The sequence below is a fragment of the Bemisia tabaci genome, chromosome 1, assembly GCF_918797505.1.
Source record: "Bemisia tabaci chromosome 1, PGI_BMITA_v3".
Taxonomy (NCBI): domain Eukaryota; kingdom Metazoa; phylum Arthropoda; class Insecta; order Hemiptera; family Aleyrodidae; genus Bemisia; species Bemisia tabaci.
In genome coordinates, this window is record NC_092793.1 from 74,684,598 (window position 1) to 74,828,776 (window position 144,179).

The 144,179-nt window shown below is 40.2% G+C and overlaps 1 protein-coding gene across 12 annotated transcripts; it reads left to right on the forward strand.

Annotated features, from left to right (window-relative positions):
- The first annotated feature begins 8,646 nt into the window (after positions 1-8,646).
- LOC109033200 (neo-calmodulin) lies at positions 8,647-114,175 on the forward strand. 12 transcript variants are annotated; one of them, XM_019045707.2, is made up of 8 exons: positions 8,647-8,785; positions 21,969-22,024; positions 68,081-68,356; positions 95,959-95,992; positions 100,375-100,476; positions 108,757-108,892; positions 110,158-110,310; positions 111,552-114,175. In XM_019045707.2, exons 2-8 carry the CDS (start codon positions 21,986-21,988, stop codon positions 111,739-111,741), a joined length of 930 nt encoding a protein of 309 aa, XP_018901252.2. In that variant the 5' UTR covers positions 8,647-8,785; positions 21,969-21,985; the 3' UTR covers positions 111,742-114,175. The 12 variants fall into 12 exon arrangements, with proteins under 12 accessions (XP_018901252.2, XP_018901251.2, XP_072162259.1 ...); XM_019045706.2 differs by lacking the exons at positions 8,647-8,785; positions 21,969-22,024 and adding exons at positions 30,396-30,566; positions 52,894-53,121; XM_072306158.1 differs by lacking the exons at positions 8,647-8,785; positions 21,969-22,024 and adding exons at positions 30,396-30,566; positions 52,910-53,121.
- Positions 114,176-144,179: the final 30,004 nt, after the last annotated feature.

A 144,179-nucleotide genomic window follows, 5' to 3' on the forward strand; every position in this document is an offset into this window, starting at 1 on the left:
ATTTTATTCTATGCACCAAGAACAAACCACCACTGTTGACTGTAATTTTCACAGAATATTCTTCATTAACGATGAAGAAGAAAAAGAATCCTCTTTCAAAAATTCTTCTTTACAAAAAAAGTTAGGAGCGTATTTCAGAAGTGACGCACAGTATATCTTCGTTAAAAAAGTGATCAATGACACAAAGGCTGCAAATCGAGGTATGCATCTCTGCAGTTTCACCATCGATCTATTTATGGAACAAGTGTCAGCATTGTTGAAATTTGACGTCATGCCATTTTGACCGCGAAATACTAATGATTATGAAGGCCTTATCTGGACCACTGCTGCAGGTTTTAGTTAGTATCTAGTTGGGGAGTCCATTATGAGATGAAACATCTACCATCTTGATTTTTCACTCGGTAACAATTGTGAATCGAAGACGGAAGATGTTCCGTGTAAAAAAAAGAACTCTCTTAGGTGTATACTTTCCTAAACATATAATTAGGTTAAAAGTTTCCCAAGTAACTTTTTTTTAATTTCTTGCCTAAAATTTCCTGAACATATCTACATTTCCCCTTCTCTCTCTCTATCCGTTTTTTTCATTTCAACCATTTGACACCTATAAGGGAGATGTCATTCTGTTTCTGGTTACCTGTGTGAATCATGTTGGTGGCTCAAGTTGAAAAATAACTATCAATGTTTCATTTATGTTTTCCAAAATTTGCATTCATTAATCTGCTTTTTATTGAACACCTATACCCATTCAGTAGGTATCATCCATAAAATATTTCATGAAGTATGTGTTGCTGCGGAAAAGTAAATAACGATCATTTTTCAAAAACTACATCAATCAATTATTTCAGAATGCATTTTGTAATTCCACAATCCCAGCAAGTAATTTTGAACCAGATGCAGCCCATATTTTAGGACGGAAAGAGAAGCATATAATATAATTTTTACTAATAAATTTTAATTGTCGATTTCCTTTGACATTTTTGCAGTGGTGAATGCAAAGCTAAAGTGCGCTTCAGCTAGAATTGTATTTACAAATGGATGGTTTTTCCACGAGGATTAAAAATAAACAAGTGGCACGGAAAATAACAAAAGAATATGAACTATGCAAAACGATAATCCGGGTATAGGAACTTGGCTGATTTGAAAACGCCTTCAAATGCGGCGTGATACCTCACGCATTCCGGAGAGTTCAAATAGTTGTATCATTGCGCCTTAGAAATGCGACGGAAGATTACAATTGAAATAGCCTCATGCACGATGGCCTTTTTGATTTCCGTCAACATTTTTGCAGTCATGAATGCGCTTTAGTGCGCTTCAACTAGAATTGTATTTGGCAAATGGGTGGTTTTTCTACGAGGATTAAAAATAATCGAGTGGTAGGTACTGAATATAACAAAAGAATTTGAATTATGCAAAACGATAATCCGGGTGTCGGAACTTGGCTGATTTGAAAACGCCTTCAAATGCGGCGTGATACCTCACACATTCCGGAGAATTCAAATAGTTGTATCATTGCGCCGTATGAATGTGACGGAAGATTTAAATGGAAATAGCCTTCATGCAGGCTCGCCACATCCCATCTCGGGCCCTGGTACCAGTTTTAAGGTCCCGGCCCCAAGCACGGAGGGGGGGGGGGATCCGAAGGGCATCCCCCGAGAAATTATAGAATGTATACGACTAATCGGACGCATGTTGAAGCTTCCATAAAGAATCTTTCCATCAATTTCTGCGGAATAAAATTATTTTTTTCTTTTTTATACTTTCAGCACAAAATACTTGCGAATTGTTGCATTCAAAACATTTGGAAAATTTTTAATTTTTTTGGGTGTGGCATATGATACCTACTATTTTCAGTTCCAAGAGGGCCAGGCCCCCCTGGACTCCCCCTTCGTTTGTCTAGGGCAAGGAAGTTGAGTCATGAGCCATTGAAGTCTACGATGCCCAGACTGGAGACTCTTAGCATCTGACGGCGGAAGAAAATGAAACGCAGTCACTAAAAATATCCCTTGTACTGAAAATCTTGAAAATAGATAGTAATTTTCCAAGAAGTATACTTCTTTGAAAATCTAAGAAGAATTCTACAGTGCCCCAGCGTGTTTCTGAAAATCTATTCACCTTTTGCGAAATTTTTAGGGTAAATGTTTCACTTTTTCCTACGAAACAAGGGTTGCATGTGAATTCGTAGTGGTTTTTCACGGGTAACACGGGCCCCCTCCAGGGTCCGCGCCCCGGTACCAGGGACTCAGTATCCCTCCCCTCCTTGTGGCGGGCCTGGTTATAATACCTTTAATTAATGTTTTTCTCAGGAAATTGACGATGGCGCGTTAAAAATCAGTAATGGCTTCCCTCATCGGCACAACAAGCAACGCTGTAATTAAGTTAAGGTGTGAAGAAATAACAATCACAGCTTCAGACAGTGTTGCATGCGACGGATACTACACGGGTTTAATTATGACGCCTGGATGCAACTATTCGGTCTTCGTGGATGTTCGTGTTGCATACGCACGGTAGTGAAGGCGTTTTGACTTCAGAAACGAACCACCGCACCAGCGACACTTAGTGGAACGAGTCAATAAGATGAGTCGGACCAAATGAAACTGTAGTAACTTCTTTCGCATATACCTCGGACTTGATTGTAGAATTGCGTATCTCGTGATCAAGTGTCAGTTACCAATCATACAGAGCTTGATCCAGCCATATGATATCCAACTTAAGCCTCTGATAAGGAATTTTAAGCGTGATACTCTTTTTTCGGTCATCCGTCAACAACAGGTTTAAAGCACTTGGTAGGCAGTTGCAAAAATGCGAAACTCCCCGCGGCTCCTTCAGCCGAGAAAGGATGAAAAACACGAGTGTTCTCCCCCGTTTCTGAGGTTCATCAAGTGCGCGTTTTCCACCGAATCTCAAAGAGCTCTACAGAGTTTTTTCATTTTTGGCTGGAACAGTGCAGGAGACAGCCATCTACGGAATCCCTAGGGAAATTTGCGTGGGCAAAGAGATCTCATTTATTTTCTTTCAGACTAACCGTCAGTGTTTTTGACCCTTTCATGAAAGTTCATCAAATGTGCGTTTTACGCCGCGACCACGCGATCCATTGGACTCGTAGAGCTTTTCCGACCAGCAAATCGCATTCACAGAGTCGTTTCTGTGGGGATTAGCTTCAAGAACTTCCGATTTTGACCTCGACCCAGCCCATGTCGACCCCTGTGGATTTTTCCTGATTTTCGGCAGGGGGAAAAATCTGCAGATCAATGTTGAATCCTACGTAGTTCGAGGCGTAGAATCGATTGCGCGTAGTGCGTAGTCTCGAGGCTCCGAGACATCCTGAGCCGAGAAACGATAAAAAACGAGTGTTTTTGACCCTTTCTCAAAGTTCATCTACTGCGCCTTTTTTCGCAGATCGCGGGATCCATCTCATCCACCGGACTCGAGTGAGCTTTTGCGACCTGAAAATCCCACTTAGTGGCTCATTTCTTTGGGGACCAGTTTGGTTTCAGCTCGATTGGAGAACTTTCGATTCTGACCCCGAATATGGGTCTGTTGCAAAAGCAGTAGAAACAGTCCACTGAACATACTTTTTCAGTGAAAATTCGCTCAAAAATCACGCTAGACACATCAAAAGAGTCTGCAATCCACTCCTTATAGAGCAATTAGCGTAGTTTGTAACACGCTTTTCCAAATTTACCGCGAATGTGGACAGTTTTCCTTGGTGGCTGACAGTCAGGTTTTCCCGAAGAGAGACCTATAATAACCCCTCTCCTTGTTGAAGAGTTCAATCGCGATTCAAATAAGCTTTCGCTTTTGCAGAATAAAGAAAGGAAAAGGAAACAGAAACTTCAATACAAATGAAATCATACAAAAGAAAGAGTTAGTCAATCGTTTGTTTATGTGGGTAGTTTTTTCAGTCCTCTGCCGGTGCAAACCTGGTCGGCGGAGACCGAGAACAACTGCCCGGAAACGCGGGAAACTTAAAAAAAAAACGGGTCACAAACTACGCAGATTGCGCGCTAAGGAGAGGATTTCGGACTTTTTTTAATGTGCCCAACGTGATTTTCGAGCGAATTTACCTCAAGAAATTTATGCAGTCGGTTGGATCTTTTGTATACAACAGGCCCATTCACGCCACGGTACCACTGTCGATTATTCTCGATCTTCGATAAGAGGAAAAATCTAGAGGTTAGTTTTGAATCCTAAGCAGTAGGCTAAGATGTAGCAGTGGATCCTAGGCGCTGAATCGATTGCGCGTGGTCCCGAGGCTTCTTGCGCGCTTCATCGAGCTCGTGGAGCTTTTCTGACCAGAAAATCCCACCTAGTGGGTCATTCAGCGGTGTGCTGCTAGCGTGCTGCTTCATACATTCCGCAATGCGTGAAGTATCCCTGTTAGGTATGTAGGCGCCAGTGTGTATCACCTATCACGCTGGCTGCTCGCCGCGCCGCCGAGTACCACGGCGCTTCAAGCAACTATTTCGCGACGGAGGTGTTGCACAGTATCATTAGACATTGAAGGCGCTCCAACGTATCAATAATGGCAGGCATTACTTAAGAGTACAGATAGAGCGTTCCTCGCAAAAGAAATCAAGATACTACGTCACAAAAAGAGAGCGGTGGTCCGAAAAACTCACTGAGTCCTGGCATCCGTATTTAATGAATTTTAGCATAATTGTTAAATGTCAATAGAGAATAAAGTAACTTGATTTAGGCAGAAACATTCTTGAGTGTGCCGTCAAGAAGATTTTATTTTGAATCAAGCATAAAATCGCTAAATGAAAGCGGGGTTCTGCTTGATGTAAGTGACTTTTCTTTTTATACACATAAGCATCTTGTCTTCTTTTTACAAGCATTATTTTCTATATTGATTCATAATAAAATCTGTTCGGCGGTAAATTTGAGCATTCGACGGTGAAAGTCGGTAATCACATAACTCGGTTTGCGACGTCGCAGACTTCCTGTCATACTTTATTTGTTTAACGGAAAACTACTCAACGGTAATTCTTTAAAACTGCCGTGATTTTTCTTCTATGTGCGAGGAAAATTCTGCAAAAACTTCAAGGAATCACGTCCATTTGTTCTCCTTTAAAAAAATAACATAGTTGCGGAGATTTTCAGACACCGCAAACGAGTTATGTGATTGCCGACTTGCACCGTCGATATGTCTGCTTGAATCAAGTCTTTTTTTCCTCTGATGAAGTTCGAAAATCATGCTAAATGTTATTGAATACGGATAACGGGACTTGGAAAGTTTTCCTACCACCGCTCCCTTTTTGTCGTCGTCACTCGATTTAATTTGCGAGGGCACATCGTGCTTTTGAAAGATGCCATCAAGCATGATGCGTTGGGATGCCTCCAATCTTGTATGATACTGTGTAACACCTCCGTGGCAGAATTGAAGCCCGAAGCGCCGTCGCGAAGTTTATCGTACACAGGAAAAATCTAAGGGCCATTAGCTGAGGCAAGCCAAAAGGTTTATCCGGTTCAGGTATAACAAGACAAGATGGGACTTTCTTGAAAGACAATTCAATCCTGTTGCACCAAAGATGTGTCGAGCGATTGGTGAATCTTCCCTCATGGAATTGGCCCTCCCCCATGTTTACCAATAATCTCAATTATGCATTTTTCTCCTTTGGACCAAAAAAAAAAAAAGTCATTCTTCCAAGACATCATAAATTTTTATCCAAGCAATATGATACAGCTCCCCCCCCCCCCCTGTTCCCGCCTTCACAAACCGTTATAATCGCGCTGGGTAAGGAAGTTATGCGCTTTTGCACCAAGTCTTTTAACTTTAAGAAAACTTCTTTTAACTTTAGTTATCCATAAATGCAAAGCATACACTAAATTCTCTACCTAACAGTCGAGGTAGGTGAGTAAGATAGCCTCAGACCATAGATCCGCTTAAGGGAGTGCATACTGACATCCAACAAGCTTTAATAGTTGCATCAAGTCCCCGTCACCGCCGACCAACGCGTTTGTCGATCGAATCAACTACAGGCAGTAAGAGCAGGGAGTCAAAACGCCTTCAATTTTTTGAACGCAATACGGACATCCGTCGAGGTTGTATAGTTGTATCAAGGCGCCTAGCAAACGCGTCCCATTGTTTATCGTTACACACGAATATAAGTTGAGAGAGGCCAGTCATAATGCCTTCAATTTTATGCATACATATTTTTGGGCAAAATGAGAGACGACGTTTCTGCATTTGCGACGTTGCAGACTTCCTTAGAAATTTTATTTCTCTTTCGAGAAGCTGGTCAACATAAAACTTAACTTCTCCATGATTCTTCGTATTCGATAGCAGAAGATTTGGTTCAAAATTTAAAGTCGTACATTTGGATTGTTTCTCATGGTAGAGATGAATTAAGAACGGAAATTTTGAAACACCGCAATGGAGATACGTGGTTTCGCACTTCAGTCGGACCGATATAACAGGTAGTCGCGTGTCAGAAATGTCAGCAAGTAACGAATGATGCGAGAATGCGGACAGGACGTGTCCTCGATGTTGCCTACGCTAGTATTTGAAGGCGACTCGTCCATCGGTAAAAAGAAAGGAGGAATGTCGTTTCGGGCCTTTTCCGGCCCCACCTGGATTTTGCTGAGTGATTCATATTTTCAAAGTACTAGTCTTAGGTAGACTTTATGCCAAATATTTCACCGAACGGAGCCTATGCAAAGGTGCAACAACGCCTCAAACTCAGAATCTCGGCACCTAAAAATAGTTATTTTCGTCGTTTTTTTCGACTGTTATTCCTCTCACAGCAAATGATTCCCATGTATTTTTTTGCGGACTTTCCTCTTTTGGCCTTTTTAAAGGCCTCCGATAAATTTTCAGGGGCCTAATGGACCATTGTTACCATTTTTGGCACATTTTTAGGGTTTTTTTCAATTTTACACACGCAGAAATCAATTCAAACTAAGATCCGTGTACGTTTTTGAAAAGAACGCAAAAAAATGAATTAAAAATGTTCAGTGAAACTTTTTCCTACGTTGCCAAATTTTCGAGAAAAATCGTCCCATAGAGCCAAAAATAGCAAAAATTTGATAAATTGCCACGGCTAAGGTACTAGAAAGTGGGGTACAACTTTTATATTGACGTACGTAACAGCTCTTACCTCTATATATACAACATATCAAAAAATTATAGTTGTACCTGGATTCCCGCGATGTGAAAATTGACCGGATGTCGATTTTAGCGGCCTTTTTTTACTTGAAGGTAGCTCTTTTGAATGTTTCTCGACCTTGGTCACCCTCCGTTGGTGTGCACCATAGGTATTTTTCTACGCACTTTTCATATCTGGCCATAAAAATGGCTTCCTGTGAATTTTAAAAGGCCTAACGGTCCATTGTTGCCAATTTTCACCAATTTTTAGGGTTTTTCTCAAGTTTACATGTGTGAAACTTAATTTAATCTAAAAACCGTGTACATTCTCGGAAAGAACGTAAAAAAAAAAATACATAACATGTGATTTTTAACTTTTTCCTAAGTTACCAGGTTTTCAAGAAATATCGTCCTGAAGCGCCAAAAATGCCAAAAATTGGATTAATCATCACCACTGTAGAAATGCGGATTTTTAATTGATTCGACCAAAGGTCGATTAAATCGAATCGATTCTTTCGCCCGAATTCATCGGATGAATCGATGTTTTCTTCTACTCGATTAATTTTGTAATATTTTTCATTTTTTTGACGGTCGAGGCTTTTTTGAATTGCTTCAGCCCATCCAACCTACATTTGTATCTTTCTTTTTGTGTTGCTATTCCCCCCTGAAAATCGTCGCAATTTCATGGAATATGGAGTCTCATTCATCAGCAAAATCAAATTGGCTGAGGCATAGTCGACTCTTACGAATCGGTATACAGAAAAAAAATCTATTTTTATACTTTATTCAATTCAGCATTTATCAATTTTTTTTAAAAAAAAAAAAAAAAAAAAAAAAAAAAAAAAAAAAAAAAAAAAAAAAAAATCCACATCCCCACACCTCACATTTTCGTGATCAAAAATTTATGTTTGATCCTCATAATTTTGCTGTCAGAAAACGCCTCTGAAAAAGAGTGATACTAGTGAAATTAGGCGAATAGATAGAGCATCTTATTTCTTCCGAGTTGACATGTTTTGGCGTGAGTGTACCTACATTCGCTCGAGTCCCTCTTTAGGAGCGTGTCATCTCCAGTGAGAAGCAAGCGCGAAGCGAGTCCAAAAACAAAGCGACTGTTGCACCGAAAACGAGTCGGGGCATAGCTACCAGATAGTACTGAAAAATTAGCAATTTCCTTCATTTAAACACGTGTAAAATACCAACATTTAATCGCCTAATCTGGCAACTTTGAGTCGGAGCGACAAAATGAGACGCTTGGAATCTCGCAAAACAAACGAATTCCCTAGCACCTTTGACGGCCTCTCCAGGTAACAACCGTTAATGAGGGAGCCACCCCCTCCCCCCTCCCCGGGCCGGGAAGCCGAGAAAACTGGCTAATGATAAACGACTCCATGTATCGGGACAATTCCACCCGGCGAGGTGCGGATCCGAAGAAAATCTAAATTTCAAAATATTTCACCGAGTCGGGGGTGCGATGTGCGGGGGAGGGGGATCGGAGGGGTGCACTGATGACGGGTCGCCATGGAAACGGAGGAGAAACTACGTGTTGCTTTGAAGCGGGCGCGTCGGTGAGAGTCGGGAACAATTTTAGCCAAGTTGCGTGACGTTTCGGTTCGGCTTAACTGTGTGCGTTCCCGCGTTGTTCCTCCCTCTGATTGTTCCCTCAGGATTTGGCGTCTGATTTCTCTCCACTCCCGCCCTGTTAGTACGGATTTTTCCTTTTTTGTCGGTGTCGTATGCACGTTGGCGTTGTTGCTTAATCGGAGCCCACCGGTAAAAATTAGGGTCGTTAATTCATTATCATAAGGAAACAGGTCGCGTCGGCAGTTTCCGGTTATGATGTGGCAAACATCGATGACTCAAGTGCGGAACTACGTATCTCCACTGCGGTGCTTCAAAAATGTCCGCTCCTATTTTATTTTTTCGAAAAGTAACGTACCTAACTTGATAGCTAGAAATTTAGGTAAAATATTCTGCTTATCGAGAGGAAAAATCAAGGCAAATTTCAGAAAATTACGTTGATTAGTCTCCCAAAGATGAAATAAAACATGACAAGAAGTCCGCAACGTCGCAAACGGAGATATCGACGGTGAAACTACCAAACCACGTATCTCGTTTGCGGTGTTTAAAAATCTACGCTCACATTTTATTTTTTTGAAGTAGACCAAATCAATATCATTCCTTGAAATTTTCACGGAATTTTCTCCGCACAAAGAGGAAAAATCACAGAAATTTTCAAGACTGGATGTTAAGTAGTTTTTCATTTAAAAAATAAAGTATGACAGGAAGTCTGCGACGTCGCAAACCGAGATACGTGGTTTGGTAGTTTCACCGTCGATATGCGGTTTCGCACGTTGGTCATCGATATATTTTTCGCGTCAATGAAAAGATCAGTTGCGCCTGGCAGAGCTTCAGTCCTGACGACGAAATTCCTTTGTCTTGATTGCTTCTTTTTTCAGTCGCGACAACCAGAAAAATGTCGATGCGAGTGGAAACTTTAGCTAACATAACTGGAACGAACAGGGTCACTGATGGAATTAATTAAATTTTAACGTATTCGTCAATCCATTCGACGAAAATGTTGAATTTACTCAAGATATCTTTTTTTTTTCTAACATTTTTTGTAAAATGGTTTCGTGACTGAACAATGGCTCCCTGAAATTTTCCCTGAAAGATGAGCGTTTTTCAATGTTAGAGTTCAAGCCGTCTACTGAAATTTTAGAACGTTACACTGCCTCTTATTCCCATGGCTTTCGCCCCGTTCCTCAATTTTACGTGGAGTAACTTGATTTTTTTTTTTTTTTTTGGACGCAAAAAGTATTTTTTTCTCAGTGCAGCTAGAGCCTATTTCAGGAATCTTACATACTTGATGTCGAATTTTGGTGATTCTGGCCATATCATCCGCATGGTTATGATTTATGATTTCTTATTCGATGTTTTATGCACGTTGACGCACGTCTGAACTCTTGGTTGCTCACTTTCAAAATCGAAAAAGAGCTTCAATTTGACTTTTGGAATCCTCAGGTGTTTAATTGGCAATGAGTATTCTTGGATGGATTTATTCAACTTCAGTATTTCTGAGTATGAAACCAAGACTGAAGAAGTGTTGGGAATATATTCAGTTTGTGACACTGTCGAAGAGCTCCACGTTATTGTCAAATTGTTAACATACTATCAATTGGATCGCATTCAGCAAAAAGGAACCGGCGCGAATACTGTGTTGTAAAAATGTTGCTTCTTCATAATTATCTAAAAAAATCTCCCAGAGTAGCAAATAGTTTTGGCTTCCCGATAAGAAATTGTTAAATTTAAAGGGAAATGTCATCAAAACATTCTGATATACTGCATAAATATACTACGTAATTTTAAAAGAGAAGGAGAAGTTGGACAATTTTGAAAACACTAATTGCGCTGGTTCCCTTTTGCTAAATGCGATCCAATTCCTCTTTGTCAACACAATGACAAACTTAAACTATGTAAGTTTTGCGGAACTACAATGGATTATATTATGCCCTTATGAATAAACCAATTATTCATTTAACAAAAGTGCTTCCATTTTTGTGACTATATTGCCAATGATGGGAGAAGTTTCCTGATTTTTGACCTCCGACATCCACCGAGTTGTCGGGTACGCTGAAACTCTACAGGCAAAAGTTCTAAAAGTCTCTAACATAGTTGTCCCTAAAAAAGTCTATAAACAATTGCGAGCACCGAAGAGAGGGAGGAGAAAAGTATAGTTACTAAAAAGGTGCACAAAGGTGCAAAGGTGCTCAAAGGTGCACTAAAAGAGGTAAGCCGGTGCGCCTTCAATTTTTATGCATGCAACATGGATAGCAGTGGAGCGCGAATAGTCGCATCCTGGTGCCGTGATGTGAGATAGGACAGCGCAGTGCATTTAAGACAGCATACGTGTGGTTGCTAGCCGTCAGCTGAAATTTTGCAACGTTGCGATGCTACTTATCCCCCTGGCTTACACCCCCTCAATTTTACATAGAATGTTTCATTGTTGTTTTGACGCAACAAATATTTTTCTCAGTGTGATTTTAGAAACTGCCGAAGAAGCTCCTTTTCTTGATATAATGAATGCGCTTCTACTCAGTATGCCTTTACCTGGGAAAAAGCTCTGACATTTTGAAAACAAATTTCAGGAGATTATACTTACCGTCGATTTTTGGCGATTCCAGCCTTATGATTGAAGATTTTGTATTGGATGTCGTCTGCACGTCGACGCACCACTGAAAATCTTGGTTACTCACTTCCAAAATCGAAAAAGAGTTTCAATTTCAATTGGACTTTCGGGATTTTTAGGTGGGAGAGGCTAATTTTGGAAAATGTCAAGCTTAGTATTGGAAATGATTTAAAACATTTTGTATACTGTTTGAACGCGTTGATGTTGCCCTTTTGTCTTTTTGACTCTTTTGGTAAAGGAGCATCATTTTTGTAATCAATTTTTTTAGATTCTGGTAGTGCTTGCGAAAAAAAATAACAGTCATTTTGCACAACAATAGTGAATAAAAGTGTGAAATTAAATTTTTTTTTGCAGTGGAGCCCCTTAAACTTACCTACACTTGGTTAAGCGTGCCAAATATTTTCTTGTTAATAAGTATCTTAGTATCACGTTTATCTTTGAGCTGCAGCATGGTTTCTAAAATTCAACTGTCATTTAATTCTCCCACAAAAATTGATGAACCCTATTGCTACATGTGGACATTTCCATCCAAAATAATAATCGTAAAATGCAATTTTGATTAGATTCGGTCGTAGACGGGTTTGGGAAGTCAAGAGCGTTCACTACGAAGAGGATTGTTTCGATTCAAGAAATTAAAGAAATTCAATTATTTCAAAATCACACATGGATACTGAATCATTATTTCGAATCAGAGACGATTCGCATTCTCTCTTTCTGCAACTTTGGAGCTGCTGAACTTTTCTCCGGACAATCCTGTGACCGGAAGTCTGCAACATTGAATAAGAGAACTTTAAATTATACCTACCTACTAAGACTTCTTGATTCATATTGATAAAACCATCTCAAATAACAGGTCTGATCTGTGACTCCTTCAGTATCAAGTCCAGCGGCCTGATTATTGAAATTGATAGACAAAGCTATAGACAAAGAAGACATAGGGAGTATGGAGCGATCCCATTGGTTGAAACGGGTGGTTCCTATAGACAAAGGGAGAAAATGATAGACTAACTGTCGGGTCTCTCGCGGGTTGCCGTTAGTTAGTCGATTACCCACCTCCTTTGTCCATTGCAACCACCCGCTTCCACCATTAGGATCTCTCCATATCTCTTTTGTCTCCTTTGTCTATGGCTTTGTCTATCAATTTCAATAATCGGCCCGCAGTTCCTAATGATTTGTTTAAGATTACTCGCTTGAATTCTTTTTCGATCACCTCCAATTTCGAAGGTGTCCACGTCCAGTTCAATGAGTATACCATTTCAAGCTAAGTTAGCCAGGTCAAAAACACGTACTGCGCACGAGTGATCATATTGGTCCAAACCAATCCGCCCATAAAAACACTCCCTCGTAAAATGTACATAAATCCATCTTTTGGAACTAATACCGTGGAGACTACCTCTGTCTATCTGAACGGAGTTGAGTGCCGAGTAAACCTGTTGCATCGAGATTATAATTCAACAGGTCGCAAAACTCACCCGTATGTTTCTTCGGATACTTCCATTGTCGCGGAAGTTCCTACACGCCCTCAATCTAAGAAAATAATTATTTTGAAAGAATTCAAGCTGAAAGGATAAAAATGAAAAAGCAGGAAAACACAACCTTGTAATCGAAAGCTAGATTAATATACCTAAAATATATCGACGGAGTGAGTCCGCAACCTCGTATCTCGTTTGCGGTGTTTGAAAATCTCCGCCTCTATATTATATTTTTAAAAGAGAACAAATGTATATCATTCCTTGAAGATTTTGCAAAATTTTCTTCGCACAGAGAAGAAAAATCATGGCAGTTTTAGAGAATTGCTGTTGAGTAGTTTTCCGTTTAAAAAGTGAAATATGACAGGAAGTCTGAGACGTCGCAAACCGAGTTTTGTGATTGCCGACTTACACCGTCGATATGTGTTTTCATCAATACAAATTTTAGTGGCTTTAGATTATCCAGAATTAGGATTCCGAAAAAAATTAAATAAATTCTGATATCTTTGTGAGGATTTATTAAATATTGACTGGGTGTTACCTACAAGACTAATCGGTAAAAAAAATGTGGCATCGGATTTTTTTTTATGATATACTCACAGTCAGAACCAAATTCTGGATTAAATCCAGATGAATACTTTACCTTTAAAGGCTTTTTTTTCTTTCTTTGACTGCACAGAAATATGATTGTGTTGTTTTGTTTCATTCATATATCATCTGAAAAATTCAATATTAGTTACTTACAGTCACTACCAATTTATCAACACAGTGTATTTTCGCTTTCTTAATTTGCATTAATATTACTTACATTATATTGTGCTACTGCTGAGCATATTTTCCCTCTCATTTTTATAAAAATTCATCGATAGTGAAGAAAGATACCAAACTTAAAATTCCCCAAACCTATGTGCTATCGGCGGTCTATTTTGAAAGTAAATTGTTTCTAAAATATTTTTCGGCCGATTTTTTACGTAGATGTTTTTTCTTCTTAGTTTATTCGATACATGAATTGCTTCGGTGTAACATATATGTGTAGATTACACTACTCTAAAAGAAGCAAGTATTCTCAAATATAATTGAAATGTGATCCTGTAGGAAAAACGGAACTTTAGCCCGTGAAGTTAAAATTTCCGCTAGAACGAGTTTTGCTCAGTTGGTTTCAGAAATAGAATATTACGATTCAGACGGAAAACTTTCCAGTGTTGCTTCACTTATAAAATGCATTTGTGTATCGTTCATATCAGCAATGATCCATCGAATTAATCCAGAGTGCTGAAAGTTTCAAGGATAAATATTTACAAAAAGCTATGGGAGATCCTGCACATACCCTTATTTGAGGAATTCCTTTCCGTGAGCCCCTACATCCTAAAGGATGAAGTGGTCTATGAATAATTCCTAGTTCCGCCAATGGATACGCATTTTACGACTTTAGCATCTACTTATTGTTGGATCTGACAGATAGAAATGAAATTAAAATCTTCGTGCGAAATTGCGAATATTTAACGATCAAAGCGCGCAACGTGGCTCAATGCGTGATGAATTTTAAAGTCTTGTAGGCGCTATATGCGTGTCACGTGACGGTATAATCGTGCTGTGTTTGGCGCAATGCGTGAAGTATTCCCACAGTCTTGCAGGCGCTAATACGCGTTTCCTTTGTGTTTGACGCAATTATTCTAACTCGCAGAGTTGAATATTTTTCAACCTGCTACTTTGGTTGTTTGTGCCAATGCACTAGGGGAAGGACAACTGTTCTAAGGAACTGCATTAATGATGGGACCAAATAGACCCGAATTGCGTCTAGAGCTGCTTTTCGATTGGAAGTGACTTGCATTGTGCCAAACAGCACAATTGATGGGGAAAATTTGACTCGAATGAGGTTTTTTTTTTTTTTTAAAAAAAAAAAAAATCTCTGAAGTAAGAGTCTCTACGTAATGCAAAGATATGATGCCAAATTGGTTGATCTATACGATCATAACTTGAGAATCTCTGTCCTTAAAAATAGATATTGTATTAGGAATTGGGCAACGTCCAAATGTCCATTCCGCGTTTTTTCTCAGCACGACCGCAGCACTTGTAGCACGTTGCAACGCTTCCTTTCCCTTTAAGGCGTTACATAATTTATGCAGAGGGTTCCCTATACACATGAACGCTGGCACGGTAATGAGGGACCATGAGCAAAAGACTGCTTTGCTATGATGGAGGAACAGCGGACACCTTCAACAGTGACTCCGTGGAGGTATGCGGATTTTGCTTGGTGCGATAGGAGAGTATGCAGATCAGAAAGCCGCCGTGTTATAGAAGAACCTTTGGAGCCTCTGATCTTTGCCAAATTTCCTTCTTTAAAACACAAAATTTCTTGGAAAATTTAGGATGTATTTTTCTTTAAAGGATGTGTCCCATTAAGGAGGGTATTTTGGCCCTAACTTTGGTCGAAAATTGAAACAGCTTAGAATAATCTCTTAATCATCTACCCTGTGAGAACTTGACCTCATTTGAGGTGTTTTTGAAAGGTTTTTGCTTGATTTACCAGCGCAAAATAGTGAAGTTTTGTAGTTTTCTCGAATAATTGCTCATTTTCGGTCCAGAATTAGATTGTTTATGTACGAGCACAAGCGACTACCACTTTCATATTCGAATATGTCAATCTTTAGTGCACCGATTACAACATATTTAAAGGAGAAAGTTGTAGTCGCTTGTGCTCATATATAAACAATCTAATCCCGGACCGAAAATGAGCAATTATTCAAGAAAACTACAAAACTTCACTATTTTGCGCTGGTAAATCAAGCAAAAACCTTTCAAAAACACCTCAAATGAGGTCAAGTTCTCACAGTCCGGAATTAGATTGTTTATATATGAGCACAAGCGACTACAACTTTCTCCTTTAAATATGTTGTAATCGGTGCACTAAAGATTGACATATTCGAATATGAAAGTGGTAGTCGCTTGTGCTCGTACATAAACAATCTAATTCTGGACCGAAAATGAGCAATTATTCGAGAAAACTACAAAACTTCACTATTTTGCGCTGGTAAATCAAGCAAAAACCTTTCAAAAACACCTCAAATCAGGACAAGTTCTCACAGGGTAGATGATTAAGAGTCGATTTGACCATACATGACATTATTTTAAGCTGCTTCAATTTTCGACCAAAGTTAGGGCCAAAATACCCTCCTTAATGGGACACATCCTTTCTCAGTGAATTTATTCGCAATATAATCTAAAGCATTTGCGATTTTCAAGAAGAAAAAATGATACCTCTCCTCCAAAAAAAAGTTTCTATCGGGAGAAATTTGGCAATGCTCGAATGTCATACGGAGTTTTTCCTTCGCACGACAGAATGCCCTTGCCCGACTCTTGTAAAAGTTAAGCACTTGTAAAAGTTACTAAATACCCTGTCATCAAGGGAAGTTGTCAAATGTAATCAAAACTCACGCTTTCACTAATTACCACGATAAAAAACCCAGTCACAGGCCTGCTAAACCGTGGTCTCGAAGTTTTTAATCAAGATGCCAGTCGCGCCGGTTTTTATGACGCCTAATTTGAAATTTAAAAGAAAGTAGCCCCCCCCCCCCTCTCGTGGCCCACCCTCTACAGCCGCCCGCTCTCCATGTCCCGAAAGGTCGGCGTTTTTATTTGTGAGCTTACGAGTTCGCACCGAGGGAGGGATGGTAATCAGAGGGCTTGCAGAATGAAGTTGGGAGCGAGTAAAACGTCTGATCGATAGGGGGAGGAAGACTCCCGCCCCACGTGCAAGAAACTTTAAATGACAGTTTTAAAATTCCGTCGTAAAATAAGATGACTGCCACTTTGAACAAGCTTACCGGGAAAAATCCACCTAATTCTCCGCACTCCCCACGGTGAAGTCCTGGAGCGGAGCTACAGACACGGCGCAATCAAAATGAGACACCCAAGTTACATTTTTCAAAGAGCGCCTGCGGCCAATTTTTCCCGGTTAAATGGTCAGTGCTCGAGGTATATATATGTCGAAGGCAAATAGTCAAATCAGGAATTTTATCAAATGCCGAGGCCGGTAGTCAAATTTTGATAGTTTACGGAATTCTGTAAATTTATGGCGAGGAGTTCACGGGTTTTCAATATTTTGGGAAGATTAACTCTTTAAACCCGCGAACTCTCCTTTTTCGTTCCTTATTACATGCATTTAGTACATTCAAATGTTAAAATTTTAAAAATTCTGTATTTTATGGCGTGCTGAAAATTTTATGAGAGATGTGCATTCAGGATATTAAAATCTTCTAAATTACAATAGTATGCTGCATATTTTTACAGAGAATTCTTCCTTACAGAAGCAACGAATTGTATTTAGTCTATAATTAGGGTAAAAAATCAAAATTTCAATCTAAATAAGAATATTTGACTGTTTGTCGCCTGATTTGACTATATTTGCCTTCGACGTATGAACAAGTCATTTATAGCGCGCCCGAGCGCTCTGCAACACCTAATCGCCATCCTTGTCTATCAAAATAGAGGTCATCTGGTAAATTGCACTTTGAAATTTCATCTTGAATGCCATATCTCTGCGACTTTGCTGGACGTCTCCTACGTCTCCTACCAGGAGGAACCCAATTTAGTAACTTCTCAGGCAATTTTTTTTCCGCAATATGAAATATTTCCACAACGTGAAATACAGTTAGGCTCACTGTTTGCAACCTGTTTTAAAACCAGCTGATATTAGGCCAAAAGAGCGACGCCAAAAACGACCGTTTTTTGGCACAATTTGGGCCAGAAGGGATTTTTCTGAAACCGGGCCCAAACGATACCTTATGATACCCTAAAACTCTGGTAAAAATTTTAGCTTGAGTATACGCACGGTTTTTGAGAAATGAGGGGGCAAAGTTGCCAAATCGCCACCATTCTGGACAGCATTTCTACAGCAAAAAGACGGGAAAAATGGACGAAAAAGTTACACCTTCGATGGGTTTCGGCTGTAAATGTTCTCATTGGGCCCCCAAGCATTTGACTGTGTTCAGTTTCAAAAATTTTGGTCGCACAGTGGTCCAAAATGGGGGGAAATCGTCGAAAAATCAGGATTCTTTGTCAAATTTTTAGAAATGGAAGTAAAATTGTCGGTTTGCTGCAGTTTTCATGGCTAACAATGTTCGTTTCGGTCATCAATGAATGAAATTGTGTTGAGCTTCACAGATTTACATCTCACAATGGTCAAAAATGGGGGAATTAGTGGACAAATTAAGATCCTTTGTCAAACTTTTTAAAAATGAAGTGAAACTGTTGGTCCCCGGTAGAGTTTAGATCCCGAAAAAATTCATGTTTTTAATTTTTTTGATTATTACTACATGCCAGACCGGATTGTTCATGGAACTTTGTTATAGAATAGACTTTGTAGCATTACCTCTATAAAATATGCAAACTTTCAGAAATTTAAAGAAAAGAAAGAAAAATGGAGAGAATAAATTAAAAAAACATTTAAATAGTCAAAAAAAGAATTTAAAGAATTTTTCCGGGATCTAAACTCTACCGGGGACCAACAGTTTCACTTCATTTTTAAAAAGTTTGACAAAGGATCTTAATTTGTCCACTAATTCCCCCATTTTTGACCATTGTGAGATGTAAATCTGTGAAGCTCAACACAATTTCATTCATTGATGACCGAAACGAACATTGTTAGCCATGAAAACAACAGCAGACTGACAATTTTACTTCCATTTCTAAAAATTTGACAAAGAATCCTGATTTTTCGACGATTTCCCCCCATTTTGGACCACTGTGCGACCAAAATTTTTGAAACTGAACACGGTCAAATGCTTGGGGGCCCAATGAGAACATTTACAGCCGAAACCCATCGAAGGTGTAACTTTTTCGTCCATTTTTCCCGTCTTTTTGCCAGGGCCGGATTTACCTATAGGGCACTGGGGCACTTGCCCATAGCGGCAAATTTTGAGGGGCGGCAAATTTTGGCACTGGATTAGTTGAAAGTTAAAGCGAGAAAAAAGGAAAAATGGAGACAGAGACGGAGCGAAGTGAAAAGATGAGCGGCAAAATGTATGAAGGAAGGGAGTTGACGCTTGACGGGAGCGGCAAAGCTGCCGCCCCTTAGGTCCGGCCTTGAGCGCTAGGATGATCGTTCGTTGGAGTGATACTAAACAACACGGCAATTTTAAACATCGAGGCAGACTTGATAATCAATTTAGACAATGATGTTCTGGTTGACAGCTTTGCTAAACTGAAAACCCGGAGAAAAACTTTTTGACCGGATCTTCCGAAAATACATTGCAACTAATACATTGAGCTACACTAGCTTCAACTTTGTCTCCACATTTTATTTTTGTCTCATCCATCCATTCCATTTTATATATTCGCGGCGCATTTTGAAGCAGCTACGCGCACGCGCCCAGGCGGCCCACGAGGGGGGGGGGGCAAGATGAGATGGCGTGGGAAGTTAGGAGTGCGGAGAGGGGGAGGGGGAGGAGGGGATACTGTTGACAATAAAGTGGCGAAATATTGCAGACCCAGGGGCGACAAAATGTAGCTTGCCCAGGGGCGGCAAAAAGCTAAATCCGGCCCTGCTTTTTGCTGTAGAAATGCTGTCCAGAATGGTGGCGATTTGGCAACTTTGCCCCCTCATTTCTCAAAAACCGTGCGTATACTCAAGCTAAAATTTTTACCAGAGTTTTAGGGTATCATAAGGTATCGTTTGGGCCCGGTTTCAGAAAAATCCCTTCTGGCCCAAATTGTGCCATTCTTGGCGTCGCTCTTTACGAATAATGTTCCGTATTAAAATAAGCGGTATTTAGCGCTTGTAATAAATTACAAGCGCTAAATACCGTAGGGAACGAAGTTCACTCTTTCTCTCATGGAAGAAGCTTAAAATATTTACAAAAACCGCACAACTAGGAATCGCGCATTTAGATTTTTTCTAAGCAGGGCCCAACTCTTTACACTACGCATGTAATAGTGGATAAAACACCGTAAGGTGGTTGGTTTTCATCTGGATAACCATCCCTGATACAAGCCAGTTTGACCCCATCAAAACTCACATAGAAGCCGGGTGCGGTCCACTACTTCACAATTAAAATACGAGACAATACCCTACTTACCCTACCGTAGCGAGTTAGGGTACTACGTAACCCAACTCGGGCTCCAAGTTGCGGCTCAAAATTGGATTAAAGTGGAGTTAATGGACGCATCGATGCGATGACAATCTCGGACGGGCTATTATTGAGGCTCATTGCTGTGTTGATCACATCCTCTTTAATCTCGCTTGAAGCCTGTGTTTTCAGGATGTAACCGTCGGGGCTTATCATCGAAAATCCACCCTCTTCGTCACAGGTGGGCAAGGTGTACACGCGACTTTAGTAAATGGACGTATTACCTAAATCAAAAGGATCTATAACCATTCCGACATGAGCCCTGAGATCCATAAGGATGCATGCATGACAGGGCTCATGTCATGATGGATATAGTTTATTTTGAGTTAAATTAGTCCAAATGCGAGCAAGTGTGACATGGAGCTCTTCTACAGAGAAAATTCCGAACAGAGAGACCGTCCACTAACCTCTTGACGGGGGAAAAATTGGACTGCATTTTGCAATTTGGAGCTATAAATTCTAACTAATCTGAAAAAAAAAAACACTTATGTGCATAGGGAAACTAATGGCACATACGTTGTTTTTAAACCGGGGAAATTTATAGTTCTTAATTGCAAAATGTAGCGCAATTACCTCGGGAGATACATTTCTTTGAACGATTAATGTTAAGGCGGAAACAGCCATTTACCTTCCTTTTGACCGTTGAGCCCCTACTTTTCGGCTTTTGAGTTTTGGCTCTTTTGAGCTCTGGTGACGCAGTGAGCCTTAAAATTTATCAAACATCTGGTTGATTAATAAATGAGGTGCTCAACACGTGGTTAAATAGTAAGAAAGTAGGTAGGTTAAAAGTTGAAATGATGGAGCTCCAAAAGTAAAAGCATCCACAATCGCTAAGCTGCCTATGAAGGGCCTCTACTCGTCTCCGGTTAAGAGTAAGAGAGTAAGACAGGGTGGTACCCACTTTGATTGACTCCTACTGTACTGCTGTTTTCACTTTCATACAGTGAGGGTCGCGGAAAAAATGGATTGTTATGAATAAAGATTGCTGGAAACTGGACTGCATTTAACAGAAAGGAACCAAGTCACATCAGCTATTGCCAAATTTAACAGGGCAATTTAATTTTTTACAAGAGAGCGTTTGTGCTGATTCCTTTAAATAGTTTGAAGAATTTGCTTCGTACAATGGAGAAAATTCCTTGAAATTTGCACGAAAATCCGCACAACCGTTTCCATGTAAAAAATTAAATTAGCCAATAAAATTTGGCAATAGCTGGCGTACCTTGGTTACTTCCTGTTTTCTGTTGAGTCTGAGATGTTTTCTGGAAAAATAAACCTTAAACCCCCAAAAAAAATTATTGGTTTCGCTACAATCTGGCACAGGCACAATTTTATAGCCGCCCTTCTTTTCTTTTCCTCTTTTCCTCTTTCCTCTTAATTTCTCTTCTTTAGCGACAGTATGTAGACTCTGCCTGTCAAGCCTATAAAAGTTCAAAATCAAATCCGCAGCCAAGAGACAGAACCGCACTGTTTTCTAACTGTTTTTTCTCCCTCGAAACTTAACTTAAAACGGACTTCACACCCATAAAATTCGATGAAATTCCAACCAGAGCATAATTCATTTACTATTTGATTTTGATATAGGTACCACACCGATTTGTCAAATTATGGAACAATTCTCATTTAGGTATAAACCAAACGAGCTCGGGAATTGATTGAAATTTATAAAAACTCAAGACAAAAAATTTTCATGAAAGTGCGATAAATTTCATGGATTTGATTCGATTGATTTTATGAATTGATTTCGTAACAAATCAATAAAACATTCTCAAAACCTCATACAGTATACTCAGACAATAAGAACGTGATCTAATATTAATGAATGTGGATCAAAATTTCATATAAAATTTTGAATACAATCACATTTTCACGGAAAATAATTTATCTTACTTTTTTGTAGCTCTTGATCCAATATAAAGCAAATGTGTTGTATTTGTTAACGAATTTTGCAGCAAAATAACAGTTTTAAAGTAACATGCACAAAGGTTAGCACATCTGAAATCAGCTCGAGTGTGCGTTTTCTTGGGCTAATTTTGCTTATCTTCTCATGATTTAACCGGAAAAATGTATTAATCACATTTTTAATGTTTGTTCTTTTCTAGAGTTTACCAAAAACAAAATGAAGACCTCCTCGTTTTCTCTCCGGGTCATGCGAAGAGTAAGTTCAAGAATTCCTCTAACGTATTTTGTAAACAATCTAGGCATGGCGTTACTTCAATTACACCTTTTAAATTAATTACCCTTTTATTATAACGTTGCAGGAAATTGTCAAACACCTTTTTTTTTTAAAGTTGTGAAGTCCAAGGTAAAATAGAATTTATGACTTCCAAAAATTTCACTCGACAAATAGTTTGTATATTTCATCAAATAAAATGTACATCTATTGTGAGATGGTGTAAATTTTTTAATTCAATGTAAAATAAAATGTACGATTTATCCACAATGATAATGCTACAACACTCTTGCTACCCGTATTAAAACTGATTCATTACAGCGTGACAGTTTTACACACTGTTAAAGTAAAACTACTTGTTAATATCATATTTTCGATTTCAATAAGACAAATATATGGAATTTCTATGAATATAGAAGCAAAGGAAGACTTGTTCGAGATGACAAAACTTTTGCGGCTGTCCCTTTGCCCCACTGTAGAAAGATGGGTTACTTTGAAAAAGATTTACTGATCAAACAAGATTTCTCTATGAAAGCGATAACTTCCAATTTTGATGAGGCGTTGTGCGTTCAGCGTTTTTGAAGGGGTTTTAAGTATTGTGCGCCTGTAATACTAGCGTCCTGAAATGGTTGAAAAACCAATGATCACATTTTAAATCAATGACATGGCCAATGATCTGGAACGATCACGAATTTTTTAAGTCGAAAAATGTGCTGTGGAGGGATGCTGCTGTGTAGGTTTGATCGAGGCATGCTGCGCACCTTGAGCACAAATTCTATATCCTGTCGATTTTCGGTGTCACAAACTCCTTTATTAGGGGCGCGGTAATTCCAATCCTCTTATCAAAACACCCTCGAGTCTGATCGTGTCGAACAGGGTTGCGACATCTCACTGAACGCTTCCTCAATTTTAGGCGCACTTATCACTGACAATCGGCTCACTCCGGCACAATTTTGCACCATAAAGACACGAAGGGTGGCATGGTCGACTTTCCACTTCATCCACACTATCACCGTTGACTTCTGTCGGCAGGGGTGTGATTTGGGGGAGGGGTTTTGATCACACAAGGGCGCGTTTGCGGTACCGCGACAGGGTTAATCAAATATTGACAGCAAATATTTACTTAACCTTCCCCGGAATCCTTTCTAACAAACGTGCCGGAGTTGCGACGTCAGGGGCACCTTGGAGGGCAAGGGGGGATTGCCCTACCAAGTATTGAAAATTTATCTTTTCTGTAAATAATTTTCATGCATTTTCGGAAATACCTTGAAACGTTTCCCCTTCGAATTTGGCTGAAATTAATCGATGACTTACTGTTTCATTCTAAGAGTAAAGTTTTCATGCATAAAAATATAGAAAACCAGTGCAGGCACTCGTAATGGTAAATGAGTCAGTTGCGCTGGTCACAGAATCGTGTTTTGATGCTTGATTCTTGTAGATCTTCTGAAATAATGAGATCCGTCCAAATAGCAACTTTTAACGTTAAATATTGACGGAGATATCGCGCTTTGAAGAATTCGGTTTAGGCCGTCATCCACTGAGGAAGTGACACCTTTGGTTTTTCCCACCTTGCTTTCATTTGTCAGGGAGACACACATTTTCACTGATTACTCAACTCGGATTACTCAACTCGGGAATTCGGATGAAAGCAAGGTGGAAGAAACCAAGAGTGTAACATGCTTTTCCACATTTTCTGACCTGTAAATCCCACCTATGGTCATTCAGCGGCGTGCTGCTAGCGCAAAATGCGCGCTGGCGCCTACAAACCTAACAGGGATACTTCACGCATTGCGCAATGCGTGAAGTATCCCTGTTAGGTTTGTAGGCGCCACGCGTATCACGCTGGTTGCTCGCGCCGCGGAGTGCCACGGCGCTTCAAGCAACTATTTTACGACGGAGGTGTTGCACAGTATCATTTGACATTGAAGGCGTTCCAACTGATCAATAATGACAGGCATTCTTTAAGAGTATAGAGCTTCCCTCGCAAAATAAATCAAGTTACTACAAAGAAAATAACTTTAAAAGTAAATTTCGTCCAAAAATATACCTAAAAGGCGTATTTTTCAACACCATAATATTAAGAATTTTCTCTCGGAGACCTGCTTAAACAATAAACTGTAAAAATCGTATATCACGCACTGTTAGACTTACTGGTGTGTAGACTTTATATCAGGGGATGTTATAAATCCTACGGGCAGTGAATCTAACGGTACGGTATATACGTTTTGTGGACGGTAATATTAGTTTAAACCTTTAACGAGGCATAAAACGTAGAGTAGGTAATCTTTAAACGTTTCTTAAATCTCTAAAGTCGTTTGATTCGAAATCACAAAAAAGGGAGTCTTTCTCATTTACCGGTGGCATTTTATTACCATTATTTGGTTTTATTTTTACAGCACATGTCAAAAGTATGTTTCAATTACTTGTTCCTTCACTGAGTCATGAAGAATCCTCGTATCTCAATACTCCCGTGGAAGAATATTTTGATCGTGTGAATATGAGCTTAGATTCCTGCTTGTTGAAGTTGGCAGACTCTATGTGAAACTACATGCCACCACGGCAACGGAGCAGAGTACACCCGCACTCCTCTAGTCCTCTCACCTATATTTTTGTCCGCGGAAGAACCAATTTTGAGGAGGCTCAGGCCTTTGATGGATGCTCGCGCGCGTCCCGGGGCATTTACATAACCTTTTTGTAGTAAATCAAAAGGCACGCCTCTGGGGATCAACAGTTCGCTTCCAAAGGCCGCGCACTTAAACTTGACGGATGTCTCCGAGCAGTTTTCCGAGGAGGTGACGGGCAGGGGGGTGTGTGTTCCTTGGCGTGTTTCTTTGCCGTCTTAACATGAACTCCCAACACTCTGGAACCAAGTATGTCATGTGCTTACACTGCACGGTTAGAAAAAGAAAACAAGAGAAAGGAACAAACGAAAAAAACGAGGTGTCAAAAGTCGTACATTGCTAAAAAATAAGATCTCAATAAGCGACAACCGCTGTTTTAATAATGTAAATTATAAATGAAGAATTTGCTCGAGAAAATTCTATTTCTTCAGATAATAATCCCCCGTAATATTGGTTCTAATGTTTTATTTCCTTTGATATTGACGGTGGAACTACCAAACTACGTATCTCGGTTTGAAACGTCGGAGACTTCCTGTCATACTTCATTTTCTAATTGGGAAACCACTCAACGTAAATGCTTGTAAATTTCCGTGATTCATCTTCTCTGTGCGGAGAAACCTCTGTAAAAACACCGGAGAATGATATTGATTTTTTCTCCTTTGAAAAAATAAAATGGGAGCGGAGAATTTTAAACACCGCAAACGAGACACGTGGTTTGGGAGTTTCATCATCGACATGTGTGATCTGTACAAGCTTACATGCGATTAAAATGATTTTGCTGTCTCTGGAAAAGAAAATAATTTTATAGTATTATGAGACACCATATATTCTACTTAGTGACAATGACGACTTTAACTGAGTTTTTGCGGAGAAAAATTGGATTATTATACCCCTAAAGAAGAATCAATTACTAATTTCATAAAAATTGCTTACTATAAACTATTTAATAATTGCTTTTTAAAAACTATTAAAATTATGATAATAAAAGAAATCATTATGCTTTTTATTTTATTGTTAATAGTTTATTTAATTTCCAAAACACAAATTATCAATAGTCTAATTATTATCGAATACATCTCTACTATATTAATTGTTTTAATACTGTTTTTTACCAAGATAATAAGTTTAAAAAATCATAATGCTTCATATTTTATAATTTTGCTAGTTACAGAAAGAATTCAGAAATACAGAAGTACAGAAAGACTTATAAGAATATATGAGAATACAGAAATATTGTGACTATATTACCAATGATGTTCCCAATCAGGGAAACTGCCCAAATTTTCTGGCCTCCGGCACCCTCCTTCTTGGTCAGGCACGCAAAAACTCTGGTGGAAAAAGGGGGAAAAACTACAAAAATATGAAACACGGTAGTCTGTGAAAAGAAATCTTTGAACAAGTCGAGTGTGCCGGAGAGTTTCAAGGGTAAAGGCTTAGCAACTAGGAACGGCACGCATTAACGAAAGCACACGTGTTAGTTGCTTCGAATGAGGCAAGTCGGCGCGCCTTCAATTTTTGCACATGCAACACGGACATCCATCGATCACGAATAGTCGCATCCTCGCGCCGTGATGCAAGATGAGATAGCGCAGCCATTGACGTTAGTGCAATGACTGTGATGAGTTGTTTTTTGCTAAAAAAAAAAAAAAAAAAAAAAAAAAAAAAAAAAAAAAAAATTGCTCGGAAGTCACGGCAAGCCCATAAATAGAGTCTAGAATTCACTATTCACATACCACATACTTTTTGTCTCAAAGTTTTGGATTTTAAATTAACTGATTTATACCTTTGACGTTGTCTGATTCTACGTTTTCCATGCTCACCAAAAATTGAAAATTGAAAAGGCTGCCATTTTGAACAATTCTAAGGCAAGACTTTTTATGTTAACTTAAATACCCATTCCTAATTTTGTGAAATATTACATTAAGAAGAGGTTGAATATGACTAGTTTTCTCACTTCAGCGTCTCTTTTGTTTCTCGAATTTTCAAATTATGTTTTAACCTTGCCTGAGGCTACGGTTATTGTACGGTTGGTACCCCCTTTCTTCATGAACCTGGCTCATTGGCGGCCCCTTATAATTTCTACACGAATGAGGTAAGGGACAAATGTAATACATTTTCAATGCGCTCATCATAATTTTTGATTGATTTTAAATTGAAAACTACTCTTTTCTCAGATGCAGCAAAGCAGCCTCATTACTTCCATGAAAATTAAGCGTCATTAAGTAATGGGTTCATCTGCAAAAAAAAAAAAGAAAATATAAAAAATCCATACGTTTTAAAGCATACAATAATCGACAATAAGTTATTCTTCAAAACAATTTTTGGAGATAGAGCCCATTTTAATAATGACATTTAATACCACCACAATTATTCGCTCTTTCTGTATTATAATTGATTTGTATTCTGAAATCCGTTTGTCAAGTCTGAGATTGAAATAAATCTGAACTCACGAGAATAAGGTTGTTCCAAATAACTTCCGGGCGAAATTAATGAAATTGGAGCCGGTACCTTTTCTGGAAAACCCTCCAACACTACCCTCGCTCCATGCTCATCATTCCTCGAAATCACATTTCGGAGAACTTTAAACCGATGATGAAATCCTTCAACCTTTACGCTAATGAGCAAAAAATTGAAAAAGACGTAATGAGGATTTGGTAGCTTCAGTGTTGGTGGGTCGTCTTTCATATATAAGCCACGCGCCTCTATTAAATGAAGTATTTCCTCTAACTAAATGACAAAGTTGATATTTCTGTCTCAGGCTAAAAAATATCTTCGGAAATTTTTCTGGGAAAATTGAACGAATTCCAGGAGAAAAAAGCTTTGATCCGTCCTTTGAGGGTTGAATTGTTCGGAAATTGTGAGAATCTCCCTCAACTTCAAAAGAATTCTTTCAATTCCGCAAATCCAACGCTAGAAGGAAGTTAGGTTTTTAGTTAAAACAGCTCATAACGTGCTTTTTTAAAAAATCTAAAAATCACTTAAAATTACCTAAAATTGATAAATTTATGCACAACTACTCTTTAGGAAGGGTCCGCAAACCTTAAACTAGTAAAAAAAACCCCGTTGTGTTTTTAAAAAGCACGACTCACAAGGAAAAACTTCAAACGCCTTTTTCTCACAACAAGGTTTTCCCACATATCGACGGCGTAAGTCTGCAATCACATATCTCGTTTGCGAAGTCTGAAAATCTCCGCCTCTATGTTATTTTTTAAAAGAGAACAAATTGACGTCACTCCTTGAAGTTTTTGCAGAATTTTCCTCGCATAGGGAGAAAAATCACGGCAGTTTTAAAGAATTGACGTTGAGTAGTTTTCCGCTTAAAAAATAAAGTATGACAGGAAGTTTGCGACGTCGCAAACCGAGTTATGTGATTGCCGACTTACACCGTCGATATGCCAATATTGCAGCCACCGCCTCAATGAATAGTGTGCTTAATTTTCCGATTTTATGTGCGTGGAAAAACTCCATTCAGCCGAAAAATGCGGAGCAAGATCTAGAAGGAGTTGGAGCAAACTTTTCGGAGCCCTCCTCTTTCTTTACGGTCATTCACCCTGACGTCATACCCGCGACTTACAAAGTTATCCAGCATCAGTGGCTGCACAAGCCTTTAACCCCTTCCTTTCCTTGCCCACAAGCGTGGATTTGCAAGGCGTCATTCAGAGTCACTTGTTAACGGAGCAAAGAGTGTTTACTCGAGGAGACCGATGAACAAGCTATTTTCAAAGCGCAATGCCATCGCTCTGATGGAGGATGAGGGTGGTCGCGACAGTGTTGCCTTTCTGCACCAAAAAGAATCGACGGGTCTTAAGGACAAGGCGTATGAGAGCAGTTTTTGAAAAAAAAAATCGAGGCCTCAATGATTTCGACTGAATCCAATCTTAAAGTATACTCTGTGAAAAATTTACCCCCGGATCCCAATTTTTAAGCATCAAAAAGTGAGTTTAAACCTTTTCTTCGCCATGAGTCTCCGTCCAATTTTGAAACTTTACACGTATTTCTCGAAATAGCAAGAATTGCACTCATGGGTCTTGTCCTTCAAGTCTTTTTTAAATAAGGATGTTTAATTAACTTCCATTGCTCCTAAAAAAATTGTGAGTCCCTAAAACCATTTTCCGTGTATTTCTTGAAATAGTAAGAATTCCACTTCCGCGGCTTGTCCTCCAAGCCCTTAAATTAGGATGTTTAATTAACATCCATGGTTCTTGTACAAAATGTAAGACAAACCTCAAACCGTTTGTCTCGACAGCCCTTGCGCTTCACCTAATATCCTCATTCCTCAGGACATGAAATTAATAGCAGGGGTAGTCAAGGTAGACATTTCGAGACTTATGCGCATCTGTTTAAGAACCAAGGATGTTAATTCAACATCCTAAAATAACAGGATGGTAGAATAATGCTGAATCCACAGTTTTTCGGGGAGATCAAACCCAAAAAATTCAAAAATTCATTTTGTGGCTCTGATGTTAATACAGTAAAAGCTCGAAGTCTATAACAACGGTTACGACGAAATGCTGCTTAAGTCGAATTATTTGTCGTTCCCTACGCGATTCGACTTGGCGAGTTTTCACTGTATTTGGATTTTTTGTCTGTGACTTCCCCACGGAGTGATGTGGGCTCAGCACTGTGTTAAAAATTATAGTAAAAAACAGGTGGGTTTTCATGATTAAAAAAATATGACGAGTTCTCAATGATGATGATGATGATGATGATGATGATGATGATGATGATGATGATGATGATGATGACGACGATTGATTGATTCATTGTTGGCTCGGTAATAATCTTCAACCCTTTTTTTCGCAGCAATCATAACTTATCCTAACAAAGTTACTTCTCGAAAATTACACAAAATTTTAAATTGAAAGTATCCCGCACGGAACCGAGCCACCTATTTAGTAGCAATGAAAAAGGCATTTGACGATAATGGTATTATCTATCAAAACAACTGTTATTGTTATTACTTGTGACAGTAAAAATCACCTTTCTCAATCTCACATTGAAATTAATCAAAGTAAAACACAGCATGACTCATCCGCACTTTTTTCCGTATTTTAATCGAATTTTTCAATGCACTGACCATACGGAAATGAAGACTGAACCAAAAAGGCTGTCTATGATTACAAAACGCGATATTTCCGATTTTTTGACATCCGCACCCTCTCCTTGTAATGCGATCGTAACGCTGATTTCGACAGCCCCTAAATAATATCGTAAGATTTGTCTAGACGCCACCCTTCTCCCCTTTCATAAAAAATTAAAAAAAAAAAAAAAAAAAAAAAAAAATGAAAAGAAATTTTCACTCTGAAAAAGGGCGATGACCATTGCCTCTGTTAATCAAAAGACTGTGAGATTTAAGGGACGAAATAGAATAATACAAAGAAAAAAAAAAAAAAACTTAAAATACATATTAAAGTCAAGAAGAGGAAGAAGAAAAAGTTGAAATCCAGTATAAACCCTGTTGTGTAACGCTGAGATTGACACCTTTTCACCCCTTGTCATGCTCGGTCGTATAAAATTATGAAAACAAACCGACCCTCTAAAGCGTTACGTAATTAACGAACAGCCCCGAATCTATGAATTGATGGATTTACGTCAAAAATAAGATGTCTGGCAATCCCGGCCGCCGGCGCCGGCCCCCCTTACCCGCGGAAAAGGGGGGGGGTGTTTGGGGCTGCATGCAAGCGCCGGCGCCGGAGGACGCAACCAGCTATGTCTTGATGTCTTCGCCAGTCTGAACTCACACCAGGCGACGGGCCACTTGAGTAGTCTAGTCCGCAAATAGTCCGCATTTTTGCTCCGCGCGGGAACACTCGTTAACCTCATTTTAGCACGCTCCCTCGCTTCCGGGATTTTTTCCCAGACGGAATTGGTTCGCTCGCATCGGCTCCTGCTCACCGTTTCAACTAGTATTTTCGACATTTTCTATCCGGAATGCAGTCTGCTTTAGTTGCTTTTTTTCTATAGTCAAATACCCAAGAATTTCTGAAGATTTGCGGACTTTCAAACCTCCCGAAAATGAATTGAAAAGTTGAGACTGAAATTAAAATCTTCAATCTTTAATTTACGTAAAAATCCGCAAGCTTTTAAATTTTCGAGCAGTGACCAAGAATTTGCCACATCTCTGAAATTTCTTCTCCTTTATTGCTCTTGAAGTTCTGGAGAAGTTAATCAAGGCCCAAACAAGTAGTTGAAAAATAAAAGTATTTTATTTAGTCTTATAGTATTACAAAGTACTCATACCTAATTTAAAAAAATAAATACAATCGATCACTTTCGTATCATTATATTTTTCCTTTTTTAGTCTCCTAAAGAACTATAAAGAACGTATTAATATTTTGAAAAAAAAAATTAATTCTCTTTGTTGGCCTTTTAAATAACCAAAGATTGCCCAAGAAATTGAAAAATGAAGCTTCAACTTTTATCTTTTTCAATCCTCTTTACCAAATTAATGTTTTTAAAAAAAAATGTTTTTGGGGGGAGGGGGGTGTCAAATCTTCAGACTTTACGTGGATGAAAGTTTACCAGGTCGATCACTTTATCTTCGATCTTTTTTTCTCTATCTTTTTTAAATGAGTACAAGAGATGTATATCATAGAGCATCGCAGTACTTTTTTCATGACTGACTGTCGATCAATTTTACATTTCAATACTGTCGTTTAAATCCATGAGTTTCTTTTCTCGTCACCAATTTTTCCTATCAATTCAACAACTCATCGACCGACGGTCAACATTCATAGCAAGCGCTTTTGAGTCACAATTCCGCTTTCTGCACGCCTCAATGATGCTGTTTGCATTCTTTCTCTGGCTGCCTTGATAACTTTATTTTTTAATCATAATAATTTTGTTGAATGTTTAGATTATCTTGTAATTCTTTAAGCCTTTTTTTATTCTTACTTTGCGAGTAGAATTACATACACGCCTGGCTTAGTGCATTGCCATGCTGCTAAAATTGTGCGACTTCCTCTATCCATCACAAAAACTTGAACATTTGACAAGTTTTGATTTTACACCAAAAATCTAAGTATTCATAATTAAACTAAACTTATTCTACAACTTTAACTTGGGTGCAAGTTCTTTTAGGTTTTTATGGCAAAGAGGAAGTCAGCGCAATCTTGACAATATTACAAAGCATGTGGTTTGCCTCTGCCGAATTTTGAGCATTTTATAAACAAGATGAAAAACTGAGTGCGGTGGCAGTGCCTCTCTCACAAATTGATAAAAATAAATTTGATTTCAAAATTGCGCTTATCATTCAAAGTGCAAAACGCTTATCAGAGGTTTCCCGCGTAGTGGTAAGAGGGGAAGCCCTCTTGTATATATTAGAAACATTGATGATTGCGAGCAAGATTTTTAGAAAGTTAAAAAAAAATTACCGCATGAACATTCCAACGTTGCCAAGCTCCGTCTTACAAAACATTTAGCTCCGATGAGAGCTATAATTACTTCAAATTAAATCGTGAATAAAGTTTTGTGAAAAAAAGCAAAGGAAAATATGAATCAAGTCCCAAATTTCTGTTTTTATCATAGAATTCTGCAATATTTGAACTTTCATACGACGTGTTTCTGCAGAGCGCAGAATTGAATGCATTCAACCAGAATATCAGTCTAACCGCATATCACGATGCCTGATTCTCTCCCATTTTTTTGAATTTAAAGAGACATAATGCCTTTAAACTGTCTGTAAATTTTTCCAAGATTATAAAAAATATGCTCTTGAAATTTTATGTCAGAGCGTTGCTTAGCTTTTTTCAAAGAAAAAATAAAACGAGAGATATTTGGATCGCGTTTAGGAGAAAAGAGCCAGGCCACATCAGGCATTCCCAAATGTAGCCCAGACAATTTCATTTTTTACAAGAGATCGTTTGCGCTAATGCCTTAATCAATTTTAAGGAATTTGCTCCCCACCATGCAGAAAATTCACCAAAATTTGTGATAAAATCCGCATAATCAACCGCTTTCATGTAGAGGATTAATTTGTCAAATTAAATTTGGCAATAGCTGATGTGGCTTGGTTCCTTACTGTTATAAATGCGGTCCATTTAAGTATCGACCGCTGTACTTAAGATGTTTCTGCGGAAGTCCTCCCGACTAATGGTACTTCACGTTTTTCACTGCTCATTATGGCACATCCGCATAAAAAAAGTGATACGAAACGCGCAAAAGCAACCCTAATAGCCGTCACTTGACTTGAATTCGAGGTTCAATGTACAGTGAGCGATTCTATTTTCGGGCCGTGATTGACCGAGCCCGATGTCTAATGGCCACTAATTTTAATGAGCCGCCATCTGTAAAAAGCGGTCGTCGTACGGGCGTCAATCAGTCACAGCGATTCTAACGGGCGTTAAGTGGGAAGTGGGAACAAGACCCAAACTCAATTATCTTAATCAGCTTCGAGTTAATCTTCGTGGTGGAGGCACGCACCACACACCGCGCTGCTGCCACGACACGGTGACAATTTTCCCTCTTTTTCCCCCCTCGATGAAAAAGCATAGCTCGAATGGGAATCTTGCGCAGGAAAAAAAGAGGGAGAATCATTTTTACGGGTCAAGATGCATGAGACAATTCAAACTATCAAAAAAAAATATCCAAGACAATCATCATCACTCACCAATCAGAAGCTTCCCCATCAACATGGACGTGAAATTATGCTCTGTTCTTCCCGATTTAATCCATGGTTTGCTACTTCCACTTTCGGGATTTTACCGATAGCCCTATGATGGAACAATTTTGACTAGATTTATTCGTAAAAACCTAGAACTAAACCTCATTACGGGTTTTCACTAATTTTTTTTGACTGAACGGGTTTTTACCGGTAATTCGCGTTTTCGGGTTTGGACTCTAACAAATATATAGCAGGAGAGAAAAAAATGTCAATTTATCGAGCATACTTTGCGAATGTAACAAGGTGGTAAAATAATGCTGGCTTATATTATAAAATATATTATATTATATAAATATTTTGCGGGGATAATAAGGCCATAAAGTTCAAAAATTTCGACTAAGGTCAAAAAACGTTTAACTTAAAATTTTTAGATTCAAATCGAAATTTTCGAACTCCCTGGCCCTGTTTTCCCCGCAAAATGGTGCGAACCCAGAATAATTTAACGACTTTGAAATGAGGAATAAAAAAAAGAGGAACATAAATTAACTAATTTTTGTGTAAAATGTACACTTTTCCACCTTGTTTATGATTTGATCACGGGCATTTCTCTCATGGCGAACGCGTTCTGCTCGAAACTTTGATAAGGGACCATGTGTCGTGTGATTTTATTTTACCCCTTATGCGTTCTGGTAGTTAAATCCCTCTTGCATTTTCCGAAAATTGCGTGAGAGGGCATACTGGAGCGCGTCCTTTACAGCGGGAGAGGAAAAAACCGATGGAAGGAGGGGGAAAAATTACATTCGGTTTTTGCCAATAGGTTTTCGAGGAAGTGGCTCCTCGGTAAACTAGTTAACCGACAGACATTTCCTTTTTCGTAAACACGTTCTAACAGCGGTTCCATCCCAATTCGGTTGCCGGGGTTCGATTCCTACCGCTCTTTATTACCGGGGGTGGCGGGCGAGGGAGGGGGGAGGCAGAAAGTATCGGAGTAACTTCAGTGGCGTGGCGTGCTTTGCAATACATCGATTGATCTGCCATTTAAATCTATGGAAAAGGATCGATTATCAAGGTATTCGCAACGAACACCTTAATAATCGATTCTTTACTACAGTTTCAAATGGAGGAATATCGATAATCGATCATTCACGCCACGCCACTGGAGTAACCCGAGACGCGCGAAAAAACCGGAGGATCAGGTTCGCCCGCGATCAGAGAGATGATGTGTGCGGAACCGTCCGTTCGCCGTTTCGCCGGTAATGAATTTTCGCACCCCCCTCACCGATTCAACCCCCACCCCTCCTCTTTCAACGCCCTGTTTTCTATTCCGGAAGCGTATCGACGGCGCCATGCCATGCAGTGGCGGGGGGCGGAGGTGGGTTCCGAGTGCCGCAGATCGGTGTCAATTAAGGTGCGAATCAACACAATTCATTAGCCGCGGGTCTTTTTCATCCGCCCCCCCTCCCGCCCTTCCGTCTCGATGCCATCACTTCTCCCGGAGAGTTTGATTGAGAGATCAGCAGTGTGTTTAGGAACCTGGAAGTCACACAACAGATAGCTCTCTGCCGTGATAGCGAAGAGAGCAGTAAGCGTCAAATTTTCGATAGCGAGCTTTCTTCCAAATTCGTCTAAGCGCTTTTAGATAAAATCACCGCCATAGCTAAAACAGCAAAATTAATCTAAGTTGAATAAAATGAGACGTATGGGAAAGCAGTTACAGCGCAAAAAATGACGTAGTTTCAGATAAGACAGCAGTAAGTGACATCATTTCTCCGGAGAGCCTTGAAAATAGTGCTTTCAAGTGAAGCGCCGCCCTCTGCTGCCAAAACGCAACCACAAAAGCATGTAGTGTATAGCACTTACGGCTGTCTTGCCTAACACGAGCCTAACATCAAAATGAAAAATACCCTTTTCATGCAATTGAAATGGAGTCGGTCAATTTTTAATAATCCAAACAACTTTTAAGAGTCTTTCGGATGATTAGTGGCAATTTGAAAAAGAACGGAAGCTTCTCTTAATAAAATTTTCCGGTCGGACGCTTCTGAGCCCGTTACTGCTCTCCTCGCTATCACGGTAAGATAGCTCTGTCTTGTTTCGGAGATCAGTATGCACAAAGCGTCGTGCGTGGTAAAGTTGTCAATTCTCCCTCTAAATTGTAGAATATTAAATGAATGCGCGGGCGGATCGAAATTCAAAAGGAAAGTAAATAAATAAATAAAGAAGTCTTTACCAAGTGGGCAATAAATTGTGTGAGTCGAGCCCCGAATACGTCTCTACTAACTTCGGCTGTGTTGCTCACGTAGCCCTTGAAGCATCGCCACAAATAAGACAAACGGAGCCAACACAACATGGCGATAGAGCAAAGGAAAGGACGCGCGGTGACGAAGGCGCAGAGATACAACTATTCGTGCTCGATGGATGTCCGTGTTGCGGCTGCAAAATTGAAGGCGCGATGGCGCGAGGCGTGAACTCGCATTGCTTCGCTCGATGCTGCCAATGAGGTGTCGTTCAGTGGCCAGGTGTGAATGATCGATTATCGATATTTCCTCATTTGAAGCTATGGCAATGAATCGATTATTAGGGTGTTCGTTGCGAACACCCTGTTTATCGATCATTTTTCATAGGTTTAAATGGCGGATCAATCGATATATCTTAAAGCACGCCACGCCACGCCATTGGTGTCGCTCAGATTTGGGAGAAAAGTTAAAAAACGAGGCCCGAATACAAGTATTATCACTAGCACATTTAGCAATGGCTACCTGATTTTTTAAACGTACAAGAAACTCTCCTATACGCCCCTCAGTTAACAGTCTAGGAGAAGTTTTATCGTAACTTCGGCTGTGTTGACACTCAATTTTTCCTTTTTTTCAATTAGATGACTGATTCTTTTTTTATGTATATGTACTTATAGACTTACATCTGGAGCTCGCATGTACGAGCCCTGTAGCACCTGCACTGCCGTGATAAGTAAAAACGCCGTATGAACATTCGAGAGTTGCCAAATGTCTCAGAATAAAATATGTATTTTTGAGAAGAATTATGTTTATTTTTTCCTTGAAATTTTCAGATATTTCAGATGAAACTGAGAACAAAATTCTCTGAAAATTTAAAAGAACACTATGCAAATTTTCCCCAGTCAATTTGTTTTTCATTGAAGGAAATATGGCAACGCCTGAAGGCTCTCACGGCGTTCTTCCTTAGCACGGCAGTGTAGGGCACGTGCATTTAGCAAGCCTCCAGTCAATTTGACCCAGCTTAGGCAACTAAGGGTTGAAGTTGAACTTACAGATATGCTCCATTATTTTAGGGCATTTGTCGGGATTTTTAGCAGTTTTCTCCTCCACTCAAGCTAATTTATCCTCTTTAAATGAGTTTACCCCCTCCACCCGCGACTCGACTGAAATAACGCCACTGTACTGTGCCCATGCCGATTTGTTTCCTGCGTGAAGATGACATTTTTTTCTTTCTTTTTTTATTAGCTCTGGGGCGGACCGCGACAATTTTGCGGAACCTTGAAATACCTCTTTGCTCGTAAGCTTCTCTTTCACATTTCGAGGAAGAGCACCGCTTCGTGAGCATGCATCGTCAAATACCCTCAACCCGAGACCGCATCCGTACTGCCGTTCTAAGGAAGAACGCTGTATGAACCTGCAGGCGTTGCCAAATCTCCGTCGAAAAAACTCGAATTTCCTCGTGAATTTATGAATGTATTTCCTCCAATTTTTCAGATAATTTTTTCCGCAATTCGACTTAAAGTTCCTGAACATCTCGAGGAAAAATATTCATAACTTTCCTCAAAAATAATAATTTTACTTGAGGAGATTTGGCAACTCTCGGATGTTAATACATCGTTTTTCCTTAGCACGGAGGAGAGTGAGCACCGAGCGCAAAATGGGTCGGAAGCAACACGCAAATATTTGCCGAGCCGAAATTCGACGAATGCGACGATAGGGGTGGGACGAGGGGGGACTAAGATAACACCCCCTAATGGAGGCTTCGACAATCTACACGGCCTGTAGATTCCGCCAAATTTGAATACCGCTGTTTTCGCATGGAAGCGGGGTTGCCAATCCACATTGAAAAATCTTTCTATTTCAATACTGACCACTATGAAATCTTAGGAGGGTTTCTACCGAGCGGCAACCATAATCGCGCGGCTTTAGTGACGTCTACTTTATCGCGATTCCTCCACGAAATCAAAATCGATCGCACATACGAGCAGAGTTGAGCAGGAAGGGGTCAACTGGATGTATTTATGCTAAAAGGCATTATGTTACACGCAATCCCTATGCACATAGTTCCTTTTAGCATAAATATGGTCAACTCATCGATGGTGAAAGTCGGAAAGCAGTATTTAAGTTCGCAGCGTTGCACATTTCCTGTCATAGTGCGGCTTATTCAAATTTTGAGGTTCGTTTGTGGTCGGCACAATGGAGAATTAAGGGGCTCGGAGGACAAGGCGTATAAGTGCAGTTTTATAAAAAATTGACATATTCATGGACTCAACTAAAACTAGTTTAAAAGTATGATCTGCAAAAAATTTACAACTAAAATCCAACTTTAAAGCATCAAAAATTTAAACTTCCTAAATACCACAAGGCTCCATGTAATTTTGGAACTTTAAATACGTATTTCTTGGAATAGCAAAAACTGCACTTATGCGCCTCGTCCTCCAAGCCGCCCTCAATACGCACCCTGATTTTTTATCGCTTCACCTGAGTGTGCTTAAAGCGCTGATTTTGCAGTATTTTCTATAATGTATCTCTGATATGGGAAACAGTAAACTGGCAACATTTCGTATTTAAACACATGTATTTCAGCAGGTTAGATCATGATTTTGTCATATCTCCTCTAATAATTGTTCAGTGCATTAGCCAAGGGTATCCTCGTCTTCAGTTCATTCAACGGTTTCCGCTTAAACACGAAATTCATCAAATTTCAGACACCTGCAAATTTTCCATTGTACACATATATTTAACACAAAAATGTCTTCGCTGCGGCCGGACGCCTTGATGAAGAAAACCTAAGCGCTTGCACTTTAGTGCGTACGCAATCTGAACAGTGAACACCCCTGAAGCACGAATAATAATTAAAAATACATGCGTTATGATTAAGGAAGCCATAGCGCCTGCACTTTTCTGTGATGCAACACGGGCATCTCTAAAGCGCGAATAGTTGCATTCTGCCGTTGTATGAAGAGAGCCATAGCGTCTGAGATGTGTGTGTATACAACATGGATTTAACTTAAGCACAAACAGTTTCATTCAGGCTTCGTAACAGAGAAAACCAGACCGTTAAAATGGTGTGAATTTACAACACAAGTACCTCCACAGGATGAATAGTTGCATCAAAGCGTGGATATAAAGAAACCGCGGCATCGCCAATTTTTCCCAGATTTCTCAATGGAAAACGATGTGCATCACGTTTACATGCCATCGTTGCACAAAGAAAGGAAAATCCGAGCTTTTTAAATTTAAAATATTGTTACAAAAAAAAAAAAAAAAATGAAATGATTCAATACTTTTTCAAGTTTCATTGAGCTCTTCCAAATTTCTTCCAAATTTTTCTTGTGCAGTTTTGTTGTGAGGCAAAACGTTTCCACGAATCTGGGTGTTTCCTTGGAAATTTTAAAACCACCTAGTGCAATACACACACACACACACACACAAAAAAGAAAAAAAGTATAATAAAGGCTAGTCTGTTCGTGTTGCATATTTCGACTTTAGCCACCAATATGTTTAAATAATTAATTAGTCAATAAAATAATTCTCGTTTAAAACCCAACATTCCGGGCATTGGTGGGTCTAGCCTTACCTACCGTAAAAAATCTATTGGCACATTGCTACAATTAAAAGTGGCAACTAGCAAGAACGCTTTTAAAACGAATTAATTTTTCCGGTCCTCCTTTTTCAACAACGAGAGCATCTCATACGCCTGAAGTATTCCAGAGCGCCCGTATTAGTCTGCTGCTTTTTCAGTCAGAAACTTTTTCTGCAATGAAGGGAGCGTTATTTTAGTTCATTTCAAAGAGGATTATTTCAGCACAGGTGAAAGCCTGCTATTAACGCGAATTGGCTACGATGAAAAGTTGGTTGCAAAGCAACAATACTCGGAAATAGACGGCAGACGCAGCATTTAAATCGCAGTAAATTACTCTGAACGTATTGCAACTATTTTCCTCCACAGGTTTGAATGATGGTGTCTAAAAAATGAAAGACCTCCTTTTAGTTCTTCAAAAAATTCTTGATTTCTCGCAACAATGCAAACCATCTCAAGCACCATTATCTCTTACGTACCCAACTTAATTAACCGTTGCTCATTTTCATAAGAGGCGTGATGCCAAGTGCAGACTTGTAAAATTCCCCCTCCGCGAAAGGATGAAGTTATTTTGAAAACGGGAAGAGGGGGAGGAGAAGGTAGAGAATGAGGCAAAAAGAGGATGGGAAAATGAGGAAAGGGGGGAGGGAGAGAAGTAAAAGAAAATAATAAAACAATCTACATTAAAATGAAAACTTTGGTTATCCTCACTATGGCATCTCTCGTTTTTTTCACTCATAATATTTATGCATCGCTTAAAAAAATTGGAAGCATAGATGTAACAGTGAACCACACTCTACATCGATTCGTATGAGTTATATTGATTGCAACGTACTTTCGGTGTGGTGGTAGGGAAGCCTTGGTTTTTACATTTCGAAAGCACTTTCATCTCGTAACCGTAAAACTGTCACAAAACTTGGAACGTATCTCGAAAATATTTGTCACAAAATGGCGAGAATCTCTAACTTTGTGTTAGATCTACCGTTCAAACTTGAAAATCAGCAAATTTAGCCCATAGTTTGGTCATTCCAAGAGAACCTTGGCCGAAGCCGATCAAAAATCCCTCAGAAAAAAACCGGGTAAAATACGCAATCTCTTTCATGCAATCCCAATGCCGTGTAGGTATCGCATCTAAAAAGCATTCAACGGTCGCCTATGATTCTCATGAATACTAGAACAAAATGAAAAACAATCAAGTGCTGGAGTCAGTCTTGCAAAGCGAATTGTTCGACTCGAATAATAAAAATTCCCACTGTCATTAATGTAAAGCAGGAATATTTGCATGCAACTGTGCAGCACTTACCGTACATCGCGAGAATGTGATATTGTGCTGGGTAAAACTTTGGATGTATGGTCATGTTTAAACCCAAATAACCCGAAGAATATAGTTCGCAAGGTACTTGAAAATAATTAAAAATGCTCCATTTTCCTTAAGAAAATAGTTGAATACAACTTAACTCAGTCGTGCTCTGTGGCGATGTTGATGACTTAATTTTTTACTTAATGAAAATGAGGAATTTATCACTTTTTTCATTTCCATGAGAGCATTTAAGTGAATTTTCCCTAACGTCTTGCAACGTTGATTGATTAACTCAAAGCTTGCGTAGGAAATTCGAATGCAGTAGTTTTCCTTGTTAAATATTACAAAGGAATCGTGAATTATAATGCCTCTCATACTCTCTGTTGCCAATTTGCCAGAAGCTCTCTGGTTTTCCCAAAAGCTATTTCAGATCTACGATGTTCTCTGCAAAAAGACAACATCCTTAACCGACATTCGTCCCAACTCTGCACGCAGGTTCATAATTGGAATATAAATGGATTTATTACCAACCACCCCTTAATTCTATTTCCTCCGTTGGAACTACATCGTTCAGTTATCCGAGACGGACAATTGACTTATTGCATGTGTAAAGAGTCATTGTATTTCGTCCTTTCCCAGAGGAAGGAACGCAACACTATTACAAGGTTGCAGGATTGACTCAAATGGTTTAATTTCCTTACAAAAAAGTCACAAATTTTACTGACTTTTGAGTGCAATCAGAAGAAAAATCAAAGAATTTTTAGTCCGGAAAGCTTCACAGTTCCTCAGCAAAATTGGTATTTGTGAAAGAAAGTTTGCAACGTTGAAATGTAGGCACATTCTTTCGTCTGGGCAACTATGATTCATGACAGAGTGAGGGGTCCTCTTACTCCTATATAGTATTAAAATATGTTTTTCTTCTCCTCTCCCTTTTTTTGATATCATATGTATTTGTATTGATACAAAGTAAATTAAAATAAAAATATTTTACAATTAAAATTACGATATTTCTCTGGATCTTCGTCGCTACACCGATTCAAGAAAAAAGAAAAAAAAGAAATAAAATTCTTAAAAACGACGACAACATTAGTCAAGGACCAGAAAAATGTGAAAAGTTAAACAATTCGTTCTTTAACACATTTAATCATCCCCTGTGAGTCCTTCTCCGTGCCCCTGCGCCACCCCCCCTTCCTCCAAAGACGGTCCTTCAGACATACTCCTTTCTTAAGGTCGTCCAATCATAACAAGGCTAGCCGCGTTTTGTCCATCCTATCCATTTGCTCAAAGCAATTACTTCTTCTAGGGAGGAAATGCTTTTTTTGGATATAAAGGACCGAAGGTTTACGAGGATCTGACCGCGTTCAGCAACAAGGGCCCAACCACATTTGCTATTGCCAAATGTAACTGGGGAATTTAATTTTTTACAAAAGAACGTTTGTCCAGATTCCTTTAAGCATTTAAAGAAATTTGCTTCGTACTGTGCGAAAAATTTACTGAAATTTTCACGAAAAACCGCGCAGTCGTTTTCATGTAAAAAATTAAATTGCCCAATTTTTGGCAAAAGCTGATGTGGCTTACCGCGGTCCATTTGGTGGTTGGTCCAGAACTTAATTCAACTCTAGTCTCAGTCTCAGATATTAAAAAAAATTGAGCTTTTCAAGACTAATCTACATTCGAGGAAGCAACCACCAATACACCGTGGCACAAATTAATTTCAGCGTCCTGAATGGCAGGATCCTCAGGCACTCGGACAAAGTAAGAGAGGATAAAAACACAGCGAGCGGGCAAGCGGTATGACGGCGTATGATGAATGATTAATGATGATTGATGTCGCATTTAAAACACCGCCTTTTCCTCCGGAGTGAAAGACCGTCCGAGCCCGCTCAGAGACACAAGCACATTGAAAGAGCTGCTGAAAATTCTTCTTTTACGTCCTTTGAGAATTTTCCCTGTGCTTCTGAGCCCTAAGTTGTCGCACTCTTCCCACAAAAAGTATTTTGCATCCATAGTGAGAAAAATTGATAGTAATGCGCCAAGTTGCATCCTAAAGTAGCCAGTGGCTTTACTAGAGAATTTTTGACAAAATTGTATAAATTTCCCGAAAATCTCAAAAAATCCGCTCTATTCTAATGAAATCTTTTTTAAGACGATGGACGGAGTGAGGAAAGGGAGTTCAGAGGTCAGAATTTTTCTAGAGTGGGTCTTTCCTTTCAAAGATATGTAGCCCTATCAAGGTCGACTTCCAAAAAAGGAATCAAAATTTAGAGTAAGAAGGAAGTCATGAAGGTTATTGTCTGGTCGAAAACTTTTCTTTGAAACATCGTTTCATCATTCAATTAAAATGATTTGCTCATTAACCAGCAACGGGCAATTTCGGTGATGATCCATGATCATACATTCATGTAAAACACAATGTAACGTAAATCATGTAAAGCACAGGGTAAAAGAGAGGCACCACGATACATCTTTAATTTTAAAATTTCACCCAAAACACGGTGGACGAATCAAAAATTAAAAAAATTAATTCACAAAAGAGAAGTTTGAATTTTCTGAGTTATTCCTTTTAAATTTCTCGCTCGCCAACAAATTCACAGTAGGCTCGTATCAAATTTGCCACTAAAATAATTTCAGTGCTTTTTGCATTTAATTAATTTTCCCAGTGTGCTAATTTTTCCCACACACAATTATCAATACGGTGCAGTTTGGACTAAGTAACCGTCAGTTAACCGAAATTTTTGGTTATAGAGACCGAAAATTAGTTCAGATAGCCGACATTTTTAGTACCAAGTCATACAGAACGTTTTTAGAAGCCTTAGTGAGACTCGTATTTTTTGTTTGAGACCTCTTTCAAAACTTGGGTAGGCAATCTTGATCGGTTGTAGTTTTTGTACGCCAAGCTTTGTTTTTATTGTGAGCTCTGCTTGTGTTCGAACACTTGCAGGGTTCTCACAAAAATATATGTATAAAAATTTAGTATTCATTAAGACTTTTTGAATTCTCGTTAGTAAATTAAACATTATCGCCGAGGACTTTCAAGTAAAAGTTAATTTTTTACATCCACCATGAAAGCATACATTTATTTTCGATGAAATAAGATTAGAAAACTTGTCGCTTTGGAAGCTTGGAAACTTTTGCTCAGCATACCTTGTTATTCATTAATCTTACACTTATTACTTATTTAATTAAACATTCTCGCTTCGTGACTCGGTTTAGGGGCCAACGGCACGGACAGAAAGTTATACGAAAGTAAAGCCGCTGCAAAACTACTCAATTAAGATTATCGAACATTCAGTAGGTGAGGCAGGAGGGGGCATTTTTCATCATTAAAGGTGATCAAACAGAGGAAATATGTTCGGCTGAACTAGTGGAAGTCAGGACCATATGATTAAAACAGGCCGCAGGGTTTGATACGAACATCAGCGACTTAAGTGGTAAGTTTGACGTTTTCAGCGCATGATCTTAAATGGGAACATTGGAAACCCTCGGGGGAAAAGTTTCACTTACCACCTGCTCAACCCCTCAAATATACTTCCGGTAAATTAAGGTATCTTTACTCACTTACAGCTGCTTTCCGTTCATAAAAATGTAAAAGAAGGCGAGCCATAAAAGTATAATGAGTTATGCATCAATAATAAACCTCATAACAGGGAAAAGTACCACAAGACGTAATATTCTCTCATCAAAAATTCACGAGGAATTTGTTTAACATTATTTCAAATAATGATGTTAACTCAAAAAGGAGAAATTATTTTTTACAGTAAAAATTAAAATATAACCTAAATCAAACCTCACGCTTGCAAATAAAACAAACATCAACCATTGTAGTCACTTCCATTGACACACTTTCGCCGCCGCGCCGCGCCGACTGCATCGTGTTTGGCGCAATGCGTGAAGTATTCACGCAGTCTTGTAGGCGCTATGCGTTCCACGCTGACTGCACTGTGTTTGGCGCAATGCGTGAAGTATTCATGCATTCTTGTAGGCGCTATCCGTTTTACGCTGACCACAATAACTGCACTGTGTTTGATGCAATGCGTGAAGTATTCGTGCAGTTTTGTAGGCACTAATATGTGTTACATGCCGATTGCCGCGCCGAGGGCTTCTCCTTTTCATCTCAAGTCCTCTTCATCATTTCTCCCTAAGCCGCGCCGTTCCAGGCCATATTGTGTGTCTGGTTTCTCTCTTAACTCGACTACATAAAGGTGCTGTCTCTTGTATCACTGAAAGACGACAAAATTAGAAATTACTATACTCTCAGGAAATGAGAGATTTGGTAGCCTTTTTTCGTTTGTTATTTTTTTTATTCCTAAATCCGATTTTTTCTATACCTACATTTAAAAAAATTGCAAAATTTTCCGCCCCCTAGATTTGCCGCCATGGGCCGCGGCCCATGTTAATCCGGCCCTGCACCCAGTTGTTCTCGACCAACTAGCGGGATAATCGGTCATGGCCACATGTGAAGTTCGGGTAAAACGTCTAGGTGTCGGCTATGCCTTACGATAACCGCAATGCCGCGCGACCTCAAACTCACTCGAAAAAATGACGAATGCGCTACGACATTATATTCGACTGTCGAATGAATTGCCCCTGAGAAATGTCTCACTCGTTCTCGCGTTGGAACGTAGGCACGAAGACCGCACTACCGTGCTAAGGGAAAATGCCGTATGAACCTTCAGGCGTTGCCAAACTTCTTGTGACAAATCACCGAATTTCAGGAAAGTTTGTGAATATTTCTCTTCAAATTTCTCAGATAATTTTGTTCAGAATATGGCCTAAATTTTCTGAAAATTTTAAGGAAAAACATTCAAAATTGTCCTCAAAAATAAACATCTCTTCAGAGGTAATTTGGCAACTCTTTAATGTTCATACGGTGTTATTCCTTAGCACGGCATCGCAAACAGGATGGACACGCCACGACGGATTACGGCCGAACTGTTTCCCCCCTGTTTACTTTTACGACACCGATGTCTTCATTTTTCAATCGATCGAGGGCAGGGGCCGCTTTGAGGATAAGGGGAGAAGGCACAAAGTTATCACCTAGTGCAGACACGAGAACTACCTTTTCGAGAACATTGATCTGATAAATCTCCCCTCGTGCGCTGTTGTAAGATTGAGCGAATTATTCCCAGGGAAGTGTTTGAAACGCCTCTCATCGTTAAACGCTTAAAACCATTACAATTTTTAGGTAAATTTTATGTAATTTTGTGTAATCTTGATTAAACACAGAGAATAGGCAAGAATTATTAATTTTCTTTTTACTTCGTATTTGATTCCTTCTGTAATATCATTTTCTTGAATGGACTGCACTAAGCAGAATGAAACCAAGCCACATAGGCTATTGCCAAATTCAATTAGACAATTTAATTTTTCACATGAGAACGGTTTTACGGATTTTTGTGCAAATTTCAGTGAATTTTCTGCCCAGTACAAAGTAAATTCCTTAACATTTTCAAAAGAATCCGCACAAACGTTCTTTTATAAAAAAATAAATTGCCCAGTGAAATTTAGCAATAGCTGATGTGGTGTGGTCCATTCGGCTAAGCCCGGTCCAAATAAAGGCGCCCTCATAGTCAAGGATTTTCTTTTTATAAAACCCTTAAATGCATATTATAATATCACTTTTCGTATAATTCGTACATTTTTTTCATATTTTCTTGGAGAAAACAATGGTCTAGCCACTAGGGAACAGGGCCGGAATAAGGGGGTGGCCACACGGGCCGCGGCCCATGGCGGCAAATCTTTCGGGGGCGGCAAATTTTGCGATTTTTTTAAATGTAGGTATAAAAAAAATTCGGATTTAGAAAAAAAATTACAAACGAGAAAACGCGACAAAATCTCTAATTTTCTGAGTGTTTAGTGATTTCTACTTTTGTCGTCTTTCAGTGATACAAGAGACAGCACCTTTAATTAGTCGAGTTAAGAGAGAAACCAAACACGCAATTTGGCCTGGGACGGCGCGGCGCGACTTACCTAGAGAGATAAATGATGACGAGGACTTAAGATGAAAAGGAGAAGCCCTCGGCGCGGCGATCGGCATGTAACACATATTAGCGCCTACAAGACTGCACAAATACTTCACGCATTGCATCAAACACAGTGCAGTTATTGTGGTCAGCGTGAAACGGATAGCGCCTACAAGACTACGTGAATACTTCACGCATTGCGCCGAACACGGTGCGGTCGGAGCGGCGCGATGGCGGAAGTTAAAATCATTTAACCAAATTTTGTGTTTGTTCTTTCATAATTTTTTCGTTCATTTCTTATGAACGGACGGCCTTGTCCATGCAGAGATACGTTTACGAAACTTGACTTTCGCGCAAAGTTCCGTGACCTTTTGCTAGTAGTGTTGACAGGGCTTTCCCAAAAAATGTGTTCTACACCAGTAAACGCGTCTTATGCATACGTCCCCCGCTGGCACGTTCATTTGATGGTTTTCATTGATGTTTCAAAACGAACGAGAAGGGGGTGGCAAAATATTAGCGGCCCATGGGCGGCAAGTAGGTAAATCCGGCCCTGCTAGGGAATGGTGAATTTTTGTTAATTGAAGAGGTAAAGAGATGGTTTGAAAATACACGGGCCGTAAATATAGCTTTAACTTCGGCATTGTCCTTTTTTCCGGTACATACACATTCTGAATAAAAATCGCAATTCCATTACAAATTCTCAACATATTAAAAAAAAAGTCCCTAATTCCATTAAAACTCCGGAAAATTTCAAAAAATTTTGATCTCCTACAATCTCAAAGTTTATTGAAAGTTTCCAAAACAATTCTAATCTAAATGTTCTAAATGCACCAAACATCCTTAAATTCTTTTCAGAACTAAGAAATTAGAAAAAAAAACCCAAAATTTGTTTGCTGTGTTGATCAACCAACCACCCTTGAGCATTTCTTCATGAGCCGATCATAAATAATGGACCTTCGGCTGACTTTCCAGAGACCCAATTTAAAGTGAAGGCGTATCCTCTGAATTTTGACGAGTCCACACAGGGGCGGAGTTGCCACAGTAGGGATGCGTTTTGGGGATCGAAATAACGCACAAAAAACAAAAATTAAAGAGGAGATTCGGCAATACGCGCGCCCAAGTCCGTGGACGATGGCTCGGTTAACATGCGAGATGATAATCTGGCCAATGTTTAATCGGAAAGCGGAACCTTTAGGGGAGGATGGAGGTTGAAAAGGGGGTGACGGAGGTAAAAGACGGGGGGGTCGCGGCGTTGGGTGGGGGGAGTGAGCCGTGGACTATCCGACGCCAACGCCAGTATCCCCCCCCCCCCGTCTATAATTGCCGTCTCACACGCTAACAACAGTCTTTTCGATGTTGTTGCATCTCTGGCTAGGGAACGCCTTTTAAACTTGGAATCGAAAAAAAATCGATCCATAATGACGTAAGAGGCTAAATCGAGCACGAAAAAGAATTGGACTATATTTTAGAATCAGTAAATACGATTTCTGGCTTAGTTGTAAGAAACAACCTATGTACCATTAGTTTCCTTATAAGTTTTTATACGGATGAGCCAGATATTATGGTTCCTAACAGGCCGGATTAACGGGGTGGCCACATATGGGCCGCGGCGCGGCCCATGGCGGCAAATCTAGGGGGCGGCAAATTTTGCAACTTTTTTAAATGTAGGTATGAAAAAAATTCGGATTTAGAGAAAAAATATTACAAACGAGAAAAGGCTACAAAATCTCTCATTTTCTAAGAGTATGGTAATTTCTAATTTAGTTGGTGATGCAAGAGATAGCACCTTTAATTAGTCGAGTTAAGAGAGAAACCAAACACACAATTTGGCCTGGAACGGCGCGACTTAGGGAGAAATGATGACGAGGACTCGAGATGAAAAGGAGAGGCCGTCGGCGCGGCAATCGGCATGTAACACATATTAGCGCCTACAAGACTGCACGAATACTTCACGCATTGCGCCAAACATAGTGCGGTCAGCGTGAAACGCATAGCCCCTACAAGACTACGTGAATACTTCACGCATTGCGCCAAACATAGTGCGGTCAGCGTGAAACGCATAGCGCCTTCAAGACTGCGTGAATAATTCACGCATTGCGCCAAACACGGCGCGGTCGGCGCGGCGGCGGAAGTTAAAATCATTGAACCAAATTTTGTGTTTGTTCTTTCATAATTTTTTCGTTCATTTCTTATGAATGGAAGGCCTTGTCCATTAGAGATAGGTTTACGAAACTTGACTTTCGCTCAAAGTTCCGTGACCTTTCGCTAGTAGTGTTGACAGGGCTTTCCCAAAAAATGTGTTCAACACGAGTAAACGCGTCTTATGCACCCCTCCCCCGCTGGCACGTTCACTTGATGGTTTTTATTGATGTTTCAAAACGAATGAGAAGGCTGCGGCAAAATACAGGCGCCCCATGGGTGGCAAGTAGGAAAATCCGGCCCTGGTTCCTAATTGCAAAATGTTGTCTAATTATAAATTATTGGCGGATTTAGATAAAATGATGATAAGTGATGGTTGTCCCTACGCCAAATGGCCTCATAGTAGCGGTGGATTTCTTTATTTAAAGTTTCGACTCCCATCCACAGCCTCAATTCTACCGTGCTGTGAAAAAACAGCGTATCGAGGGCCAAGGGACAATATCGCTCAAATGACAATTTTTGCGGAAATGAGTTACCGACTTTGCCGCATTCTTCAGTCATAAATATGCAACTTAATGTTTTTAGTTTTTCCAATTTTGCATGAAAGCGCTGTAAAGAAGCTGTAATGTCTAAAAAAAATCGCAAATCCAACCAAGAAATTACAAAAATGGCGAAGTCTCTTCTTTGTCCTGCATAATCTCAGTTTGTAAGCGGTATTATTCCTCAGCCATCAGTATGACTATTTGAAAGTTGCAAAAATTCTCATGAGATACAAATTGTCTAAAAAGCATACGACCTCCGAGAAGTCAATCTCCCACAGATTCCGAGGATTCCAACGCGCGCAAAACTTGCCTTCAGCTGAGCCCGATGCTTCTTTAGCGACACAAGAGTCGAAATAGTTGCATGCACAATCTGCGTCCAGATCGTGTCTTTCAAACGCCAAAGCTGAAACCGTGGGGGAAATCGGCGACCTTTGCAGAACCCACTCGGGTGGTACTTAAATGGACTGAATTTTGCAACTTGGAACTATACAATCGCTGGGTCAATTTAGAAACAACTTATGCACCATTAGTTTTCCTTGGCACATAAGTATGTTTTAACAGGTGAGCCAGAAATTGTAGTTCCTAATTGCAAAATAAAGTCCAAATGCGTTGTTTATCCATGAGCCCTTTGAAAAGGAACCACTGCACTGCGTCCACGGAGAAATGTTTGAGATATTTTTAGACTCTCTACCACCGATGTGCGACGATGAAGCTAGACGAAATGCTTACGGAGGAATTTAAATTGTTTTCTCAGCTTCTCCAAAAAACCTCAGTGTTAACTTTTAATTAATTCACTCGGCGTCATTCTAAATCCACCCTCCTGGCGCTATCCTCATTTAGCAGTTCATTATTGTTTCAGTAACTTTTCGCCTATCAAGCCCTCTTGCTCTTGAATGTCGAACATTCATCCCTTTCTCTCTGATGATACTATTTTTGCGCCTGGTTGCCACATGAGGTCTCCTGGTAAAATCCGGAGGAGATTTTGAGAGTGGTTTAAAATATATTTCGTGAGGTTGCTGTTAAGCTAAATCTGACAGTATCTCTAACAATTGGTTCAAAGCATATTAAACAAACTGTTTAAAATATGATTGATAACAGTGAATTTACTGTAAAGATTTTAGGTTTGTTTGTTTGTTTGTTTTTGTTTTAATATTTTCACAAAAAATTGTTAAATTAAAATAGAAAGGTTTGTACAGATATTGATATTGTTGCAATAATGTCGTGGATTTGTTTAAACGTGATTTTAAGAATCATCTGGCAATTATATCGTTATTCAGAACATCCGAACAATTTTGCAAATATTTTAAAAAATATTGTTAATTTACAGGGTTGCATCCAACGATGAAAAAACTTTATAGGGGTCGCATATTAATTACCTTTTTAATCGGTGAGTGCTGAATAATGTTGATGTTCTGTTTAAGCCGCGGGTAGTCAGAGCCAATAATGAATTTCTTGGTAGTTTGGTCGGTGAAAAAAACTGGTGAAATCATCGCTCATCTTACGTAGAGCTAAATGACTGTTATTACCGGCTAGGTCTGTGGTTATTCTAAAAATTGGGCCACTGTTTCGAGCCTTTCCTGCTTCTTAATAGGTGAATCTTTTCAGACGAAGAGGCTTACATCCAGAGAATGAACTATTAATTATAGGAACAAAATATGATTTATCTCTGGCACAGAGGAGAATTCATCAGGATTTTTTGTAACACCGCACCGGTTACAAAAATCGTGTTTAAATTCACTTTTGTCGATGTTATGGCAATAGTAGATTGACGCAGTTCCGATTTTTGATTCAACCTCCGGCTAGGGGAAAATAAATTCTCCGAGTTTTAACGGAGTTTCAAAAATTACTCGTTTATTTTACCCAAAGTAATCGACATTCGCCAAGCGTTTTCTCATAGATCAATGCAACTATTTGTAACATGTAGCTATTTGTAACCAATTGATTTTGCGCCACGTTGTTTAGGAAACAATAATTTGTCAGAACACACTATTTGCATAAGGGATGCAGAAAGTTTGGTACGTCGCTCAGGAATTTTAGCCTGTCAATCTATTAAAGCACTGTCATTAAGGTGGAATTTTGTGGATAATTTGGCACAGCAGCACAGCGTGGGATGAATCTCAATGCCACTCCGGAATCACAGGAAAGCGGCCTCTTTCCTAACCTCCTCAGCCTATCGTGATCGGCTTTGCTAATCAACACCTCTCGAGTTTCATTGAAACCCATTGAATCGGAATTGCTTCAGATTAGGGGAGCTTTAAATTCCTGCTTTCGCCCGAAAATGGCTCCCTCAACTTGAAAGATTCGACGTCAATTGTATGCGTGAGATACCTACCTAAGTGCTTTCGCATATCTCTGCCACTCGAAATTCATTTCAATACTGTGGGCTGAACGTGTTCGAAAATTCAAACAAGTGAGACAAGTGCCTCTCACTGAATGTAGTTATTTCTAATATTGATCAAATATCAATATAAAAATTGCAGTTTTTTATCTAGGTATCAGCCACTATAATTTTTTAGGTATGGATTTTTCAATCAAGCTTTTCAGTCGTATGGAAAAATCCATACCAAAGAAATTAAAGGGTGGTACCCTGGTAAAAATTGGCAGTAGAATCTGTGTTCCAAAATACCATGGACCTAAAGCCGGCTGTAAGATGTTCAATAGCTTCTATAGCCGGCTGGACAATTTCTTATAGCCTTTTATAGCCGATGGCGATTGAGCAACAGCCAGGCGATAAAGTGTATGCTAAATGTTACTAATTACGGATGCTAAGACTGTTTTTGGATTACCGCCCTATTTTTGGGCCATGGTATCTTGATTTCTTTTGCGCGGAAAGCTCCGTACTTTTTAAGGATGCCTTCCATTCCTAATATGTTGGAGCGCCTTCAATTTCGTATGATACTGTGCAATACCTCTGGTGTGAAATAGTTGCTTCAAGCGCCGTGGCACGCTGCGGCGCGGCGGGCGGGCAGCCAGCGCGAAAAGCGCCTTAGCGCCTACAAACCTAACAGGGATACTTCACGCATTGCGCCATGCGTGAAGTATCCCTGTTAGGTTTGTAGGCGCTGATGCGCGCTTATCGCTGGCAGCACGCCTTTCTGCTTTGTGTTAGGCTCTAATATTTAATCTAGCGGAGTCAGCGTTATTCAACTCATGATTTTGAAATGTTTGCACATCCTGTATGGATTGTTCTCATTTTAATTGATGAAAAGAAAAATATACATATATTAAAGGAAAATATAATGTGATTTTTGTAAATATTAAGGTGGTTCCGTATCAAACTTAATGATTTCCAAAGCACATGAATTTCTACACAATTTCTTATAGCCTTTTATAGCCGATGGCGATAAAGTGTAAAGCTCGGCGATAGGAACTATAGCCCGGCTGCATAATTTTTTATTGCTTCGTAAAGCCCGGCTGTATGATTTGCTCCGCTTTCTACAGCCATCTATACGATTTTCTATTGCCTTCTTTAGCTGGCTATAAGAATTCCTATGGTATTTTGAAACGCAGCTCCTATCACCAATTTTTACCAGGGTACCTCGTCAAAAAACTGCATTGTTTATAAATGACAGCTAAAGTCAAACTTTATCAATATACTTGAATGTTTGCAAAAGTTATAATGTTCTTTTTTTTTTCACTGTAAAAATTCAATTTTGAAGAAACATTGCTAGCTTACAATTTGTAAATGTTTTGCCTGAGTGAAATCCAACCTTACAGACTACCTTTAACTTCTTGCATGATTGCTTTCATCATTATGTTTATCTCGTGTAATTTGAGCTTAGTGCAGTCAAAAACAAATTTTCCTGCATGAACTAGAGGACAACTAAATAAATAAAATTTTGCCCAAAATAACTATCGGTTTGCTCGGTAAAGTGTGTTTTGGTACTAGTTCGAAAAATCGCATTCAGTCGGTGGAAGAATACAATAGTGCGAATTGAAAAACTTTGAGAAACATTGGTCGGAATACGATCACATAGATTGAGCTGATCACCGGTCGTTCCATAAAAGTCGCAGACGATGGCTTACGCCGCAGCAAGGATGATTCTAAAGGACAAGCGGAGAAAAACTTCAAAAGAGGATTATCCGAAAGGAAAGAGTAAGGTATGTTTAATTTTTCCTTGGTTCAGATTTTAACACTTTGCAGTAGGTAACCTAAACAAGCTTGGTATTGAAGCACTGGTCTTTCTTGTAAGGAACGTAGTTTGAATTATTTCTAGTAGGTATTCGATTATCAACGTATCCTTATTCTGGTCATTGTTCGCGTCCAAAATACTGAATCTTGGGGAAAGTGTCAACATCGTGTAGTGTCAAAGGACTGTTCGAATATCTCTTAAATTAAAAAAGCCGCCTTGTCTGACACTATCCTAGCAGCCATTTCAAGATAAATCCTTTAATATATGTTTCCACCGTTTTGAATTGCTAATTTGAAGGCGATTCCTCTTTAAAGTAGATCGCAGTTGTTTCATCTGGATTTTAAACCGGATACCCGCATCAAATCAATCCCAGAAAAGAAACATTTATTACAAGGCGTTCGTGGAAATTCAAATTACGCGATTGACAGAGGCAAATCACGATTTGCGCTCTGAATTACAATCTTACCGGATCGTTCCTTTTCGAATCTCATTCAGATACAAACAAATGAACTGCCAAGTCGACATATTGCAACTATCACCGTTTCTTTGAGTTCCGGGCGGAAGCTTCCTATTAAATTATGTAAATTTAGATGCGCATCGATGATACCTCATCGATGCGTGTCGACGATAGAATCCGAAGAATTGAAAGACCGCTTCATGCCTCTCGTGTGAGTGAAAGTCGATGGACTTTTTTTGAAAATAATTTGGTGCCAGTATAAGATTCTTGCCCTGCCCGGGAAACGGAGGTAGAAGCCCTAGCTCGCTTGGACTCGATTGATTTCGAGACTTCTGGAGTTGCGGCTCTTTTCATAGAGTGACGCTGCTGCTATGGCGCCATCTTAATTCACAAAAATTATGAAAAGCGTCGTAAAATGATTTTTATAACAATCGCAAACTGCAGTTTGATGTCTCGCTTCCTGTTGAGGATCAGCGCGGCAGCATGTAACATTTCTGACGTCATTTTATTCCAACGGACACACTTTTTTGCGAACCAATCATCCAAACTTAAGACATAAAAACAAACGTAGATATGAAGACCTAAAACTCATCTTGAATTTTTTATTTGTTCGTTTGGAAGGAGCCTATATGAATTGCATCTTGCAGTGAGCAAAGGCTATACCATAGCACTGATTGCGGCTCAAAGTGTGCAGCTTCGTTTATATTGCAAGTAGCACCTGAAAATTGAAACATATTTCACTCCTAAAATTGTGCATTAATGGAGAAAATGACCACGTAAATTTCACTTGCTGATTTGCTCTTGGATAATTAAGTGTAACCGTAGAAGTCCCAAACTTTCAGGAGCATCGCAATGATTAATAACTCCTTTGTACAAAGGAACGTTTAGTCGTCGATCAAAGCACAACATTTTGAATGAATTTAGATATTTAGATATTTTTGTCACAAGAAAAAAAATAAAATAAAGAGTTAAGTATTTCAATCAGTCAATAATTTAAATTAAAAATAAAATACAAATTTTGGAAATTAGGAAATACATAATCATATTTTAAACCTAAGCGGTTATTGAGTTACAAGATCAATCTTTTTTATAAACTTTAAAATTACAGCAGATAAAGCAATCTCGCAACTCTGGCTCATTCATGTGTTAAATAATCGATTCCTGTCGGGGAATTGGCTCTCCAAAAATCGATATATTTTCGTAGGTTCAAATGAAGATTAAACAATGCTTTTGATTCGATGGATCCGTCAATGCGACCGAAATGGTCATCGCCTAGATCGGATGGAAATTTCGAATTTAAGGTCCGAGCATCACTTTATCCTCTGAAAATTGAGAGAAAGGCCAGGCAAAGAGATAAATAGGAAAAGGGTTGAGCCTCCATTATCAACTTGGCAGAACGAGGCGAAGGTTCAAATACCATCGAAGATTTCAGGGAGATTGCTAAGCCCCCCAGATCTTACGCAAGTTCACGTTCATTTTGCACGTTGCCAAGTTAATCATAGTCTCTAAAATATGATACCTATGGCAATGGCTCGCCACGAACTCGTATAAAAAAACCGAAAATATTAAATCGATAGTGAGACTCCCAAACCAAGTATCTCTTTTGCGATGTTTTAAAATCTCCGCTTCTATTTTATTTTTGAAAGAAGAGTAAAGCAACATATTTCTCTAAAGTTTTCACAGAATTTTTCTCACACAAGGGAGAAAAAGGTAGTAAATTTAGCAACGCAATTTTTCATAATTAAATAAACAGTCCCTCGGTACATAATCGTTCAGCGACGCGGACTTCGGTCTACCAAGCTTGCGCAATTATAAAGTTGCCAAGACGCCTCCTTCCAGTTTTCGGTTTCTATGTGCATTAGGACGTGAGCCCTGCTATGCATATATTCTTATGGGTCTCAGGGCTCATGTCTTAATGCCCATAGTTCCAGAGGCAGAAATACGTCCATATTATGTACGCGTGCTCACCGAATTCCACCTCTTTTCCTCCTCAGTGGGTCCTTAAAACATACCTAATTTGATTTAATCTCATATTAATTAATACGGGGCTTACCGCGTTCGTGAGACTGCATGAAGGGAACGTCAAATACACTTGAATACGCTGCGTGATTATAACTCATAGGAAACTCGAGGAGGTGAAATGTGAGTCCATGCATAACCCCTCGTAGTTCCTCAAAATTTGAATAATTTTTTACTTATTAGATAGAGTGTATCTGACGTCACAAAGAAAGAGACTTGCAAGTACTGCCAAGTTTCTGAACTTTCAAAATCATGGGTTCATACTCGGCTTCTTTAGTGACCTTTCATTTGGGTAAACAATTTGGACCGATAACACCTACTGTTCTTCACTCTGGATGGATGGAGGTTGGAATTTCTACCATTTTTCAACAAATTATCAGTTGTATTTTGACGCATTTTTGAGGTTGCGAGTTTCATAAGAAAACTTTAAAATATAGCTCTGTACCAATGAGTGATCGGTAAAAATGGAAGACGACGTTTTTCTCGCTACACCTCTTTTCGAACGAGAACGATTTGCACCCTCAAATCCTCAATTCGTATCTGTAGCCCGCGTAAAAGATTACACAGTAGAGGATGATGATAGTTGAAAGTCCTAATTCTCAGGGTCCAAGGAAGGGTCGAATATATTCCTCTTCTTATATACCTATTTTCCTAACAACTGCACTCGATGTATCCTTCCCGTTCTATTAGTTATCCGGAACTACGCCTGATAACTGCAATCACACCCATTAATGCTTCAACTTTAACTGTGGACCATAAAAAATTTAACATAAGTGTTTTTATTAACGAACAAAAATGCAAAAATCGACTTTTTGGCCATGTGGGAGGAGAAATTATATTCATAAATTGTTTTTCTCTTTAACGTGCAATGGGCTGCAATCTTCGAAAGACTCTCTTTTCCGACAACCAACGTCAAAGTGAAATCTTCGATGAAGATCGCTCACAAACAGCGCCAGGATTTGCATCGAATTGCGAGGGAACCTTTAAGTCAGGCCTGTCAAGTTGTTCAGAGACGGACCTTTTATTGAAGAAATACAAAGCGTTCACAAGGATTTCCGTCACAAAGCGGCAGCAAGAAATGAGATGATAAAAGAACACCCCTACGAAAAGTGAACAAGTGTCTCGTTTCTTCCAAAAAGCTAATCTTCTCAAGTGCTTTATCTGCACTCTTTTTCTTCCAGTTAAACCTCGACACGACTCGGCCCCTGAGAATCGAAATTCGATGTCAATTACTGAAGTCGAAACATGCATACATCCAAATGCGACGTTGCAAATCTCTGCTCGTTTTTCTTACTTTTTGATAGAAAACCTACCCCTTTAATTTCTCCCAAAATTTTAAACAAGCATTTTCAACGTTTTGTTGAAAAAAGGCCTGTATGAGCTAGGGTAAAATGTCGAAAATAAACAGAAAAAGAGTGCATATCTCGAATACAAAGTTTCATGTTTTTGGAGACACTGAGAAAGTGGTTTAAGACACATCCTCTGTCGTGGATTCTCGAATGTTTAAAATTTCTCAAAAAATTCGAGTTTTCCGTCAAAAATACTGCCGTGCTAAGGAAAAACGCCGTATGAACCTTCGTTAGTTGCCAAATTTCCTTTGGTCAAGTACAAATTTTCAGGTAAACTTATGAATATTTTTCTCCCAATTTTTTTGATGATTTTGTGTGCAATTTCACCTGAAGCTCCTGAAAATTTCAAAGAAAAATATTCATAACTTTCCTTAAAAATAAGCATTTTATCGAAGGATATTTGGAAACTTCCGAATGTTCGTACGGCGTTCTTCTTTAACACGGCAGAATACCCCCTAATATCAAGTCTCACAAATATCGATCAAAAAAGAGCCGAGATACCATTTTAGGCCACGGCCGCATGGTGCTCGCGTTGATTTTGCTCAATTATTAGAAACTAAAAATAGAACTAATAGAAACTAGAAATAGAATTCAGTTAGTACAGAATTCGTTTTCCGCGTACAAGAGCACCATTCAAGAATGGTCATAGCCTAACGGAGCATGCAATAGAAATGGATACAACTTAACCAGCCTCTATGTCGTGGGAGGGTATCACGGTAAATTGAAGGCGATTTATCACTCGTGAGTGAGCGTTGCGGATGTTGATGAACTTTCGGAACACACCGCGGAAATCGTTCACTCCATTCCGACGGGTTCCGGCTCCTGGCCCTGGATTTCGTGACGCTAAGCAGCTGCTACTCGGTCCCAATTCGAGCTGAGGCGGCGAAGCTATCTTAATTTTACAGAAGGGGGTGAAAATCAATTCCACCTGAGAATCGAGACCGGGGGGGGGGGGGGGGTTGCGAGAAACGACAAATCAATCACCTTTCACCCTCGAAACAGTGCTATAAAGATTCATGCATCCGCTTGTCATCCTTTCAAACTGAGCCACATACGAATGTCTTTTTGCTAAAAGGAACTATGATGCACGCAAACCCTATGCACATAGTTCCTTTTAGCATAAATTGTCCATTCCAGGAACTATTTGTCTACACAGGATAAAAAATAGCTCGGGATTTACTTGTAAGGTTGCAGGAATCAATCATCTGTTAAAAAGATGAGCAAAGTCAGGAAAGTGCCACCGGTAAAAAAACCTCTTGGACCAATGCCGCGGTGCATTGACTTAAGAGTGCAGTTTCTTGTCGCCGGATTTAAGAGTCTTGAACTCTTGTTTCAAGCGGATTTTGCATTGATTCAAGCGGATTTTGCATTGAAACAAGAGTCCAGACTCTTAAATCCGGCGACAGGAAATTGCACTCTTGAACCAAGAGGTTTTTTTAACAGTGTGAGCTCAGCTGACGAGAGCTCTGGTTAGTTAGTAAATAAATTCTCATCGGGTTTTGGTACAAACGTGTATGAAATTTACAATTGTCTGTCATTTTATATAAAAATGGCATCATAAAAACACGCCTTTCAAGTTTACAATCAGGAATCCTTGCATTTTAAAAAGCCCCGTCAATAATGATCATATTAAATCACTAAGCTTTAAGGTCAATGAGTTGTTTAGCGTTTTTTTAAAAATGTTAATTCCTTAATTTAAACTTAGGAGGCGGATATTTATTTTATTTTAATATGAAGTAGCAAAAAGTCAAAGCGTTTGACATATTATGTCCTAAAACCCGATGCAAATCAATTTATTGCCACGAGAGCTCTTTTGCTGACAGCCCATTTTGTTGAATTTCACAATTAAGGAATTTTTCCACAAACACAAATTGGACGGCACTTATAATTACGAGACAAAGATTAGACTTTAACTAATACAGCTCTCGCTTAAATGGACCAACCCTGCACTGCAAACTGCAACGGGAGCTAACAAAGTAGGAGTCAGCAGTTTACTCGTGCTACCTGCAGTTCGGAGACCCGAGTGAAATTTCCGTCGAAAGGTTCCTTGTTGCTGTACCACAGAACTAAGTTGTTTCAATATTTTAACAATTATAGTCGATGTTGAGGTTACAAAACATTTATTTCGACTTGCAATATTTACAGAATCTTGTAAATTTTATTTTATCAAAGAAAAAGCAACGAAAAATACTTATTTGAATTTTCATAGATTTTTTTTTCATCCCGAGTAAAATACTTTGTGAAAATTTTGAGCTATAACGTTCATTAGTTTTAATTCAATAATACAGAACAACATCGGAGATTTTGAAACCCCGCGATCGAGACACATGTTTGGCGACTCTTACCGTCCGAATGTCTTCTCATAAACGGTAAATACGCGACGAAAATATTGTCGCGCTCAGTATACATACCACTTGAAAAATCGAATGTTGCGAAATTTCCATTGATAACATATTAATTTCTGAGGAAAATTGTAAAAACATTTCCTTGGGATTCTCGGATTCTTCAATTTAAATTGCAAATAAAATTCTTTTGAAAATTGGAAGAAAAATATCCCCAAGTTTCCCGGAAACTTTGAATTTTACCGACGGACATTTGGCGACGTCTGAAGGCCCATGCTGTTTTTTTCCTTATCTGGGCAGAATAAACACCCTCACTCTAGAATTATAGGACTCTGAAAAAGTTTTGACGGCCGCAAACTCAGCACCGTCGTTTAGCAAAAGGGAACAAAAAAAGATACAGGTTTGCGTTATCCACCCGAGGTAGATGCATGTATCATTATCGAGGTAGAGCTCCTATTTCCGCACACGCAGACAGGCGGACAGATCCCTTTTCTCCCGAAGGAATAACAATAGCTCAGTATTTTGCAACAGCTACCTCAGGGCGCAAATATGGGGAACGGGGAGTGTGGTGACTGGGGAATGAAAGTAAGACGTTGACACAATCGAATTAAAGCGAAGAAAAGAAAAGTTCGAAAGTCATTCGTCGACGGTGTCTACGGGGAAACTTTTCGATCCACGAAGTATCGGTTTTTTCTCCGATACGTGCGGAGAAGAAACTGGTCGAATCGTTCCGGTGTCCTGGGTTCTTTGTCCAGGGTCCGACATTTAGTATTCCAATCTCACACCCTGACAAATGTCCACGCAGATAGTTGAACTTTAAAGCCCACCAAATTTTGTGATGTGTATGCCTCCTGGTCACTACCAGGCACAGCCTCCAGGAGGTACTTCGCGCCCTCTAACGTTCGCGAGTCATCTCAAAAGCCGTATAAACCAACCTCTCTGCAATGATAGCAGAATGCAAAGCGAAGTGAATGCGGTGCCTTAAAGTATGAAAAAACATTGCTGATTCTACACATTTCATTAGCGCAAGCTGAAACTAAAAGTTGAACCTGGTGAATAAATTGTTCCCGTCGACTGCAGAGTCAGCACAGAGAAATAACATTCGAGCAGACCAAGTCTCTTACTCATTCGTTGATCTTTCAAGTCCCAGTCATTTCGGATTTTAATGCTACATAATTTCTCATTCACTCCTTAGACCATAGCTGAAGGACGCTCAGTTCTTTCTTATCATTTTCAAAGTAAATTAAGGCTCATTAAATTCGCAAAACTCCGTTTACAGTCTATTGTCTATTCAGCTGGTGCCTTTTTCCATCTACGTCATTTCAATTTCCCGCCTCGCCGTACTATTGGGGCTTACGGTTAATTTTACCCTCTTTTTCATCCGTTACTTCGTGAGGGAAAGAAAAATTACGTCTTGCGCAAGAGGTTGAGAACAGAGTCCATACACAGTGAAATTCCGGTGGAATGCCAGTTCAGATTCAATCAAACTAAATTTAACTAAATTTACTGGAAAGCAACCGTGTGACTTGTTGCCCTTCAAAACCCCTATTCTCACTCTAAGGTAACTTCATTTAAGGTAGAAAACAACTTGTTCCGCAATGCATTAGACGTTACAGTAGTTTTATTACATCGTAATAAAAAAAAAAAAAAAAAAAAAAAAATGAGGGAAAATTTTATTATAAAGCACCACTTCTGGCGTAGAATACATTTTTCATTGGTGGATCCAGAAATTTGGCAACACCAGATTTCCTCCATTTAAACTTATGGAAATGTATCGATTCTTGGAGGTGCCAGGTGCTCCGAGAATAATCGATTATTTAGCATAGGTTTAAATGGACGAAATCCGATGTTGTCAAATTGCTGGATCCATCTCTGACATTTTTGTACCAAAAAAAAAAACAGTTAAATTGCTTTGTAACGATGCAATTTAATTTTTTTGAGCCTCGTTAAAATAGACCTAAAATTTAAATGACCTTCTCTGTAAAACTATCTTAACGGAGAGAAATTTCCCGGAGTCCCTTCATGACGTCCATGTAGAAATCAATGGAGACCTGAGTCAAAGCTAAACCTTGATAGATGTGATGGGTCACTCTCTTGCTAAACCTTTCCCATTCATTCTTCCCATTCTTCTCCTAAGAGATGCATCCTCTCGTCCTTTTGAAACAATGTCCTCCCCTGCATTTTCTACACCATCGCTTCCTTACTCCGGGCACTAACTCGGAGGGCCGGAGAAACCCGCTGTCGTGCCAAGGAAGAACGCCGTGTGAACCCTCAGGCAATTCCTAATCTCCCTTGATAAATAAGGAATTTTCAGGGTAACTTGCGATTATTTTTTTCCTAATTTTTCAGAGAATTCGATTCGCGTTTTGATCCTAAGTATCTGAAAGTTTCAAAGAAAAATACTCCCACTTCTCCGCAGAAACAAATATTTTATCGAAAAAAATTAGGCAACTTCCAAGTGTTCATACGATCTTTTTCCCTAGCACGGTAACGCGGAAGTGTGGATGAGGCCCGAAGGCAAATTAATGAACCCTTTCACTCGGAGCGAAAGCAAGTGGCTGCGGAGAGGAGTCTGAAGATTTGCCTGCCATGAGCCGCAAGAGGGCGCTGTACAATCAACTCGAGAGGCTGAACTCGAACCGCCGCGACGACGACGGCTGAATCCACCGCGGCGCACAACGGAACGAATCAATTGGAAAAGTCGGACAAAATGTGGAAACTTTAAAAGCTTGTACCTCCATTATTATAAAACTTGGAGGTCTTAAAAGTGGCTCCATCGGTTTTCTCGTAAAATTTACTTTAAAAGGCACCCCTCAAACTTTAAAATATCACGAAATAAACATTTAGTTTTGCAGTTTTAGTATAAAAAAAACATGTTCGACCTCTCCCATCGACTCGATCAACTGTGCGGCGGCTGGAGGAGCGCGGGAACTAATGAACACACGAGAGTTCACCTCGACGGATGTCTCATTCACTCAGTTAGTCACTCTCTTCCCTCATCGTTCACCCCGCCACTCCATCCCTGGCTCACTGAGCTCTGGCACCTCTCTGCAGGTTGTCACGCGGACTGAGAATATAGTGCTTAAGCTTTCAACCCACTCAGCCGAGCAACTTTTCCAACTCATCGATAGGTACCTATGCTGAACGGGGTGCTCTGGGATCAGAGCATCTCAAAGGCAAACAAGCACCGGATATATGACGCCATCGTTAAAAGTATCGTGCTCTATGGTAGTGAAGTGTGGCCTTTGACGAAAAGAACGCAAGAAATGTTGAGGGCAACTGAAATGGATTTTTGGCGGCGATCTGCCGGCATTTCGAGACGGGACCGTGTCCGTAATGAGAGAATTCGCCAGGTGATGAAGGTTGAGAAAGATATCGTGCACGACATCATGTCCAGGCAGTTATGCTGGTATGGACATGTGCAAAGAATGTCGGAGGAGAGGTTGCCCAAACAAGTTTTGGATTGGGTACCACCTGGGAAGAGGCGACGGGGACGTCCCGTAAAGGGTTGGCGGCAGGGCGTAGACGAAGAGATGTTGCGGTGTCAGTTGCCCGATAACCTCTGGGAAGACAGGCATATGTGGCGTTTGGGTGTCGTAGAACGCCGAAGTGCGTTGTAAAGCGACTTCATATATATATATATATATATCGATAGGTACCTTCATTTGAGTGAGCCTTTTGGCATCAAATGAATGTCGTGCGGGTACCTGCCTAGTGCATTTCTCTGGACACTGTGCGAGAATTAGCCGTATTTCTGCCAAACGGAACTATGTGCATTAAGACATGAACCCCAAGACCCATAAGAATATATGCATAACATGGCTCACGTCATAATACACATAGTTCCGTTCGGCAGAAATACGTCCAATTACGTATATTACTATAGGAGGAGCGGATCTGAGGTTGCCTTACGGGGTCTTGCGAGGGGGAGAATCCCAAGTTTAGCCTTACGTAAGCCTCGGTGCGGATACGAAAAACACAGTGCATGTTTTCCATGGCGACAGTACATAACTTGGTTTCTTCCACCTCGGAATCGTCAATTAGTATGACACACATTTGAACTAGTTGCTCTACTATAATAAGAATGAAAGCAAGGTTGGAAAAACATGATATGTACACTGAAAAAAATGGCATGCTGTTTCAGCACCCAGGATGTCAAAAATGTGTCTGGCGATCCGAAGATGCTGCCTTGATTGCCTACGCAACTAAATTTGCATTCACAGGATGTAAAGTTAACTGTAGAGGCAGTAAAGGCAGCATCTTGGGATCATCAGACACATTTTTGACATCCTTGATGCTAAAACAGCATATTTCTTTTTTCAGTGTACCACCGCGGTGGACGATGTCATACGCCGTGGTTTTTGAAGGCTGCGATATGCCTATCAATATTGGACTTGGAAAGTTTGTGTTAGGACATGATTTCATCATTTTGTATGACCTATAGCCAAAAATGATTTAAACATGACGTTTTGCAACCAGCGCAACTGAGCTGTTAATGAACTAAACTGCATTAAAAAGACACCCAAAAGTTCTCTTTCACCAGAGTGCTCAGACACAGACTGAAATAAGGGTGAAAAGCCTTACTCGGCAACCATGTTTTTCAACATTTTCCGGTTTCAAGTCAGACTACCAAGTAGCTTGGGAGGTTACTCGCGGTCCTCCATTCTGTTCTGTTCTCTTCCCTTCCCTTCCTCTCTATTAAATCTTCAAAACCACGGAGGTTAACAAAAGATAGAGAAGGATTCAAGATTTCCCCCACCCTGTCGTTCCATCTCTCATTAACCTATGCGATCAAAGGGATGAAAAAATGAAGTGGTTTCTGAGTTCGCCACGACCACAAATCTGAAAGCGCTGTCACAGCCCCTCAGTCGGTTTTTGGTTGCCTTCCAGGCAGTCATGAGACCAGCGCTCACCAGGGTTCGAAATCAGGTACGAGTTTCATACATAGTTTTTGGAATGCTTTTTACTAAGTAATTTGTCGGTTGAAGGGAAGATGAACGTGTAAGGCTCAGCATTTAGAGTAGATGTAAAAGTTGAAAAATATGTATTCTCAGTTTTCTCATTAATTAAAATCTTGCACGAAAATCAGTCCATGACACAAAAGTTTTACAGTTTCACTAACAAGCAAAATAATATTAACATAAGTAAACAGCGGTGCATACCAGAAGCCGCGGGGAAGGGTAGGTGGAGAGGGTCTGAACTACTCCCCCTTAAACTGAAAGATTTAACCAAAATCCGTCATTTTTTCGCGATTCAGGAATTTTCCTACCTTTGAACCCCCTTCGCCATAAATGATTTTAGATCGTAGACACCCCAACCGATGAAATATTTTTGTCTACGATACCGGCGCTTTCTGACGATTATTTACGAGCGAAAGAATTGACATGAATATGATCCAGAGGTATATTGACCGTTTAGCCCTCAAGTAATTTGAGAAGTAGACCAGCATACATTCTCATGCAGTAGCAGTTCATTTCCAGTTTATTTGCGTCGTGTTTTGTCTCCATTTCATACCTCGCGGTGAATCATATCAAAATTCAACCTGGAAATTTTAGTGCCAGCTCTGTTTTTTTTCAACTCTTTATGATTGATAATTTTTTGGAGAAGATCAATATATAAAATGAAATTCACGCCCAAATTTCTTCAAAGAAGCAAAGCTTCTCAAGCGTATACATAAGATAGGCATTGAAAACTTTGAGGTATGAAAATTGAAATTGAGGTATGAATGTTTTTTACTTCACCTTCGATAATGAGAAAATCTGTAACTGCTCACGCGCTAAAGTGTACTTTCAGCGGCGATCCTCTGCCATTGAATCGAAGCGATTCTGCTGAAAGGCGCTGTGAGCAACTATTCCGCCTCAGAAGTATTGCACAGTATCAGACGGAAATGAAGGCGCACTAACGTGCGTAAATTGACTGGTATCGTTTACCGCTGTGTTGAGTCCTACTGATCCTACGATATGCAACTTCTGTTCGAGCGATTTTTGTGAAACTCAGTACGTAGAGACATTTTTTGACCAGGAACCGGAATTTCAACTCAAATTTTCAAAATTCAAAAATTCAAGTTAATGGATGTAGCCTTGAACGCTATCTCAGCTCCTGTTCGATCGATTTTGAAAAACTTGGTGTTTGATGGTATTTCTGAACGTACAAGTCGAATTTTCAGTCAAATTTTCAAAATTTAAGTTGGCGGAGGTGGCCTAAGGCCTTTTTGGCGCCTCCGAAATTATCCAACCGATATCTATTTTCTTTCTATTCAGTCTCAACATCGATGTACTTTAAACTAATTTAGACCTCAATATCGGCGTGCTTTTTAAATTTTTGTGTTGCAACTGTTTGTTTATTGATTAGTGTATATACGAGGGTCATCCAAAAAGTAAGGTTCCCTACCTTGTATCTTTCGAACGAAAAGAGATAAATCAAATCGGCAAAAACGTACATATTAGGCATACTGTAAGCTTTAAAACAAGCTCAAGTTTTTGAAAATCGGTTGAGGACTTCGCGAGAAAACTCAATTTTACTGAGACGACCTCCCGTCGTCGCGTGCCCACCTCCGAGGTCGGGATGCGCGGAGAGTCCCTTACTTCAGACTCGGCTTATCGCCTCTAAACATCAAATCGAAAAGAAATTTAAAAGATTTTATCAAGTAGGCCTTACCTTACTTTTTGAGATAGTCTCCGCATCTTTTCTGACATTTCTGGTATCATTATAGCAGCTCTTTCATGCCTTCCGCGTAAAAGGTCTCGTCTTGGCTCCAAAACCAGTCATTGCCAGCGACATGCACTTCCAATCCAAATCAGTTGTTTACCGTGGTGAAATTTTTCCCCAATCCTCCGTACTCTCTTAATTTAGCCTCAGGTGACTTTCGTCCATTCCTGACATGAAAAACTCCCACTGTGGAAAGCGATTTCCAACCGATTTAGAGGTGCAGATCGCTGACAATGACTGGTTTTGGAGCCAAGACGAGACCTTTTACGCGGAAGGCATGAAAGAGCTGCTATAATGATACCAGAAATGTCAAAAAAGATGCGGAGACTATCTCAAAAAGTAAGGTAAGGCCTACTTGATAAAATCTTTTAAATTTCTTTTCGATTTGATGTTTAGATGCGATAAGCCGAGTCTTAAGTAAGGGACTCTCCGCGCATCCTGACCTCGGAGGTGGGCACGCGACGACGGGAGGTCGTCTCAGTAAAATTGAGTTTTCTCGCGAAGTCCTCAACCGATTTTCAAAAACTTGAGCTTGTTTTAAAGCTTACAGTATGCTTTTGCCGATTTGATTTATCTCTTTTCGTTCGAAAGATACAAGGTAGGGAACCTTACTTTTTGGATGACCCTCGTATTTATTTTTTATCCCTTTCTTTTTTATTTGTTCATTCATCAGAGTTGTTCATTGACGCAAAAGCCAGCTGACAATAACTCTGATTGCCAGTCAGTATGCTTTGGCCGTTTTTTAACACCTCGAGCCCGTTTACCTCGAGGACCATAAAGTCCGGAACCGCGTTTGTTCGTTGAAAGGTTCCTTCTCATACCTCATTTTCCTTCCTCTACGAAAGCATACAAATAGACTTGAATGAATGATTTAAATAATATTTCTCTCATGTTCGCGGAAAATTATGGCAGATTTCAAAGAGTTCGAATTGGTTTAACCACATTAAATAGACATTGGAAAATTTGCAACGTCGAATTGCGGTACGAATGTTTTTTACTATACCGTCGGTGATGCGAAAATGTGCAACTGCGCACTCGCTAGAGTGTGATTTCAGCGGCAATCTTCATCTCCTGCCGTCAAGTTGAGGCGATTCTGCTGGAAGGCGCTCTGAGCAACTATTCCGCCTCAGAAGTATTGCACAGTATCAAGCGGAATTGTAGGTGCCCTAATGTGCGTAAATTGACTGGTGCGGTGTATCGTTCACCGCTGTGCAGAGTCCTTCTGATCCCATGATATGCAACCTCCGTTCGGTCTATTGTTATGAAACTTCGTACCAGGGACCCTTTTTGATGGGAAGCTTGAATTTCAACTTTACTTAAAATTATCAGACAGCATAAGAGCACGAGGCACACATTCTCGAATACATGACTGTTAAAGCCTTAAGGATGTTTTCTAGCCTACCTCGCAAATTGTAGCCTAAATAGCCACGTGTACTTCATGTTACTTTTCTTTTCAATTCTGTTTCCTTTCAACTGAACTGAGATAACAGAAAGGCACTAAGTAGTATTTTGAAGAAAAATGAATGAGTCGAGTGTAGTTTTGAATCCATTCAGTCGTAAATATTCTCCTGTCAAAAATTCAGAGTCGAGAGAAAAAATATTTTGAACTTGAAAAAGTCGTTGCTTGAAAAAGTCGTTGAACTTTGTCTTTCACATTGAGTATGAAGGAGGAATGATCCCTGGTTAATATTGTGGTGTTGGTCATTATTATTTGTGAGAGGAATTGTAATTGCATTAATTTATATGAGTGGTGCTATTATTATCGGAAATAATATAAGTACTTATAAAAGGTTATTTTAAATTTTGTTGGTTTAATTTTTATTTTATCTAATTTTGGGTATCTCTAATATCTCAAATCGGCTCAAACTTGATGTGACTTGGGGCATTTCTGTTGGGTATAGTTATCTACCAAAAACTCCTCTGTCATTGATACAACTATAGGTTCAATTTTTTTTTTTGTGAAATGGTTTGTTTTCCCCCGTTAATGGGATTTTAAAAAATGCAACACTCTTTGGTTTTTCGTCAACGTTTAAAGTTTTAATTTGTTTGCAGGCTCGGAATAAATCGGCAGACGGCGGTCACGTAAACCAGAAAGGTCAGCCCGGACAGAAACCCCCGAATCAGAATCAGAAGAACATCCAGAACAAGCCCGGCCAAAAGGGGGGCTCAAAGCAGGCACCCTCCTCGCAGAAAGGACAGGTGAAGACCCCTCCACAACGGACTGATTCGACGACACCACCCCCTGCCCCGCGACCGAAACCGGCCCCCGTGAAACGACCCCAAAAAGGGAAACGACGCCAATATGATCTCATCGTCACCATCGACTTGGTAAGCTACGCATTCCTTAATTTTTTTTTTTTTTTTAAATTTTTTTTTGCTGTTTATTTGGCTTCTATTCCTATTTATTTGATAACTTAGGAATCTGCAGCTATCTTTAGACAGAGTTTCAACGTAGAGATTATTTTTTTTTTTATTGTAAGTAGACATCAGGGGGAGTTTGGCACATCCATGCTCCGGCGTTCAAATTTTCAGGGATTAAGGTCGAGTAAGAACCTGTTTCTGCAGATCCACTCGTCAGTTCCGTGAAAGTTTGTCGTTACCACCGGGATTTGAACCCGGGGCCTCTTCTTTAAAATATTACCGATATCACAAATCCAGAAATTTAGCAATAAGCAATTTAAAGACGCTGCTCTTCCGTCGAACGTTGCCCATTTCAAAAGTAACATTTTATTGCACGCTCGGCAACGGCGTCGTTTTGCCGTTGCCAACTCGTGAACAAAAGTTTTCTTTTCTCGAGCGTTGTGACCTGGTGAAAGGGGATTTTTTAGGTTATCCCGCAACCGTGTACTCGATTAGACTCTGGTTGTATGCAATATCTGACCCAATAATTTTCCCGTCTAGCGGGGCGCGCGGCGTCGCGTCGGGTTGGCTCTATCCGGGCTTGGAGTCCATCCAAGCTTGATTTTACGACTGAGTTGATACGCCCATAATGCAATAAAAACAGGACTTAAAGGTCACTGTTAACGACATATTTTCAAGAGAGAATAAAAACAATGCGCATTGTGCTACATGGGCGAAAAAAAGGGGCGAATACGTAAACTCATTTTTTTTTTCTTTAAAGGACTCATAACTATCTCCAAAACGGTTCCAAGATCCATACGTAAGGGTTATCAGTGCTTTGGAGATTATTTGAGGATGAGCACTTTTCCATCCGTGATAAAATATCAGTGTACAAGCGGCCTGGGGCTTTTAGGAGGAGGTGGCCTCACTCATTAATCTCAAGTTACTTGATAAATTAGTTTGTTACACAATAAAATGCATTAAAAATAGGCCATTAGCACTGCAAAAGCTGGCAGTTTCAGACATAAATGTTGATTTGGTATTCGTCCAAAAATGTTTACGTAGGAAACCCATAAATCAAGAGAATTAACCATCAAGATCGGAAAATATTGGCTCAATATCTCAGTGTTTGGTACAGTCTTGGGGTAGTTTCCGGCAGAGATAGCACAGTCTGTTTTACGCTTATTTTAATGCATGCGTCTGTTACTCTCATAAAAAAAGAAAAAAATATCGCCAAACTGACCGATGTCCTCCGCAGATCTAGGTACGACTTATGTTATTGTCGAACCGGCGAACTTTACCTCTGGAATGGATAACAACCCGTGCCGTTTTGAAACTCATGTAAATTAGGTTTACTTGAGTCAACCTGATCGCTTGTTATACGAACCCGAGTAGTACACCAACCGCATTTTTAATTTGCGCAACGCTCCAAATCGAAATACGCATAATTTTAATTAAACAATCGATAAGAGAATAAGAGATCATATTCAGGCATTTGATAAAATTACTAGGCAGATAATTAACCACATTATTTCATTGATTGAAACTTCTCGTTATCCCCTGTTTGGTTCGGAAAAGTCATGTTTTACAGATGGAAAAAATAAAACAAAACCTCTACAAAATTACGAATTATAGTAGCGAGATCGTCGTGATCATCAGTACCTATTTTTTGTACAATGGAAGAGATTTGCTTTTTCAATAGTTGCGAAACGAAGAGAAAATAGTACATCTATCATTTTGTATTCAAAAATGAGGGAGTGCGACCCCTGACCGCTTCGTGGTCCAGCCCTCATGATTTTATAAATTAAATATGGTATAATCATCGTACATATTTTAAAAGATATGCAAAATGCAGTGTTACTTTTTTTATTTTCTTATTGTGCCTATGAGCATTGTGCGAAGTGCCAAATTCGACTTATTTTGCTTGTGACCGACATTATCCCTGAATTTTCGGGCAATGAGCTAAGTTAAAGTTTCACAGAGGAACAATAAAGTTCTCTCATTACCATACATCGCTATGGGCGGCTATGAAATCAACAATTTTCTCGTGAGTTTCTTCACCTGCGCTGTTGCTAAGTTACAACTCCATTTTCCGGTCAAAAGTTGTCGTTCCTGCCATATTTTCTGATCCCATTTTACGTTTTAGAGTAAATAGAACTGCACGGTCTCTACAAATTGGACGTATTTCTATCAAACGGAACTACGTGCATTATGACGTGAGCCCTGTTATGCACATACTCTTATGGGTCTCGGGGCTCATGTATTAATGCACATTATACCGTTTGATAGAAATATGTCCAATTATGGACCACTAGACAAGGTACGAATTTCAGCATTCTGATACATGATTCGTAACTAAAATTTCACGTAGAATACGACGCGCACAACGAAAATTACCGAATTCAACTCCTTCCAAAGATATTTAACGATTCTTGATACGTGAATTCAAACCACCCGCTCATGAAAACTCAATTCTCTACGTGATTCACATCGCGCGCTGAATGTTATTATGACAGTCTCTGCTGTATAAAAATCTGGCAACCTCAATCTTGACGCTTTGGCTCAGCTATAGCAAATTGCTTACCTATAGTTTGAACACCACAAGGTGGAAAATGAACATTGCTCGATTGAGAAGCTTTCTGAAACCGTTGTAGTGAGCGATTTGACTCACGTAGAGCTTTGAGTTTCTTGAGAGCGGGCAGTTCAAATTCCTCGTAACCAATGTGAAATAAAAACGATAATATCCTCGTTAGGAGTTAGTTTCAGTAATTTTCGTTGCGCGAATCGTGTTTTACGTGAAATTCTGGTTAAGAAACATGTATCAGATTGCTTAAATTCGTACCTTGTCTAGTGGTCCATTATTGTCTCTCAGGAGAAAAAGGCTGTAATTTTTAGCACAATCTGACAGCAAGCTCCAAACAGCGATAGGATACCTATGCGGACGTGCTCGCAGGGGGCCGCGATTTGACAGCGCACGTGTGTTTCGTAACAAAGTGGCCGACGGATTTGCGCCTAGGTAATATCTCCCTTCCCATCCGCTTCATCCTCGCACGCACGAATTGCCTAATCCATCATATGAAGGCGTCTCGTTTGAAAACATAAATTCCCACTTTGTCGAAGCTATTAAAATAGCCGTATTTTTGTTCATCCACAAGGAACTCTCTTGAATCCAGGGTTCCCCGCACAGGTAGGGCTTGATTATGCTTGACTAGTCTGTCCGCGATATTTGGTCTCATTGAAACAAAACGAATAAATAGTATCAAGTGCAACAAATAAGACTCCCTTTACAGTATTTACCTATTTGGTTTATTAGTTTTGTAAATAATTCTCCGTAAAACGTCAAATAAGTCAATTTTGTCTAATGCCGGCGTGTATATTAAAATGTTTCAAAATTTTTTCGGACGGACGCCTCAAATTAACTGATGATAGTGGTTTCCTCCTTTATGAATTTGCTCTACCTGTATTATCCAATTTGTTTTTTCAAAACTCTCCGGTTACTAATAAAAATAAAAGCCATCCAAAAAGTTGGAATCACTCACTGAGTTTGTATCGGAGAGGGATGCATGTTCATGCAAAGACTCCACAGCAGTGGAATCAAAAAAAAAATCACGATGAGCTCATCAAAAAAGTCAAACCAAAGCGAGCGACTTATATTGCCCCGAAGCCGCTCAAATTTACTGCTCAAGTTTTGAAGGCAAAGTGACTGTAAAGCAACCGGCTGCTGTAAGCACTCAAACTGATGCGCGAATAACACGGAAACCGAATAAACGTTTTAAAAGTGACCAAACTCCAAACTTTGTACACTGTACAACCGACCAGTGGCGATACGTGAATGATAAATTATCGATCTTTCCCCCATTTGAAGCTATGGTAAAGAATCGATTATTATTTCGTTGCAAACACCCTATTTATCGATTCAGTTCCATATGTGTAAATGGTAGATCAATCGATATATCGCAAAGCACGCCACGCCACTGGAAAATATTACTTCATTTTAAAAATAATTTCGTTTTTAAAATGTAGCAAATATTTGTAAAACCTTTTCAAAGCGATGGCATCGATATTAATCTCAATGAGCCGTAGTTGTGTTGAAAGAAACAGTACACAAATGAATAAAAGAGGGGAGAAACCAAGAAGCACGCAATTTTTGGTTTTAACCCATTTGTACATCGATATTTTAGAGTCAAATACGCCCAATTTTGAGCGTTTGGTTGCGCTTACACCACGCCGCAGCACAGTAAAAGCACAAAATATAAAATAAAAAATTAAAGTGCTTTGGAAATCATTAAATTTGAAAGGGAACCACGTTAAATTTACAAAACACACATTATATTTTCCTTTAATACATATATTTATTTCATCAGTTTAAATGAGAATAATCCTTGCAGAGCGTGCAAACATTTCAAAATCATGAGTTGAAAAACGCTGACTCCGCGAGTTTAAATATTAGAGCCTAACACAGAGCGGAGCGGCGTGTTAGCAGCGCGGAACGCGCACCGGCTCCTACAAACCTAACGGGATTCTTCACGCATTGCGCAATGCGTGAAGTATCCCAGTTAGGTTTGTAGGCGCTTACGCGCGTGACACTCTGGTTGCCCGCTGCGCTGCGGAGTGCTACGGCGCTTCAAGCAACTATTCCGCGACGTAGGTGTTGCACAGTATCATACGAGATGGAAAGCGCTCCAACGTATCAAGAATGACAAGCTTTCCCTAAGAGTACAGAGCTTTTCTTGCAAAATAAACCAAGATACTACGTCACATTGCTGATGTTCGTCGTGATTTTTGGGCAGTTTCACTTTGTAGAGTTTCATTCGTTTAGCTCCTGTCTAGTGTGTACACTGTATACAACCGACCAGTGGCGATACGTGAATGATCGATTATCTATCTTCCCTCAATTTGAAGCTATGATAAAGAATCGATTATTAAGTTGTTCGTCACAAACAGCCTGTTTATCGATTCAGTTCCTTATGTTTAAATGGTAGATCAATCTATATATCGCTGAACACGTCCACACCACTGCAACCGATCTGTTATTTCCGAGTATTTCTGTCGCACTCATTGTGTGACAAGTGAACTTATTAGTTTTCAATCTACCTACCTTGTTTCAATCGCAGGTGACAGGGACGAACACTCGCTTAATCCAAATTCCTATATTTCCATGTTCGATCAAATCCTCCGCCGAGGAAAAATTAATATGCATTTCTCGGAACAACAGATGAGAATGTTGCCAAACCGTCTTCTGGTAACATAATCTCGACTGAGCATAGCCAGCTCTATTTAAAGTGGAAGAAATTATGTTCTTATTCTTAAACGAGTAATAGAAGCAATAGTAGTTGTAGGAAAAACCTCATTGATGGGTACTATGTTATGCTTTATTTTCGTGCTAAAATAAAATTAAATGACATTATAACAGTTTAGAAGCGGTACGTTTTTGCATAATTTGGCTCATGGATAAATATTAAAAAAGTCCAAAATTGATCCTTTTATAGAACACATCCAAGACAGTAAACCATAAATCGCGATTTTGAGAGAAACACGTGGATAGTTTGCCATTGTGCTGTCGCATACTCTAGAAACGAATCATTGTAAACACTTATGAAATCATCAAAAATGTAAATTATATGCCTTGAAATTTTGATCCAATGCATTTTTGATTATTCTTGATACGAAGCGTACGGCATCAAAAATGGGCTTCTAGATAAAGTATGAGTCAAAGCACCACGCAATATGCATTCTCATCAAAATTTCACAAAAAGACGAATCACGTGACGAAAAGTCTGAAAACCGATTCCTGAATAAGATTTACATGTTCACAATTGTGCGACACCCATTAAATAGAGAAAGCACAAATGATGCCTTTGTATAATCTAAATTCCGTTTGATCCGTGATTAAAATACTCGTAGTAGCTCAATTAGGTACTGATTAGTGAAATGTAGCTCGCCAATCATTCTGTGAATCGTTTTCTACGTAAGATTTCAAATATAAAACAAGAAAATCATTTTAGATCTGCAGTACCGGGTTTTCGCTGTTTTGAACACCTTATTAAGCGAATGGTCTTTTTGCCTTACAACATTGCAAATAGTATGTACTTATTTTGCTCCAAAGGCTGCTCTCCTGATTAATCATCGGGAATGTGATTTCTCAAAATTTGATGCCGTACTTAAAATTGCAACCCTGAGTCCTTTTCAAAAAGTTCAGTCATAATCAGGTTTCCTGCAAACTGATGCTCCTCCCATTTCACTTAACAGTGCAAATATCTAAATTCGAAAAATTTTCAATATCATACTTCAGGAAATTCTGCTCGTAAACCCATAAAACTATTTATTTTTATCTCCTAACTTGACATCACGGGATGAGAATCACAAGGCCATTAATGAAGGCTTAATTGGGTCCAACAGCCCGAACGCTGCTGGCTGCAATTTCGCGGAGGAATTTCGCTCCATCGCGGTGTTGCCGCATTGAGAGATGTATCCACGTAGTCTACGGAAAAGGAGTGGGCATTTGTCACGTTATTTCAGCACGATTTTGCATTGATGCTCGTAGTTTTATCAAATTACACCGACGGTGACGCGGAAATAAATAGCGCCGCGGCAGGAAAAAAGCTACTCGATCGCATTCTGGATGGAAAGCTCGGAAAACAGGAATCGACGATTAATTGAGTGGTTCGTTTTTAAAAAGGCCTAAGCGCCGCAAGCTCTTGAACCTTGGTTTGTACGGTCATCACGTTTTTTCAAGGCTCATGAGTTATTGATACTTGGAGCTGTTGTCAAACCGACAGCCTCGTCAGGGCATCGTCATACGTATATACAGTGGAAATGAGTAGACTGGTAGACATGGTATGAGCCTATGAGCTACTAACATGCAACACGTTACCTAAATTGTTTCTTCTGGACAATTTCACGAAGGAAATGAAATGAACAATGGGGATCCCCGGGATCAGTATTTACTTACAGTATTACTACAGTATTTACTACTACTACATATTTACTAGTATTTACTACAGTACTACAGTAGTTACTACTCAGTACAGAGTAACCTGATAAAGAGAGTATCGCCATGAGGCTATTGTTTTTTATCAGCTCCATGATCTACAGCTTCATGGAGCTCTTAGGACCCAAATATAACGGACGCTTTCGGTAAATGTAAATACAAAATTACTTAAAAAATAATTTTACTTGCATATCGCACCGAGAATTTTACTCAAATGCATTATTACGACGCCTTTGCATAGGTTTACGGCTAATTGTGCGCTGTATTCGAGAAAAATCATCTTGGCTGGCAGCAAGTGCGACTGGTGAGAACCGTCAAAAGTTGGCAATGCCCCCGCTCAGCATCAAAAACCAAAAAAAAAAAACAAAAAAAAACACCACCGCCATTTTTGGGTCCTAGGGCCTCCATGGAAAAGGAAGGGGCGAGATGTCCATACTCTCCCTATAAGTTACTCTGTATTTACTGAGCTATTTGTGAGAGTTTCAAATGCATTCTTGGAAGTGGTGCAATGAATGGCATCATCATTATCCACGAGAGGAATTAACAACTTTTATTGGAGAGGCAGAGGGACACTTCATCAGGACGGCTGGAGGGGAGATCAGGGTAAGGTAGCCCCCCCCCCTCCTCTCTTTTCCGAAAGGCGCCTGAACGACTCCACCAGCTAGAAAGTTTTGCTACTCAGGTAACCGAGCTTTTTCGGTCCTAGAAACCAAATTTCCGTCAGGTGAGCCAATGGCGGATTTTACGATCGAAAACGCCAGTCACCTGAACAGAATAGCTTTAATGTTTAATATGTATGATCCGAACGGTATTTCTTCATATGGCCAGAAATAGTTATAATTTTATTCTTGGTCAAAAACACTGCTCAGTCAATTTTTACCGTCTTTCCATAAGTTTTTGCTTTTATGACTACTTTTCTTTCCCGAGACCGCGACGTTTTTGAGACAGTCAAATAAAAGGGAGGATTTTCATCGCCAATTTTCTTATTTTAAAAGCTGAATTTCCAAGAATGTTAGTCTCTAGGATGTAAATCATCGTTCTCCCAACGGAGGAACGTAAATTCATTCTAAAGTTACAAAATTGACTTAAACAATTAATTTTTTTTACAAGTTTGTACCCGTGCAATCTTCGTTCAATTTTTTTTTTTTTTTTTTTTTTTTTTTTTTTTTTTGGCTTGAGATCAGAAGAAAAAACAGTGAACTATTCAGTTGCAGATGCCCAGGATCCTGTTGGAAAAAATGCGATGTGCCGGGAGAAATTTGGCAACATTGAAATGAAGTTACGTTCTTTTGTTGGAGGAACGGCGAACTCTGCAAATCTACCGACTCTTACAGACCTTTCCACTTCCCAAAGCAAGGGGAGGGATAGGGTAGGGGCCGTCTAAAATGGCCCCCTTTTCAGCCACTCTCTAGTTGTACAATCCTATTATCCAAGTATGCTGCTAGGTGAAAGTTGAGCTCTAATCCTCAACAGAAATTCGGGCGATTGCTGCGTTCATTTGCAAATGGGTAGGCGGACGGCAGGGGGGGGGGGGGGGTAAGTTTGTCCTACTATTATTTAGAGTGCGGATTACGGAGGCGTTGAACTCGGCTGGTCTTAGCTGTTGCTCGGAGAGATGAACAATGATCATTTCATGATAACATAGTAAATTAGCGAGCACAATTAGGCGGGCTTCCAACCGTTGAGCGACCGCGCATCACCAATCATCATACAGACGTGTCATACGACGCTGATGCCAATTTTTGGAAGTGGTCCCATGAATCGAATGAGATAGGGTGCACATAAGGCAAATGTGCGTAATCCAAAGTGATACGTATTTTCATCATAGTACTCGACGATTTTTTATCATTTTATTTATTACATGTAACAATTTCAGCAGTCTCGTTGGAGACAGTTCAATTCCAACAAGGATATTGTTGTAAAATTTAGGGATTACCTTGGAACTTAGGATACTTGAAATGTTGGTAGCAGGAAGGGCATTTGTTGTTCGAGGTATTTCAGTTTCTCCACTGCTAATTTATTTTTAGGGAGGAAATTACTGAGTGACTTTTCTAAAATTTTTAGTTTTCAGCATTGTAAAACCATAAATAAATTCAGTAAAAGTTTTAACGAATTCCATGTATTTGCTTTAATTAGAATAGATGTAGCGTTAACGGAGATCCTGCGATATCGCAATCAAGACATCAATGGTGTAAGTCGGCAATCACAGAACTCGGTTTGCGACGTCGCAGACTTCCTGTCATACTTTATTTTTTAAACTGAAAACTACATTGTCATTATTAATATGTTGGAGCGCCTTCAAATTCGTATGATACTGTGTAACACATAATTTGTGAAATAGTTACGGCGAGCGGGCGGCCAGCGCGAAAGGCGCCGACAAACCTAAGAGGATATTTCATGCATTGCGCAATGCGGGAAGTATCCACTTAAGTTTGTAGGCGCTAGGGGCGTGCTGGCCGCGCCGCTTCGCTCTGTTTGGCTCTAATATTTAAACTCGCAGAGTCAGCGTTTTGCAACTCATGATTTTGAAATGTTTGCACTCTGCATGGATTATTTTCTTTTAAATTGATGAAAAAATAAATAAATAAATAATGTGTATCAAAAGAGAATATCGACGGTGTAAGTCAGTAACCAAGTATCTCGGTTTGCGACGTCCCAGACTTCCTGTCGTACTTAATTTTTTAAACGAAAACTACTCAACAGCAATTTTTCAAAACGCCCGTGATTTTTCCTCTCTGTGCGGAGAAAATTCTGCAAAAACTTCAAGGGATGATGTAAATTTGTTCTTTTATAAAAAAATAACATAGAGGCGGAGATTTTCAGACACCGCAAACGAGTCATGTGGTTGCCGACTTACACCGTCGATATGCACTTTATGCACTTTAGTGAATTTCAGCGAGAAACGGGTTTCTGAGATTTAGGAACCTCAAATTGATCAGTTTGTTTTTTTCTGATTACGATGGGGTCAATTCTTGTGACGTTGCAAAATCTCCCGGCGCTAGGTATTCTTTCCGTTTGAAATAAAAATTGGACTCTTGGCGAATTTAAAAGTCTTTTTCTCGGGTATGTGATTGAATGGGTATAGAATGCAGTCATAACATCTGAACACCAGAGTTTTAAAAAATTGCATGAAACTTCGTAAAGTTTCCATCAAATAGTCAAGGCTCCACTGAAATCGCGAGAACTTCTGCAGCGTCTATGGTTAATTTCACGATTCAAAACTGAAACTTCGGGGCTTGAGGATCTCAAGTCTTTTATTCGAGCCCTCAAATAGACTATTCTCTTCGGTTAGAAGAAAAAATAAAAAAAAAAAACAAATCCACTGAACAATGCTGCATTGATGAAGCTGAAACGAGGGGTGGGTGGAGGTGGAGGAGCCATAAAATTATTACGAGTTTAAACAAATGTTATAGAGCCTCCGTTACTGAGGTCATCGACTCCATTATGTTCTTGTCATAATGTAAATTTGGCAACACGACACTGCCTCTAAATATATTTCTCAGAGATTAATATTAAAAAGACAAGTGGCCGATTTTATTTTTAGTGGTGCGCACGGGTGATGTGCCGTGTGCTGCACTGACGCCGGGCGGATATCTGTATTTCCGCTTCAGGTGATTAGGGTTATAGGTTGGTTTCCACAGATGGAATCTACTTTTACACGCGTCATCACTTAAAACAAAATTTTGGAAAGTTTAAACGTCACATGAATACATATCGTCACCTTCTGGCCAAAGGTTATAGGACATTTCGTCAACGATTTTTTGTCCGCGCACTTGTTTTTTCCAGTAATTTACATCCACGCGTTTTTTCGGCACGGGAGTTTTGGTCCACGTGCCAGTTGAGACCCAAAGTTAATTGGCCCACATGTAAATACAAGCGATAATTAATGCTCACGACGTTTTTGGATGAAAACGTTTAATGTCTTGGAAGAATGAGGGTTTGCTTGTTTTTTTTGTTTTGTCTGTTTGGTCCAACCGAGAATAATATATAGTTGCGAGTTTTGGTAAAAATGGGGGAGCGTCAATTCCATGAGACAAAATTCACTAAAACTCTCTACACCTCTTTGGTGTAATAGGACTTAATTATATTTCAAGATTTTCCCACCTTGTTATACCTGAGCTTGATAAACCTCTATATTTGCCTCGCAGCTAAAGGCTCTTAGATTTTTCCAGCGTACGATAAGTATCTTGATTCATTTTGCGAGGAAAAATCTGTACTCTCAAAGGATGCATGTCATTCTTAATACGTTCAATTTCGTATAATACTGTGCAACACCTCTGTTGTGAAATAGTTGCTTCAGGCACCGCCGCACGGCGGGCGGGCGGCCAGCGCGAGACGCGCATTGCGGCGCCTACAAACCTAAGTGGATACTTCAAGCATTGTGCAATGCGTGAAGTATCCACTTAGGTTTGTAGGCGCCAGTGAGCCTCTCGCGCTAGTAGTGCGCCGCTGCTCCGCTCTGTTAGGCTTTAATATTTATACTCGCTTAGTCAGCGTCCGATGCAGCAATTCTCGGATGCTCGTACGGCGATTTTCCTTAGCACGGCAGCATATTTTTTAAATGTCCCCCAATCACAACCACTAACTTTTCCGAGCGCACAATCGGAATGAGGCGCTGACATATCTCGCAGTGCTCTACCTCCATTCATAATATCTTGGATTCTACGGCGGGAAAATCAAATTTGAGGCGGGGGGACGCCCCGGAGGTCCCGGAGGTGGGCCGGGAGATTTGGAGTCTCGCCGCGGGACCGGCAGTCACGCCGCGTCGGAGCCGGGTCTCGCCGCGCGGTGCCCGCGAGTTCGCGTCGCTCAAGTGCGCGGAATCGATTTCGCGAATTCGTCGGTCGAGCGCCGGAAGCCGATTATTTGGTTCCCCGGGCCGCTTTCCCCGATTTTAATCAATTCCTCACCGGAATCGGAGGGTTTCCCTCACCTCTCCCCCTGCCCCCTTCCGCGGCCCTGCGGTCGATTCAACTTGCTGCGGGGAGTGTGGGTTGTCACGTGAGACACGGTGAAGTTCGTTAGTTCGGAGAGTTCGAAATTTGTGAAGAATAAACCGCGGTTGATTGATGTTCGGTCGAAGGAAAAATCGGTAGTGAAACTAGTAAAATTGATGTAAATATCTCAAACAATTCTCCCACTTACAAACGGTAAATGAGTTCACTTCTGCCGTGGCAAAAGGAAAAACGCCGTATGAACCTCCAGGCGTTGCCAAATTTCCTCTAGAAAGATACCAATTTATTGGAGGAATTGTAAATGTTTCTTCCGATTTTGAGACGATTTTGTTCGCAATTTAATCTAAAACATCTAAAAATTTTGAGGAGATAGGTATACATGGATTTCGTCAAAAATACATGTTTTATCCGGGGAAATTTGGCAACTCTCGAATGTTCATACGACGTTTTTCCTTAGCACGGCAGACTTGTACTGATTGTAAATCGTCGTTTCCCTATCGAGGGAACGTGACTCAATTCCAAGGTTGCAAAATTGAGTTGAACAATTCAATTTCTCCCACGAATATATATACATGGTTTTTGTTGAAAATTTGTCTGATTATTGAGTGATATCAGAGGGAAAATTGGTGAAATTTTCAATTGGAACTTTCCACAATTTTCCTGGTTAAAGTGCAATTTTTACGAGAAAGTTTGGTAACACTTGAAATGGAGTTACATTCTTCCGTAGGCCAAACATAATTACCACAAATAATTATTTTAACATTGAGGCTGGTTCTCTTCTACTTTGGCCCCTCTCCTTTGTGGTTCACTCAACTTGCTGCGAGGAATAGAATATGGAAAGAATGGACGGGTGTTGAAGAACAGAAAGTGGGGAAGCTTTTCTCATTAGAAATTAAAAGTCCCGAGTAGCAGTGATCGTGATAAATAGCGATTTCATCGGTTGGTTATTGCGATTATATCGATGGCTATATAACGAGATATTATCGCATTAAAAATTGCGATATATAGGATTAAATCGCTACACATCGCAATTTTTTGTTCGATGAAATCGTTATCAATTTTTGTCGATAAAAATCGAGATTTTTATTTTGAAAATATCTCTATAAATTATCGGGCGATAAATGCGCAATTTTATTGCCATAAGATCGAGGATAACCGCTCAAATGTTGATGATCCGCCGATAAAATCGCAATACATAGCGATTTTTCCGTTGAGAAATGCTTCTTGGGGTACACATTTGATAAGTGAGAGGGAGTCAGTTTAATATAGGTGATAACTCAAATTCTGAAACTTATTTACTTTATATCAGTAGTCCAATAGTAGAAACCATTAGTAGAAACCAATACCAATAGTAGAAATAACCTCATTTCCACCGATGTGTTTAAACCTCATATTCCATAGACATTAGGTACGTCGTTCCGGTGATATGTAAGAGGTTTCAGGACTTTTTGTCAACGATTTTTTGTCCGCGCACCTTTTTTGTCCAGAAGTTTACGTCCACACGTAAAATAAGCAACAGTGACTTGGTCCAAGCGTTATATTTTAGTCGGTATGTAAAATTATATTGACAATATGGAAATGAGAAATTGAGAGAGAAGGAGGTATTGTTATGGTTGTTCATTTTCTAAATGAAATGTTATTACTTTCTCCTTTTGAATCATCTTTTTAAATTGTCATTGGTGAATATTTGGTTTTATTTCTATCCTTAAAGTATTCGATGTACAATTTACCTAATATATGTATGTATACAAAAACTGCAAAAATGAATAAAAGAGGGAAAAAACCAAGAAGCACGCAATCTTTAGTTTTAACCCATTTGTAAATCGATCTTTTAGAGTTGAATACGTCAAATTTTGAGCGTTTGGTTGCGCGTACACCTCACTGCAGCACAATAAAAGCACAAAATTTAAAAGAAGAAATTAAAGTGCTTTGGAAATCATTAAATTTGACACGAGCCACCGCAATATTTAAAAAACACACATTATATTACTCTCCTTTGATAAATTGATACATATTTTTTACCCATCAATTTAAATGAGAATAATCAATGCAGAGTATGCAAACATTTCAAAATCATGAGTTAAAAAACGCTGACTATGCGAGTATAAATATTTAAGTCTAACAGAGCGGAGCGGCGTGCTGCCAGCGCGAGAGGCTCACTGGCGCCTACAAACCTAAGTGGATACTTCACGCATTGCACAATGCTTGAAGTATCCACTTAGGTTTGTAGGCGCCAATGCGCGTTTTGCGCTGGCCGCCTGGCTTGGGTCTCAATTGGCACGTGGAACAAAACTCCCGTGCCGAAAAAACGCGTGGACGTAAATTACTGGAAAAAATAAATGCGCGGACAAAAAATCGTTGACGAAATGTCTTCATGTAAGAGGAAAAATTCACTTTGAGATTTGCCCGTATCGCACGATCAAAGTGGAGCCCGCAAAAAGGCTTATCGACGACATTGTTGGCTGCAGCTTCTTCAAAGAGCATTGGCCTGGCGATCTTTGAAGGTAACCGATGTATTTGTGACATATCGTAACTTAGATCTTGATGTTTTCAAGGAATTTCGTGTAAAAGGGGCTGAGAAACTAAAGAAACATTGCCATTTTGAAAGCTCTAACTTTATCGTGTGATACGGGCTATGAGCCTCTTTGTCCTCTCAACTCAGTGTTTTCAAAAGCTCCCGTGAAAAAGGAGGTATATGCGTAAGCCTTCACGTCAGCTGAGGAAAACTATCTCGCTATACATCGACTCTCTTGCCGTTAAAAAAAGTTTTTTGCTCCAACCCTCCATTAGATTTAATTCGCGGATAACTCACTAGATTAATACAACAATCCAGAAAATCGAGCCTTCAGCCCAAATTTAACGGAGAAATTTCGTTCTTTTGGAAATTATTATAAAACGTAGTAAAAATGACGCAGCAGGAAAATCAAAAATCCATACACGCCCTCCTCGCAACCAACTTCAAAATGAAACCCAGCGCGGGATAATCAGTCCAGCGATCCGTCCGGAGAGAACAAAAATCCACGGCAAATGGACAGACACGCAACGGTTTTTATATATATGGAAATGGTCATGAAATATTATAGGGCGGAAATCGTCTAAAACTTAAATAGTACTTCCACTGTTGCAAGGCCTGAGAGATGAAAGTCCACCGGTTTTCCATGCACAAAGTCGCATTTCTCGAATCCCTTTTCAAAAAGTCTAATGTTTCAGTTCCGGAACCCCCGTACTTGATGAAAGACTTCCGGCACTTGGTTTTGTCCACCACCGTTTAAACATGCGAGCAACTCGAGGTTGCATCATACGGCTTCGAAGGCGATTAAAATTCGAAATGCCGTGTCGGGGGACTCAGGTGACACGGTACGGAGAACGGTTCGGCGGCCTCTTTTGAAGTGCCCATCGCGTTTTTCGCGCCAATTTATCACACCTGCGCGAAAATAATTAAACCATCGCGGTAGATATTTACGAGCTGAAAGGCGTAATGGGAGAGCTCGTAATTTTTGAGTGGATGGTTTTTCTTACAATGTTAATGAATATTTGGCTGCGAATCTCATCGTTCGCTCGCCGACGGCTTCCCCAATGTCGTCTCTCTTCTGATATAAGTAAGGGCGTATCTCAATTTACATGCGTGAGTCCTGTGCTCCCTATAACTCTATGCTCTTTGAGGGTTATGTGGAAATAGGGATACGCCCTTATGTCAAAGGATCGACGATTCATCCCCTCTGCCCACGTATTTTCTTCATTCTCGTTCAGCCGTTTATTGTCAGCATAATTTGAATAACAGCCCTGTATACTTCCTATATATGGAACATTTTGAGGAAGAGATGGTTTTACTCTCATAAATATGATACAAAATGGACAACCAAAACTAAATTATTTAAAGCTATTCTTAAAATAAATGGAAATCAATAAATAATTCAATCGGATCATTACAAACACAAAAATAATTGAAATAAATAAATAATTAAACTAATCACTTAAAAGTTAAATGTGCGTATCGATTAAGATATCGCACTATCTTCATTTATATCAATCTTGTAGGTACGTGGCTATTATTGTACCATACCCCTTTCTATCACTTTTAATGTTTCATCAACACATGAACGAGTCAAACACTTCTAACAATACATATAAGTTCACACTCCGTTCTTACTGAATTTTATCAGCGAGAAAGAGCTTTTTAATATTTTATAGCTTATAAATGTTAAAAGTTCATGACCACGTATCTCGAATTACGACGCATCAGATTCACGAACGTAATTAAGTTTTACGAAGTACACCTGTATATCTTCAACCAAATTGACCCTGGCTAAACCATATATTCCCTGAATTTCTTACGTGTTCTATTTTTATTTTCCTTTTTTTTTAGGAATTCTCACAAATGCTCTCTTGCAAAAAATTAAATTGCTCGGTTTTTGTCAGTGCTGGTGTAGCTTGGTTCCTCTCTGTTTAACGCGGTTCAATAATTTAATGATTTTAGGATCTGTCGAATTGCCAATGTGGGGGTGCATCTTTTGCTTAAGTTCATTCATTTCAGGTGATCGAACCTGACACGTTTCCGTAAAGAACCGCGCGATTCAAGTATGCATTCCCGTACAGCCGATGGATGTGGGACAGTCGCGTAACCAATCCGGAAATATAAGTTGGGAACATTTATGAAAATAAATACATAGCGAAGCGTGGCTCTAAAATCGTCTACTTTGATGTTCAAGATCAAACGGAGACTAATTCTCGTAGTTTGGCTCTAAATCAACGGAAATATCACCTTAAGGCCTTGACAGAGAATTTTAACGACGGTGTGCCTGTGCGTGGCGAAATTTCATGACATGCGTATCGTGCTACCGCGCTAAGGAAGACCGGCGTATGAACATTCGCATGTTGCCTAATTTCCACAGAGTGTTTATTTTTAAAATCGTGCTTTTTTCAAAAAATCTTGATAATTGGACTGCGTTTAGCAGGAAGGAACTAAGCCACTTCTGCAGCCACTGCCAAAAACTGGACAATTTAATTTTTTACGAGAAAACGCTTGTGCGGACTCCTTTGAATATTTTGAGGAATTTGCTTCGTACTGTGCAAAAAATTCACAGAAATTTGCACAAAAATCCACACAACCGTTTTCATGGAAAAAATTGAATTGCCCAATTATAACCGAGCAAAAAGATTGGTAGAATTTACCATTCCGTCACGCTGTATTTCACACAGCGTTAATTCAGAGTCAATTCTGCCAGAAGAAAGGTAAACGTTACTATACATATACTGGTACAGGTAACCATTCCTCTGGCAGAATCGACTTTGAATTCACACTGTGTTAAATACAGCGTGAAGGAATGGTAAATTCTACCGATCTTTTTTCTCGGTGATAAATTTGGCAAAAGCTGATGGTGGCTTGATTCTTTTCTGCTTAACGCGGTCCGATTCCGATTCTGTTTGGTTAAAAATCGTCGAAATTAGGAGCAGATTGGTGATGAGTCGTTTAGTGCCCTGGAAAATCTCCCAATCAGGACCTTTTTGTGTGACGTCATAAGAATCAACGTTGATCACTCAACGATGGATTGATCAAACGCGTGGACACTTCAATTAATTTACAAGAAGAATTGAGCTCTGTGCCTGGAACTTATTTTGTGAAATTGGCACGCATGTCGTCAGTGCGAAAGAAAGAATTGAGCAGCGCTGATAGATACAAGAACGAATACTCACGCCTTAGGAAGCTAACGTCTCGCTACGATGTTCGCACAGTCTCGGTAAGTTTCCCGCAACGACTTACTGATCAGCTGTGCTGAGGAAAAACGCTGTAAGAGCGTTCAAAAGTTTCTCAGAAATTATTTATTTTTTCAAGAAAGTCCTGAATATTTTTCCTTAAAATTTTCAGCCACCCTAGATCAAATTACGCAGTAACGTGTGTGAAAAATCGGAAGAAAAATATTCACAAATCTCTCTGAGAATCCGTGATTTTTCAAAAGGAGATTTAGCCGCGTCCCTGGTAAAAATTGGCGATAAGAGCTGCGTTTCAAAATACCATAGGAATTCTTATAGCCGCCTAAAGAAGGCTACAGAAAATCATATAGCTGGCTGTAGAATGTGGAAAAAATCATGCGGCCGGGCTATACGAAGCGATAAAAAATTATGCAGCCAGGCTATAGTTCCTATAGCCGGGCTTTACACTTTATCGCCTGGCTGTTGCTTTTTCGCCATCGATTATAAAAGGCTATATGAAATTGTGTAGAAATTCGTGTGCTTTGGAAATCATTAAGTTTGATACGGAACCACCTTAATATTTACAAAACACACGTTATATTTTCCTTTAATACATATTTTTTTTTATCAATTAAAACGAGAATAATCCATACAGAATGTGCAAACATTTCAAAATCATGAGTTGAATAACGCTGATTCCACCAGATTAAATATTAGAGCCTAACACAAAGCGGAGCGGCGACGCACTGGCGCCTACAAACCTAACAGGGATACTTCACGCATTGCGCAACGCGTGTAGTATCCCTGTTAGGTTTGTAGGCGCCAATGCGCGTTTCGCGCTGGCTGCCCGCTTGCCGCACCGCAGCGTGCCACGGCGCTTGAAGCAACTATTTCACACCAGAGGTATTGCACAGTATCATACGAAACTGAAGGCGCTCTAATATATTAGGAATGGCAGGCATCCATCAAAAGTACGGAGCTTTCCTCGCAAAATAAATCAAGATACTACGGCCCAAAAAGAGAGCAGTAGTCCAAAAACTCACTAAGTCTAAGCATCCGTAATTACTAACGTTTAGAATACACTTTATCCCCTGGCTGTGAGTTGCTTCGTCGCAATCGGCTTTAAAAGGCTTTAAGAAATTGTGTAGCCGGCTATAGAAGCTATTGGAAATCTCACAGCCGGCCGTAGGTCCATGGTATTTTGGTACACAGATTCTACTGCCAATTTTTACCAGGGGTCTGAGGGCTCATACGGCTATCTTCCTTAGCACGGCAGTGATGGTCTTTTCTGTGATTCGCTTCAAGATTAATTAATTCTACATTACTGAGCTTTCTGTGATTGCCTACGCCAAAGGTATACATATGTATATCAGGGTTGTATTCATAGTCTTTTCTGAAACAGTCCCTTTCGATAGTAGGCCTCAAATGGTTTACCTACATTGCGATTAAGAGAGGTTCAAAGAGATCCTTGATATGACATTATAAACAGGACAATTTTAAAGGACCTTGAGGAAGATTTGACGGGATAACTTAGAAAATAAATCTTGTAAGGGATAGCAAGTCTTTTTACCACCAAGACATATGAGTGGTACCTACTAAAGAGAATATTTTATGATTTTCGACAAACTTTAAGGTAGGTATGAATGTGCTCTGAAATGTTTAAATTGATAAAAAAATTTAAATTTTTGTAAAGGCGAATCTTTTTAGTCCCTTTCAAAGATCTTTTTAAAAAATTATACTGTTGAGTTTTACCGGTGAATCTTTAAAATCATCCTTTTAATTATGCTTTCTTTGGGATCTCCTTAAACAACTCTCTTAATCACAATTACTGATGTTAGAATTTAGAACTCGAACGAATGTGAAAATTAATTGTTATCATACTAGTTTCAACCATATGGCAACCATATTTCAACCATATGAATATGGCTTTATAATATGCGCTAAGACTACGACCTGTTACAAAACACCTGAAGCATCGTCATCTCGGCCAATGAGGCATCAAACTTACAGACGGAACAAGCGACTCCCCAGCCATAATACAAACTAAATTTTAAAAATATCCGGAGAGCTTAGATGAATTAAGGATGGAATGGAATTAATTTATATCTAGCCCAATGTGAGTTCCGTATTTCTGTCGGGTGCCGACATTTTACCATAGACGCGTTAGTAAACTTATAAATCTCTGAAGCGCGTTTGAATTTCAATATGCAGTCGCTGATCTTCCCCATAGATCTCCATATAATACGATCCTGGTGAACTCAACTCTTTAGGGTTAAAAACAAAAGGCGAACTTTTCCCTCGATCGGCTTACTATTATTTTTTATTGCATTTCTTGGCGGAAGAAATGCGCAATGGTCCGCAATCGATCACGGAATTCCGGCTGGTAACATAGATGTCAAACCGTGGCGAAAGGCTGCTAGGGAGAAGCTTAGTATATGTATTAAACCACGCACTATTTTAGGGAGGGGTTTAAATCTACGTTGCGGGCGCTACGAGAAGAAAATTACAAGTTATACCCAAATTAAAATCAAAACCAAAATTGAATAATCTTGGTATTTTTGGGGAAGTATAAAAATTTTGGCGACACATTCAATGATGGAACTGATGAACATAAGGAATAAATGAGGAAAGGGGTACGAGCTGGATATTCTTCAAATACTTAAATCATTAACCGGAAACACATTAACTACGAATTCCTGAGGCAAGTCGCAGTATTTACAACTGCCACACAGTACATTTTTTTCAAACTTTAACGTACGAATTTTGAAAATGTTAGAGGAATTCCGTAGTTACATACATATAGGTCGCTTCATAGAACGCCTTCGTGCTCTGCGACACCTAACCTCCATTGCTCTCTATCGAACTACAACTACAAAATGTCTGTAGTTTCCTGTTGATTCCGTAGCTTCATATATGAAAAGTCCTCAATTGAAGGTAGCCTTTTCCGTTTTTAACCTCTGCAATTTGAGCTTCCACAGAAATTTTCCTTCGACACAAACTTCCTTTCACAGGATTAACTCGCGGTTGAAAATTGACATTGGCCAAAGGTCTTGTAGTCATGCCACGCTCGCAAACACCATGTCTCTAGATTCATAATGAGGAATAAATTCGAAGTTTTGGCCCGGTCAGCAACGTCGCATATTGAGCGAGAACAATGCAGAATATTTTCCGAGCGAGACAGGGCTTAGTGAAGTCCAGCAACCACCAACATCGAGGCCAAATCTTGGGAAAAGTCTTGACGCGCGGCATGGAAATGACAAGTAATTCCGTGCTAATTTTGAGCTTTTTCAGTCGGTCTGACAACGACCCCACGTCAGACGTGATATGCATATGCCATACTGCACATCCCTCAAAATGAGCGCCGCTAATAATTATTTCTCGCATATTTTTCCACCCCCGGAAAGCAGTGGCGTGGCGTGAATTGCGATTTATCGATTGTTCTGCCATTTAAACCTATGGTAAAGAATCGATTATTAAGGTGCTCGCTGCGAACACCCTGTTTATCGATCCTTTTCTATAGGTTTAAACGGCATAACAATCGATACATCGCAGAGCACCCCACGCCACTGCCGGAAAGGGCTTGAGACTGCAGGGTGGTTGTTCGATGAAGGGAGGGGAAGGGACTTTCCTCGGAACTGTTCTCTTGGGGCTAAAAGCGTCGCTCCTCTGGCGTGTTGACGAATCTCTATTTCCGCAAGAGCCCCAGAAAGCATGGATTTACAAGTAAAATAGGGCCCACGTGGAATTTGAGACACGCCCTTGTGTCAGAAGGGTGACGGAATATTTCGCGGCAGCTGAACGAAGTTGAGGTATAAGGTAAATAAAGGTTTAATTGCTCAAATTCTTGAGCTATGTCGCCTCCCGGCTGGATAAATTTGAAGGACTCATGACTTTGTGGAGCTTACGTCTATTATTGTCACATCCTTTTTCCTGAATGAGCGATGAAAAATCCTATGAAAGCACAAAATTGTCCTCTAGTTTTGGCTATAAACAACGAGAAAATTTTCTGTTTTACTTTGGTTATTACGAAGGAACAGGAGGAATTATTGGCACAAATTTCGAGCGATGCAAAGGTTCGTTCGCCCCCGCGATTCGTGTCGCCAAAGCTTATTACAATTTGCTTTCATGATAACTGCGTTACTTCCTATTCCTAATTTAGACTTTTCTCCCCTCAAACTTGCGTCAACATTCGAGGATTCTCTGCTTTGTCTGAATGCTGAACGCACATGCTACTTTTTCTTGAAAAAAAGTAAATGAAGTTACAGAAGACTTCCTGGGAAATATTTTCAGGACGATATTTATGTAAGAAAGGAACTATGTGTACATGAATTAAATCCAAGGAAACTATATGCGTAGCATCTGGATGCTTCATAGCTAAGTGGTGGGTTATAGGACATTTCGTCAACGATTTTTTGTCCGCGCACTTGTTTTTTCCAGTAATTTACGTCCACGCGTTTTTTCGGCACGGGAGTTTTGGTCCACGTGCCAGTTGAGACCTAAAGTTAATTGGCCCACATGTAAATACAAACGACAACTGCTCACGACGTTTTTGGATGAATATGTAAAATGTCTTAGAAGAATGAGGGTTTGAGTGTTTTTTTGTTTTGTCTGTTTGGTCCAACGGAGAATAAGATATAGTTGAGAGTTTTGGTAAAAATGGGGGAGCGTCAATTCCACGAGACAAAATTCACTAAAACTCTCTACACATCTTTGGTGTAACAGGACTTAATTATCTTTCAAGAAATTCCCACCTTGTTATACCTGAACCGGAAAAACCTCTATATTTGCCTCAGCTAAAGGCTCTTAGATTATTCCTGTGTACGGTAAGTATCTTGATTTATTTTGCGAGGAAAGATCTGTACTTTTTAAGGATGCGCGTCATTCTTAATACGTTCAATTTCGTATAATACTGTGCAACACCTCTGTTGTGAAATAGTTGCTTCAGGCGCCACCGCTTGGCGGGCGGGCGGCCAGCGCGAGAGGCTCACTGGCGCCTACAAACCTAAGTGGATACTTCAAGCATTGTGCAATGCGTGAAGTATCCACTTAGGTTTGTAGGCGTCAGTGAGCCTCTCGCGCTGGCAGCACGCCGCTCAGCTGTGTTAGGCTTTAATTTATACTCGCATAGCCAGCGTTTTTTAACTCATGATTTTGAAATTTTAGCACACTCTGCATTGATTATTCTCATTTAAATTGATGGGTAAAAAATAGGTATCAATTTATCAAAGGAGAATAATATAATGTGTGTTTTTTAAATATTGCGGTGGCTCGTGTCAAATTTAATGATTTCCAAAGCACTTTAATTTCTTCTTTTACATTTTGTGATTTTATTGTGCTGCAGTGAGGTGTACGCGCAACCAAACGCTCAAAATTTGACGTATTCAACTCTAAAAGATCGATTTACAAATGAGTTAAAACTAAAGATTGCGTGCTTCTTGGTTTTTTCCCTCTTTTATTCATTTTTGCAGTTTTTGTATACATACATATATTAGGTAAATTGTACATCGAATATTTTAAGGATAGAAATAAAACCAAATATTCACCAATGACAATTTAAAAAGATGATTCAAAAGGAGAAAGTAATAACATTTCATTTAGAAAATGAGCAACCATAACAATACCTCCTTCTCTCTCAATTTCTCATTTCCATATTGTCAATATAATTTTACATACCGACTAAAATATAACGCTTGTACCAAGTCACTGTTGCTTATTTTACGTGTGGGCGTAAACTACTGGACAAAAAAGGTGCGCGGACAAAAAATCGTTGACAAAATGTCCTGAAACCAAGTGGTGCCCTGCGTAAGCAAAGAGTACCTGAATAAAATGATAATAAAAGAGGCATCACGTAAAAAAGTTAAAAGAGTTCAGATTTTTCGAAATAGGAGGGTGAATAAAATAAATGTGAAGAATAAAAACTTTGAGAATAAAATCCCTAAGTTTACCAAAAAATTCGTATTTCATCGGAGGGAATTAGGCAACGCCCAATCATTATGAGGCATTTCTTCCGATGATACAGCACTGTAGTGTTTCATCATTATTACCAAGAAGTGACATTTTTTCCCGGAAATATCCCGTTAGGCCTTTACGACGCGACGGTGCTGTCTAATGGTGGGCCCTTGGTCATGGTCAATGGGCCGACTAAAAGGGTGCCGAACAGCCGCTTCCATGAAATTGTGATTTTTCCTTATTGCCTCTCAAAGTTTGTTCGGTCAGAGCATACTGCGTTGTTATCCCTCGGAGTTTAGCGATGGAGACGTCTCCGTCTGTAAGGAAAAGTCTGAGAAAATGGGCATGTGGCACACACCGCGATCATCGTGGTGTGAGCGTGCATGACCAAGAATGACACGTTGTGAATCTCATATGGAATCGCTCGAATATTGGACGTATTATGCCAAAAGGAACTATGTCTTACGCAAACCCTATGCACATAGTTCCTTTTAGCATAAATACGTCTCATTACGCAACGCGACTTTCTTTCCCTTATTGAGAGCAAGACATATTCCAGCTTTGATCGGAAAGAGCGTGTAATGAAAAAGCGGAAATGCATGTGATGAATTCCTGTACTAGAGTTGGGAAGTATTAAGCAGATCAATCGTATCTAAATTCAGGCTTCCTTCTGAAAAAAATGTCTGTGTATAAGACTGCCGTGCGAAGAAAAAGTGCCGTTCAGACCTTCAGAAGTTGCCATGCATGTATAGTGGAAGTTGTAAATCGACGGCGTAAGTCCGCGATCACATATCTCGAGATCCCATTGTAAGAATCAATTTTTTAAAGTTAAATGGTTGAATTCCACTCATTATCCGCAAAAATTGAGCTATTGATGATGATGCTACGTTAAGCGCACAACGGAGCATTGCGAGTTCACGCCTCTTGTCATCATAGCGCCTTCAATTTTGTAGATGCAACACGGACATCCATCAAGTATGAATAGTTGTATCTCAGAGCCGCGCCGACATCGACACGCATATTTTCTCTTGCTATATTTACATACTGTGTCGGTTCCGTTTATTTTACCGTTCCTCTTGTCATCATCGCGCCTTCAATTGCGTAGATGCAACATGGACGTCCATCAAGTATGAATAGTAGTATCTCTGCGCCGCGCCGACAACGACACGCATATTTTCTCTCGCTCCATTTACATACTGTGTCGGTTCCGTTTATCTTACTCAGCCACGCCGTTTAGTGGCACCTCAAGAGTTGCGCTAGGAAGCCAAAGATAAGAAAGAATGGTCTTGAATTTTTCTTATATATACTGATACCTACGTATATAGACCTGTATATAGTTGTTTAAAGAACATTACCGCCTTGCTGCAAATTGACGATTTTATAAGACGAAGGAAAAACTTTGCCGTTTTCGTACTTTTTAAGTTAGGTTCGAAATTTTTTGTATACATTACATCATTTCAGCGCTTGCATGCAGAATTGGAAAAAACCTTTAAACAACAGCTGGCGTATTTTATACCTCAAAATGCGGCAAAGTCGCCTACTCAATTTCACCAAAATTGTCAGTTACGCGGAATTGTTCCTTAATTCTCGATATGTATGACAAAAATTCAAGAGGAAGTAAGTCTGAAGTGTAATGTAATTATCTTTGGTTTAATTTTGATCCTATACTTGCTCCACATAATCGCAGTGGCGAAGCGTGAATGAACGATTATCAATTTTCTCCATTTGAAGTTATGGTAAAGAATCGATTATCAAGGTGTTCGTTGCGGACTCCCTGTTTGTCCAAAAGTTTTCCATCACTTTAAATCGCAGATCAATCGATTTATTGCAAAGCACGCCGCGCCACGCCGCTGAATAATCGCTCTTCCTAAAAACGTTTCACACATTTTTCATCCGCGCCGCACGCGACTCCGGCTGTCAGACGTGGCTCAACTTCGCGTGTGGTTTTTCCATGCACTTCGCTCTGCGGATATATACGTTTCGTTCTACGAGTACAGAGTATTGCCGTACTGAGCAAAAACCACATATCCATAATGGGAACTCTACTGGAGTTACGTGCCTTTGCACAGCGGGGCAGATCAGTCACCGCGATCTGATGGCGCAATATGTGAATTTCTAAGTAGCCCCGAATGACTTCTCGCTCGGCCAAAGAGGGCGGTGACACGGAAGGCAAGTTTACTTTTTGACGACATGCCGGCTGATTTCCATACGGGAAAATATTAGCCAGGGTCCACGGAGCATGCATTCTCCAGCAATTGTTAGTGGAAACCAGCGGCGGAACCTCGGGCCGGATAAATAAAAAGGGGAAAGGGGGGAGAAGGGAGGGTTGAATTTTTGTCTCTGATTTCGATTTCATAATATGTTTGTAATGTTACCCGTATTATCGAAGATGATACTGCAAAAATGTGTGTATCGGTTGCGGTGCTCCTATTTCATTTTTAGAAAGAGATCGGACCAACAAATAAGCTTGAAGTTTTCACAGAAATTTCGTTGGGAGGAGAAGAAAAATCATCTAAATTTTCAAAAAATGATGTTCAGTAGTTTTCCATGTAGAAAGTAAAGTATATTTGGACGCATTTCTGTCAAACGAAACTATGTGCATTATGACGTGAGCCCTGTTATGCATAGTATCTTATGGGTATCAGGGCTCATATCTTAATGCACATAACTCCTTTTGATAGAAATACGTCCATTTCTGAAAGTGCCCTTAAACCGAGATACGCATTTCTGCAGTTTCGCCTTTGATATAGTGTATAGTTTCACGCTCCTGCCTTCAAATTTTGACCTTTTTTTATCAATACTTAACACTGCAGAAATAAATAGTCAATATACTAAAATAAAATGATTAAAAAGAGGTATTTTCCGACAATTTTTAAGTTCCAAACTATGCAAAAATTGTATGCTAAAACTACTTAAAATCAAATCTAGGATGGGTCACCTCAGCAATGCGTGATCTTGGAGGCACAGGAAGGCTCTCTTTAGAAAAAGGAAACATCTTTGAGACATTTTATTGTTCTTAAACATTTTGAAAACATCTTTCAAGCGCGTCATTGTGCCATTAGAGATGCGATATCGCCGTTTCTCATATACGAAAGGACGTAATTATATCTCAAATGTTGCCAAAATTACCTTCGCAGGTTGCATTTTTATAGGGAGAATCGTGGGCATTTGCATTTCTTCATGAAAATTTCTCTAATTTTTCCCCTGAACACATGCAAAAATCAGAATAATTCTAAACAAAAATTACGCATCCACATTTTTATAAAAAATTGAATTATTTGAATCAATTTGTAATTTTGGAATTAATTTACGTTCTTTCGTCCGGGAAAATATAATATCGAGGGCTAAGGAACAATACGTGTGCCGCCTTACTAAAAATTTTGGAAAAAACGAGTCAGCGACTTCAACCGCACACTACAGTAGAAAATAGAGAAGCTGATGTTTTAGTTTCTTCCAATCGCACATGGAAGCACTGTAATAACGCTGTTATATGTTAAAAAATTCCAAATCCAACCTCAAAATCACAAAAATTGCGAAGTTTTTCCTCCGTTCAGTAAGATCGTCAGTTTGAACGTAGGTAACATTGTTCCATAGTCATCAATATCGACGGTGTAAGTCGGTAATCACATAACTCGGTTTGAGACGTGGCAGACTTCCTATCATACTTTATTTTTTAAACAAAAAACTACTCAACGGCAATTCTTTAAAACTGCCGTGATTTTTCTTCTCTTTGCGAAGACAATTCTGCATAAACTTCAAGGAATGATGTCAATTTGTTCTCCCTAAAAAAAATAACATAGAGTCGGAGATTTTCAGACACCGCAAACGAGTTATGTGATTGTCGACTTACACCGTCGATATGCTGTATTAATATAAGATCATTGTTTGTGGAGCCCAAGAAAGCGACCAGATCTGAGGAGACATTTTTTACCGGAGGTGTCTCATCTATTTAAAACGCTGTCCGTGGACGTGGAAGTAATTTGTCTTTTCCTCGTGTGTTTCAGAGTGAATACGGATTGGCAGAGGATCAAGTCGCCGGTACGTTTTTCATATTATTCCGCCGGGCTATTCGGCTAATATTATTACTTTCACTTTATTTATTCGTCATTTTCCCGCGGCGGGTGGAGTGAGACCGCCTATTTCCGTCGCTTTGCTTTGCCCTCCCTCGCCCCGGCGCCGCGCAACACCCCGGCTTTGGTTGGCCGCCAAGTTCACGCTGTTGAATGAAGAGAGGTCCTCGAGTGTCAAACGGAACCGCATTGATGAATGAATCATTGATGAATCGGTGTGTCCGTCAGCTGATCCTGTCCGATTGAGCTGTCAAGGAACCGTGCTTTGCGAGAAATCGATTGTTACGTCATTTAAACCCATGGAAAAGGATCGATAAACAGGGTGTTCGCAACACCTCAATAACCGATTCTTTACCACAGATTCAAGTAGGAAAATATCGACCGTGGCGGGCGACCAGCGTGATACGCGCATTGGCACCTACAAACCTAATAGGGATACTTCACGCATTGCGCAATGCGTGAAGTATCCCTATTAGGTTTGTAGGCGCCAATGCGCGTATAACGCTGGCAGCCCGCCGCGCCGCAGCCGCTTCGCTAATATGTCACCTTTACAGTCCACCAGCGAACACCTTTATACTCGGCTCTTTACCATAGGTTTAAATGGCATAACAATCGATAAATCGCAATTCACGCCACGCTACTGCTGGTAACCCGTGCAAACTTTCACTCTCCAGGATTCTGCACTCTTCTTTCGACAATATCAGTCGCATCTTCTTTAGCATCAATGATCCTCAAAAAGCACTTCTCAAAAACCTTTAACAAAACTGTTAAAGAAGATTTTTCGGGGGACCCTTTGTGTATATTTTCCGGGGGAAATTATTTATATTCGACACGTCACGTTACGTGAAAAGTTTTCAAAAAATTTCCATATTTATAAATGTGAATATTTCAATTTTTAAAAAATAAATAAATAAAAACGCAACTCAGTGCTGTCACATCAAGAGTTTTCAAAACATTTTAACTACGGTTCTTTTAACATTTAGTTAGCTTGTAAGCACAGATAGATCAAGTATGAAATATTAGAGGTTCGGCGCTCCTTTTAATTAGATGGACTGATCACAAAAACAGGCGGGAAAGCGCTAACACGTTTGTATTATGAGAAGCGCTCAGCTGTCTTCTGTGTAGGTGCGTTTTTAAATTCCCCGAAGAAGAGGAGCATCGTTGAGATGGAAGAACTTGCTCGCCAAAATTTCATCTATCAATTTTGAGAAAAATGCACTAACGCTAAAAAAATGAATTACAGAAAAACGATTATCGTCCTCCGCGCTTTGACACCAGAAAGCATTAAATAAATGTATCACAGATTAATCTATTTTAAATATGTTATGCTCCTTTTATCCATATTGTTGTTGAGCCGGTGCATCATTTGAACACATTTCTACAAGCATACTAGAATTCAAGAGGCAGGTTGAAATCCAAAACCGCTCTCTTTTGGCTGAGCGCTTGAAAGAAAAACTAAGAGGGAAAAAACCACTTATTTTAGGCAGCACTTTTAAATTTCTTCGCAAGACAAACTAAACATTTGGCTCAGATACAACACTGCACAGTAACACGAAGCGTTCACCTGAATAAGCTTGTTTTTCGCGCTACATTAAAAGGTCTCAGAATCTGCCTCGAAAAAGGTTTAGCAAAAATTCGTAAGAGCCCGATCCTGCCCGCATTCGACAACCACGCTACCGTGCTAAGCAAGAACGCCGCATGAGCCTTTAGACGACGCTAGATTTTTGTCAATGAAACGATGATTTACTAATAAAAATTTTGAATATTTTTCCTCGATTTTTTCAGACAATTTCGTTCGCAATTTTATCTAAAACGTCACGTTTTATCCGGGGCGATTCGGCAGCCCTCGAATGTTCATACGTCGTTCTTCCTTAGCACGGCTGCACGATCATCCCCCTCAGTGATGTGGCGTGAATTTCGATATATCGATTGTTATGACATGTAAACCTAGGGTAAAGAATCGATTATTGAGGTGTTCGCTGCGAACGCCCTGTTTATCGATCCTTTTCCATAGGTTTAAATGGCAGATCATTCGATATATCGCAAAGCACGCCACGCCACTGATCCCCCGAAGAGGGCATTCCCAAAATGACTGTTCGGAGATTCCGTCCAATCACCCCGCGAAATAGAGTTGATTTTTCCATCTTATACCGAGACGCGATAAGTTGGGGTGTTCGGAACGGACCGGGCTAAAGGAGGTGAGACAGGAGGCTCGCGTTAATTTAACGCCAACTTTTTAGGCATCGGCCTCTGAGCGGTTCTGCTTCGCGAGCAGTTTCGTGTAATTGAATTTTTACGACCCCTCGGAGGAGCGAGTTACCGTTACGGGGGATGATAGACGGTTTTTCGGAACGGCGCGGGGTCCAAAATCGAATAGCCCCCTCTCCCATAAAAAACTGGAGGTATTGTACTTGGCAGTTACGTTGAAATCAGTGACATTTCCTGAGCTTAAAATTTAGAGGTAGTAGAATTGACGCGAATGGGGTATATAGTATAGAGGTTGTATACATTACCACCTCCCCTTCAATTTTCAAGATAGGCCACAGATAGCTCCCCTCCCTCTTTAGCGAAAGTTATCCATTCGAGGATTTGTGTCTCGTGTTGTTTGCAAATCTTACCTCGCACGCGGGAAAGACATGTAGATATATTTTAGCCCGCGGCAACCTATTTTATCCTCGATGATCTGATAGAATCTAAACAGGGGACCCTTGTTATAATTGGACTGCATTTTGTAATTCGGAACTATAAATTCTGGCTCATCTGAAAAAACCCTTATGTGCATAGGGAAACTAATGGCACATACGTTGTTTTTAAACCGGGCCAGAATTTATAGTTTCAAATTGCAAAATGCAGTCCAAATCTTACCATGTCTAAAAATGTATTACAAATTCAAGGTCAAGACATTTTTAAGTTCGGGATTCAGATGGAGGGGGCCGTGTTGCTACCTTGCCTCAACCGCAATTTCTCCGGACAAAGTCTTTCGGTTTTTCGAAAGGGAACCCAAAGGCCAATGCTGCTTTCTCCGTTTGCGAGTCTTGAGTCTTGAGGAGAGTTCAAGTCGCACCGCACCGAGTTGGAAGTTGGAGGGCTGTTGAAGAGTGACTTAATTGAAGCAGCTCGAGGATTCGCGGTTGTTCGGATCCATTGAAGCGACAAACCGCGCAGCGCTCCGCCGGAAGTCTTTACGACACGAACGCGGTCTTGCAATCAAACCCTTAACGCCGCGGCATTTAGCGCCTTCCGACGATGGTGGATTATTGCAGAAACAACCTCGCCGTTTGGGCTTCACTGCAGTTGCTGCAGTTTTCACCGCGGTGAAAGGGAAAATATTTCTAATTTCTAAAATTATTATAAAATACCAACCAACGGGCGTAGACCCCTGACTGCTTCCCGGTCCAATCTTTCGAACCGATTTACGCCCTAGGCGTTAGGCGTTACGTGCTTCTTTTATGATTTTTTATAATATAGTAAGATTACAAAAATATTGTGAGGATGCCATAGTTTTTGTCTCCTTTGCCATGATATAATTGGACGCGTTCATACTAAAATGAATTACTTTCAGTAAAGTTAAATCTGCCTTAAAATTTTCGTCCTCAGAGACGATTTTTATTGATTTATTTTTTTGATGGGTGTGCATGGGGCTCGTGTGCATCATATGTGCAATTAGCATAATATCTCCAATCTTTGAAGTGGGGAGGTCAAAAATACACAAATTTATTATGTAAATTGAGAAGTTAGGATTGCATATTGTACTTCCTTGATGTGTTCTATGTGATTTTGTAGGCATTTTTTATAAGGAACAATTATTTTATTGCTCTTTTAAAAGTTCCGAACATCCATCACAAATAAAAAAAAATGAAAATTTGGTTCCAACTGCTACACAGCATGAAAAAGAAAGCATAATTAAATTTCACCCCTTATTTGTATTCGACGCAGGGTTGCTCCCCTTAATTTCGGTTCATTAGTTCGCTCAGCGTTAAAACCACAATGTAATGAGCGAAAAGTAGTTTGCCCTCGCTCAATCTTTCCTCACGGCCCACCCACAGCGGTGAAAACAGCGGAAAAGATGTTTATTAAATTTCTTCCGAACGCAAGGCGAAACATTTCCTTTTTTTATTACCCGCCGAAAACTCCCACTAAAAGCCTCACCTTTTTCATCAGCATCCTCGCCCTTTGAACTTCGCCGGTTTCGAATTTGGTGTTCATTCTTTTAAGAGCTTTATGGGGCTTTTAGATTTCGTGACAAAGAGCCGAGAGGTTTCTCCTTGACGGGAGCATTCCTCGACCGACAAAATTATTGCGACCCTGTGGAACGTTTAAGATCGTGAGTTTTTTTTCCCTCTGTTGCAGAATTCAAAGAAGCTTTCATGCTCTTCGACAAGGACGAGGACGGGAAAATTACGATAGCAGAGCTTGGCGTTGTGATGCGGTCGCTAGGCCAGAGACCGACCGGTAAGTCACTGCCACATTGTGTCATGAAATTTCATTATTATGAAGAAAACTCTGCCGTGCTAAGGAAGAACGCCGTATGAACCTTCAGGCGTTGCGAAATTTTCTTTTGATAAAACACGAATTTCCTGGTAAACTAGTGGATAATTTTCTTCAAATTTTTCAGATAATTTTGCTCAGATTTCACCGAAAAGTCCTAAAAATTTCGAGAGAAAGTATTCATAACGTTCCTAAAAAATGATCATTTTATCGATGGAAATTTGGCAAATCTCGAATGCTCATACGGCGTTCTTCCTTAGCACGACAGAGCTATGTGAGAGGAAAAGGTAATTTTTAGTGTAAAGTGGCAACGATGAACCATTGTCAATTTCTTTTCGTTCGAGACTAGATTTTCAAGTATTGATTGTATCGGTCATCCATTTCGGAGTTCGACAGTGACCTTTGTCTATCGATGTGTCTCGTCATATTGTCAATTCCGGACAGAAGAGCGTAACTCAATTCCAAGGTTGCAAAATTGACTAAAAAAAATTCAATTTTCGTCGCCATAACTTTTCTGATTGTTGTGTGAGATGTAAGGAGAAATTAATGATAGTATCAGACAGAAATGCCTAAGATTCTGCTGGTGAAAATGCAATATGCGTGGAGAAATTTGGCATTTTTGAGATGTAGTTTCTTTTTTTTGTGAGATGAACGACGGAATGTGGCCATCTCCTGGAAAATGGCTACGTACATCACTTCAAAAGAGGTCGCAATTGAGGTGTGAATTTCAGAGTGTAAAGGAATGCTGCACGAATAGTTTGGGATAAGCGCTCAAAAATGTCCCATCAGCTGGGGATTAGGAATTGAAGTTCATGGCTCCAAAAACATTATTACAATGAAAAGATATTCAATATTTTAAGGTTGAGCCAGGTTAATCTAAGACGAAAAAATAAATAAATAAACCAGCAAACAATATGTTAGTAGTCTGTCGTGTTCTTGGCATGGAATCTACATATCTACATAAACATACGACTTCTCTTGGCAGATATGAACTAAATCCTTCGCGATTTATTTTTCAGGATGCGAGAGACTTTTTTCCAAAATCTAAAAATTCCAGCAAAAATCTCATAGAAATAGTTGCACATTAGGAGAATCAGAGAATAAAAATTCATCGAGGAAATAATTATATTACACACTTCTCTCATGAACATCAGGCCCATGCAAGTGAAATGGAAAGAAGCTGTTCAAGTTTCCTCTAAATTCACATTAATTCAGATTACTTTTGAGTACCTATCCAATCTTTGCTTCTTGAAAGGACTACAGTAACGAGTGTATATTTTTCAAAAGTTGAAAAATTCACTTGACCGGAATAAGCTATTCAAATGCAAGTCTCTCGTAATGTTTCAGTGTTCCTTTCTAATCTGCCGTTAATCTCAGTGCCATACATCGCATAAAGGCTCTTGATTCCTTTGCTGGAAATTAGAAATGAAACGAAAAAAAATCTTGCAGCTGGGAGGTTCTCTTTTCGTCTTCCATGGAGCGACGTGCTTTGAATAAATATGCTGCTGACTACACTCTTAAAAGAAAACGCGCGCGAATCACCTTTATACGTTGTCTAAAAAATTGTATAAATGAGAAATAATTTGGACCCTATGAACTGCAGCTTCAGTATATTCGCGATTTACTCATAAGTCTGCGCCTCACTTTTTCCAGCTTCCTCTGAAATTAATATTTCTTGTAGAACGAGTCAGTTTTATTCAATATCATTTTTGCCAGATTTTTTTTCTTAAATAAGACCTTACACATTTTTTGTACGTCACATTGTGAGAACGCAATTAAAATTGTTATGTATAATATATGTTAACACTACTTGTGAATAAATGAGGCAGAAGATTTCATGGTGACTCCAACAAAATGAGTGGTGCTCACGATAAATATATATATATTTATTTCGAATTATTTAATATTTCTTATTTTATTTCAAATTTATCATTTATTCATCATTTATTGTCAAATTACATATTTTCGTTATATTTCTCCGGTTTAAAGTAAGTCTGAATGTTATTTTATTGACGTATTTAAAGGGAAAATTAAAAAAAAAAACGCGTGACTACCATTCAAAATTGCGACGCCACAGACTTTTATACTTAAACAATTATATTAGGAAAGATTTTTGAATTTCATTTTCAAGCGAATGCGCAAAAATCAGACCCCTCAAGTTCAGCACATTTGTCGACGCCTTGAAGCAATGCAACTATTCGTGCTTGCTAAATGTGCGTATTGCATATCCAAATATTGAAGGCGCTTGGGTTTCTTGCGTTAGAGCCGCTCAGTAGGTTTCTGGAGAGATGCTGCTTGAAAAAAAGAAACAAGCAGGAAGCTCCAACGCATTGGCGTCGGAGAGCGGCTCTGGGGGCAGTAGTTGTAGTCAAGAATGAGGGCCTAGACACATTTTGTCATTGATGTACAATCCGACAACTGTCGATTCATGTTTTGTAACTTAGCAGATTTACGTAGCCGGTGTATAAATGTGTATTGGGCTTTGATAAGGCGAATACATGGCATTATCACTTGTTGTATACTTTTAATTTTGAAAGCTCTTTGGAGGTCCGCTTCCTAAAAAATCTCTGGTTGATAAGTCGTTTAGCGAGGCTGCAAAAAATTTGCTTTTTAATATATCTGAAAGTGTAGGTATTGGTTTTTTGTATAATTGTTTTTTTTGGATTGCTGGAAAAGTAACGCATACTTCTATAATTTAGGACTGAGTCAGGGAAATATAAGGTTCGTTAAATAGTAAATATTCCTAGTACCGTGTGACACTATTGTTAACGAAAAGTTTTTGCAACTTGTCAAAGAGGTTGTTGAATGATCTTCGAATAACTTTTGATGAGCTAGAGGTAATGGTTCTATCTGCAGCTCGTGGACTTCTGTACGATATTGTCCAGAATCATCTAAATTTTCAAAAAGTGTCCGCTTGTTCGATACCCAATTTGCTCATTCATGCATACAAGGAGAAGCGCATGAAAGCTTTAGCAGACATTTTGGAGATGAATCAAGAATTAGATGAAGAATTTATGACTTAAATCACGGCACCTTAATCACGGGATGACCTTAATTACGGCAACTATTTATTGTCCATGAGATGCAGATGGTTCCATTTCCCTAGCTCATCAAAAGGTATTCGAAGATCAATTTCATCAGCCACCCGTACGAACCACGTTTCTAGTGACCCGTACTTGCTTCGCACGTATGAAACATACAATCAGAGAAAACAGAATTCATCTTACAATAATCAATAATCAGTAGGACATGAATCGTTGCGATGTATAATACGACATTATAATGCGGCATTTCTATTGTAATTCATTTTAATGGATTAGGGGCATTATAAATCATTATTGCCACGTCGGAATGAAATGTTGTAGACTGAATTGAAAAGCATGTTGGCAAAATTTATTATAAAAATAGTATAACATGTAGGTACATAACATAAAGGTAATACAAATTAAATGATTAGAGCGTGTATATTTCATTACATTATAGGTATATTACAATCATTTGTCATTGTTGGAAATTTTGATAGTTTGAATTTTGATAGTTGATAGTTGATAGTTTGAGAGTTGAAAATTTGGTTATTTTATTTAGTTAAGGTGATTCGATAGACGCCATATTTTGTGTCAGAATGGCATGCGACATATCCCATCAATTGGTTCCATTTTTTCATTTACTCATCATTTTTCTCCAATTTTAAGTTTCGCAATTCTGTTTTCAGGAGACTAAAGCACTCACTTATCAATTTGTATATTTATATTGAGTTAAGGGTAGAGACGTATTCCTCACCGGAATTGAGGAATGGAGGTGTTACAGTAAGTCCGGCATTAGGTTCCATTTCGACATCAGCGACGATCAACGCTACGATACTGGAAGCCAGTCTTCCGATATTAAATCCCTAGCGGGGAAGAAAAAAAATGCCTAGATTTCGCTAAAAATCCTTAAATCCCCAGATTTGCTCAAATATACTTAAAAAATCCCTAGATTTTGCAAAAAGCGCCATTTTTTTATGAAGAATCATGATGTCATTCGATGTAGCGATTTGCAATATTTAAATCTGATTGGCTCGTTTGAATTTTGGCGCTCTCTGAAAGCAGTGCTAATCCAGACCAATAAAATGAAAGAATATTAGTTGATTTCTTATTATTAACAGGTTGAATGCAGTTGAATGTCAAGTACATCGAAGGACGCAATCGTTTTAATTTCCGGCTTATTTGCGGGGAAAATAGTGTTGCCAAAAAGGCCTACAAAATATAGATGAAAAAATGTTTTTCGATTGTCGAAGCTAGAATTGAGGTTAAAAAGTTGATTTTTGGTAACTTTACCTCATCAAAAAAAAATCCCTAGATTTCCTGAAAAATCCCTAAATCCCTGGAAATTCCGGAAAATCCCTAAATCTAGGAATAAACTCTTAGACATCGGATGGCTGTTGGAAGCATTAGAGTCAACATTTGAAACGCTGCTGCAGAATTTGCCGGGAGTATAATCGAGTGTTGAAAGTCAGTAGAATTGAACAATGTAATAATTGCTTTCCGAAATAAGCGTTATAATAAAAAAACAACGAATCTGAACTGTTAATACTGGAACACACCTTCTGTAAATGTACCTTGCGAGAGATAAGTAAAAAAATAGATGTACTGGAGGAGAAGTGCTTCTCCACAGAGTTTGAAGAAGGAAAAAAAATGCCAAATTTACTTACTTCAGCATTTTCGGCAAAATCACTGCAATTTCCGAACCTTTTTTCTGGCCAGGGGCCAAAATTAAATGATTATGAAGGGCCACTTAGATGTTGTAGATAAAAATAGGACTGTTGAAAAATTCGCCGTTTTCAATAAATATGTACCCGAATGGAAGACATCTAGGGGAAAATTGTTACGATTTTCCGATGCAAATATTTTCCTACAATCTATTTTCCTGCGTTTTGGGATTATACTACTAAGCAGGCTAAGGGCCCGTTCGCCAAAACTAATCGGAACTGTATGAATGAATTGCTCCTTTTAAAAATCAAAACAATATCGAATTGCGATATATTACACAGTTAAGATAGGGCTATGTCCTGTCGTAAGCGGCGACATAAAGTCGATATCATTTCAATAATCGCCCCAATGGCCACGATAGTTGTTAGACGTTTACGGTTTCCCTGGTAACCTTTGTTTGCTATCAGCTGATATCGAGTAAATGACTAGGAAGCTCCAACCCAGTGGTTAAAGCTTCCTTAACCGCGAAAACTTTAAAATTCAAATTTTCAAATTTTGAACGTAAAGTACATTTTTTCCATCACGAGATAAAAGCACAAACAAGTTTTGAATTGTTGACTGTATCACCATGATTCCAAAAATACAATACACAACATAGCATTGACTAACAATAAAACAGTATGCAATAAAATAAAGTCATGACAAGGAACATAGCCGAAAATGGCGCCGATTCCCATCAACCAACGCGCGGTCTCTACAATGTAACATGCTGCATTGATACTCCCCAGCTGGACCGTCCGGAATAGCAGCTCTAGTGCAAGCACCAGAGCCGCTAATACGCGTGTCCAAAAAGTCCATAGGAGTTCCTTCAATGCCCCTCAAATCTATTATAAGAAATGAGCCTAAATAAATTGCAATGTTACTGTGGCAATTGTACTTTGCAAGAATGCTTCGCAGTGATTCCTTATTTTATGCGTCACGCTTTACGGCGATTAGGTTTTGCAGAGCACACGGAAGAAATATGAAAAAGACTCTCTTGTACAAGTAGAAAGTATGTTAATCCGATTAGAATGTTGCACTTATATGTATCTGCTCATATTTGGTTTTTTCCAGAGGAATACCAACTAACATTTTTTTTTGTTTGTTTCATTTCTAAATGTTCTACGAATTTTCTTCAATAATTTAAAAATATTCACAGCAAATTGCAAAAATACATAAGTCGGTACGTTTCATTTCAAGGAGATTGAATGTAATCGAAGACTTTAGAGCGATGCAAAATGAAAATACGAAATTTTTTACTTTGACCAAGTATACATTGCTCCTTATGTGTAGATTTGACTTGTGAATTGACTTTTTCTACGGTAGAGCGATCGAAATACATTATTTTTTAATATTTGAATTTTGAAGGATGCATTTTACCAAAGCAGCAGATGTTTGTTTACAACTGATAATTTAGGTACTAATCATCACCAGAACATTGGGTAGAACGGTCCGAAAAATGGAAAGCGGGACTGCGGGAGGTTGCAGGAAATGTGACAAACATGCTACGCAGTGGCAGACAATTTATTTTGTGGCACGAGGCGTCTGTGTCAGTCCGGTGGGAGTTTTTTCTCACTCATCATCTTGGGCGATCCCATAAAAGTTTTTTTTATCGAGAATCGATGGAACACCCGAACCAAATCTTGGCGTTGCTTACAAGCTACATAACAAGGGGCTCATCGGCCTTTTTGGACTTAATTCCGTAGACCGTTTGACTTAATTGCATGCCTCGTTCAGAAAATATTTACCATATTTTTAAAAAAAATGAAGATGGAGGAATAAAAAAAAAAAAAAAAACTGTAAAAACTGCGAAGAAATTTGCCTGTTCTTTATCGGTAGACTTCCGTTTGGAAACGAAGTCATACATCATGTTATAAAAATGCAACTCTCCCGGTTGATGGACAAATGACATACTATTTTCCAGTTAACTAAGTTTGGAAATAAAAATTATTCAAGAGAAGCTCATTACATGGTAACAAGAGGTACCCTCATAGAGGAATGGCAATAGAAAACTGGATCCTAAGTACCAGTGGCGTGGCGTGCTTTGCGATACATCGAATGATCTGCCATTTAAACCTATGGAAAAGAATCGATAAATAGGGTGTTCGCTGCGAACACCTTATTAATCGAATAGGCTTAAATGTCATATCGATATATCGCAATTCACGCCACACCACTGCTAAGTACATCACGCATTACGATACTCCGCGGGGGAGCGTTTATTGAATTCATCGATTGCATTGACCTCACGTTCGCGTTATCGAAACACTATTCTGTCGTGCTAAGGATGAAAACTGTATAAACATTAGAGAGTTCCCAATTTTCTCCGGATAATACACGTATTTTCTAGGATAGTTATTAATATTTTCCCTTGAAATTTGTAGGTATTCTACACAGGGCCGGATTCACCTACTTGCCGCCCATGGGCCGCTGGTATTTTGCCACCCCCTTCTCATTCGTTTTGAAACTCGATGAAAACCATCAAATGAACGTGCCAGCGCGGGAGGGGTGCATAAGACGCATTTACTCGTGTTGACCACATTTTTTGGGAAAGCCCTGTCAACACTACTGGCAAAAGTTCTCGAAACTTTGCGCGAAAGTTAGGTTCCGTAAGCCTATCTCTGTGTGGACAAAGCCTTCCATTCATAAGAAATGAACGAAAAAATTATGAAAAAACAAACATAAATGTGGTTCAATGATTTTAATCTCCGCCGCGCCGCGCAAACCGCACCGTGTTGGACGCAATGCGTGCAGTATTCACGCAGCCTTGTAGGCGCTATGCGTTTCACGCCGACCGCACTGTGTTCGGCGCAATGCGTGAAGTATTCATGCATGCTTGTAGGCGCTATCCGTTTCACGCTGACCGCATGCAATGACCGCACTGTGTTTGATGCAATGCGTGAAATATTCGTGCAGTCTTGTAGGCGCTAATATGTGTTACATGCCGATCGCCGCGCCGAGGGCTTATCCTTTTCAGCTCAAGTCCTCGCTCTCATTTCGTCTAAGTCGCGCCGTTCCGGGCCAAATTGCGTGTTTGGTCTCTCTCTTAACTCGACTTATTAAAGGTGCTGTCTCTTGTATCACTAAGAGACGACAAAATTAGAAATTACCGTCCTCTCAGGAAATGAGAGATTTTGTCGCCTTTTCTCGTTTTTAATTTTGTTTTTATAAATCCGATTTTTTTTTTGTACCTACACTTTAAAAAATTGCAAATTTTTGCCGCCCCTTAGATTTGCCGGCATGGGCCGCGGCCCATGTGGCCACCCCCTTAATCCGGCCCTGATTCTACATCAAATTGCGAACAAAATTATTTGAAAATTTTGAAGAAAAATATTCAAAATTCTTCTTGTAAATTCGGTTTTTAATGAAGGAGATCTGGCTGCATCTATAAACTCATACGGCGTTTTTCCTAAGTACTGCAGTATTTTCGGGTTCGACAGGACATGTAATATGGATGTTCTATCTATGCATGGTATTCTTGATCTAGCATACTCAAATCAAATGTTGTTGATTATAGAGACGGAATTACGTGACATGGTTAATGAGGTGGATCAAGATGGAAACGGAACGATAGAGTTTAACGAATTCCTGCAGATGATGTCAAAAAAATTGAAAGGAGCAGATTGCGAAGACGAGCTCCGCGAGGCATTCAGGTGAAACCAGAGATTCAAACTTCTACGTAACTTTATGAAATGCAATTTCATGAACTTTCATGTATATAATTCTATGAAATGGGTTTTTATGCAATTTCGTCGAATTTTGTGATCAGAATGCCGTGATACGCATAGAAACAATGAAATTTTAATTTTGTAATTGAGGCACTGAATGCGAAAAGTGCACTTCTTGGTTGCAGTGTTTCAGAGTCTCCTCTAATATTTCATTCATTGTAAGGAAAGTGAATGCATCCATCTCACTGAAAATTCTACTGAATATCCCTTATGATTCTACTGTTGGGGCCTGGAGAGTAGGTTCGGTCTGCCGAGTGTGGCAGCACTTATATGGCCCACCGAGAGGGGTTGTTTCTGAGACAACTCCTCTCGGTGGGCCATATAAGTGCTGCCACACTCAGCAGACCGAACCTACTCTCCAGGTCCCAACATCTACAATTTTCTATGGAAAGAACTCTGGCAAAATCACCCATTAAATTCTTCTAAGAGGGATTAATTAGCAAATTTTCGCATCCAGTGCCTCAATTTTGAAAGAAATATTACGAGTCAAATGTCGATGCTTCTAATTGAATTCTTGGGTGATTGTTACGAGTTGTATACGTAGTCCATAAAATTTGTTGAAACATGGACCGTTAAATTTTCTGCCATATCCGTATATCCATCTATATCATATATATCCATATATTTCATGCCATATCCGTCTATATAAAACCGCCCATCCCTGGGCGAGACTCTCTGAGAACAGGAAAACTAAAGAATATATTTTTGAATGACTGATATTCACCTGAGACTTACTTTCAGAATTATCTGGAGGTATGTTTACCGATTAAATCTAACACGAAAATACTTGACACGCTCCAACAACCGCTACACCGCTCCGATGTAACTCTTGAGATTTTTCGAAAAAAAAAGTATTATAATTCAAAAACTGTCAATTTGACTATATTTTGCAATAAGGAACTGTTATTATCAGCTCATTTTAGAAACAAGATTTGTGTCGTCAGCTTCCTGATACAGATAGGTGCTCTAAAGGGAAAGCCAGAAATAGTGGTTCCTCATTGCTAAATCTAATCCAGTTGATCCATCGACTAAAGAATCGCTCGAGAAAGTACACTAGAATCACCGTAAGTCACGCTGTCATGCATGTATGAATTCAGATTTACTCAAGTTTCTCGTAAGAAATACAAAGACGTAAAATATGTCTCGCTAAGTACTTATCGATTTATATTTAAAGCATGTATTATTCGCAGGGTGTTTGATAAGAACAACGATGGACTAATATCAAACAAGGAGCTACGTCATGTGATGACAAACCTCGGCGAAAAACTGTCCGATGAAGAAGTCGATGACATGATCAAAGAGGCTGATTTAGACGGTGACGGAATGGTCAATTACAATGGCAAGTAAATATATCACATAACATTCAATCAATTTAAAGAGATATTTGCGACGTTTGAACAGTTTCAAGTGTACATACTGCAAAGTGTCTGATGGTACGTTCTCGAAAGAGACTCTTTTCCTTTTAAAATCGAAGATCAGGAAAGGCTATCGATATTGAAACGGCAAAAATGCGTACATCGGTTGGAGGCGTTGCAAACTTCCTGTCATATTTTATTTTCCACTTAGAAAACCATCAATTGTCATTTTTTTAAACATTTCAGTGATTTTTCATCTCTTTTTGATAAATATTCTGTGAAAAATTCAAGCCATGATGATGGTCGGTCGCCTTTTAAAAAATAAAATAGGAGTGAAGATTCCGAGATCCGCATTTTTGCAGTTTCACCTTCGATATGGACTGCATTTTGCAATTTGGAACTATAAATTTTGGCTCTTCTGGAAAAACACTTATGTGCATAGGGAAACTAATGACACATATGTTGTTTTTAAACCGGGCTAGAATGTATAGTTCCAAATTGCAAACTGTAGTCCATATGTATCCATTAGCAGTATGTCGGACACAACGTGACGGAACACCGCGACGCGATGCTTGTTGTGGCCCCTGAATACAACTATTCGTGCTTCATGGGCATGCGTGTTGTACGTGAGAAAAATGAAGGCGCTTCAAACGATCTCTTCCTTTTACAGTGATATGCGTGTCGTGTATTGCCGTTGAAGAATCATCGGCGACGTGTCACTCTGAATAGGTACCAAGTAACTAAAGAGCAACAGAGTAGTTTACAGACTAGTTCAGTCGATATGTCGACTTTGGATCGAGGGTGTCATGATCTCAATTTTGAATTGTGATTAATTGGCCCGTTTAAATTTTGCCGCACTTCAAAAAATGGCAAAATATGAAAGAGCCCATCGGATTACGATCGTGGAAAATCGATAGTCACTAAATCATTCTATCACACAGGTGGGCGATTAGTTTTCTTCGGATAAAAATCAATATTTTGAGGATTTGTTAGAGCCTGTGTCTTTTCCCCACATACACTAAACATTTTCCCCCCAGCTATTTGTTAAAATTATCGGGAACTGTCCATCAACCAAACGTACCTCATTCGCTGCTATAAGAAGAAAAGTGACCTAGCAGCTTGTCACTTAGTTAGGGTTCTTGCTTTCTATATTTGATTTAATTATGCGGGCAAAAGCCCCTGCACTGTTTTTACGTATATAATGTGATTTATTTTGTCCTTTGTTCCAGAATTCGTCACGATTTTGACGTCGAAAAAATAGGCGAGAGCCTTCCTTATGGACGCGTGTCCTTCAAGAGTAAGCCAATATTTGGTACAAACTGTATCACAATAATTTTTGTTATATCTGTTTTTGTCAAGTACAAATCTATTGTTAATGTTCTTGTTAGAGGGCCTCTGCCATTTGATGTTATAAATTGATCATTACGAAAAGGGAACGAAAGAGTTTGCGGTTTTTGGTGATTTTCCTAGAAGATAGAGCGGAACGTTTTGAGAATTGATGAGGCCTGATTCTGAAATGAAGATTAAACAGAGATTTCCGGCGAAACTAGTATACTCATCCTCTAAAGAAGGCACCTATAATTGTGCGCCTGGTGTCTCAGTCCAACAAGGTCTACGTTTCAAATCACTTAAACAAATCGTTCTGATACATATCATGCAAAATTTGACTCGGCATCTGGATTTTCGCTTGAAAAAAATGCATAGCGAGTAAGATCTTCAAGGTCAAATGAATCAATAAGTAAACAACATATGTAGATATCATTTTGACATTATGTTCCTTTTAGCTCCGAAAACTCATGCCACAAGGTTGTCGTCTAAGTCTCCTGAGAAGTTTGCACCTCCAGGTGTCATTCGAATGAGAACTTTGTTTTCATCTTAAGTATGAGGCTAAGCTGAATATATTTGGGATTTGCCGAGTGTAAGAAAACGTATAACTCACCATTCAGAAACGAGTTTCTAATGTACGAGTTCTAGTTTGCTCAGGTTTTTTTCTTGATAGATTAAACCTCAACAGATTTTTGAAGATTTTAGGGCATTCAGCGTTGGTATCAACTTCAAAGACGTTTAGTTTTGTGAAAAATTATAAGCTCCTCTCGATACTATTTCAACTAAAATCTTCTGAACTGAGAGCGTTAAGCACCCTTGCCTATATTCATTCGACTCATCGTATTATACAACTTTTTTCTTTCTTTTTTGTATACATCATCGTATCTCATGCCATAATCATTAATTGCCTCTTTTTATATGATATTCGGAAAACCCACTGTATTGTGATTGTAAATTATGGTAGAACTGCGAACTAAGATTATTTTTATGACATTTTTTACGAGCGAGAGTTTTCTAAGTAATATCATGATATTTTTTATACTAAGGCAATATGCTGTGTAATGAGTAGGTAGGTACTTACACAAGATAAAAACTACTCAATCATGAGTGAAGAGATTAGTATTGTTTTCTCGAGTCGATGCTTAATTTTTAAAACTTTACAATTTTAGCTTCACACTGCTTCTCCGACAAAAAGCGAGGGTCAACAAAGTATCAGCCTTGCGAAAAATACTGAACAACCTCATCTGAGTTCTTTGATGTTACATTGTTTTTTTATCGTTAAGACTCAGCCCAGCAACGGGCGACTTGTACATATGCTTCTGCCATAAAATTAAGATATGCCTACATTTTGTCTGTTCTATTTTCTACTCTCTGTTATAAGATTTTTTCAGCACCAAGAACGTGACGCAAATTTGCCAATTTGGTAGAGAATCCTCTATTTTATTTCCTCTCAGATATGCTATATATAGGACGTAAACAATTGCAATGAAAATGAAAAAAAGCCGAAGCATTAATGTGACAACATAATAATATTATGTTGACAAATTTAAATTTCCAAAGACCCTTTTGTCGATTTTTAATGATGTAGGCAAAAAGTCGAATTTTAATTGGGCATTAAAAGCGAATGTTTGACGGTTATCTTTGAGGAAAATTTTTCTTTGTATACACATTTTTAGCCCACAAAGAGTAGGGTCACCTATGATTTGCAAAGATCAGAGCTAAGGGCTCGATTGCATTTCAATGTTGCAGTGTTTCATTTTACAGTTAATTGATTTACTCCAAAACTGTTGCTTTTTTTATTCTAAGTAATTAAGTGAATATTGCCATCTAGATTTCCTGGAAAACTCCGACACAAAATCAGAACTCCTTAACGAGTGAAAGATCAAGTTATCAGAAGATACAATACAACGTTAAAATACAATTGAGCCCTTTCTTGGCTTTTATCCCTTCATTTGCTCTCTTGGCCAAGCTAGTATCATGGTGTTATACCTTCTGATTAATTTTTTATCTTTATGTTTGAAGGGTTTGTTTAGCGATACCTACTCTTAATTTTTAAAGTAACAACATTTATATGCAAATAAGAAATTAGACGGAAAAATCAGAGCTGGTATCTAAAGCTCTAATCATTCAAAATTGTGTTATTTTATGCTATATGTTACGTTGAGAAGGATTTTCTTTAGCTTCTGAAAAGGACACGACTGCAGGCCCGCTTTCGGCGTCCAATAGATTACCTTGAATTTTTAAGACTTATCTGAGCCTGGACGTTGGAATAACAAACAGAAGGGCAAAAAATGCAATCAGCTCCTTAATTTTAAAAATTAAAGAATTACGAGTGGCATCAAGGGTAAGTCAATTTTGTTTTTTGTAGAGGGGCTCAGAGTTCCTTGGTGCCTATTTCAGGTCCCATCCTTGTCATGGGCGGGGCTAATCATTGTTGAGAGTGTTATCATTTTTTTAAATGGATGTTATTTGGATGTTCAATTTTCTTGGTCGTCAAAAAGGATGAATAAATCTCTGTGATTTCTTTGTTGAGGTGAAAGTTTATTTCCAACCAGCTCCTAAATTCTATGCAAGGACCATTAAGCCTCCTCAGTCTGTTCCACACCTACCCACCCCTAGTGAAAGGAAGTCAACCTGACGTCAGGTTGATTCACTTTTACTAGGGACGTCAAAGAAATACTTCGTTTAAAAAAAATCGTTTTTTGGAGGTCATATTGGGCAGTTTTTGTAGAAATGCCCATATCGACGGCGTAAGTCCGCAATCACATATCTCGTTTGCGGTGTCTGAAAATCTCCGCCTCTATGTTATTTGTTTAAAGGAGGACAAATTGACATATCATTCCTTGAAGTTTTTGCAGAGTTTTCTTCGCACAGAGAAGAAAAATCACGGCCGTTTTAAAAAATTGCTGTTGCGTAGTGTTCCGTTTAAAAATTAAAGTATGACAGAAAGTATGCGACGTCACAAACCGAGTTATGTGATTGCCGACTTACAGTATCGATACGCGTTTCACGTCGACCAGCGACCGCACTGTGCTAGGCGCAATGCGTGAAGTATTCTTACACTCTTGTGGGCGCTAATATGTTTTCCGCGCCGACCAGCGACCGCACTGTGCTAGGCACAATGCGTGAAGTATTCCTGCACTCTTGTAGGCGCTAATATGTTTCCCGCGCCGACCAGCGACCGCACTGTGTTAGGCGCAATGCGCGAAGTATTCCTGCACTTTTTTATGCGCTAATATACGTTTATGGCTGTAAACTAAACTAAAATTTCAAGTAAACAACGAATGCTCATCTTCCTTTTCTTATACTCATTATTCTTTGATTGTCCTTCTCGCACTTTAACTCAGGAAAAAGGAAATTTGTTGTGTTTCAATTAGTATCGAACAAAAAAGGTAAAAATAACACTATCAAAAAGATATATGCGGAAATAGATTAAATAGCTCATCTTTCTGTTAAATCTATAAGATAAAGTGATGCTGTCCCATTTTGAACCCTAACAATGCATGACTCGTCCAAGCCGGTTCTGACCGCATATAGCAGCTACTATTGGGTCGGACCGCATAGTGATTCAGGGGCGGACCTCTTACTAAAATAATAGTCATCGTTCTTTTGGAAATTTTATGCTGTTAATTCAATTTCAGTATAGAATGGAAAGAGCGATTTCAAGAATAATTCGACTTCTCCGGGCCGCCATAGCTACATAGAACTACCGCGATATCTCATATAATGGAAGTCACACATTGATAAATGTCACTGTTTCTCATAGAAATTGTTGCGCTCTTTATGACAAGTCTAACGACATTTTTCCGTAGAATGTATTTTTTTTGAGATATAAGCGAAAAACTGGTCGCCGGCTGCGTATTTTGGCCCCCCAGCCCGCCTTTTCAAGATGGATGCCCTAGCAGTTAGCGGAAAGGAGATTCTGATAAACTTTTGATAAGTTGTTTTGGTGGCCGATTTCAACATGTTTTCGCACAGGAACCTTCTATGCATTGATTTTTCCAAATTACCATTTTTTAGAGCTAATTTGACTGGACTACACGCCCGATCCTAGACTAGATAATTGGGAACAGCGAAATGTCACATGACAAATGGGTATGGTACCATGAACTGGATCAAGATTTTGTTCGAACAGAGACGATCCTGAAATGTAGATCCAAGCACTCGATGACGACGTTCGCCCTTGGATTTTTCACGATGATACGCAGTTTCCACAAAACTCTGCTGTCACCCTTCAGGAACTGCAATCCTAGTTCACCTTCCATCGTTGCGTTTGTCACCTTATAGGTACCCTATGTAAAAAGAAACATGTTTTAAGACGTTATACACCTTGACTCAGTGAAGAAAACTGAGAAGAGGAGTGAGGAGACGCCTGCAGAGTTCACAGCGAACAATTTATGTGCTATTCGTCGCTCCTCCGACGCAGGGCGTATACCCATATCCATAAGAGCCCCGGAGAGCATAGAATTATACAAAGAATAGCGGGCCAATTATTGAAGTCGATAAACAAAGCTATCGATAGACAAAGAAGACCTATGTCTCCTGTGACCTGACTCTCAGGGAGTATGGAACAATTCCACTGGTTGAAACGGGTGGTTGCAATGGACAAATCAGGTAAGTAATAGACTAACTAACGGCAACCGACTAGAGACCCTACAGTTAGTCCATCATTTTCCCATTTAGTCTATAGGAATCACCCATTTCAACCAATGGGATCATTCTGCACTCCCTATGTCTTCTTTGTCTACAGCTTTGTCTATAAATTTCAATAATCAGTCCGCAGGGCTTATAAGGAACTTAAAATACTCTCTTCCGTCAGAAGAACGACGAATTTTTGGGTCAATGGATATTTTTAGGAATTAAAATGAGGCAGTTACGTAGCAGCTAACGAAATAACCCTTCCTGCAATAGGGTATGGAGGTGTATTGCATGGGATAATTACGTGGCGGCGTGGGTCAATAGTAGTAGTCTATCAGCACTTAAAAAATGGCAGTAGAAGTATACAGTTATTTTCTGCGGTGCTTCAGCAACTATGACTTTTATCACTTGGGAGGTTTTCAAAAAATTATGCGGATTAGTTTTCAAAAGAAAAAATAAAGCATGACAGGGACTCTACAAGGTTGCAAACTGAGATACATGGCCTCGCATTTTGGTGATCGAAATGTTGCTCCTAAGACTAGGAGAAAATGGTGGTTTCTTATTGGGAAAAGATCAAATTCCAACGAGAATGGTTTCATACTTTTTTCAGTGGACACTTCCACGCTGGTGAATGTGCTTGTATGTAAGACCTGAAGGGCGGCAAAATGGCAAAGAAGGTGCAAGCATTGTCCCATTTCCAAGTAACAAAATACTCGCATGTGTCCGGGTTTGACTTGTCTTTGCACTTTTCCACCTCAATACTCATCTAAAAATGATACCAAATATGAGGTTTTCACTTTAGTAAAGTTCATACATGCATATTTAAAAAAGAAGAAGAAAAAAGATGAGCATTTGATGGGTGGCTCCTATATAATTTTTAGCCTTAGTCTGGAAATGACTAGCTTTTCTCTCAAACCTCTATGTTTTTCGAAAATTGAGTTCTATTAATACACAGGTTTTCAAGAGGAAAATTTAATTTTCTAAGAAACGTCTGCATTTCAATCTTCTGTCACAATCTTACGGCGCAATGATACAACTATTTGAACTCTCCGTAATGCGTAAGGTATCACGCCGCATTTGAAGGCGTTTTCAAAACAGCCAAGTTCCGTTATCGGGAACAATCGTTTTGCATAGTTCACATTTTTTTGTTTCCATTTCTAACCACTTGTTTAATTATAATCCTCCTCTAAAAACCACCCATTTGCTAAATACAATTCCAGCTGAAGCGCACTTTAGCGCATACATGACTGCAAAAATGTTAACGGAAATCGAAAAGGCCAGCGTGCATGAAGGCTATTTCAATTGCAATCTTCCGTCGCATTTCTAAGGCGCAATGATACAACTATTTGAACTCTCCGGAATGCGTGAAATATCACGCTGCATTTGAAGGCGTTTTCAAATCAGCCAAATTCCGAAACCCAGATTATCGTTTTGCATAGTTTATATTCTTTTGTTACATTCCGAGCCACTTGTTTATTTTCAATCCTCGTAGAAAAACCACCCATTTGTAAATACAATTCAAGCTGAAGCGCACCTCAGCTATGCATTCACCACTGCAAAAATTTCAGAGGAAATCGACAAGCCCAGCGTGCATGGAGGCTATCTCCATTTAAATCTTCCGTCACACTCTTACGGCGCAATGATACAACTTTTTGAACTCTCCGGAATGCGTGAGGTATCACGCCGCATTTGAAGGCGTTTTCAAAACAGCGAAGTTCTGATACCCGGATTATCGTTTTGCATAGTTCATATTATTTTGTTATATTCCGTGCCACTTGTATATTTTCAATCCTCGTAGAAAGACCACCCATTTGTAAATACAATTCTAGCTGAAGCGCACTTCAGCTATGCATTCACCACTGCAAAAATTTCAGAGGGAATCGACAAACCCAGCGTGCATGAAGGCAGGCCCGCCACAAGGGCTACTGGGTCCCTGGTACCGGGGCCCGGGCCCCGGAGGAGGCCCGTGTTTTCCGTGAAAAACCACTACGAATTCACGCATGCAACCCTTGTTTCGTAAGAAAAAGTGAAAAATTTACCCTTAAAATGTCGCAAAAGGTGAATAGACTTTCAGAAACACGCTGGGTACCAGGGCCCGAGATGGGATGTGGCGGGCCTGAGGAAACTAGTGCAGGATGAGAAAACCCTGGCCATTCACTGACTTAACAGCCAACAAGTTTTTGTAGGTTAAATGACGTTGATCCGACTCAAATGACATATTCCACCCATACAATGTCATATAACATTAATCCGTTTGTTTTGTGCTCAAAATGTTGAGGAAATTATTTGATCGAAGTGTCTGCTCGGGCGACTCTCACTTAGTTTTCAAAGCCAAAAATAATCTCAGTCTTTTCCATCATCCACCGACATTCTAGAAAATTGAATTTTAAAGTGCCTTTTGTAAGTGCCGAAACCCGCCTGTTTTTGGTAAAGTCGATCTCGCAGGAAAAAAGTTGGGGGATGGAGAAGAACCAAGGTAATTTTCGGATTCCTCGGATAAAAGTAAAATGCTCTTTAGAATTGTATGCTGCGAGTTCAATTTGGGCAAATTCAATGTGTCACGACTGTGTTCACGGTAAAATTCTGATATGACAATGTGTGCTTTTATTCAAAGTTCGTAACCTTGTCTAATGGTTCATTGTAAAATACGGAAAGAGGTGTATGTCTGCACACGGCATTCATTGAAACTATAGGTAAAACTCGAGATGAGGGTCATTATAGCGGGCAACTATGATGTCCCGAAAAAAGTGTCTTACCCAGAGTAGTTGTTCAGAGTCCTTGGTGATGTCCTCATACCCATTGACAATTAAGTTTGACCCTGATTTCTCGTAAGTGTAATTGCGAACGAAAAATATCAAATGTCTCTCGTTCGGGCAGTTGTCAAAGCGCTCGACGACGTAAAATTTTCGACTCTGGAATTATCGGACCGCAATAAATCAGTTTCATCGTGGAATGCGTAGATCTCAAAAATCAATCGAAAGGATTGTTCATGCTGAAATATGCGCTTTAATTCAGCGCATGCAACAGCATAATTGAGGCGTTGGATGCAGGAAAAGCATCTCCTTGTTCCGGTGCTTCAGAATCTCAAGTGTTAATTTTTATTGCAGAGTGGAAACTAATGGGTGCAACCTCTGAAGTTTTACAATTTCAGCACCGTGAAATCATAAATAATATTCAGTAAGTAATAGTTACAACAGATTACATACATTCGCTTTTACAATTATACCTAATGGGTGAAACTTTGGCTGAGATTTTGAGACACGGTAACCAAGAAATGCCCTATCTGCACCCAGCGCTTCAAAAAAATGAAATATACGGGGGTCGTCCGGAAAGTAAGTTTACTAATCCAATATCTCCTAAACTAAGATAGATGAAGAAAATAGATGTAAAAAGCGTTGAAAAGCCACTACTCTCAGCTTACAAACGCGTTTTATATTTTAAATGTTGGTACAATAAAACTCTTAAAAAGTGGGTTTTCTGAATCCACCTCCTCTCCGCACGGGTCCAAAATTTCACGAAGCGTCATCAGCAAACGAGCTACTGTGTCTATCGCTTATCGCGAGAAAGTGGCTTAGATGGGATTGAACTCCATGTAAAATGACAGTCGCTGTTCGATGGAAGGGGAGTAAACTTTTCGTATACCTATCAGTATTGCATACGTGCGTGTTTGAAGGCGCTTGATCACATAGGAACGCCATTTAAGAAGATTTAATCAAGAATAATACTTTCGGCGGTGCCGGTCCCGTTCAAGGTCCCGTTTCCATCCTTTCAATTTTGTACCAGTCCAACCATGAGATCCGAGTCCTGAAATCCATAAGTCGCGTCCCTGATGATGACCTTACGGTTCGAAACGCGTCGGATTGTTAAATTTCTCTAATTAGTGAGTTTTCTTAAATTTTATATTTTAACCTTTGACAAAATTCAAAATGAAATGCAATCTGATAAGAAACAAGTAGGTACCTACTAAAAACACTCACTTGCATTTGGGCACAGCAAATTGAACGCACATAGAGACAAATTACCAACAGGCCTACACTCGGCCTCACCAAGGAACACATCATCGCGCTTCTACGAGCAATTGCCAAAAATTCTGCGGTCAGGTCGTTTGAGCTGGCCTGATCATATCGCACCGCGATATTAATGGTATGCCAGGACAGGAAGTAATAAACGATCTAACGCAGCTTACAGTGACAATGGAAAACACAGGGAGAGCAAGTATTGTTCCCTTCCTCCAGACCCTCCCCTCCTTACCCCCTCCTCCCTACTGTTAGGGCCTCTAATATTGAGACCCCCTCAAACAATCAGCTCCAATCAGGTGCGGAACAATTGTGGGTCTATAACAGTGGGTCTCTCTTATAGTGAGTCTACCTCACTTACTTCACTAAAAACGATATTGCCCGGATAGTTCAACTGAAAATATACTAAGTAAACAGAATTATACGTAAGGTGAGGTTGGGTAACTGGGCGGTGGGGTAACTGGGCAGTACCCTCTGTATTTCTACCAGATTAGTGCAAAAATTGTTTTCACTGTTGGCATACCTTCATTATGACGTAAACCATCTAGAACATGTAAACATAACTTCAAAAAAAAATTTTATGGTGAATGGTGAAGTGCCGAAAATTGGACAGCTTTTTTTTCAAAACAACGCCGGAGGTGGCCCCGAAAAGAGCCTCATATCTCACTCCCAGCAAGTATTTTATTCAACTTTGACAATTCTTCTTCATGTATGATGTATTTGTGTAATGCGTGAGTAATTACAACGTAATTGGATGAAAATACTGGCTGCAAAGGGTTGATGCCCAGTTACCTTGAAAATTTTCCCTTTGTGGGGTAACTGGGCACCCACCCCAAGGTAACTGGGCAGGTGGCAGTGGTGGCACCTGCCCAGTTACCCATTGCAAGGTTGCTGTGCTTCGGTGTTTGTTTTACTTCTGAAAATGTCAAAACTAATTGACTATTGTGGACTTTTAAGTGCCAAAGACCAATAATCAGGGTTCCCAGCACACTAAACTTCTAACTTAAGTCAATTATAGCATAACTTAAGCATTACTTAATTACATTTTTGCCGCTAACTGTTACGACATCACTTTTAACGACTTATACATGGTCATATAAATTCAAATGAAATTCTCTGAAACCCTCATGAGAAGGACATTCTTTTCTGGCCAATGAGAATTACAAATAATGCCCCCCTTAAAAATTAAGGGAACTTTTTGGCGCCTGACTCTATCCCAGATCAGCCTTGCGGCTTAATTTTTTTTCATTTTTTAAAAATGTATCATGCTTATTCTCACTAAAAGTGGCCAAACAGTGTCCTGGTATACAATACTACTTTATAAGTAGTAATACAGAAAGTTCCAAGCATTTATCTACAAGGAAACCATTTTTTTTTACCGTTATTCAATTCTCAGATTTGAGGGTTGTTTTGCCGCTAACTGTTACGACATCATTCTTAACCACTTAAACATGTTTATATGCATTCAAATGACATTTTCTTAAACCTTCATGAGCAGGGCATTACCTTCTGGCCAATGAGAATTAAAAATAATGCCCCCCTCAAAAATTAAGGGGGGGTAGTCCAGTTACCCCACGACGTTGGGTAACTGGGTGAAAAAAACGGGAAATTTTGGAAAATTTGTGGGAAAAAATTGAAAGATGAAATTCGACTCTTGACTCTTCCTACATTTAGACAAGGTGTTGTACTTACTAAAAAAAATTTAAAAGTAGCCTCCACTGTCAATATAATGATGGGAAAAAAATCATGAAGTTGAAATTTTGACATTTTTCTCCGAACTCCTGCCCAGTTACCCAACCTCACCTTACACTTGAAAATGCATGGTTCGTTTCGCAATGATTTCAGCCCCCTAGGCCCTTCAAAAAATTTAAAAATAAAGTTAACAAAAAGACTAAAAACGACTGTTTGATGATAATAGATGCAAATAATTGACAGCGATTTGATTTTTAAGTTTACTAATCTGGTGCGAGATCGAATTAGGTGCCCAGCGAGAGGTGGTTTGAGGGACACCGAGACAACCGCGAAAACGGACCTCGCGGAGGACCGGACCCACAAAAAACCTTAAAAATGTAGTCTTTCATGGGGAGACCATGGGAGACATTAAGTATATTCAGTACTTTTCAACCCCGTGTTAACAAAAAATGAAGTGGATAATTGAAAACAAAATTCACACGTATTCACATTGCTCCGGTCAGAATCAGGCTCTAAACTTGACTCTCTGAAGGCGTTTTATGCGTGAAAATAGAGCACCCTGTTGGAGGACATCGAGAGGCGACATTGAATGAATTGCTCAACCCCTACTTTTCGTCCGTTCTTCAACAGACTGCGCTACTTGCAGAGTCGTCAGAGAGTGCCCTCAGAGAGTCGAGTAAGTAATAAGCTAAAATCAGCACGCACAACATATTCGTAACAACAATTGCTGCAATCGCAGCTGAAGGCGAATTGCTCTCACACATAAAACGCTTTCAGAGGGTCAAGTATGTCATGAGCTGAAATAAGCACGCACAACGTATTCGTAACGATTTCTGCAGTAGACGCAGCAGAAGGCGAATTGTTTAATGATAGGAAGTCTGCACGCAATGAGAGAGTATACGCGTTCGATAGAAATGAATCGAACGGATAATAAAAACGTGAATCGATCGACGTGAACGGATCGACATCGATTCAATGGACAAATAAATTAAACTCCGAATCTAAATGAGTAGAAAACTTTCATTACCTAACTGTGAAAATTTCAAATTGCGATAACTCGAAAATAGGATCAGCCAAAATTGTGATTTTTCGCGGTCTTAAGTCCTTTTTTGAGTAGGTATATTTTTGTCAATTTTTTTTGCTTTAAGACATGTACCCGCAATAGCATTAATATAAAATGTTAAGAATTCTTCGGGTGACAGAAAATGCGTTGAATCCAATAATTTGAAAGTATTGGGCGCTGAAAATGCATAAAGCAGCGTTTGATTGCTGCAGAAATGAATAGAAAATAATCTTTAAGAAATCCTTATCATTCCTCCAATTAGAGTTAAAATTAAATTAAGTCCCAGGAGAGGCCACCTGGACCACTCACTGTATTGAAGGGTATCGCATGCCCCCAGACCCCTCGGTGATACCGGGTTTTCGGATTCGGTTGCTGGATTTTTACAACATGTGCCGTCGAGGCAACGGCCTGGGGGCTGGGGCAGCCATTTTTTGCGGACGGCATAAATGTGCGAAGAGAAAAACGAAGACAGGGCGCTGCCAAGAATAACGTGCTCAGGGTGTCTACTAAAACAGGATGGTCACAAAATAAGTACTTTTATTAAATTCAAAGTTAATCTAAGAAAGCTCATTTTATCCATTCGAAACTTTTTAAAATCACAAACGCTTTTGAGTAAGTTGCGATCTTGTAAACGGCGACTCTTTCAGTTTCGCTTCAAAATACGATGACCGAACCAAGGGAATTAAAATATACAATCTAATCCAGCCCACCCCGCTCTCTTCTTTCGAATAAGACGTAGGGGCCAAAAACAATATTATTATTTTTTCAAAATAAAATTCCTCAGCATTTTTCGAATATGCGGCTCGATTTAAAACACAAAATTATGAACTTTTTGGTCAACATCATTGTACAAGGCCCTCACAATAGATACAGAATAGCGCCTTCTCATCAACACATGAAATTAATGCAAAATACTGATACCACTATTCGTATGCCAGGGCAGTCATTTTGCATACCCGGCCGTTTGAAGGCGAATCATTGCCTTCAGGCGACGGGGTACGAATTACAGCATTGTCATTCGATATTCTTCGGGAAAAAAAACTCCGGAGGTGACACTCACCTACAACTCAACCCTCACGGTGCCCCCCTGGCAACCAAGAGGCCCTGCCCCGGGGCTGCCCCCCCTGGCAACCAAGAGGCCCTGCCCCGGGCTGCCCCCCCTGGCAACCGAGAGGCCCTGCCCCGGGGCTGCTCCCCTGGCAACCAAGAGGCCCTGCCCCGGGGCTGCTCCCCCTGAAAACCAAGAGGCCCTGCCCCGGGGCTGCCCCCCTGGCAACCAGGAGGCCCTGCTCCAGGGCTGCTCCCCCTGGCAACCAAGAGGCCCTGCCCCGGGGCTCCCCCCCTGGCAACCAAGAGGCCCCGAACCGGGGCTGCCCCCCCTGGCAACCAAGAGGCCCTGCTCCGGGGCTGCTCCCCCTGGCAACCAAGAGGCCCTGCTCCGGGGCTGCTCCCCCTGGCAACCAAGAGGCCCTGCCCCGGGGCTGCCCCCCCTGGCAACCAAGAGGCCCTGCTCCGGGGCTGCTCCCCCTGGCAACCAAGAGGCCCTGCTCCGGGGCTGCTCCCCCTGGCAACCAAGAGGCCCTGCCCCGGGGCTGCCCCCCCTAGCAACCAAGAGGCCCCGAACCGGGGCTGCCCTCCCTGGCAACCAGGAGGCCCTGCCCCGGAGCTGCTCCCCCTGGCAGCCAAGAGGCCCTGCCCGGGGCTGCCCCCCGCCGAACAGGATCACCCTCCGGCTCCCAGAATCGATATATTTACGTAGTTTCCAATGGGGTCCCTTTTGCCCATTTAGAACTATCAAAATATATCGATCTCGGAAAGCCACGGTTCGCCCGACAGGATCACCCTCTGGCTCCCAGAATCTATATACTTACATACTTTTAAATGGATTTCCTTTTGCCCATTTAAAAGTATGCAAATATATCGATCTCGCTGAGCCTCGGTTCGCCAGACAGGATCACCCTCCGGCTCCCAGAATCGATATACTTACATACTTTTAAATGGATTTCCTTTTGCCCATTTAAAAGTATGCAAATATATCGATCTCGCTGAGCCTCGGTTCGCCAGACAGGATCACCCTCCGGCTCCCAGAATCGATATATTTATATAGTTTTAAATGGGGTCCCTATTGCCCATTTAAAACTATGCAAATATATCGATCTCGTTGAGCCTCGGTTCGCCAGACAGGATCACCCTCCGGCTCCCAGAATCGATATATTTACATAGTTTTAAATGGGGTCCCTTTTGCCCATTTAAAACTATGCAAATATATCGATCTCGTTGAGCCTCGGTTCGCCGACAGGATCACCCTCCGGCTCCCAGAATCGATATATTTACATAGTTTTAAATGGAGTCCCTTTTGCCCATTTAAAACTATGCAAATATATCGATCTCGTTGAGCCTCGGTTCGCCAGACAGGATCACCCTCCGGCTCCCAGAATCGATATATTTACATACTTTTAAATGGAGTCCCTTTTGCCCATTTAAAACTATGCAAATATGTCGATCTCTCAAAGCCTCGGTTCGCAAGACAGGATCACCCTCCGGCTCCCAGAATCGATATATTTACATAGTTTTAAATGGTGTCCCTTTTGCCCATTTAAAACTATGCAAATATATCGATCTCGTTGAGCCTCGGTTCGCCGAACAGGATCACCCTCCGGCTCCCAGAATCGATATATTTACATACTTTTAAATGGAGTCCCTTTTTCCCATTTAAAACTATGCAAATATATCGATCTCGCTGAGCCTCGGTTCCGCCAGACAGGATCACCCTCCGGCTCCCAGAATCGATATATTTACATAGTTTTAAATGGGGTCCCTTTTGCCCATTTAAAACTATGCAAATATATCGATCTCGTTGAGCCTCGGTTCGCCGAACAGGATCACCCTCCGGCTCCCAGAATCGATATATTTACATAGTTTTAAATGGGGTCCCTTTTGCCCATTTAAAACTATGCAAATATATCGATCTCGCAAAGCCTCGGTTCGCCGAACAGGATCACCCTCCGGCTCCCAGAATCGATATATTTACATAGTTTTATATGGGGTCCCTTTTGCCCATTTAAAACTATGCAAATATATCGATCTCACACAGCCTTGGTTCGCCGAACAGGATCAAAATCCGGCTCCCAGAATCGATATATTTACATAGTTTTAAATGGGGTCCCTTTTGCCCATTTAAAACTATGCAAATATATCGATCTCGTTGAGCCTCGGTTCGCCGAACAGGATCACCCTCCGGCTCCCAGAATCGATATATTTACATAGTTTTAAAGGGGTCCCTTTTGCCCATTTAAAACTATGCAAATATATCGATCTCGCAAAGCCACCGTTCGCCGAACAGGATCACCCTCCGGCTCCCAGAATCGATATATTTACATAGTTTTAAATGGAGTCCCTTTTGCCCATTTAAAACTATGCAAATATATCGATCTCGTTGAGCCTCGGTTCGCTGAACAGGATCACCCTCCGGCTCCCAGAATCGATAAATTTACATAGTTTTATATGGGGTCCCTTTTGCCCATTTAAAACTATGCAAATATATCGATTTCGCAAAGCCTCGGTTCGCCACAAAGGATCACCCACCGGCTCTCAAAATCGATATATTTACATAGTTTTAAATGGAGTCCCTTTTGCCCATTTAAAACTATGCAAATATATCGATCTCGCAAAGCCTTGGTTCGCCAGACAGGATCACCCTCCGGCTCCCAGAATCGATATATTTACATACTTTTAAATGGAGTCCCTTTTGCCCATTTAAAACTATGCAAATATATCGATCTCGTTGAGCCTCGGTTCGCCGAACAGGATCACCCTCCGGCTCCCAGAATCGATATATTTACATAGTTTTAAATGGGGTCCCTTTTGCCCATTTAAAACTATGCAAATATATCGATCTCGTTGATCCTCGGTTCGCCGAACAGGATCACCCTCCGGCTCCCAGAATCGATATATTTACATAGTTTTAAATGGAGTCCCTTTTGCCCATTTAAAACTATGCAAATATATCGATCTCGTTGATCCTCGGTTCGCCGAACAGGATCACCCTCCGGCTCCCAGAATCGATATATTTACATAGTTTTAAATGGAGTCCCTTTTGCCCATTTAAAACTATGCAAATATATCGATCTCGTTGAGCCTCGGTTCGCCGAACAGGATCACCCTCCGGCTCCCAGAATCGATATATTTACATAGTTTTATATGGGGTCCCTTTTGCCCATTTAAAACTATGCAAATATATCGATCTCGCAAAGCCTCCGTTCGCCGAACAGGATCACCCTCCGGCTCCCAGAATCGATATATTTACATAGTTTTAAATGGAGTCCCTTTTGCCCATTTAAAACTATGCAAATATATCGATCTCGTTGATCCTCGGTTCGCCGAACAGGATCACCCTCCGGCTCCCAGAATCGATATATTTACATAGTTTTAAATGGAGTCCCTTTTGCCCATTTAAAACTATGCAAATATATCGATCTCGTTGAGCCTCGGTTCGCCGAACAGGATCACCCTCCGGCTCCCAGAATCGATATATTTACATAGTTTTAAATGGAGTCCCTTTTGCCCATTTAAAACTATGCAAATATATCGATCTCGTTGATCCTCGGTTCGCCGAACAGGATCACCCTCCGGCTCCCAGAATCGATATATTTACATAGTTTTAAATGGGGTCCCTTTTGCCCATTTAAAACTATGCAAATATATCGATCTCGTTGAGCCTCCGTTCGCCGAACAGGATCACCCTCCGGCTCCCAGAATCGATATATTTACATAGTTTTAAATGGAGTCCCTTTTGCCCATTTAAAACTATGCAAATATATCGATCTCGTTGAGCCTCGGTTCGCCGAACAGGATCACCCTCCGGCTCCCAGAATCGATATATTTACATAGTTTTAAATGGAGTCCCTTTTGCCCATTTAAAACTATGCAAATATATCGATCTCGTTGATCCTCGGTTCGCCGAACAGGATCACCCTCCGGCTCCCAGAATCGATATATTTACATAGTTTTAAATGGAGTCCCTTTTGCCCATTTAAAACTATGCAAATATATCGATCTCGTTGAGCCTCGGTTCGCCGAACAGGATCACCCTCCGGCTCCCAGAATCGATATATTTACATAGTTTTAAATGGGGTCCCTTTTGCCCATTTAAAACTATGCAAATATATCGATCTCGTTGAGCCTCGGTTCGCCGAACAGGATCACCCTCCGGCTCCCAGAATCGATATATTTACATAGTTTTAAATGGAGTCCCTTTTGCCCATTTAAAACTATGCAAATATATCGATCTCGTTGAGCCTCGGTTCGCCGAACAGGATCACCCTCCGGCTCCCAGAATCGATATATTTACATAGTTTTAAATGGAGTCCCTTTTGCCCATTTAAAACTATGCAAATATATCGATCTCGTTGAGCCTCGGTTCGCCGAACAGGATCACCCTCCGGCTCCCAGAATCGATATATTTACATAGTTTTAAATGGGGTCCCTTTTGCCCATTTAAAACTATGCAAATATATCGATCTCGTTGAGCCTCGGTTCGCCGAACAGGATCACCCTCCGGCTCCCAGAATCGATATATTTACATAGTTTTAAATGGAGTCCCTTTTGCCCATTTAAAACTATGCAAATATATCGATCTCGTTGAGCCTCGGTTCGCCGAACAGGATCACCCTCCGGCTCCCAGAATCGATATATTTACATAGTTTTAAATGGAGTCCCTTTTGCCCATTTAAAACTATGCAAATATATCGATCTCGTTGAGCCTCGGTTCGCCGAACAGGATCACCCTCCGGCTCCCAGAATCGATATATTTACATAGTTTTAAATGGAGTCCCTTTTGCCCATTTAAAACTATGCAAATATATCGATCTCGTTGAGCCTCGGTTCGCCGAACAGGATCACCCTCCGGCTCCCAGAATCGATATATTTACATAGTTTTAAATGGGGTCCCTTTTGCCCATTTAAAACTATGCAAATATATCGATCTCGCAAAGCCACGGTTCGCCGAACAGGATCACCCTCCGGCTCCCAGAATCGATATATTTACATAGTTTTAAATGGAGTCCCTTTTGCCCATTTAAAACTATGCAAATATATCGATCTCGTTGAGCCTCGGTTCGCCGAACAGGATCACCCTCCGGCTCCCAGAATCGATATATTTACATAGTTTTAAATGGAGTCCCTTTTGCCCATTTAAAACTATGCAAATATATCGATCTCGTTGAGCCTCGGTTCGCCGAACAGGATCACCCTCCGGCTCCCAGAATCGATATATTTACATAGTTTTAAATGGGGTCCCTTTTGCCCATTTAAAACTATGCAAATATATCGATCTCGCAAAGCCTCGGTTCGCCGAACAGGATCACCCTCCGGCTCCCAGAATCGATATATTTACATAGTTTTAAATGGAGTCCCTTTTGCCCATTTAAAACTATGCAAATATATCGATCTCGTTGAGCCTCGGTTCGCCGAACAGGATCACCCTCCGGCTCCCAGAATCGATATATTTACATAGTTTTAAATGGAGTCCCTTTTGCCCATTTAAAACTATGCAAATATATCGATCTCGTTGAGCCTCGGTTCGCCGAACAGGATCACCCTCCGGCTCCCAGAATCGATATATTTACATAGTTTTAAATGGAGTCCCTTTTGCCCATTTAAAACTATGCAAATATATCGATCTCGTTGAGCCTCGGTTCGCCGAACAGGATCACCCTCCGGCTCCCAGAATCGATATATTTACATAGTTTTAAATGGAGTCCCTTTTGCCCATTTAAAACTATGCAAATATATCGATCTCGTTGAGCCTCGGTTCGCCGAACAGGATCACCCTCCGGCTCCCAGAATCGATATATTTACATAGTTTTAAATGGGGTCCCTTTTGCCCATTTAAAACTATGCAAATATATCGATCTCGTTGAGCCTCGGTTCGCCGAACAGGATCACCCTCCGGCTCCCAGAATCGATATATTTACATAGTTTTAAATGGAGTCCCTTTTGCCCATTTAAAACTATGCAAATATATCGATCTCGTTGAGCCTCGGTTCGCCGAACAGGATCACCCTCCGGCTCCCAGAATCGATATATTTACATAGTTTTAAATGGAGTCCCTTTTGCCCATTTAAAACTATGCAAATATATCGATCTCGTTGAGCCTCGGTTCGCCGAACAGGATCACCCTCCGGCTCCCAGAATCGATATATTTACATAGTTTTAAATGGGGTCCCTTTTGCCCATTTAAAACTATGCAAATATATCGATCTCGTTGAGCCTCGGTTCGCCGAACAGGATCACCCTCCGGCTCCCAGAATCGATATATTTACATAGTTTTAAATGGAGTCCCTTTTGCCCATTTAAAACTATGCAAATATATCGATCTCGTTGAGCCTCGGTTCGCCGAACAGGATCACCCTCCGGCTCCCAGAATCGATATATTTACATAGTTTTAAATGGAGTCCCTTTTGCCCATTTAAAACTATGCAAATATATCGATCTCGTTGAGCCTCGGTTCGCCGAACAGGATCACCCTCCGGCTCCCAGAATCGATATATTTACATAGTTTTAAATGGGGTCCCTTTTGCCCATTTAAAACTATGCAAATATATCGATCTCGTTGAGCCTCGGTTCGCCGAACAGGATCACCCTCCGGCTCCCAGAATCGATATATTTACATAGTTTTAAATGGAGTCCCTTTTGCCCATTTAAAACTATGCAAATATATCGATCTCGTTGAGCCTCGGTTCGCCGAACAGGATCACCCTCCGGCTCCCAGAATCGATATATTTACATAGTTTTAAATGGAGTCCCTTTTGCCCATTTAAAACTATGCAAATATATCGATCTCGTTGAGCCTCGGTTCGCCGAACAGGATCACCCTCCGGCTCCCAGAATCGATATATTTACATAGTTTTAAATGGAGTCCCTTTTGCCCATTTAAAACTATGCAAATATATCGATCTCGTTGAGCCTCGGTTCGCCGAACAGGATCACCCTCCGGCTCCCAGAATCGATATATTTACATAGTTTTAAATGGAGTCCCTTTTGCCCATTTAAAACTATGCAAATATATCGATCTCGTTGAGCCTCGGTTCGCCGAACAGGATCACCCTCCGGCTCCCAGAATCGATATATTTACATAGTTTTAAATGGAGTCCCTTTTGCCCATTTAAAACTATGCAAATATATCGATCTCGTTGAGCCTCGGTTCGCCGAACAGGATCACCCTCCGGCTCCCAGAATCGATATATTTACATAGTTTTAAATGGAGTCCCTTTTGCCCATTTAAAACTATGCAAATATATCGATCTCGTTGAGCCTCGGTTCGCCGAACAGGATCACCCTCCGGCTCCCAGAATCGATATATTTACATAAAACTTTTGCCCATGCAAATATATCGATCTCGTTGATCCTCGGTTCGCCGAACAGGATCACCCTCCGGCTCCCAGAATCGATATATTTACATAGTTTTAAATGGGGTCCCTTTTGCCCATTTAAAACTATGCAAATATATCGATCTCGCAAAGCCTCGGTTCGCCGAACAGGATCACCCTCCGGCTCCCAGAATCGATATATTTACATAGTTTTAAATGGGGTCCCTTTTGCCCATTTAAAACTATGCAAATATATCGATCTCGTTGAGCCTCGGTTCGCCGAACAGGATCACCCTCCGGCTCCCAGAATCGATATATTTACATAGTTTTAAATGGAGTCCCTTTTGCCCATTTAAAACTATGCAAATATATCGATCTCGTTGAGCCTCGGTTCGCCGAACAGGATCACCCTCCGGCTCCCAGAATCGATATATTTACATAGTTTTAAATGGGGTCCCTTTTGCCCATTTAAAACTATGCAAATATATCGATCTCGTTGAGCCTCGGTTCGCCGAACAGGATCACCCTCCGGCTCCCAGAATCGATATATTTACATAGTTTTAAATGGGGTCCCTTTTGCCCATTTAAAACTATGCAAATATATCGATCTCGTTGAGCCTCGGTTCGCCGAACAGGATCACCCTCCGGCTCCCAGAATCGATATATTTACATAGTTTTAAATGGAGTCCCTTTTGCCCATTTAAAACTATGCAAATATATCGATCTCGTTGAGCCTCGGTTCGCCGAACAGGATCACCCTCCGGCTCCCAGAATCGATATATTTACATAGTTTTAAATGGGGTCCCTTTTGCCCATTTAAAACTATGCAAATATATCGATCTCGTTGAGCCTCGGTTCGCCGAACAGGATCACCCTCCGGCTCCCAGAATCGATATATTTACATAGTTTTAAATGGAGTCCCTTTTGCCCATTTAAAACTATGCAAATATATCGATCTCGTTGAGCCTCGGTTCGCCGAACAGGATCACCCTCCGGCTCCCAGAATCGATATATTTACATAGTTTTAAATGGAGTCCCTTTTGCCCATTTAAAACTATGCAAATATATCGATCTCGTTGAGCCTCGGTTCGCCGAACAGGATCACCCTCCGGCTCCCAGAATCGATATATTTACATAGTTTTAAATGGAGTCCCTTTTGCCCATTTAAAACTATGCAAATATATCGATCTCGTTGAGCCTCCGTTCGCCGAACAGGATCACCCTCCGGCTCCCAGAATCGATATATTTACATAGTTTTAAATGGAGTCCCTTTTGCCCATTTAAAACTATGCAAATATATCGATCTCGTTGAGCCTCGGTTCGCCGAACAGGATCACCCTCCGGCTCCCAGAATCGATATATTTACATAGTTTTAAATGGGGTCCCTTTTGCCCATTTAAAACTATGCAAATATATCGATCTCGTTGAGCCTCGGTTCGCCGAACAGGATCACCCTCCGGCTCCCAGAATCGATATATTTACATAGTTTTAAATGGAGTCCCTTTTGCCCATTTAAAACTATGCAAATATATCGATCTCGTTGAGCCTCGGTTCGCCGAACAGGATCACCCTCCGGCTCCCAGAATCGATATATTTACATAGTTTTAAATGGAGTCCCTTTTGCCCATTTAAAACTATGCAAATATATCGATCTCGTTGAGCCTCGGTTCGCCGAACAGGATCACCCTCCGGCTCCCAGAATCGATATATTTACATAGTTTTAAATGGGGTCCCTTTTGCCCATTTAAAACTATGCAAATATATCGATCTCGTTGAGCCTCGGTTCGCCGAACAGGATCACCCTCCGGCTCCCAGAATCGATATATTTACATAGTTTTAAATGGAGTCCCTTTTGCCCATTTAAAACTATGCAAATATATCGATCTCGTTGAGCCTCGGTTCGCCGAACAGGATCACCCTCCGGCTCCCAGAATCGATATATTTACATAGTTTTAAATGGAGTCCCTTTTGCCCATTTAAAACTATGCAAATATATCGATCTCGTTGAGCCTCGGTTCGCCGAACAGGATCACCCTCCGGCTCCCAGAATCGATATATTTACATAGTTTTAAATGGGGTCCCTTTTGCCCATTTAAAACTATGCAAATATATCGATCTCGTTGAGCCTCGGTTCGCCGAACAGGATCACCCTCCGGCTCCCAGAATCGATATATTTACATAGTTTTAAATGGAGTCCCTTTTGCCCATTTAAAACTATGCAAATATATCGATCTCGTTGAGCCTCGGTTCGCCGAACAGGATCACCCTCCGGCTCCCAGAATCGATATATTTACATAGTTTTAAATGGAGTCCCTTTTGCCCATTTAAAACTATGCAAATATATCGATCTCGTTGAGCCTCGGTTCGCCGAACAGGATCACCCTCCGGCTCCCAGAATCGATATATTTACATAGTTTTAAATGGGGTCCCTTTTGCCCATTTAAAACTATGCAAATATATCGATCTCGTTGAGCCTCGGTTCGCCGAACAGGATCACCCTCCGGCTCCCAGAATCGATATATTTACATAGTTTTAAATGGAGTCCCTTTTGCCCATTTAAAACTATGCAAATATATCGATCTCGTTGAGCCTCGGTTCGCCGAACAGGATCACCCTCCGGCTCCCAGAATCGATATATTTACATAGTTTTAAATGGAGTCCCTTTTGCCCATTTAAAACTATGCAAATATATCGATCTCGTTGAGCCTCGGTTCGCCGAACAGGATCACCCTCCGGCTCCCAGAATCGATATATTTACATAGTTTTAAATGGAGTCCCTTTTGCCCATTTAAAACTATGCAAATATATCGATCTCGTTGAGCCTCGGTTCGCCGAACAGGATCACCCTCCGGCTCCCAGAATCGATATATTTACATAGTTTTAAATGGAGTCCCTTTTGCCCATTTAAAACTATGCAAATATATCGATCTCGTTGAGCCTCGGTTCGCCGAACAGGATCACCCTCCGGCTCCCAGAATCGATATATTTACATAGTTTTAAATGGAGTCCCTTTTGCCCATTTAAAACTATGCAAATATATCGATCTCGTTGAGCCTCGGTTCGCCGAACAGGATCACCCTCCGGCTCCCAGAATCGATATATTTACATAGTTTTAAATGGAGTCCCTTTTGCCCATTTAAAACTATGCAAATATATCGATCTCGTTGAGCCTCGGTTCGCCGAACAGGATCACCCTCCGGCTCCCAGAATCGATATATTTACATAGTTTTAAATGGGGTCCCTTTTGCCCATTTAAAACTATGCAAATATATCGATCTCGTTGAGCCTCGGTTCGCCGAACAGGATCACCCTCCGGCTCCCAGAATCGATATATTTACATAGTTTTAAATGGAGTCCCTTTTGCCCATTTAAAACTATGCAAATATATCGATCTCGTTGAGCCTCGGTTCGCCGAACAGGATCACCCTCCGGCTCCCAGAATCGATATATTTACATAGTTTTAAATGGAGTCCCTTTTGCCCATTTAAAACTATGCAAATATATCGATCTCGTTGAGCCTCGGTTCGCCGAACAGGATCACCCTCCGGCTCCCAGAATCGATATATTTACATAGTTTTAAATGGAGTCCCTTTTGCCCATTTAAAACTATGCAAATATATCGATCTCGTTGAGCCTCGGTTCGCCGAACAGGATCACCCTCCGGCTCCCAGAATCGATATATTTACATAGTTTTAAATGGAGTCCCTTTTGCCCATTTAAAACTATGCAAATATATCGATCTCGTTGAGCCTCGGTTCGCCGAACAGGATCACCCTCCGGCTCCCAGAATCGATATATTTACATAGTTTTAAATGGGGTCCCTTTTGCCCATTTAAAACTATGCAAATATATCGATCTCGTTGAGCCTCGGTTCGCCGAACAGGATCACCCTCCGGCTCCCAGAATCGATATATTTACATAGTTTTAAATGGGGTCCCTTTTGCCCATTTAAAACTATGCAAATATATCGATCTCGTTGAGCCTCGGTTCGCCGAACAGGATCACCCTCCGGCTCCCAGAATCGATATATTTACATAGTTTTAAATGGAGTCCCTTTTGCCCATTTAAAACTATGCAAATATATCGATCTCGTTGAGCCTCGGTTCGCCGAACAGGATCACCCTCCGGCTCCCAGAATCGATATATTTACATAGTTTTAAATGGAGTCCCTTTTGCCCATTTAAAACTATGCAAATATATCGATCTCGTTGAGCCTCGGTTCGCCGAACAGGATCACCCTCCGGCTCCCAGAATCGATATATTTACATAGTTTTAAATGGGTCCCTTTTGCCCATTTAAAACTATGCAAATATATCGATCTCGTTGAGCCTCGGTTCGCCGAACAGGATCACCCTCCGGCTCCCAGAATCGATATATTTACATAGTTTTAAATGGAGTCCCTTTTGCCCATTTAAAACTATGCAAATATATCGATCTCGTTGAGCCTCGGTTCGCCGAACAGGATCACCCTCCGGCTCCCAGAATCGATATATTTACATAGTTTTAAATGGAGTCCCTTTTGCCCATTTAAAACTATGCAAATATATCGATCTCGTTGAGCCTCGGTTCGCCGAACAGGATCACCCTCCGGCTCCCAGAATCGATATATTTACATAGTTTTAAATGGAGTCCCTTTTGCCCATTTAAAACTATGCAAATATATCGATCTCGTTGAGCCTCGGTTCGCCGAACAGGATCACCCTCCGGCTCCCAGAATCGATATATTTACATAGTTTTAAATGGAGTCCCTTTTGCCCATTTAAAACTATGCAAATATATCGATCTCGTTGAGCCTCGGTTCGCCGAACAGGATCACCCTCCGGCTCCCAGAATCGATATATTTACATAGTTTTAAATGGAGTCCCTTTTGCCCATTTAAAACTATGCAAATATATCGATCTCGTTGAGCCTCGGTTCGCCGAACAGGATCACCCTCCGGCTCCCAGAATCGATATATTTACATAGTTTTAAATGGAGTCCCTTTTGCCCATTTAAAACTATGCAAATATATCGATCTCGTTGAGCCTCGGTTCGCCGAACAGGATCACCCTCCGGCTCCCAGAATCGATATATTTACATAGTTTTAAATGGAGTCCCTTTTGCCCATTTAAAACTATGCAAATATATCGATCTCGTTGAGCCTCGGTTCGCCGAACAGGATCACCCTCCGGCTCCCAGAATCGATATATTTACATAGTTTTAAATGGAGTCCCTTTTGCCCATTTAAAACTATGCAAATATATCGATCTCGTTGAGCCTCGGTTCGCCGAACAGGATCACCCTCCGGCTCCCAGAATCGATATATTTACATAGTTTTAAATGGAGTCCCTTTTGCCCATTTAAAACTATGCAAATATATCGATCTCGTTGAGCCTCGGTTCGCCGAACAGGATCACCCTCCGGCTCCCAGAATCGATATATTTACATAGTTTTAAATGGAGTCCCTTTTGCCCATTTAAAACTATGCAAATATATCGATCTCGTTGAGCCTCGGTTCGCCGAACAGGATCACCCTCCGGCTCCCAGAATCGATATATTTACATAGTTTTAAATGGAGTCCCTTTTGCCCATTTAAAACTATGCAAATATATCGATCTCGTTGAGCCTCGGTTCGCCGAACAGGATCACCCTCCGGCTCCCAGAATCGATATATTTACATAGTTTTAAATGGAGTCCCTTTTGCCCATTTAAAACTATGCAAATATATCGATCTCGTTGAGCCTCGGTTCGCCGAACAGGATCACCCTCCGGCTCCCAGAATCGATATATTTACATAGTTTTAAATGGAGTCCCTTTTGCCCATTTAAAACTATGCAAATATATCGATCTCGTTGAGCCTCGGTTCGCCGAACAGGATCACCCTCCGGCTCCCAGAATCGATATATTTACATAGTTTTAAATGGAGTCCCTTTTGCCCATTTAAAACTATGCAAATATATCGATCTCGTTGAGCCTCGGTTCGCCGAACAGGATCACCCTCCGGCTCCCAGAATCGATATATTTACATAGTTTTAAATGGAGTCCCTTTTGCCCATTTAAAACTATGCAAATATATCGATCTCGTTGAGCCTCGGTTCGCCGAACAGGATCACCCTCCGGCTCCCAGAATCGATATATTTACATAGTTTTAAATGGAGTCCCTTTTGCCCATTTAAAACTATGCAAATATATCGATCTCGTTGAGCCTCGGTTCGCCGAACAGGATCACCCTCCGGCTCCCAGAATCGATATATTTACATAGTTTTAAATGGGGTCCCTTTTGCCCATTTAAAACTATGCAAATATATCGATCTCGTTGAGCCTCGGTTCGCCGAACAGGATCACCCTCCGGCTCCCAGAATCGATATATTTACATAGTTTTAAATGGGGTCCCTTTTGCCCATTTAAAACTATGCAAATATATCGATCTCGTTGAGCCTCGGTTCGCCGAACAGGATCACCCTCCGGCTCCCAGAATCGATATATTTACATAGTTTTAAATGGAGTCCCTTTTGCCCATTTAAAACTATGCAAATATATCGATCTCGTTGAGCCTCGGTTCGCCGAACAGGATCACCCTCCGGCTCCCAGAATCGATATATTTACATAGTTTTAAATGGAGTCCCTTTTGCCCATTTAAAACTATGCAAATATATCGATCTCGTTGAGCCTCGGTTCGCCGAACAGGATCACCCTCCGGCTCCCAGAATCGATATATTTACATAGTTTTAAATGGAGTCCCTTTTGCCCATTTAAAACTATGCAAATATATCGATCTCGTTGAGCCTCGGTTCGCCGAACAGGATCACCCTCCGGCTCCCAGAATCGATATATTTACATAGTTTTAAATGGAGTCCCTTTTGCCCATTTAAAACTATGCAAATATATCGATCTCGTTGAGCCTCGGTTCGCCGAACAGGATCACCCTCCGGCTCCCAGAATCGATATATTTACATAGTTTTAAATGGAGTCCCTTTTGCCCATTTAAAACTATGCAAATATATCGATCTCGTTGAGCCTCGGTTCGCCGAACAGGATCACCCTCCGGCTCCCAGAATCGATATATTTACATAGTTTTAAATGGAGTCCCTTTTGCCCATTTAAAACTATGCAAATATATCGATCTCGTTGAGCCTCGGTTCGCCGAACAGGATCACCCTCCGGCTCCCAGAATCGATATATTTACATAGTTTTAAATGGAGTCCCTTTTGCCCATTTAAAACTATGCAAATATATCGATCTCGTTGAGCCTCGGTTCGCCGAACAGGATCACCCTCCGGCTCCCAGAATCGATATATTTACATAGTTTTAAATGGAGTCCCTTTTGCCCATTTAAAACTATGCAAATATATCGATCTCGTTGAGCCTCGGTTCGCCGAACAGGATCACCCTCCGGCTCCCAGAATCGATATATTTACATAGTTTTAAATGGAGTCCCTTTTGCCCATTTAAAACTATGCAAATATATCGATCTCGTTGAGCCTCGGTTCGCCGAACAGGATCACCCTCCGGCTCCCAGAATCGATATATTTACATAGTTTTAAATGGAGTCCCTTTTGCCCATTTAAAACTATGCAAATATATCGATCTCGTTGAGCCTCGGTTCGCCGAACAGGATCACCCTCCGGCTCCCAGAATCGATATATTTACATAGTTTTAAATGGAGTCCCTTTTGCCCATTTAAAACTATGCAAATATATCGATCTCGTTGAGCCTCGGTTCGCCGAACAGGATCACCCTCCGGCTCCCAGAATCGATATATTTACATAGTTTTAAATGGAGTCCCTTTTGCCCATTTAAAACTATGCAAATATATCGATCTCGTTGAGCCTCGGTTCGCCGAACAGGATCACCCTCCGGCTCCCAGAATCGATATATTTACATAGTTTTAAATGGAGTCCCTTTTGCCCATTTAAAACTATGCAAATATATCGATCTCGTTGAGCCTCGGTTCGCCGAACAGGATCACCCTCCGGCTCCCAGAATCGATATATTTACATAGTTTTAAATGGAGTCCCTTTTGCCCATTTAAAACTATGCAAATATATCGATCTCGTTGAGCCTCGGTTCGCCGAACAGGATCACCCTCCGGCTCCCAGAATCGATATATTTACATAGTTTTAAATGGGGTCCCTTTTGCCCATTTAAAACTATGCAAATATATCGATCTCGTTGAGCCTCGGTTCGCCGAACAGGATCACCCTCCGGCTCCCAGAATCGATATATTTACATAGTTTTAAATGGAGTCCCTTTTGCCCATTTAAAACTATGCAAATATATCGATCTCGTTGAGCCTCGGTTCGCCGAACAGGATCACCCTCCGGCTCCCAGAATCGATATATTTACATAGTTTTAAATGGAGTCCCTTTTGCCCATTTAAAACTATGCAAATATATCGATCTCGTTGAGCCTCGGTTCGCCGAACAGGATCACCCTCCGGCTCCCAGAATCGATATATTTACATAGTTTTAAATGGAGTCCCTTTTGCCCATTTAAAACTATGCAAATATATCGATCTCGTTGAGCCTCGGTTCGCCGAACAGGATCACCCTCCGGCTCCCAGAATCGATATATTTACATAGTTTTAAATGGAGTCCCTTTTGCCCATTTAAAACTATGCAAATATATCGATCTCGTTGAGCCTCGGTTCGCCGAACAGGATCACCCTCCGGCTCCCAGAATCGATATATTTACATAGTTTTAAATGGAGTCCCTTTTGCCCATTTAAAACTATGCAAATATATCGATCTCGTTGAGCCTCGGTTCGCCGAACAGGATCACCCTCCGGCTCCCAGAATCGATATATTTACATAGTTTTAAATGGAGTCCCTTTTGCCCATTTAAAACTATGCAAATATATCGATCTCGTTGAGCCTCGGTTCGCCGAACAGGATCACCCTCCGGCTCCCAGAATCGATATATTTACATAGTTTTAAATGGAGTCCCTTTTGCCCATTTAAAACTATGCAAATATATCGATCTCGTTGAGCCTCGGTTCGCCGAACAGGATCACCCTCCGGCTCCCAGAATCGATATATTTACATAGTTTTAAATGGAGTCCCTTTTGCCCATTTAAAACTATGCAAATATATCGATCTCGTTGAGCCTCGGTTCGCCGAACAGGATCACCCTCCGGCTCCCAGAATCGATATATTTACATAGTTTTAAATGGAGTCCCTTTTGCCCATTTAAAACTATGCAAATATATCGATCTCGTTGAGCCTCGGTTCGCCGAACAGGATCACCCTCCGGCTCCCAGAATCGATATATTTACATAGTTTTAAATGGAGTCCCTTTTGCCCATTTAAAACTATGCAAATATATCGATCTCGTTGAGCCTCGGTTCGCCGAACAGGATCACCCTCCGGCTCCCAGAATCGATATATTTACATAGTTTTAAATGGAGTCCCTTTTGCCCATTTAAAACTATGCAAATATATCGATCTCGTTGAGCCTCGGTTCGCCGAACAGGATCACCCTCCGGCTCCCAGAATCGATATATTTACATAGTTTTAAATGGAGTCCCTTTTGCCCATTTAAAACTATGCAAATATATCGATCTCGTTGAGCCTCGGTTCGCCGAACAGGATCACCCTCCGGCTCCCAGAATCGATATATTTACATAGTTTTAAATGGAGTCCCTTTTGCCCATTTAAAACTATGCAAATATATCGATCTCGTTGAGCCTCGGTTCGCCGAACAGGATCACCCTCCGGCTCCCAGAATCGATATATTTACATAGTTTTAAATGGAGTCCCTTTTGCCCATTTAAAACTATGCAAATATATCGATCTCGTTGAGCCTCGGTTCGCCGAACAGGATCACCCTCCGGCTCCCAGAATCGATATATTTACATAGTTTTAAATGGAGTCCCTTTTGCCCATTTAAAACTATGCAAATATATCGATCTCGTTGAGCCTCGGTTCGCCGAACAGGATCACCCTCCGGCTCCCAGAATCGATATATTTACATAGTTTTAAATGGAGTCCCTTTTGCCCATTTAAAACTATGCAAATATATCGATCTCGTTGAGCCTCGGTTCGCCGAACAGGATCACCCTCCGGCTCCCAGAATCGATATATTTACATAGTTTTAAATGGAGTCCCTTTTGCCCATTTAAAACTATGCAAATATATCGATCTCGTTGAGCCTCGGTTCGCCGAACAGGATCACCCTCCGGCTCCCAGAATCGATATATTTACATAGTTTTAAATGGAGTCCCTTTTGCCCATTTAAAACTATGCAAATATATCGATCTCGTTGAGCCTCGGTTCGCCGAACAGGATCACCCTCCGGCTCCCAGAATCGATATATTTACATAGTTTTAAATGGGTCCCTTTTGCCCATTTAAAACTATGCAAATATATCGATCTCGTTGAGCCTCGGTTCGCCGAACAGGATCACCCTCCGGCTCCCAGAATCGATATATTTACATAGTTTTAAATGGAGTCCCTTTTGCCCATTTAAAACTATGCAAATATATCGATCTCGTTGAGCCTCGGTTCGCCGAACAGGATCACCCTCCGGCTCCCAGAATCGATATATTTACATAGTTTTAAATGGAGTCCCTTTTGCCCATTTAAAACTATGCAAATATATCGATCTCGTTGAGCCTCGGTTCGCCGAACAGGATCACCCTCCGGCTCCCAGAATCGATATATTTACATAGTTTTAAATGGGGTCCCTTTTGCCCATTTAAAACTATGCAAATATATCGATCTCGTTGAGCCTCGGTTCGCCGAACAGGATCACCCTCCGGCTCCCAGAATCGATATATTTACATAGTTTTAAATGGAGTCCCTTTTGCCCATTTAAAACTATGCAAATATATCGATCTCGTTGAGCCTCGGTTCGCCGAACAGGATCACCCTCCGGCTCCCAGAATCGATATATTTACATAGTTTTAAATGGAGTCCCTTTTGCCCATTTAAAACTATGCAAATATATCGATCTCGTTGAGCCTCGGTTCGCCGAACAGGATCACCCTCCGGCTCCCAGAATCGATATATTTACATAGTTTTAAATGGAGTCCCTTTTGCCCATTTAAAACTATGCAAATATATCGATCTCGTTGAGCCTCGGTTCGCCGAACAGGATCACCCTCCGGCTCCCAGAATCGATATATTTACATAGTTTTAAATGGAGTCCCTTTTGCCCATTTAAAACTATGCAAATATATCGATCTCGTTGAGCCTCGGTTCGCCGAACAGGATCACCCTCCGGCTCCCAGAATCGATATATTTACATAGTTTTAAATGGAGTCCCTTTTGCCCATTTAAAACTATGCAAATATATCGATCTCGTTGAGCCTCGGTTCGCCGAACAGGATCACCCTCCGGCTCCCAGAATCGATATATTTACATAGTTTTAAATGGAGTCCCTTTTGCCCATTTAAAACTATGCAAATATATCGATCTCGTTGAGCCTCGGTTCGCCGAACAGGATCACCCTCCGGCTCCCAGAATCGATATATTTACATAGTTTTAAATGGAGTCCCTTTTGCCCATTTAAAACTATGCAAATATATCGATCTCGTTGAGCCTCGGTTCGCCGAACAGGATCACCCTCCGGCTCCCAGAATCGATATATTTACATAGTTTTAAATGGAGTCCCTTTTGCCCATTTAAAACTATGCAAATATATCGATCTCGTTGAGCCTCGGTTCGCCGAACAGGATCACCCTCCGGCTCCCAGAATCGATATATTTACATAGTTTTAAATGGAGTCCCTTTTGCCCATTTAAAACTATGCAAATATATCGATCTCGCTAAGCCTCGGTTCGCCGAACAGGATCACCCTCCGGCTCCCAGAATCGATATATTTACATAGTTTTAAATGGAGTCCCTTTTGCCCATTTAAAACTATGCAAATATATCGATCTCGTTGAGCCTCGGTTCGCCGAACAGGATCACCCTCCGGCTCCCAGAATCGATATATTTACATAGTTTTATATGGGGTCCCTTTTGCCCATTTAAAACTATGCAAATATATCGATCTCGCAAAGCCTCGGTTCGCCACACAGGATCACCCTCCGGCTCCCAGAATCGATATATTTACATAGTTTTAATGGGTCCTTTGCCATTTAAAACTATGCAAATATATCGATCTCGTTGATCCTCGGTTCGCCGAACAGGATCACCCTCCGGCTCCCAGAATCGATATATTTACATAGTTTTAATGGAGTCCCTTTTGCCCATTTAAAACTATGCAAATATATCGATCTCGCAAAGCCTCGGTTCGCCGAACAGGATCACCCTCCGGCTCCCAGAATCGATATATTTACATAGTTTTAAATGGGGTCCCTTTTGCCCATTTAAAACTATGCAAATATATCGATCTCGTTGAGCCTCGGTTCGCCGAACAGGATCACCCTCCGGCTCCCAGAATCGATATATTTACATAGTTTTATATGGGGTCCCTTTTGCCCATTTAAAACTATGCAAATATATCGATCTCGCAAAGCCACCGTTCGCCGAACAGGATCACCCTCCGGCTCCCAGAATCGATATATTTACATAGTTTTAAATGGAGTCCCTTTTGCCCATTTAAAACTATGCAAATATATCGATCTCGTTGAGCCTCGGTTCGCCGAACAGGATCACCCTCCGGCTCCCAGAATCGATATATTTACATAGTTTTAAATGGAGTCCCTTTTGCCCATTTAAAACTATGCAAATATATCGATCTCGTTGAGCCTCGGTTCGCCGAACAGGATCACCCTCCGGCTCCCAGAATCGATATATTTACATAGTTTTAAATGGAGTCCCTTTTGCC

Bases quoted from the DNA above. Each gene is read 5' to 3' on its own strand.
- LOC109033200 (XM_019045706.2), top strand. From the start codon at position 53,038: ATGGCTTACGCCGCAGCAAGGATGATTCTAAAGGACAAGCGGAGAAAA. The intron at 68,357-95,958 runs GTAAGCTACGCA...CGTGTGTTTCAG, and splicing joins TCATCGTCACCATCGACTTG to AGTGAATACGGATTGGCAGA. The intron at 100,477-108,756 runs GTAAGTCACTGC...TGTTGATTATAG, and splicing joins GCTAGGCCAGAGACCGACCG to AGACGGAATTACGTGACATG.